The 130,456-nt window shown below is 42.9% G+C and overlaps 20 protein-coding genes, 1 long non-coding RNA gene and 2 pseudogenes across 40 annotated transcripts; 9 read left to right on the forward strand and 14 right to left on the reverse strand.

The window, feature by feature from the left end:
• Positions 1-2,142: 2,142 nt before the first annotated feature.
• On the forward strand, positions 2,143-5,237 carry LOC135611137 (alpha-1,3-arabinosyltransferase XAT2-like). Of its 2 annotated transcripts, XM_065106501.1 has the most exons (7): positions 2,143-2,270; positions 2,346-2,840; positions 2,983-3,012; positions 3,112-3,165; positions 3,374-3,466; positions 3,554-3,688; positions 3,793-5,237. In XM_065106501.1, the coding sequence occupies exons 2-7, from the start codon at positions 2,708-2,710 to the stop codon at positions 4,950-4,952; spliced, it is 1,605 nt and encodes a 534-aa protein (XP_064962573.1). In that variant the 5' UTR covers positions 2,143-2,270; positions 2,346-2,707; the 3' UTR covers positions 4,953-5,237. The 2 variants fall into 2 exon arrangements, with proteins under 2 accessions (XP_064962573.1, XP_064962565.1); XM_065106493.1 differs by having other exon boundaries at positions 2,234-2,840.
• A 1,750-nt stretch (positions 5,238-6,987) lies between these two features.
• LOC135611149 (alpha-1,3-arabinosyltransferase XAT3-like) lies at positions 6,988-9,433 on the reverse strand. The gene is made up of 3 exons (XM_065106513.1): positions 9,181-9,433; positions 8,964-9,047; positions 6,988-8,454 (listed from the first exon to the last, which is right to left on the reverse strand). Exons 1-3 carry the CDS (start codon positions 9,308-9,310, stop codon positions 7,214-7,216), a joined length of 1,455 nt encoding a protein of 484 aa, XP_064962585.1. The 5' UTR covers positions 9,311-9,433; the 3' UTR covers positions 6,988-7,213.
• Positions 9,434-15,405: 5,972 nt separating this feature from the next.
• Positions 15,406-16,150, reverse strand: LOC135611167 (vignain-like; the record flags this gene model as incomplete). The annotated part of the gene is made up of 1 exon (XM_065106604.1): positions 15,406-16,150. A coding segment is annotated over one exon (597 nt), but the record flags the coding sequence as incomplete, so codon positions are not given.
• A 1,092-nt stretch (positions 16,151-17,242) lies between these two features.
• LOC103976649 (uncharacterized GPI-anchored protein At4g28100-like) lies at positions 17,243-19,069 on the reverse strand. The gene is made up of 2 exons (XM_009391934.3): positions 18,238-19,069; positions 17,243-17,681 (listed from the first exon to the last, which is right to left on the reverse strand). Exons 1-2 carry the CDS (start codon positions 19,033-19,035, stop codon positions 17,337-17,339), a joined length of 1,143 nt encoding a protein of 380 aa, XP_009390209.2. The 5' UTR covers positions 19,036-19,069; the 3' UTR covers positions 17,243-17,336.
• Positions 19,070-20,761: 1,692 nt separating this feature from the next.
• Positions 20,762-27,414, reverse strand: LOC135611155 (double-stranded RNA-binding protein 4-like). Of its 10 annotated transcripts, XR_010486449.1 has the most exons (10): positions 26,676-27,414; positions 26,455-26,562; positions 26,266-26,331; positions 26,083-26,148; positions 24,232-25,973; positions 22,470-22,732; positions 22,171-22,381; positions 21,660-21,929; positions 21,395-21,524; positions 20,762-20,979 (listed from the first exon to the last, which is right to left on the reverse strand). XR_010486449.1 is itself a non-coding variant. In XM_065106592.1 (6 exons), the coding sequence occupies exons 2-6, from the start codon at positions 22,728-22,730 to the stop codon at positions 20,922-20,924; spliced, it is 930 nt and encodes a 309-aa protein (XP_064962664.1). In that variant the 5' UTR covers positions 22,731-22,732; positions 24,232-24,400; the 3' UTR covers positions 20,762-20,921. The 10 variants fall into 10 exon arrangements, 7 of the variants coding, with proteins under 7 accessions (XP_064962664.1, XP_064962615.1, XP_064962643.1 ...); XR_010486447.1 differs by having other exon boundaries at positions 21,395-21,929; XR_010486450.1 differs by lacking the exons at positions 21,395-21,524; positions 21,660-21,929.
• Positions 27,415-33,329: 5,915 nt separating this feature from the next.
• LOC135611168 (protein MIZU-KUSSEI 1-like) lies at positions 33,330-34,683 on the reverse strand. Its single transcript, XM_065106615.1, has one exon. The coding sequence runs from the start codon at positions 34,507-34,509 to the stop codon at positions 33,475-33,477; it is 1,035 nt and encodes a 344-aa protein (XP_064962687.1). The 5' UTR covers positions 34,510-34,683; the 3' UTR covers positions 33,330-33,474.
• Positions 34,684-37,114: 2,431 nt separating this feature from the next.
• On the reverse strand, positions 37,115-42,117 carry LOC135611174 (transcription factor bHLH162-like; annotated as a pseudogene).
• Positions 42,118-44,460: 2,343 nt separating this feature from the next.
• LOC103976645 (serine/threonine/tyrosine-protein kinase HT1) lies at positions 44,461-48,664 on the forward strand. The gene is made up of 3 exons (XM_009391926.3): positions 44,461-45,498; positions 47,407-47,862; positions 48,232-48,664. The coding sequence occupies exons 1-3, from the start codon at positions 45,133-45,135 to the stop codon at positions 48,478-48,480; spliced, it is 1,071 nt and encodes a 356-aa protein (XP_009390201.2). The 5' UTR covers positions 44,461-45,132; the 3' UTR covers positions 48,481-48,664.
• Positions 48,665-51,842: 3,178 nt separating this feature from the next.
• On the forward strand, positions 51,843-57,486 carry LOC135611178 (1-deoxy-D-xylulose 5-phosphate reductoisomerase, chloroplastic-like). Its single transcript, XM_065106635.1, has 12 exons — positions 51,843-52,136; positions 52,640-52,824; positions 53,212-53,298; positions 53,425-53,550; positions 53,630-53,692; positions 54,755-54,904; positions 55,064-55,131; positions 55,473-55,584; positions 55,681-55,785; positions 55,942-56,063; positions 56,740-56,886; positions 57,141-57,486. Exons 1-12 carry the CDS (start codon positions 52,052-52,054, stop codon positions 57,307-57,309), a joined length of 1,419 nt encoding a protein of 472 aa, XP_064962707.1. The 5' UTR covers positions 51,843-52,051; the 3' UTR covers positions 57,310-57,486.
• Positions 57,487-58,656: 1,170 nt separating this feature from the next.
• On the reverse strand, positions 58,657-59,484 carry LOC135612181 (uncharacterized). Its single transcript, XM_065108079.1, has one exon. The coding sequence runs from the start codon at positions 59,482-59,484 to the stop codon at positions 58,657-58,659; it is 828 nt and encodes a 275-aa protein (XP_064964151.1).
• A 1,175-nt stretch (positions 59,485-60,659) lies between these two features.
• Positions 60,660-77,630, forward strand: LOC135611184 (protein SLOW WALKER 2-like). Its single transcript, XM_065106647.1, has 16 exons — positions 60,660-61,416; positions 62,624-62,699; positions 64,756-64,875; positions 65,443-65,518; positions 66,783-66,851; positions 66,991-67,071; positions 67,721-67,792; positions 68,820-68,912; positions 70,548-70,733; positions 71,103-71,186; positions 71,279-71,422; positions 72,291-72,380; positions 73,431-73,513; positions 73,617-73,898; positions 75,589-75,826; positions 76,458-77,630. The coding sequence occupies exons 1-16, from the start codon at positions 60,732-60,734 to the stop codon at positions 77,136-77,138; spliced, it is 3,060 nt and encodes a 1,019-aa protein (XP_064962719.1). The 5' UTR covers positions 60,660-60,731; the 3' UTR covers positions 77,139-77,630.
• A 2,763-nt stretch (positions 77,631-80,393) lies between these two features.
• Positions 80,394-82,236, reverse strand: LOC135613769 (uncharacterized). 3 transcript variants are annotated; one of them, XR_010487371.1, is made up of 4 exons: positions 82,020-82,236; positions 80,930-80,968; positions 80,753-80,839; positions 80,394-80,668 (listed from the first exon to the last, which is right to left on the reverse strand). It is a non-coding gene; the product is annotated as an uncharacterized LOC135613769 (long non-coding RNA). The 3 variants fall into 3 exon arrangements; XR_010487372.1 differs by lacking the exon at positions 80,930-80,968; XR_010487370.1 differs by having other exon boundaries at positions 80,394-80,839.
• A 413-nt stretch (positions 82,237-82,649) lies between these two features.
• Positions 82,650-85,011, reverse strand: LOC135611189 (small ribosomal subunit protein uS12-like; annotated as a pseudogene).
• A 2,078-nt stretch (positions 85,012-87,089) lies between these two features.
• On the reverse strand, positions 87,090-88,510 carry LOC135612183 (protein RADIALIS-like 3; the record flags this gene model as incomplete). The annotated part of the gene is made up of 1 exon (XM_065108080.1): positions 87,090-88,510. A coding segment is annotated over one exon (381 nt), but the record flags the coding sequence as incomplete, so codon positions are not given.
• Positions 88,511-90,090: 1,580 nt separating this feature from the next.
• On the reverse strand, positions 90,091-92,379 carry LOC103976637 (tubby-like F-box protein 5). The gene is made up of 4 exons (XM_009391913.3): positions 91,595-92,379; positions 91,374-91,461; positions 90,873-91,005; positions 90,091-90,779 (listed from the first exon to the last, which is right to left on the reverse strand). Exons 1-4 carry the CDS (start codon positions 91,907-91,909, stop codon positions 90,116-90,118), a joined length of 1,200 nt encoding a protein of 399 aa, XP_009390188.2. The 5' UTR covers positions 91,910-92,379; the 3' UTR covers positions 90,091-90,115.
• Positions 92,380-93,180: 801 nt separating this feature from the next.
• On the reverse strand, positions 93,181-96,881 carry LOC103976635 (protein RER1B). 3 transcript variants are annotated; one of them, XM_009391909.3, is made up of 4 exons: positions 96,588-96,881; positions 96,092-96,447; positions 93,865-94,045; positions 93,181-93,497 (listed from the first exon to the last, which is right to left on the reverse strand). In XM_009391909.3, the coding sequence occupies exons 2-4, from the start codon at positions 96,430-96,432 to the stop codon at positions 93,444-93,446; spliced, it is 576 nt and encodes a 191-aa protein (XP_009390184.2). In that variant the 5' UTR covers positions 96,433-96,447; positions 96,588-96,881; the 3' UTR covers positions 93,181-93,443. The 3 variants fall into 3 exon arrangements, with proteins under 3 accessions (XP_009390184.2, XP_009390185.2, XP_009390183.2); XM_009391910.3 differs by having other exon boundaries at positions 96,092-96,467; XM_009391908.3 differs by having other exon boundaries at positions 96,092-96,451; positions 96,588-96,827.
• Positions 96,882-104,181: 7,300 nt separating this feature from the next.
• Positions 104,182-105,777, forward strand: LOC135611203 (curcumin synthase 2-like). The gene is made up of 2 exons (XM_065106684.1): positions 104,182-104,448; positions 104,621-105,777. The coding sequence occupies exons 1-2, from the start codon at positions 104,271-104,273 to the stop codon at positions 105,610-105,612; spliced, it is 1,170 nt and encodes a 389-aa protein (XP_064962756.1). The 5' UTR covers positions 104,182-104,270; the 3' UTR covers positions 105,613-105,777.
• Positions 105,778-106,522: 745 nt separating this feature from the next.
• Positions 106,523-110,489, forward strand: LOC103976632 (uncharacterized). Its single transcript, XM_009391906.3, has 4 exons — positions 106,523-107,142; positions 107,258-107,899; positions 109,102-109,539; positions 110,055-110,489. Exons 2-4 carry the CDS (start codon positions 107,260-107,262, stop codon positions 110,225-110,227), a joined length of 1,251 nt encoding a protein of 416 aa, XP_009390181.2. The 5' UTR covers positions 106,523-107,142; positions 107,258-107,259; the 3' UTR covers positions 110,228-110,489.
• A 401-nt stretch (positions 110,490-110,890) lies between these two features.
• LOC135611210 (inositol-pentakisphosphate 2-kinase IPK1-like) lies at positions 110,891-115,164 on the forward strand. Of its 3 annotated transcripts, none has more exons than XM_065106710.1 (8): positions 110,891-111,159; positions 111,284-111,453; positions 111,551-111,754; positions 112,166-112,310; positions 113,249-113,289; positions 113,412-113,522; positions 113,658-114,251; positions 114,748-115,164. In XM_065106710.1, the coding sequence occupies exons 2-8, from the start codon at positions 111,358-111,360 to the stop codon at positions 114,913-114,915; spliced, it is 1,359 nt and encodes a 452-aa protein (XP_064962782.1). In that variant the 5' UTR covers positions 110,891-111,159; positions 111,284-111,357; the 3' UTR covers positions 114,916-115,164. The 3 variants fall into 3 exon arrangements, with proteins under 3 accessions (XP_064962782.1, XP_064962775.1, XP_064962768.1); XM_065106703.1 differs by having other exon boundaries at positions 111,358-111,453; XM_065106696.1 differs by having other exon boundaries at positions 110,892-111,159; positions 111,349-111,453.
• A 616-nt stretch (positions 115,165-115,780) lies between these two features.
• LOC103976807 (protein RADIALIS-like 3) lies at positions 115,781-118,463 on the forward strand. Of its 4 annotated transcripts, none has more exons than XR_010486469.1 (3): positions 115,781-115,960; positions 116,230-117,079; positions 118,281-118,463. XR_010486469.1 is itself a non-coding variant. In XM_009392133.3 (2 exons), the coding sequence occupies exon 1, from the start codon at positions 117,647-117,649 to the stop codon at positions 117,899-117,901; it is 255 nt and encodes an 84-aa protein (XP_009390408.2). In that variant the 5' UTR covers positions 117,089-117,646; the 3' UTR covers positions 117,902-117,913; positions 118,281-118,463. The 4 variants fall into 4 exon arrangements, 1 of the variants encoding a protein (XP_009390408.2); XR_010486468.1 differs by lacking the exon at positions 115,781-115,960 and having other exon boundaries at positions 115,970-116,718; positions 116,795-117,079; XR_010486467.1 differs by lacking the exon at positions 115,781-115,960 and having other exon boundaries at positions 115,970-116,619; positions 116,795-117,079.
• An 889-nt stretch (positions 118,464-119,352) lies between these two features.
• Positions 119,353-121,656, reverse strand: LOC135611219 (zinc-finger homeodomain protein 2-like). Its single transcript, XM_065106719.1, has one exon. The coding sequence runs from the start codon at positions 120,669-120,671 to the stop codon at positions 119,715-119,717; it is 957 nt and encodes a 318-aa protein (XP_064962791.1). The 5' UTR covers positions 120,672-121,656; the 3' UTR covers positions 119,353-119,714.
• A 1,369-nt stretch (positions 121,657-123,025) lies between these two features.
• Positions 123,026-124,934, reverse strand: LOC135611227 (dof zinc finger protein DOF5.6-like). Its single transcript, XM_065106742.1, has 2 exons — positions 124,570-124,934; positions 123,026-124,142 (listed from the first exon to the last, which is right to left on the reverse strand). The coding sequence occupies exons 1-2, from the start codon at positions 124,618-124,620 to the stop codon at positions 123,291-123,293; spliced, it is 903 nt and encodes a 300-aa protein (XP_064962814.1). The 5' UTR covers positions 124,621-124,934; the 3' UTR covers positions 123,026-123,290.
• Positions 124,935-126,273: 1,339 nt separating this feature from the next.
• Positions 126,274-128,873, forward strand: LOC135611229 (small ribosomal subunit protein uS12). The gene is made up of 4 exons (XM_065106754.1): positions 126,274-126,427; positions 127,861-128,016; positions 128,122-128,248; positions 128,474-128,873. Exons 1-4 carry the CDS (start codon positions 126,423-126,425, stop codon positions 128,612-128,614), a joined length of 429 nt encoding a protein of 142 aa, XP_064962826.1. The 5' UTR covers positions 126,274-126,422; the 3' UTR covers positions 128,615-128,873.
• The last annotated feature ends 1,583 nt before the right edge of the window (positions 128,874-130,456 follow it).

Consider the following 130,456-nt stretch of genomic DNA (forward strand, 5'->3'; position numbering starts at 1 on the left):
CCCTCTTGGTGATAGGGTGTGTTTGTTCCCCTGCAATTTCTGCTTTTCTCCACCTTATTATCATACGTTTTTCATTGCGATTAATCCACGAGTCGTCATCTTCTGTTGTTGTATTGAGATTCTACGTGAGACGTTGCCTGTGCTTGCGGAATGAACCTCTGGTTTGGACAGAAATGATCCGTAAAGAACCGAAAGAAACTTGATCTACTGCTTTCCTCTCGTCGACTTGGTCTACAGAGAGAGAATTAGTATGGTAGACGGAGTCTTTACTGCATGACCAATGAATGGTAGAGAGAGGGAGAGAGAGTGGTCCACCGTCTTGGTTGTCACTGCAACATTTAATGGTGATGTAAACATTTCAGCTGCTTTGTCGATAAAGATCACCATCTGTATGATGAAGAGATTTCAACGGTTGCATCTCCATTGCCGAGTGTCCCGTCCCGTTCACTACATTATTTTTGTTTATAGCACGATGTTGGAATCGAAGGACTGGTTCTGCATGTGTGGGTGCTCCGCCATTATCGAGTCGCAGGAACTGCGCTTCCACCAGGAAGAAGAAAGATGCAGGAAACAACTCCCCCCCATGCGCGATCGCCTTGTAAGGAGGAAAAAAGAAATGAGGCAAGATCATCATTTCGTATGCAATTCACACATAAACTAAGATTGCCCACCTCATGATCCACATATTCGTGTCGCTTGCATAGAGACCAAACACTATCTCATTCATTGTGAATGTACATCACATTCGCTACCTTCCAACCCTTGGCATCGACGACGACGACTGTTGAACCATTAGGCCACATCCACAAAAAAAAAAAACACTCGAGGTTACCTTCCGGATGACAAGAAGAAGAAGAAGAAAAAGAACATTCATGGAAACACTTGTAGAGAAATCCTATAACATTGTATAAATCTTCGTTGTCATTCTTCCACCATACATTTTTCTCCAAGTTTTCCTTGTCTTCATCCTTAATTTTGTGCGGAATCATCTTCAGAATATGACCAACTTCTTGTTTGGTCGTATTCCATATCCCAACAAACGTGTGGCTGATCAATCATGAATTCTTTTAATGAGTTTGCTTTGTAATTTTCAGATTTTGAACCTATAAAGAAAAATTATAAACATATGAGATACAATACAACAATAATAATTAAGAAAAAAAAAGGAGTTCCATGACATGACCTCAAATTCTGATGACTAGAGAACAGTTATCGATGCGCTGATCGGCATCTGCTGAGTGTGGAAACGACTAAGAACTTGTCATCTTAGTCATTGACCTACAACCCATGCCAGATATTTAGGAAATACGTGTTCATATTCAAGCACTATCTCTCTCCTATGACAAAGTGGGGCTCCAACCACTAGCAACATCACGGCCACATCTTGATCCTGAGTGCAAGAAGAGGATCACTACTGATATGGCTGGCGAATACAGTTTGATGGGGATCACTACTTATCTGCCTAAACCTGCGTGCTGTTCAAATAATGGCCTTCAAATGCTTTCGAATAAGGAGGAGTAGTGACTTATAGCATCTGCTCCGAGCTCATAGGCTTGGATTACTCGATGACCTTAACCTTTTTTCCTTGGGATAGCACCTCTGTTGTATTCAACAGCCAAGGAGCAGTAGAAGAAGAAAGGTGCCGTGCCCAATTACCTGCAAGACAAGGCACATCCTGTTGATGAAACCTCTCGAGCCAGTGATGGCTAGTATCTTCCACATGTTTCTAGTGGAAGACAATGGATTTATATGCTGCCAAAAAGTCTACTTCCATTTAGTCCAGCAGCAGCATCTTCGTAGTGCACAGCCAATGGGTGGACCACATGTAATTTACGACACAGATTGAAGATGTTGAAGGGGAAATGGAAAAGGATCTGTCGTGGGCGAGGAGGAAATAGGGATGAGGTTGGCGGGGCATCAAAAGTATTGTTCCACAACCTTCCACGGTAGAAAGATAATTTGAAGAAGAAATAAACATTCAACTTTCTTCTTTACCTAATCTTTTGTTGCTTTCTAAAAGAATAATAAATCTAGACCATCCAATAAATTTCCTATGATGATAAATCAACAAAAATATATAATTATCCTTTTTTTCTCATAATAATCTGGCTTATCTAATGAGCTAAACAAGGTTGATAAATAGCATTTGACTTTCTTTCTCGGAAACTGTTCCTTGGGTGATGATACCTCGACCAAGTTTTGGCCTAGAATAAATATATATACCAAGCAGGATGCATTTCATGGGTCGAGAGACCAAGTCGAAGTAAACGGTGGGTTTCCTTCTTCCCACTAGCATGTCCCCCATTTTTATGGATTCCTCTGCCAAATTGAATTGGCTGCTGCAGTAGGGGAGCTCCGAACCAACTCCGTGCCTTGGACAAATCAAGAGGTGGAAGGAACAAGGCAAGCAGGTGAAGACGTTCGCTTGGTCAACCGTGTGCTTCGTCTTGTGTTGCTCGGAGAAAAAACCTGCTCTCCTCGTCTCCCTGACCGAGTCTCACGTATACCTACCCACCTACAAACAACTCCTGTAAAATATATTCCGATGGTCCATAGTTTAGTGACGCCATGAGGCTGTCAAGGAGCAGCTTTGGAGCTCCATGTAAGTCGACGGGTATTCGCTGGTGTGCATAAGAAATCTCTGCTTTCTTTCTTTCTTTCTTTCTTGTGAAAGAGGAGAAGATCGAGGCCTGCACCGGCTGCGGAGATGGTGAACCAGATGAAGCTGTTCCGGAACGCCGGCCAGTCGCAAAGATTCAGATTCGTGGTGCTCGTCATAGGATGCTTTCTGGTCTCCATGACCTTCATAGTGGTGTCTAGACCACTCACTTTCCCCAGTCGTAAGTTGTTTGCGTTCTTGGTTGGGCTTTCGGCATCTGCCGATTTCAATAGACCGCCATCCGTCTTACTTTCTTTCGTTACAAGCTCTGATGTTGAAAGCCTTGTGCTCGAGATTCTAACTCGCGTTCACATGTTTTGCAGTCAGCTCAAGGCTGCGTCCTCAAAAATCAGGTAAGCTTCCTGGCTGGATTCTCTGATTCATGGATGTTTTGGCGTTTGATGTGAATTATTAGGATGCATAATCTTTTGCTTGATATATTTTCGGTGCAGATGCGGAGCGAGAGAAAGCAGCAGACACTTCATCTTATTCGGCTCCCTCTACAGGTGAGCACCTGCATGCTGTTTCAGTTTGGTCAACGTCAAGCTTGCATAGATTCGGTGATCTAACGCCGCAAGTGAGAAAGAACCAATGGAAGAAAAAGGAAGCATACAATTGATAAACATGCTTCTTTAATTAATGCCTAGCAAAGAAGGATTTCTCTATTTGCTAGGATAACATGTAGTTTTGATTTGAATCTGCTTTGTGTTGCAGAAAAGAAGAAAGAGGAGAATTTCCAAGGTAAAAAGAATCACACCATCGTTGATCCGATCGAGGACGACAAGACGGGCATTGATGAAGTAATGGGTATGTCCACCGCCACAGAGAGCTGCGAGAGGGGTCGATGGAATTATGAGCTAATTAAGCCCTTACTTTTGCCTCGTTCATTTACAGAAACCACAGTCGAGGCAGAGGAGGAACGCACCGATCGAGATGAAGACCACAATCGAATGACGCTGCCGACGGTTTCCAATTACACCATCGATGATACCGTTCAGGTGGATAAAAAGACCACTCCCGAGCAACCTGGTATGTCATGGACATCAGATTTAAGTACAACATAGAGAAGCTTCGTTGGGCATTGGAATACTATGTTTGATGCACACGCCGTGTTCTTCCCAATATGTCTGCAGCTCGGGAAGTTAAGGCCGTGGAGAAGATGCTGTCATGCGATTTTTCAGACCCTCGAGTAGATATCTGCGAGATGTCCGGCGACATCAGAATTCCTGGGAATTCATCGGACGTCATCTTTGTAGAATCTCCGCAGAGTGACCAGGCGTTCCGATTCCGCCCCTACGCCCGCAAGGGAGACCAAACTGCGTTCGGCCGAGTCAGAGAGTTGACGGTGAAGTCCAGCACCGCCGCACCTCAATGCACCGTCAGCCACAACGTCCCCGCCGTCGTCTTCTCCACCGGCGGATACACCGGCAACCTCTTCCATGACTTCACCGACGTCCTCATCCCGCTCTTCCTGACCGCCCGCCAGTACGACGGCGAGGTCCAGTTCGTGGTGAGCGACATGAATCCGTGGTGGGTCTACAAGTACCGCCTCCTGTTCCAGAAGCTCTCCAAGTACCCACCGATCGACTTCGACAAGGACAAGGGCGTGCACTGCTTCACCAAGGTCGTCGTGGGTCTTCGAGCTAACAAGGAGCTCAGCATCGATCCCGCCAGGGCTCCCAATGACTACTCCATGGTCGACTTCGGTAAATTTATGAGAAGCGCATTGTCGCTGGAGAGAGAGTCGATGTCCAACATCGAGGATCTCGCGGGTAGGAGGCCGAGAATACTGATCATAGCAAGGAAGCGATCGCGGAAGTTCGTGAATCTGTTCGAGATCGCTCAGTTGGCGGAGCAGCTGGGCTTCGAAGTGGAGGTGAACGAGGCAGAAGTGGGATCCGACGTGGCGCAATTCGCGAAGCTGGTGAACTCGGTGGACGTGATGGTGGGGGTGCACGGCGCCGGGCTCACCAATCTGGTGTTCCTGCCTCCCAACGCCACCGTGATACAGGTGGTGCCATGGGGAGGGCTGGAGTGGCTATCCATGCTGGATTTTGGAGATCCGGCCAAGGACATGAAGCTGAACTACGTGCAGTACAGCATCGACATAGAGGAGAGCAGTCTGACAGAGCAGTACCCGAGGGATCACCCTGTGTTCAAGGATCCTTTGTCCTTCCACAAGCAAGGATTCCATGTTCTCAGGTCAACCTTCATGGCTAACCAGAATGTGAAGCTCGACGTCAACAAGTTCAAGAGCGTGCTGTGGAAAGCACTGGAGCACATCATACAATAGCAGAAAATAAAACCGATTCTTTGTGTCACCAATTATTTCGCTCGTCATGATTAAGAAGGGGCAACAAAGCAAGATGGGAGGTGTATGAGTACGATGTACCAGAAGGTATGGTGATTGATGTCTATGGTTCAGACTGGTCCTCCGTAGCCTCTGCAATTGAAGTTTGAGTTACTCTGCTGTAAGAATGGCATGTAGATAGAAGGTTGGTTTCATTTGTCACCGAGGACTATCATCCGCCTCTTGTACCATAAATGAAGAATGATTGACGGGGTTGGTGGACTTCAACTCGCCCTCCATTATGACCCAAAAAAGCATAAGGCTTCAACTCGTAGTACTCCATGGCACATGACCACGGGGCCACAGAAGTGGCACACCACAAAGACGGCTCTCAAAGCAGCCACCTACGAAAGCTAATTTCTACAGAAAACCAAGCGTAACACAGTCGTCAGTTTAGGAACCGTTCTTTATGAAAGATGAGGTGGAATATGTCCGATCTGTCTGCCTCTCTTTACCAGATGCCAAAGGTAAACCAGGGTAAAGAAACAAGAAAAGAAGGAGAAGGAGAAGGAGAAGGAGAAGGAGAAGGGAAGGTAACAGGAAAGTCCCGAGGAGCAAAAGACAACACACTGTCCTTCCCAAAAGAAAAAGCCAGCTGCTGCAGCATAGTGCTTCTTCATTAATGTGGATGATGGTTGGGAAGAGAAGATTTAACTAACCTCTTGTCAGATACTATCGTGTTAGCTTCTGGATTTGTGATTTTTCTTGGAGCTCTTGGTCTGTCAACCTCATCGCAGAGCACACATGCACAGCTTATATTAACATGCTCGCATGTTCACTTCAATTCCTCGAGTACATGTTCATATTCAACTATATCATTCGTACCGCAATCAAACAGAGACGAGGACGAGGGGATGATGGCATCGAACGAGGAAGAACAGCTGTCGATGTACCATCAGCATTATTTTATATGCTCCGTGCTATACTGATATGCGACGAGGACGAGCTGCTCTCAAAGTTAGGGAAATAATTATTGCACAAGGTGGTGGTTTAACATGATAGAGCAATTTACATATTCTGCAGCATGTGATATCTGCTCTGACCAAACATAGAATAGCTGGCTGTATCATGTGGGCAAGTAGCCTGTAGTTCCAAGAACCACGACATGGTAACATCGGTATGTACTTTGCTTTGCTCTCCCTGGTCTCGATTGAAACAACATAACATTAAAATACTACTTCTTTGCACGATGCATGTGTCCATGCGATGATGGTTGGCACTGCCATTTCTTCTACTACAAGTATAAATGTAGGATGTAATGAGGTTGGACTTTCTTAAATAGGTGGGGCTGTAGGCGTTTAGTCTTCCTGGATAGCTCCCCGGCACCAAATCAATAAGACTTGGTATGTTCACGCATGACATACGAGTTGGGTCCCTTCATCACTCGATACCAGATTGAGAAAGCAGCAACTTGCGTTTGTCTCGGACGAAAGCGAGAACCTTCCGTGTCAGAGAGCAAATTATATGAATGGCCCTTGACAGCAACCCGTATCTGCTGCAACCTCTACCGAGAGACTTAGACCCTTTGATCCGGTCAGGAAGTTTTACATTGAAACAGTCAAATGTGATGTTATGTACTCTTTCCTCCAAAACATTTCAGGAAGCCTTCAATCCCCCCATGTTATCTCCCTTGCACTCTTCTTAGAAGGTTCTTTGAAATGAATGCGTTGCGTTGCGTTGCACAAGGAAGGAACCAAGTTGTTTAGATCGATTACAGTTTTGGAATGCGGATGGAGAAGCTCTAGCCTTGGTTTCTCCAGGAAAGATTGAAAGCCGCAGTTTGTAATCTGAGGGGAACGGAAATGATGAACGTCGAGAGTTACAGTGAACACCATTTACGAATCAACTCTGCTCTCCAACAGGAAAACGCACGTACGATTCTCCTACATTTCTAAGGGAAGGTTCCTATTATGAAAACTTTCGGCTGAGTAACTGTAGGATTAATCTCAGAATAAAACTAGGATGAGAGGCAAAGTCATGTTGCAAACTGCAAATTCTTATTCTCCGAGATTGTTTGATCCTATATTTCCCAATATGAGTAATTACATTGTGTGGATTTCATATACCACCGTCCCAACCCAGAGACACACTTATGTGAACTTTTCATACAACAAAAGCAAAAGAAGAAAAAAAAATGAATGTAACAAAAATGAAAGAAGATGAAGAAGAAAGAAGGAAAAGCTACTGCAACTACAAACCACTGCTCAAGCCTCTTTGCGGCCGTGAGGCAGGTGTTTGAGGGCGTCCATCAGAGTGTTCCTCAGCCTACCCAGGTGAGGCCTCACATTCTGGTTGTCCAAGTACGTCTTGCTGAGTGCATTCCAGCCTTGCTTGTGGATGGAATAGGGATCCTTCAGCACAGGGTGATCCGCTGGGTACTGATCACTCAATGTGCTCTCATCTGCCTGGATGCGGTAATCCATGTACTTAATCTGCATGTCCGGCGACGGCTGCCCGAAGGTGTCCCTTGCAAGCCAATCCAGGCCGCCCATGGGCACCACCTGGATGAGCACCGCCCCCTCCGGGAGGAACACCATGTTGGTCAGCCCTGCGCCGTGCACCCCGATCATCACGTCGGCGGAATTCACCAATCTAGCAAACTTGGCGAGGTCCGTGGTTATGTCGGGTTCAGCCACCCGCACGTCGAACCCCAAGCTCATGGCCATGTCCGTCATCCCCCTCTCGTTCAGGAACGCCCTGGTCTTCTTGCGTGATATGATCAGCATCCTGGGCTTCCTCCTTATGTCCCACGGGTCCCCCGACGGCGCTGCTGTCGGCCTCTCCAACCCGTACGCCTTCCTCAGCATCGCCTTGAAGTCCACGATGGAGTAACTAGTCGGAGTCTTTGACTCGTCGACGCCGAGCTCTTTGTGGAAGCTCAGCCCCACGATCACGCGAGGGAAGCAGCGCACCGCCTCCTGGTCGTCGTTGTTCGCGTCGATGATGTCGTAGTTGGAGAGCTGTTTGAGAATTAAGATGAATTTGCTCACCCACCATGGCTTTATGTCGGCTACCACAAACTGGACTTCGCCACGGAATTGGTAGGAGGATATGAAGAGAGGGACAATGACGTCGGTGAAGTCATGGAAGAGGTTGCCGGTGAATCCTCCGATGGAGAAGACCAGCGCTGGGACCGTGTAGTTCACGGTGCACTGAGGGGGTGGCTCACTGATGGGGAAAGGCTTTATTGTCCATTCCTTAATATTCTTCATGGCTGGGGGGTCATGCTTTCTGCAATAAGGTTTGGTCTTCCATTCTCGATCTGTCGAAGAAGGGTGTAGGAGTATGGTGTGGGAGCTTCCTTGCAATCTTATGTCACCGTCCGCTTCACATACGTTAGATCTCTTGCTTGTTTCGGAGCAAATTGGCTTGCTCAAGTCGATTGCAGCCTTTTCTGCAACAATCTTTTGGGAAGTTATTGTATTCCCTTCATCTTCTTCGTCCTCTGCAAAAAAAAAAAAACAGAGCATTTGATCAATAATCATCTGGATTAGCAAAATCTGTCAAAATTGACAAATTTCCTCATTGTCAATATCTTCTTTTGAGAAGAAAAAGTAAACATTAAGGATGAACAAGTATGGACCATATAAACGGACAGATGTTCTGCAAAATATGCGCATAATTCATTCGACTGCTTAAGAGTTTATTCTTGCAAATTTTACATGAAGATTTTGTAGACCAGACGCCTATTTGCCTCTGGTGTACTTCTCCAAGGAGGGGGGCGGGGGGGGGGGGGGGGGGGGGGGGGGCGGGGGGGGGGGAGGGGAAAAGAAGAAGACGACTAGATTCAGCTTACTGGTTTTTTGTTTTTGTTTTCACTCGATGAAGATTGAGTTTTCTTTTCTGTTATCCACTTCTTCTACAATTTTCTATTTTTCAATGAACTTTCTCAACCTTAGTCGAGAATCTAGCCAAAATTATGAATTTTCTGCTAAAATGTGCTACCGAAAGTACCTGGTAGAGCAGCTTCGCCTCCCTTCAGTGTTACCATGCCTGAAACCTCCGTGGGTTCTAATTCTGCTAATGCCTGTGACTTTGCTGCAAGAACAACAGTAGTATTTTCTTGAGAATACACGATTCATAATCAATAAACAAAATATAAGATCAGACAAGAACAAGAGAGAGAGAGAGAGAGAGAGAGAGAGAGAGAGAGAAACACACACACACACACCATTGGGAACAGAGCAATAGCGAGCCTTGATGAGAGAGAGGATGCAGAGGGAAAGAAGCATGGTAGCGACGATGAAAGCGTTGCCTGTCCTCCTAGGCTCAAACCTGGGAGGAGTCCTGTGGGACTTCATCCTTCTTCCACCCTCTCTTCCTTCTCCTTCCGCCCTCCCTGTTCTTTGCAGAACTCCTCTTTTGAATTATAATACTATCAAAGCTCCGATTCTCTTATGGACTAATTTGTTTCCCTGGATGGTTTGACTAAATGCAAGCCACCACCAACCACTTATTTAATCCATATTCTCTCTTAACAACCCTTGTGTTAAAAAAAACAACAACAGACCCAACAGAGATGTGTGCAGTTGTCTCACATTTATTTATCACCCTAGTAGACTTGGACATATTTATATCTAATTTACATCCTGTAATTTACCAAGATGGATGGTGATTTGTGTCCTCCCATTTCTCAAGTGATGTTGACTTTGAAAATATTTCTCACAATGACACACTATAAAGATCCATGAACCGTCACACAAAATTTAAGATTAACAACAAACAGTAAGAACAATAATTGAAATTTATGTTTTCCCTTAACCTCCAAAGAAAACATCATTAGAAAAAGCTTGTGACATTCTGATAAAATTTTTAGGATAACAAGAGAAAGGTCAACAGGGAAACTAATGTTAATCACGCACCGTATCAAAATCATATTGAGGCAATGATTTAGTGGACTTATTCTAATGGTTAAAAGTTAAAGAGTAAAAGTTTGTCATCTTCTAAGCAGGGCATGTCTAGCACGGGGACTGCATGATGCAAGGTTGAGCCACATGAGGGTATGAATCTTTTGTACTTGATTATAGCTCGTATCACCAAGCATTTTGATGAACACCTGTTTCTTTGCTGTCTCCAGCCTATACGAGTCCTTTTTTTATATTATTATTATTCTTTTGTGTATATAAGAACCCCATCATTTTTTTTCATGCATGCACTTTTCTCTCTCTACAGGAATACTTTCATCATTTTTTTTCATGCATGCATGCATGCACTTTTCTCTCCCTACAGGAATACTTTTATTCTTTTACGATGTCGGTAGGAAACATCGAGTCATCGATTCCTCTTCTTGACCATGTGGCCACCCACGGCTTGGAACGAATGACCTCGATGTGAGCCTGCCTAAATGATTTCATTTGCACATGCTCGCATCAAGGCCATGATGCATTTTGTGCTTACCTAGTTATCTTACTCCGGAGTTAACCATGCTAATAGGGACAACCAGAGAGGTCATCTCGGCGCTACTGGTTCATTGTCCAAGTTGTATGATGAGATGGGAACCTGTGGTCCTCCGAGAATTTGCCACAAGCTCTCATGGCTATCAACTTCTTCTGCTGCTGGCCCACGAGACCTATGACATACAGCTGCCACTAGCTATTAATTCGCATCAAGTGGGGGGTGAGGTATTTGTCCTGGTAGGCCGTCCACCTCCAAGGTTTCGAAGAACATGTTCCAATAATGTTAGCCATGATTTTGCCTCGAAAGTAGGAAATTTTTTTCCAAGTACTGACCTTTTTCCTCACTCTTCATCGCAATTGTTGGCCTCCATCTTAGATTCTGGCTGCTGGAGAAGATGGCCAAGTACTGACCATGCCACTATTTAGGAGCAGCGAGTGACGTGATTCATGGAGATGTCACTCCGATTCTTGCTCTCTTGTTAGCTGCTGTTTCAAGGGAAAAATTAGGAGACCCACCATCAACATTTAGTGGAAAGCTAATGCGAAGGAGAGAGATGGGAACGCTCGAGCAAACAAAGAATCCTTCCAACGAAGCATGAACAAACTGGAACAACTACGGTCGGCAAAGACATAAAATTAAAGGTTGCAGACCCAACACGAAAAGGAGACGTGCTGGCTTGAACATCCTCGGAGGCATAAAATCGAAATGCGCACACACTGCGAACCATGACAAAAAAGATGCTCTGATTCTGAGACGGCTATCACTTGATATTCGATCAATTTATTCCAGATCAAAACATGAGAAAAATTAAAAATAAATAAATAAATAAATTGAAACTTGAATGTTAAGAATATAAATAATTAAAATGTCGATCTCTTATTGATAGGCGTAAGTTTTTCAGGAACTGGCAATTGTCAACTATTTAAAATAATATCAGAGCAGATTGTGTCTGTGTGTTCGAATCATCTATAGTGAACACTAAATCTGTGAAAAATTCATAAGCTGGTTTATCATTAACTGCTCTCCCTAACCTCTTTGGCGCTAAATGTGACCATTAAGGCTAGTGATTTCTGGGTACCGTTCTCAAGTATGAGAAGAGCTAGACGGAAGTTTCCATTTCTATCAAGTGCAGTGCAGTGCCATGCTGTTTTCTTGATATATCGGAGGTTTTGGGATTTTTCTAGGTTCATGAGATGTTTGTGCTGAAGACGATCAGGATCAAGTCCCTTTCACTTGAACGTCCCAACAAAAGAACACAAACAGCAAAGTTCAGTTTATCAACAAAAAGCCACAGTTCTATCAACGTCATAAACAATGATGAGATAACTACCGATAGTAATAGTGAGGTAGCACTAAGCACTAACTCATACTATATTTCATAGCAGCAAAAATCTGAAGGGCATCAGTAGGTTTGTTGAACGATCTAATAAAATACTTCCAAAGATTGGGAACTACCGAGAAAGATGATGAAAGTGTAACCATGAGGGGGAAAAAAGCAGTATAGTATGCTTCATGGAAGAACCTGAAGCCACTTTCCTTGGTGCAACAGTCAAGCATCTAGTGGAGCTACTTGTTAATTATTTTTGCTTCCAAGAAGCTCTATGATGAAACTTGAAGATATTATAATCAACAACTTGATCCATTCAAATAATGTTTACTTAAGAGGTAATTCTTGATTTGATTTTAGAGGAGGATAATGGCCAGCCAAGCAAACTTGCGTCAGTCTTTAAGTTATAGAAGATACCCTAATTTTCAATGACATTAAGAGATGCTGAATGTATTATAGATTTGCAAAGCGGAGAGAATCATCACAGCAAGAAATGTAAAATCTAGTTTTTGCCCAGCCGGGGCAATAAAACTTATTAAATGGTTAAGACAAACTTTAATATCAAGAAAAACAAATACATGGATTCTGACCTCCGCTTTAGGTGGTGCAGCAAACATTAGAGACAAATCCCTTGTGGTACAAACTGATGCATAAAAATTATTGATCCTGATATCGGTAAGTACAAGTTGAATTGACTATGGATTATATGGTGGAGCACATACCACGGCAATAGGGATAATCAGTAATTCCACAAAAAGTAACACAACTTGAATCCACAAGTTGACAAATCTAACCATTGGTGTTGTTTTCGTAGTTGGTCATGAAACCTAATGCTGCTCATGATCTCAGCAATATAGATATCAATTAAAGGTCATAAACAAAATGATCAAAAATTAAGATGTCACAAGGACTCCATATTATTTAAAGTGGAATGCTAGGGAATGATTGGAGCCTTCACAACCTATACCAGGACGAGTTAAAAAGCTGACTAATTAGCCTATTTCACTAAGTCCTAATTCTATTGTTCTTTTTTTTTTAGTTTATATTTCAAGAGCCTCTAGTGGCCAGGTTTGATCAATTTTATGTATAGTCGTCCTAATATAGTTCTAGGACAAGCTAAGCAATTATCTAACTAATAGGACTCACATTTGGAAAAATTCTATAGGTTTGTTTTGATAATATTTTAGGATGATAATTACAAAAGAAAAAGAAAACAATCTCCCACAAGGCTTCTTAGTAGGAAGATAAGCCCTTAAATCATGTTTTTTGACTTATCATACCTTTTATACAATTGATTTAGTGGTATTAGTAGTTACACCCTCTCATTCACTCTTATTCTTTGGATACTTTGTCCTCCTAATTGCAAATTAAATGGAACGATCATATTCTTTTTTTTTAACTAGGAAGAAATTTTCATTACATTAAACAACGTACAAGATGCTTGTACCTGAGATCCATCAACTATGCGAAAGTGTTTTGTGATCTATATTGCTATCAAATGGGGCCTATTTGATAAAAATAGATGGTCAATCCCAGTCCAACAAGGAAAGAATTAAAAAACTTTACCATCCTTCTATGTGGGAGTCAGAGAAAACTCGAAGCCTTATCCCTTTTTGCAGACATCTCTTTATTTAGCCAACTTAAATCTCATACAGAGTCTTATGCTATGTTCTTTATATATTGGATGTTCGAAATCGAACCGTAAGGCATATTGACTCCTTCAGGTACTTCGATATTACACCAGCTCTACTCTGCTATATTTCTCTTCTAAATTAGATGAAGAGGAAACATCTATATATGTACTAACCATTAGGCTATCTCACCAGCCAAGAGAGAGGGATCACATTCTTTCAATGGGAATCAGAGTTGCAATCTTTTGTTACAACTTTTATGCCAACCATGTATTACTAATAGGACAATTCTTACTTCCTCCTTGTAGCCTTGACCCCAATAGGTTCAAATCAGAATTGAACCAAAATCAAACTGGGTCAATGGTTTGGCAGTTCTGAATCGAACCGAAAATAGGGCCATATGGTTCGGTTTTGATTCTTGGAAATTGGGATTGTAACCGATAGTTTCGGTTCGGTTCCAAACCAGCTAAAAAGAAAAAATAAATAGAACACAAACAGGTTTCATGGTGCAGTGATTAGCACTTTAAATTAAAAGTCTAAACACTTGGTAGAGTAATTTAATTTTTTTTTCCTTTTTTGTTGATCAGAATGGATGGTTTGAACCGGAACTGAAATTAGAACAGACAGTTGCAAATTTGAAACCGGTCCAATTTTGTTTCTAAATTTAATGGAATCGGAACTACAACCGACAATTCCGGAACCGTGGTCAGGACTATCTCCTTGGTGCCACTGATAGTTGGGGTAACCCTATTATAAAATTTCATACAATCAGCATGGCTTTAGCTGTCTTTTTGCAGCCACAAGTGCTCTGCAAGCAGTGTGTGGAGCGAGTCTTTTAGCTACCACCAACTACAACGTCTTTCCATAAAACTTGTCACGGTGCTTGCTGTCAACTGAGTCATCGTCAAGCGTACCAATAGTTTAATAATCACATTACTGTATTCATATTTGAATGTAATTATATCCTAGCAATGTAACAAGAGGAACCCCACTATTCCTCTGAGATCCCATCGACGGATCAAAAGTAGTAGCCAAGATCGCAAGTACATCACGTAAATCCAAATGTAAATCAACACGTACGTAGAACAGAATCTTCAATCTTGAAACCAAGTAACTTGATTTCTCCAATTTTCTTCACACAAATCGAATAGGATTCACCCAAATAAGACCACAAGTTACAGCGATGTAGAAACGAATCAAAGGGTTTCACCCTCAGAGAAAACGATCGTTTTCAAGATTACGAACCAGATCATACAAGAAGAACATATTTCACTCTCACATGCCAATACAACCACGAAAAGAAGACGAGGAGAGAAGCTCCCAGTAATGAAAACCAAATCAAACGACGGATGAGAGTACGAAAAGGAAGATTGAGAGTTAAAATCGAAGAGGAACGATACTCACCAAAACTCGCCTTCTCTCTGCGTTCTCCGATCTCGGAAGAGAAGCTTCGCCTTGCCGGTCTCTCCAATTTTCGCCGTAGACGAGGAGGTTTCGTACCATTCGTCGTCGTCGTCGTCGTTCTGGTAAAAGAAAACAAAAAGGTACGGTTTGTACATACACGGATCGGTGCGTTTACCGCGTGCCATCAGGACGACAAAGCGTTTTATTCTCCGGAGCGAAATCCTTCTCGTCTTATTCTCACCCGAGATCAGCTGAACATACGCATATGGTGATTACCGTTTCGTGTCCCAATTCAAACACCTCTGACGTCGCGGGCAAGGTGGATAGGTGATGCGATCATGGATCGGTGTCAAATATTGAATGTAGTGAATGATATCGCGTAACATTTTTTACACTTAGGTAACGTTATTATGTTTTATCACGAATGTAATCACTACACTCAAACAATGGTATTATTATGATAGTTATTATAAGTATATCTAACAAATATTTAATATAATAGAACTCATTAAGTGAAGTAAATTTTATGATTTCTTTTCAGGAAACAATTTTGATTTTTGATTTAAAATTCGAACCAAACGCCATGTAGTTTATTTTGTGATTGCAAATATGAACTTTGGATCCTTGTGCCTAAATCATTTTAACTTGTATTCTTCCTTTTTCATCCAACACATTACTCTTTGAAAGACTATAAATAAAATAATTTATTTTTCAAACATCAAAATGAATTTAATCTGAAAACAAGCAGAACGCGTTCGTGAACGCTATTCACCACCAAGCCTTCATCACGCGGTTGGAAAGTAAGCGGCCATGGCGATGCCGCAAAGTCCCTCTTTTGCTGCATCGTCCTTCCGCATCAGTACGTACCCCTTCTCACCCCACAGTCTGCCCCATGAGTTCTTCACTATCCAGTAATTAGTTCCCTGCCACGTCCCGTAGCCAACAGCAGTGACGGCGTGATCAAGGTCAGTCCCGCACGGCCCGGAGAAGATCCCTCCTGTGTATAACTGGAAGTCGGTCCCTTTGGCTTCGATGCTCACCGACACAGGTTGGTTGGCCACCGCCGCCATCAGCGCCTTCTCGTCGTTCACCGGTACGTACTCGAAGCCGGCGATGGAAGCTGCGTGGTCTGAAAGCATCGTGATGTTGCAGATACCTTGATATCCTAGGTATGGATAGTTGGCCTCGGTGGTGATGCCGCCGTTTGAGGTGACGAAGGCGAATGCTTTGTCCTGCCAACCCCCATCGCACGCACCATTGGAGAAGTCGCAGTCAACGAGTGCTTGCTCCGACAGAGAGATCAGCTTATCTGTCTTGATCTTGGTGATCCCTTCTATTGTTGCTACCGTGGAGAACGCCCAGCAAGATCCTACGATTCGTGTTCATGCATCGATCGACCGACGAGAGAGAGAGAGGGTCAAACCCATTGCTTGGTCGTAGCTGATATTGTCAACGTAACCAGATGGCGTGGCAATGTATATTTCGTGCACGCAATGCATGTCGAATATATAATATGCATAGCGTGTTCGGTTTATAATGGATGGCATGCTTAGTTGACCTGATTAAAGCATGATTGTTTTGGACCAGATGAACTATTAACACGTACATGGAGACATAATAAGATATTAAACAATAATATATGTATTAATAGGTTTCTTTTGTGATAAATAAATAAATATATATATATATATATATGTCGATGATTAATTGCTGTGAAATTACGAGAACTAATCAGAGGTGTCCCAAATTCAGAATAATTAAGCATCTTATACATACAGGAGACGATGCCATCTTCAGAAGTTGTTTTCCTTCTTGAGTACGTGACGCTTATCATATTTGCAACCGTGAAGAATATTGGAAGTAGAAGATAAGATGGATTGACTTGAGTTTCAGCAACGCTGAAGTCTATTTCCTATCCACGAATTAATGTTCCGACTCGATTTGCTTCGAAAGCGTATTGTGAACCTGCTTATACAAGCGGAGGTGACCTCTTGGTGGCATGATGGAGGCTAATTCTAAAACTCGATTTGGTAGGCACTTGAAGTCGTCTATCTATCAAATGGAAACATGTGTTCGTGAAACCTGCGACTAATCTCCATGTTTCTGTTGATGAAGACCGGTTTAGTCTTCGCCCATATATATAACATACATAAGGATTGACATACACAGTGCTAATATTCTAATGCCATAGTTCTTGGCATTGATCATATTGTGGCCGGATCCATCAACAATCTTTAGGACGTTGAGGCGAGTATCCGCGAAATGCATAAGGGTTAACCTGATGCTTGTGATGAGTTACGTGTATGATACATTATCATATATATATATATATATATATATATGCTCCATTTTTCTTGACCACTGATACTTGGCATGGGATATCGTCTCCCGCTTCACGATAGCTGCGGAGTGTTTACGACGACAAAGACCATGCATGAACCACTCCTATATGGACGCGAAAACTTAGTCCGATGTCGATCATGATCATATTAGCAACATTCATGTTAGGGGAGACCACCATTACAGCTTGCGAATTTGGAAGTACACGAATCTGCAATAGCAATGAAACTAGACATGGAAGATTGGGAGCAGGGTTAGCAACAGAAGCAGGAAGAAGAGGGACGAGGGTGGGACCGCGAAGGATCCGCCGTGGCCATGGATCTGGTGAGATCTGACGGCGAGCGGCACTTCGTCGAGGGAAAGGGAGCAGGAAGCCGGGTGGGAGCCGCCGGCATCCTCGGCCGCCATGAGCGCCTCGAGGACGGAGGTGGCGGTGGGCAGGAAGAGTGTCCGGTTCTTGGAGAGGAGCCATGTCAGTCCCATCAGCTGGCATTCCCTCTCATGCGCTGCGGCCGCCTCCTTGCCTGGTATGCTCAGGTTGCTGCTGCCACCCTGCTTCTCTTTGGCCTTCAGCTGCCAACACATGCAGGCACAGTTAACAGTTGACAGTAGGAATTTTGCTGCCTCGATTCTGACCAATTCGCTTCATTTGCAACTGTTCAATTGAAATCTACTACGGTTTCCTCGGATCCAGACAAAATTTAGCGGCGAGTTTTATGAGCAGTGACTTTGGGAGTGGGACGAGGCGCGGAAATTGCAGTCAACGTCGTTGTTCCTCGAGAAGCTAAAAATTGTCGAGATGTGTAGGTTCGAGCGGAGATGATGATAATGTTCTAAAAGGATGTCAGGTTCATTATGTAGCTAACTAATTCAAGAACCATTTGGTCAAGAAAAATTAATAGAGAACTTTTAATTAATAGAAACTTCAAGATTCGTTGTTATAATGGTAGTTGACACCGGCGTAGACTCATAAATGGAGAAGGTTGAATTGAAGGGAGAAATGGCAGCTTGTTAAGACCCGAAATTTATAATGTTCGATCACATCGCATCACCTTAATTTCATTCTCATAATATATGTGTTCGTGGAATTTTCTTGCTGGACGAGTCGTCTGGTTGGGAAGCGACTCACCTGGTTTAGGGTCCGAAGGCACCGAGTGCACCCGGCGAACCCGGGACGAGAGCAGTCCTTCTTCAGCCTCCGTCCGGCGTCCCCTGCCGGCACCCACCGCCCCAACTTGACGTCCGCAACGAACGCCCCAGCGCAGGCGAGACGCCGGAGGCGGACGCCGCAGTAGCAATACGGAGCGTCGCACGTGGCATTCACGCGCGGGAGCTCCACCCCGCGGTGGCGGAGCGCGCGCTCCACGCCGCCGATGCACGTCTCCGAGTCGTCGGGGAGGGCCGGCAGGTCGAAGCCGGTGGATGGTAGGGGGTGGGCTGCGAGAGCAGTGGCGGAGTAGGCGGTGAGCAGCCATGCCTTGAGGGCGGGACAACAGCTATAGCGGGAGGGAGGACCGCCGTCGGAGGCAGTGCAGGCGGCGGAGACTGATGGTAGAAGGTCGGACGGCGGGTCGAGAGGGCAGGCGGCGAAGGAGACGCCGGACTGCTCGGGGGAGGCTGGGACGGTGACTGGAGTGGAGGCGGCGGTGGCGGTGGCGGTGGCAGCGATGAGCTGAATGGAAGCGGTGTCAGGGTCGGGCACCGCCACCAGGAAAGAGACCTGGACCAGTACTAGCAGCGGTAGGAGATTAGGCATTGCGCTCTTCTCTCTTTCTCTCGCTCTCTCTCTCTCTCTCTCTCTGCGCGCGGGCAGCTTAATCCTATTGCATTTTTGCTTTTTGGGTATGTCTTTCCCTTCCTGGTGATGTTTGATCGCTGCGTTCTGAGAGGACGTTAGAGAGGGAGCAAGGGAGAAGCGCTCAAACATATAGCGAGGATGGAGGTTGTGGCTATGGTTTGCTTGGAGAAGATATTGGGCTGTCGTTGATGTATATATGATTGGACAAGATGGATGTCACTTGTAACTTGGGAGGTAAGTGTGGATATTGCGATGTTCCATCGGTCTTTTTGCCCACGTCAACGAAAATTTTGGATGTATTGGATAAATATGTAGTGATGCGTAGACGATTATTGATCAATCTTAATGCATGAACACTCCTTAACAGTAACATCATTAATATACTACCCATATTGTAACATAGGCGACGACAGAGCATCAGTTAAAGGCCTCTTTTCACAGACTCTGCTTGGGTTGAGCAAGTGGTACACGAGTGGAGCTTTCGTTGCCATGGCTGTCCGGGTATCAGCGAGGCTGGCTGAGCCCGTGAAGATACTGGAAACAAGCAGCACGGAGATGTGCTTTGGACCCCATGTCTCTGCGACTGCCCTTGTCTGCGAGCTGATGCGCTCACAAGCTCAGCCTTTTTATGCATAGGATTCCAGGAAAACAACACTAGAAAATGATGAGGTTACGTTATGGCATGGCATTATCCGCGGAGTCCAGTGTTACGGACACGCAAATGATTCGTCTGCAGTAGATGGGATAGGATGGTCCGAGACACAGTCTACCCCAAGTTTCCCAGTGATTAAATGGTCCGTAAAGCATGTAGAAATTATCCCAGTAAACCAAGATAAAGCTCCCGAGGAACTTGTTCATACATCAGCAATTCTTCCATAATCTGGTGGAGCAGGTTGTGTCTGGGACAAAATAATTGCAGTGACCGAGATCACACGCAAAGTCAAACTTCGCTTCTGGATGCTTGTCGCCAATTTTGCAGGAGACATCAACACGAGGAAACAGAGTACCGTACACCAACAAGGAAAAGACATGACAGTAAAGGCTCGATCATTGGAACCAATGAGATCAGCAGCATTAGCTGCATGTATATGTTCGAGAATCTTGAAGGAAGGATGTGAGCCCTGTTGCTGTGATCCGAACCGAGGAGTATCGACCACGGAACGGTGTGAGACATCTGGTATCGGGAGTGGGGACTATTTGTATGTACCATTGCGTGGAGTGGAATGGTTGCGGAAGGAATGATACCTGCTACATCTATCTGTCAAATGCAGAGAATGCACACACAGAGGAGCGACTCTGTTTCATGGCAGTGCCGCCTCGGAGTCCATCGTGGTCCACTAAATATTCCATGAAGTACCAAATGGCGTTCTGCTCCCGTGCATGTGACGCTAACTTGTAGGATTCATGTGTCGCCCACCTTGTTCTTACATTTTTGTTCCTTTGTAATCAAATCCAATTACTGGCCTTTGTTTTGGTGGCTCTTTGGCTGCTCGCACAGGCAACAAAGCAGAGGGGCTTATGCGTTCTCCAGGAGTGTGGTGGTGTTCTTTCCACGATGCAAGCATGCGTTCAACGTATATCGACGATTCTTCTAGAGCTCAAGAATCAAATCTAAAGATTCGTTTACCCACAGGAAGAAACATAGATTTAACCACCAACTCCAATCCCAAGGACTGGATCAATCTCATTTATATGGTATGAACCCTAATATCTCGATTTCTTGTTCAGTGGTGAAATTACGTTGACAGAAACACAACACGAGCATTGCCATGGCGTGCCCGCTTATGTACATTCATCCTTGACTGCAAGCGTGTAGAATTCATAAAACAATCACACCAAGAGCACAAGCCCAATATTAGACAGTATTCAATGCCAGTTCTATTAATAACACAACAAGATTTGGTTGTTCCTTCATATGTACACAAGAAAGAAGGCACACATCCTCGTAGAGCAGATCCAAAGCCTTGAAACAGCTGCATCGTCTTTCTTTCTCAGCCAGAAATGACCAAGTCTCTTCAGATATCGATGATGACCAAATTCCCTGAATGTTGAGCACATGGTTCAAACTGTGACCTGATACAACAAAAATGTAAAGATTAATAGACGAAATTCTCAGTCCAAAGGAACTACACCATGAAATGAAACGAGGGGTAAAGCTGAAGGACCTTAGATAAATACACAAAGAAAGGCGGACAAATAAACGAATGAATAGTGCACAAAAAAAAAAAGTATCTTAGCCCTCCTCGTTTTTCTTCAATTTCCTTTTTGCACTTCCTCTCTTTTAGCACTTCCAGCCCCCAATACAATCATACGGTTGTTGCATAAACTCATGAAAGAGGAGCAAAAAATAGGCAATCAAGACAATTCTACAAAAAGAAAGGTTAGTACACCATGGAGGTGTGCACTTAAGCATATCAGCACATCCGTAACCAAGTAAAGTAGCAACTTTGCACGCGATACAGACTTGCAACGAGAACAGGTAACATACTGTCCATCTACTCGAGCTTTCTTTAACTGGCACTGTTCTTCATTCTTTTCCCTGGAACGCCCTTTACTTGAAATAGGAACCACATCTCGGGCGTGGCTAGTTGGGTCATCAGATGGTACTTCAGCTTTCCCTTGAATAGGAAGCAGCATGTGAGGCACAACAAAGTCAGTTCCGGAAGCACCATTTGTTGATCCACCTGCTATAACTGTTACGGTTGGAGTTGACAAAGAGTTCCAACTCTCAATCAAGGCAGAACATTGTTTACCTGCATATTCCTCCTTGGCTGAACAAATAGAATCTGCTGCTGCAGTGTTAGCAGGTACTGAAGCAAATGCCTCAGAATATGCAACAGCATGTGGAATGTCATAAAACAAGGGAGCCAACATTTTATTTTCTTGGATACTACTACTGGGACCACTTGTCTCTTCATTTCTAGCCAGGGATGAGCATGATCCTTTCCCTCTATGCACCACAGCGTAATGTTTATTCTTTGATTCTATGATTTGTCTCATAATATCTCCTGTATCACAGTTTCCTGAAAAAAAAGGGGGGGAATAAGCCCTTTTCTTGTAACAAACATGTCCTACCAAGTTATGCACTTGGGAATGGCCGTAAATCAACTAGAAACGTTGAAGCTAACCTTGATTTATCTCTCAGAAATAAACAATGAATCTAAAAAAGACGTTCGAAGCACCAAATCAAGTTCTTGCTCATATTTAATATGATTCTACTGGCACAGAACTAAGCTTAATCAATTAAAAAAAGTTTGAGCAAACCTAGAATATATTTAATAACAGTGCAAGCAGCAACCCTTTCTGCCTCTTTTTTGCTCAGTGCAGTTTCACCTTTAAATGTCTTGTTATCAAACAAAACAGAAGAGACGAAGGCTGGAATCAGCCCTGGCTTGTGAGAAGTCTCATATGTTGGCAGGTTCATGTTCATCTTCACAGAATATTCATGCAGGATAAGTTTACAGAGAATGGTATCCTACAAGTGAAAAAAAAAAAAAAAAATTCATCAGAAACTAAAATTTTGAGTGTTAATAAACTCACAGAAAGTAGACAAAGAAACATACATTATGGATGAGAGACAAGCCCTTGTTCTTGTTGATAATACGGATGCCCTCAAGGGCAAATTTTGCTGCACATTGTTCGGCTGCCTTTTTGGTCGGAAATGTGCAAGGGGAAGTGAAATTTTTCCCATCCACGATTACAGTAGACCTGAACTCAGGCGCATGCGGCGTTCCCTCATTTATAGTCTGATATAGTGGCAAGGTGATAGAAGATCTTTGTGTATATTCTTGCAACCTATTCTTATGCATGAACTCTTCTGCCATACCTATAACCAAAAATTCACTTATCGAGCAAACTTGAGGAAATACTATTATTTGAACATAAATATTAATAAACACAACATGCAAGGGTGTGATACCAGGGAATTTACAAAAAAGAGCAAGTGTTGAGAAGAAGAACAGAGATAGCAGAAGCTCATGATAATCTATGTCCCAAAAGCCAGTGATTCATAACTTCAGCATAGTAGTAACGACATACATCTCAATCATGTGTGCATAAAGAAAAAGCAAAAAAGAAATAAAAAATCAAAATAAATTGCCTCCCATGACATCACAAATAAAAAATTTAAAAATCCAATCATAACGTGGATATAGATCTTCTGATCCATTAGCTTCAAGCACCATCAACAGGATCATTTCAAATGTGCCGATAAGTAATTTAATCCTAGGTAAGTCTTGTAACTTCTTATCTTTGATTATTTATGACAAAGAACAGTTCCATCAAGGGGAAAATGAAACAATGGACATATAACAGAATACGCTAAGATTAGTACCTCAAAAAAGGAACAATGGACTTATAAATTTTTGCCTCATTTAGTTGGACATGCAATAAAATACACCAAGATTACTGCCTCATGTAATCAGGATTAAAATGAACAAATTCAAAGTATGTGTCATCTAATGTTTTCTGCTATGCTCTTTTCTGTTAGGTCATGTATAATGGAATAAAAATTGGGGATACCACAAAGCAACAGGACTCACTAACTACTTTATACATTAAGTAATGCATACTTGTTTTGTTAGACTTCCGTGAACCTTTCGGCACAACACAAAAAGAAAAAGCCTTTTGTAGACAAGAATGTTATGATTATGTTTTGGTTATTAAAGCTACTCATATCTGTAACGTCATAACAAGTAACTTACAAACACTGGTTGAACCTCATGACCAAATACTGAAAATGTAAACATTCAGTACAAGACCAATTACTAGCATATATACCATTCCGAGCCTTAAAAAAGAAATCTTGCTCGATATACAAATTTACGATACCACATGAATATGTTCTCAAATATATATTTCTTTTGAGCTAAAATACGACTTACTTCCCCATCACCATCACAAGTTTCAACATTTACAATCGAATATAAAACATAATAAGTCTGCTCCCTTTTCTGCAAGATCCAGAGAAGCAGAGGAGGGTTTCTTCGCCTGTTCGCCATGCTACAGACTAAAACTGTTAGCAGACACATGGTCTTTCTTATTTTAGTTTTCAACCAAAAAGATCACGAGAAACGAAAAGAAAACAAGAACAGAGCCTAGAAATGGCATTAGAAACTCCAAAAGGTGCTTCCTTTACGATTTGGAATCCCGGGAGAGATTCGGAAAGGAAGCAGCTCAGAGCAAGATCAAAGACGAGGGAAGATGGAGAGAGCGTAATAGAGAAGATGAGCAGCGAGGAGATTTGGTCACAGTAGCGCTGCTCGATGGATTCGTAACGCACACAAAATTAGGAGGTGGATGCAAGGGTAACCAACGGCCACTTACTGATTCCAACCCGGGAGGTCCAATCGCCGGGGGAGCGAGCAATCAAATGAAGCTATCCATACGAGAGGAGCCGGGAGAAACGAAAGGGGGCAACGGACCAAAAGGGTGTGGTTTTAGGGTTCCGAGGCCTGACGCGGCGCTGCGACTGAGTTGCACCGCTCATCTCGTGACTAAATTAGATCGAGTATGATTTCTCGAATAAAAGAACTAATTAGAACAATAAAACATAGTGGAAATTTTCCAAGAGAAGTCATTTATTTTGGGTTTTTCCGATCGGTGTCTTTTTTCTTTTATTTTTATTTGTTGTCATCATAACTCTGTTTTTTTTTTCTGTACCTTCAAACCATCTCCGATAGGATAATCAAAAAAATTACAATCATTTGCATTGGATTGATCTGAAAAATTTACAATGGCATAGGTTTGTGATGAAGGGGTCTGAAAAATCCTATGAGGTTGGAGCTGATCTCCGAGAAGGTTCTCTTGAAACATAAAAGGCTCGATCTGTTAATCACGTAGCAGAGTTTAAATTTCAGGTGCATGATAAGTGTAATACAAAAGTGATCTTAATGTTTCACTTTGATAAGTATAGGAATCTCAATATAACATTTGAAAATACAAGGATCGATATATTGAAAATGTTTAACTTTCATAAATATCGGAATGCTGGGACATGTACGATCCTTTACGATCAGTAGTGTCTAATCTTACTTGCTATCCTTGTCATGACAATCTCACTGATTACTGTTAAATCTAACAACAAGTTTCACTAATCGTAAGAGTAAATGCTAAGAAGACAAAACGAAGAAGGCGTTGGCAAATGCCCATAATCCTCTCTATACTACAAATAATTAAAGGGTGTGCGCGTGTGGGAGAGCTACATACGGACTTTTACGTAGATCTCACCACTAGGAGGATCGCAAGAACATGAACTTTTGTTTAGCAAACTTTATGCTCCGTCATCTTGTATGATATTTGTTGTCGAAATGACTTGATCGGATTAGATTTAATAGCAGATGGTGGATGTGAACATGTGGGTCAATCTTATAGTATTACTTATCTTGATCTTTGAGATGATTAAACAAAATTATTTTGGCAAACCTACATCGACCACGCACTGCTCCGTGAGTTATTCCACCTCCTCTCATGGCCTATTACTACTGGTACGCCTCCCATGCATATTCTTATCCTAAATTGATAAAAGGTCAAAAGATAGAAGATATATTTTTCTGCTCGGGTGATTTGTTTTCAAGTTGACATTTAGCCCTTGTCAGTCGTCGTATATGTGATCTTGAAGCTTACCTATATTATTATAATTAGGTAGATCAATATCCTGATTAATAGTTGTACATTCAGCTATGGATGTAGCAATGGTTGGTGACCTCATCATATGTAGGAGGAAGTTGTGTGTTTTCTACAAACAAAAGACAAGATTTCTTATTATTATACTTGTGACAAGTTCGGAACTCAAATTCTTGCAGTTTGGTTCGGTTGACATTATTTCCGAATGATGTGTGTCGACAGACAGACGGTGGTATGAATTAGAAAAGGAGATCAAAAAGGGGAAGTCAGAATAATTGGTTGGCTGTTTTGCTCCTAATTTAGAGTTCACTGGTTGGTTAGAGCCGGAGTTGAGAGTTCCTATCTCCATGAGAGGATAAGATGGCATCGATGGCTTCCTTTACTTGCCCAACATCTGGTGGTTTTCCGCCTTGTCCCGGCCATAACTCATCGGTCGCCAACACCTGCATAGGAACACAAGAGGCCAAATCTCAGACATCAAGATGAAAAGCTCTCGATTTAGCCATCTGATTTAGTAAGAAGAAGGATTATTAATATATCCGATCGCAAGACCTTCACTTGCAACTGCAGGAACTTCACGTAGCTAATCGCCTTCTCCAGCATGGTTACCAAATCAACCTACGTGAATTTTTTTTTTTTTTTTTTTTGTATGGAGAACACAGTTAGTTACAATCGCCAAGACAATGGCGCAGGAAAAATAACTGGGAAAAACAATACATCCGAAGCGAGGCAAACCTTTGTGCCATTGGGAACGAGATCTTGAAGAATTTTGAGCCGCTCACTGATCCGTTCCCTCCGGTTCTGCAACGACAAACTACCTTGAGACGATTCATGTTTGTGTTCCATTGCCAAATCGTTCACAGCGTATAATAACAGAAAACAAAAGGTCCAAATTAATATATTAGTAGTGGTAGATGAAAACACCTTTGCTGCGATACTCTGTTGTGGATCTTTGGATGGACTAGTAGACTTGTCTTTGGTCCTCCTGGGAGTACCGCACTGCTTCTTGGGACTTTGCACATTACATGAATTCTGCAACAGAAACATAAGCAGTCGACGACGTGACTTACGTAGAATTTAATTCTAAGAAACCCATGCTTCATTTCTTAGGTTATCTTGATGATATATCGAACGCTACACATTACCGTGCTCGAGCGTTTTTGGAGGACCGTTGTTTGCCCAATGCTTTCTTGAAGGCCATCGAAAGCTGCGGCACCGGAGTATATAAACCCAAACCGATCTTGACCTCGACGCTTATTCCCGCTTCCTACCTCGAAACAGTCTTTCTCCTGAATTAGCCTGGAATCAGCAGTTCCACGCTTGATATCCAGGTGATTCGGCTGATAACTTCGATCCATGGCATCGATCCAAGCGGCGCATTCCTCCTCGTGATCAAGGTTCAGGTGACCATCGAAACTAAGCACCGAAGTGTCGAAGCAGGCCCAGGACCGTTGGGATGCGACGACGGAGAGGGATTCTTGTGGCGGAGAAATCACCGAACCGAGCATATTGTACGCGCAGCTATCCGAGTTCCTAGGGTCCGAGTGGAAAGAAAGAAGGCTGCTCGAATAGCTCCCGCGGGAATCAGAGCTTTCTCCATCACGGAGAAGCGTGCTGCCGTCCCCCAGATAGCCGAACAACTCGAGCGAAGAAGGAAGTCTAAGCTCTTGAATTGATGGCCCTCCTCCGTCAAGTGGACACGCTGGTGGACCTTGTCGAGTTCGATCTTTTGCGAGGGCCATAGAGAGAGAGATAGCGGAAGAGTTGTGGGATCCTACCGAGTTGCAGAAACAAGAGGAGGAAGTGGAGTGTATCTGAGAGAGAGAGAGAGAGTATTGAGTGGTGACAGAGGGAGGAAGAGGGACTTGCTCTTTGGGATGCTGCCGTTCATTTATGTTCTTGTACATGCATGCTGCGAACTTGCACCTCATATAAGGGGAGATGGCTTCTCCTTCCTATAAAGTAATGTGCATAAGAATAGCATAATAATAATAATAATAATAATAATAATAACTTAGAAGCGCTTGCATGCATTTCTGTGAGGAGGAGGAGGAGGAGTTCGGTGGCATGAACGGAGAGATAGGGGATGGATGTGTGTGACAGAGGAGGAGAGAGAGAAAGCTAGGAAGCCAAATGGTCGCCGGAAGTGTCGCACGCCCACGTCTAAGATTCCCGTATGAGTGGCTCCTTCCTCCTCACTTCCACAACCCTAGAGCACGTGGGCCATGGTTATAAATCTCGTGGGCATCTCCTTATCTTAAGACATGTTTGATTCCAGACATGACACTGTGAGCTTTTAATGCTGTGATCCTTCTCTTCTATTAGTTTATGACATCCATATCGAACCAGGAGATGAGCATACACGCTTCGAGGAGACTCCTTCGAGACGCACCTACTCTCTGTTCTATGAACTCCGACTCAGGTTCATTTGTTGGAGCTGCTCTGTGGTCCTGATTCCTTCAGCGCTGCTACCTCTTGTTTCATCATCTCGTATCCTAAGCCTCGTGTCAAGGAGTGTAACAGTTGTGATTAACTATGGAAAGTGATCTTAATAAGCAAAACTGAATCTTGCTGCTGTTTGCATAATTTTAAAGAGTTCAAAATAGGCCGAAATCCTTTCTCCTCAAACTTGTTTAACCAACAACCGCCAGAGTCAACAATAGCAGGCATCAATTGTTGGGTGGCTTATATTACTTCTCAAATGAATGATCACTGATGAGTTGGGCTGCCTGTTGTTCCATGAACCCACGAGTCCAGAGATGGAGAAGAAGAGTACACTGTCCTTCGAGATGCCATGTGAGCAAATGAAGCGATAGAATATATACGTGAGTATGAGTGGCTCATCAGAGCAGCATTTAATGCAGGGGTGGGCACAGCTGTTGAGGTGAGCGATGCAATGACATAAGTTCCATGATCATGTGGGATCTCGAGGCTTGGAGACGAGTCTTGTGGGAACGAGTGCAATGTAATGGAGGCCAAACAATAATGGGGGTCATTAAACCACAGCATTTAATGTCAAGGGTCTTACCATTAAACAAGTGAAAGCAGCACGATTAATGACGAAGCTACAGCAAACATCATGCCATGGATGTGAACTTTGTCTCATGAACCGAAGCAACCCATATGCTCTGGTAACGAATTCCTCCATATTCTATGTGGCTTATGGGATTCTGGTTTTCAACTTTGTGATCCTCATGTTCATCAAGGTGAGAGCAGTCGAAATTTTATTGTGAGTTCAGAACTCTGTCCAACCTCAGTCAGTGCTAGGAGAAAGTCATAGCTGAAACCACAAGATTGATTATTTTGGACCGATAGAAAGTCATACCTTTCTTCCATTTGGCTTTGAAGGAGTAACACTTTGATTTAGTAAGCCTCATGCTTCTTCACTGCAACATTTTCTTGTGATCTTGCTTTCCGCTCATGAAACATACTGTTGAGATTGATTGGGATACTTCACGACATTTTGGAACAAGATTCATCTATATCCCATTGGCATTCTTCTAACTCGCCATCATTCTTCCCTTCCGCCTACTTTGCTTCTCCTCTCCTGCTCGATCTTCTTCCCCGCATCAGCCTGTCGCTACTTCTTCCTGTTCTTCCCAATCTTCGTTGGAGACGAGACGGCGGATATCGGCGGTGGCGGGATTCAGCAACGACGGCCGTGGCGGCACGAATTCGCCAGCGAGCGTCGAGGGAAATGGCAGGTGGTGACAGATTTGACGTGTAGAATCCGGTGACCGGAGCTGAGGATAAGAATGCGGTACCATGGAGATATGGCGCCAAAAAATTTTTTTTGGGCCTCTTTGGCGCTTAAGTGGTTTACGGTAAGCTAAGTCACGGTGTTTGAACTCACACTTTATGGGCCAATCCGGGTTAACCTACCGGGCCGTGTTATGTGCCTTAATCCCTACAGCCCCTTGTGTTCGAACGAAGTAGTGTCCTGTTCATTACCTATTCTAATTCGTCGTTTATCTCCTGTAGTCGCTCGATCCTTTACCCTCCGTCAGCCCCTCGTCTCGCTCTTCTTTCGCGACAGCAGAATGGCCGACACCGGAGACGATGGGCATCAGCGGTGGTAGTAGTCTGCAACGGTGGGCGTCGCGGGGCGGGGCGAATCCGCAGATGAGCACGAGGGGAGACGCTATTAAACTGTCTGGATCCAGTCACCGTGAGTGAGGACAAGACGTTGGAAGCTGACGGCTTTGACGCCAAAAATTTTTTTTTCGGCCTCTTTGTCGTTGTTATCGTGAACGGTAAGCTCACCTGTTGGTGTTGTACTCACCTTTGTGGGTCAGAGCTTGGCCCAGTCCAGCTATTGTTTGAAGGATTAAGCCCAGGCTGGATATTTTTGATATAAGGCCCAATTAAAAAAGCGCATCCAACAAATAAGATGGGCCTCCATCTATGGAGCTTACGGTAAGGAGTTGCAGGAGCCGCCGACAAGTTTCTCCTCCCCTTCTTAGACCGTCCTCTTTCCCATTTGGCCTCTCGTTCTTTCTTCTCCTTCTCTTCCCCTCCCATTCTCCTCTCGTTCTTTTTGCTCCATCGACCCTTCACAACTGTTTCCTATTCTCCTCGCTTATATGGCGACGATGAGTCCAAGCGACGTGGTAGAGTGGCGGTAAGAGCATGTTCGGAACCAAGCAATGTTCCCAATTGTTGCTCATGGCAGGATGTGCATGTTCTGCTTCGTCTTTGATCTCCTCCTCGCTCTATCTTTTACCTTTCGTCAGTCCCTCACAGCAAGTTGCTGCTCTTCTCGGTCTAAATCGGCGACGAAAAGGCCGACCGGCACCGGAGAAGATGAGCATCAGAGGTGGTGTGAGTCAGCAACGGTTGACGTGGGGGAGCGAATACGCCGATGAGCGCGAGGGACACGACAGTAGCTATTCGAGAAGTAGGATCCGGTCACCGTAGGTGATGACAAGAATTCCGAAACTGAAGGGTGAGACGACAAAAATATTTTTTGGGGGCCTCTTTGTCGCTTTTCTGGCGAACGGTAAGGTCACAGGGCGGTGTTTGTACCCACCACATGATAAAGTCCCTCAGCTTGTAGGATTCAGTCACCGAAGGTGAAAACAAGATCACGGAAACTTGAAGTGTGACGCCAAAGAAAAGCATTTTTGGGCCTCTTTATCGCTGTTCTGGTGAAGGGTAAGGTGACTCGTCAGTTTTTGTACTCGCCTTATGGGTCATAGCGTGTTCGAAAGGCTTGGGCCCAGCCCGTCTAAGAGTTCAAAGCCATTGCAGAGCAGCCTGGCTATTTTGGTTTGTAGGCCCAATTAATGAGCCCATATAACAATAGCTAAGTTGAGGCTCCATCTATCAGTCCATGGCAACGAGCCGGAGGAGGAGCCGACCTCGCTCGGCTGAGAGAGGCATTTTGGGGGGTTTCCGAGTTCTAAGCGCTGGATTTCTGCAAGGGTAGGGGCACTGCGGTTCATCCTCGTAGTTTTTATGAATCTGGGCCTTCTAAACGTGGCTCATACATGTCGAATAGATAGATGCTCGAGTATTGGACAGTGCCAATTGCGTTTCGTTATCATCGCTTGCTTTACCGTTCCTGACCGCTTTATCGGGAATCGAGCATTCCACAAAGAAACATCACATCAAGTCTGCGTGCGATGGAATTCATGGCAATGATTGCAGAGGCTATACCAAGAATGGTGATAGGGGAAATTAATTGAAGTGGAAAGAGGAGTCTGAGGAGGCTGAGCTCCGAGTCTCTCTTTGTCGAGGAGTCGTCGCTGTGTTTTGTTCTCCCTTTCTCGAACCATGCCCTGTGAAGAGTGGCATGGAGGAGGAGAGGCTGAAACAGAGCGATGCATTACCAGGAACAACTCCCACAATAAATGCGTGGTGATGATCCGCAGAGCTCAAGAAACGAGGTGGAATCTCTCAGATTTGTTGGTCTCGGTTGTACCCGACACAGTCACTCTCTGTCCCCGGCCCCCCCCCCCCCTCCTCCAAGGCTGACAGCTTGTACCGGCAGAGGAGGATCAGGCCTCGACCAAAGCAGAGCATAACCAGGATTAAGAGACCCAAGGCTCTGTTTGCAGTCGACTCGTTCTTGATGTGAAGGAATCCACGATGACTGAATCACTCCGCGATGAGGCTTGTTTCTGAAGAATTCCAGCGGACAAAGCAGCGCAATCTATCGCAAAAGATAAGGATGATTATTGACGACGACGACGACGACATTGTTTTTTTGTAGTGCTTTGGCGTGTAATATCAATGTATATATACGTTGCAAAATTTCTTCAAGAGAATCATTTAGGGTGTGGTGGTGCCTACTTGACGACAATATTTCCCTAAAAATATCTATTGTGGATGCATATGGATCTAATTCTGTCTTTCTTAGACATGGTAAAACATCATGTCGCCATGACACTGTTATCAGAGCGAGCGATGAAGAAGAAGACTCACACTGCCAAAAGAAAGGAGGAGTTTTTATTGGCGAGTCGAAATCGCTTAATTTCCGGTGAGGATTAATCCCGAAAGCTAAAAAGGAAAACCAATACAAGTGGTAAAGAAAGCATAAAGGGAGATCCTACCGAGATAAGCTTGGCCCCACAAGGTTGCGTGCCTCACACTCGAAGCTCGTGAATGGATCCAATGATCCCTCGTATAATAAGACAAGTTCTCGCTCTGACATCAACCCTACACGGTACGCTAAATAGTTAGTATTCGATGGCTTTGACGAAGACATGTTGAAAGGTCGCTGCAACTGCAGATGATACAGACGATGGGAAGCAGCTCGCCGAGAAGCAGACGTGAAGAGGCTCCACATGACCCATCGCTATAAATGATGAACTACGAGCCCTGTATGTATCATCACAAGGAAAGAATCGATGAAAGATGCGGACACACAATTTTATTGATCTTGGCCGGCCGGTATAACAACAACATCGCTGCTGTTTGCCCTTGTTACAGCTTCGGAAAGCAGGTCGGAGCATGGTTACGGCAATTCTTAGCGAGCTTCATCTTAACAAAGTGGGAGTGAAATCCTCCGATCGTACTTAGCACGGTTGTCATGTGATGCTGACTTGATGTGGATGACCAACTTTCTTTGTTTTTGCCCCATCGACATCCTTTAAATCTTGCTTGGTCAACCATGAGAAAGCCAGAACAGAGCACGGGAGCAATTCCCTCCTTCGGGGACTCGGTCACATGATCATCCCTACCTATGCGTGTCCTGATAACCTCGATTCGTGCCTAATTAAACTCGGTACTATTCCATTTAGTTCTCTGGTCCATCCATCTTCTCCGGGCCGATTGGCAGCAATGATTGAGGCGAGATGGTACGGAAGGTTTCTGTGTTTCCTGTGGCTGTCTGGCAGACGAAGAAAGATCATGCGAGATCTAGCGGAATCCATACTTGCAGAATCGTGTTGATGTTCCAATCTTTTTAAGCGGAGGAAAGATCGTGTAAGGGATCCAACGGAATCCATACTTGCGGAAGAGAGTAAAAATAAGAAGCTCCTCCGGATCGTGTCGATTTTAGACAAATGCCACCACCACATACTCGACGGGAAATAGTTTCCGCTATACGCTTTCCATGATCCGTAAAGCCTGCCTCCTTAGTTAAGATCCGAGGAGTTGCGAAGCGAGAGACGGTGTAGAGGGCTTTCACAGCCGGAGAGCGATGCCGAGGAGAAAGTAGCCATTGCAGATTTTTTATGTTCTCATTCCACATAATTTGTCATACTGCCAATCTGCATCCCACTATCGAGCACTAACAAGAGGACAGAATTACAAATAGCCAGAAGAAGAAGAAGAAGAAGAAGAAGAAGAAGAAGAAGGAAAAGATGCAAAGCCAACTCCACTCCGACCACAACCTGCAAGTTATTACGTTACACACTCGAGCCACGGCTACATGGAAACTGAAGACAGAGAGGTAGTTTTATCTATTACAAACGGAGCAGGGGGAGGTTTAAGCTTCTATTACACTCTGAGCAAGTAGACACTCAGCTCAGGGCCTCCATTGTTGTCTGGGTTCATCATGTAGAAGGCCTCGGAGTCTTTGGACCCCACCACCCTCTCGAATTTTGCTCGCATGTACATGACGTCCTTATCGGTGTTGCCGGCGTCGCCGCCGTCGCCCGGGATCACCCCGGCCCCCATCGACACAGGCTCGACGGCCCTCAGGACCTTCCAGTCGCCGGGGCCGCACTCGCGCTGCACCGCGTACCCGCACTTCTTGCCGTTGATGTACGCCCGCCAGAGCGGCTCCTCCACTAGCCTCGTCGTCGTCGTCGCCGCCGTCTTCTCGCCGCCACCGCCGCCGCTGCTGCTGCTGGGCTTGCGCTCGCACTCGAGTGCGATCCTGACCAGGCCCGACGCCATCTCGCGCACGAGCGCGCTGGTGGCCGTGGCCAGCTCGACGAGCACCACCGGGCACGACTTGCTGTCCGCCTGGAAGGCGAGGTGGACGTGGCCGCGCCGGTGCCCGTAGAGGGTGCCCGTGACGCGGGCGCCGAGGCCCGTCGGTCGGTTCCGGCGGAGGGAAGTCGCGGCCGCCAGAACCGACCGAAGCCTGGACACCGCCGTCTCTGCGGCCGAAGAAGTTTTCTTCTTGGGCCCAGTAGCGACGGCGGCCGTCTCTTCTTGGTAAGGGTAGGATGAGGAGGTAAAGGAAGAGAGAGTGGCTTTCTCTTCATCCTGGTCATCCCACTCCTTCCTCTCCGCTGCTCCTTCCTTGGGGGACTTCTTTATCCTCCACTGGAAGTGTTTTCTGGCGGAGGAGGAAGAGGAAGAGGAGGAGTCACGGGAAGTGCTTCTTCCCATGTTGATGGTCCTCATCAGGGACTCTACTGGAAAAGCAAGCAGGAGGATGGAGTGATTGGTGAAATATTGGTGAGGGGAAGAAGAAGAAGAAGAAGAAGAAGAAGAAGAAGGGCAGAGGGGGGATCCTTTATGGTGTGTTGTCACTTCTCTCTTCTCCCTCGACACACCACTCGGCAGCGATGGTGGGCTCATTTATGTCCATGTCCATGTCCATGTCCATGTCCATGCATCGGTGATGGCAGAAGCGAGGGCAGTGTGTCATGCAAATGCACGCCGTCCTCCGAGGCTGGGGATCGTCACCAGAATCCTTACAAAAGTAAGGCTGGTGGTCTGCCCCCACCTAACTGCAAGTGCATAGAGCGGGGTGGCAGACCGAAAGCAGCAGCGGAATAGATATAGCATCGGTTCGGTGGGCAGCCATCCACGATCCGCGGTGGATTGAGAGCAGCAGCAGAGGAGAACCGTGGGACGTGGTCTTCCCTCGTCAGCCATAGTTTGATGAGTTTATCCCTTATTCCTTTGTAGCTGGGAAGGGGAGTGAATCCACCGATGGAGCCAACAGCAGAAGCTGGAGTATTTTAACTAGGGGGGGGTGGGGGAGGGGGTTAACACGTTGTTATCCTCTTGAAGGAGAGGAGATCCGAGCATGGAGTACAAACATGAAGGTCCCATTGGTCACCATCAGCCAAACATGCCAATAAATGCTGTGAGATGGACCTGATGTGACGACCGGCGTGGGGTGGGGGGCCAATCATACGGTAGGTTGGTCCTTTCAGGGTTGAGCGGAGCTTGAACTCTTCTGTTCTCCTATACTCGTAGGAACTCGTCGGAGGTATTTGGTATTTGCGCCACTGTCTATTGTCGTCTGGCACACCAAATGCTGATGGCCACTTTACTTATGAGGGGATTTGGCTGAATCGATTACTCTTTTGTCTTCATGACAACCGATCTCGTTCTGGAGCGAACGGCGACCACACGGAGTGCACGTCGATCATGATATCCATATCTTAGAAAGAGGCTCTCACGATAATTGCCCATCCATATCTTAGAATAGTGTGATGCTGCAGCAGCAAGGAAATAAACGACACTAAGAATAGTGATCAGGACGTCTCACTGCCATGATCAACCCTGACGGATTGTTCATACGTATACGTTTTCTTGGTCCTCCCTCGATAAACAACACTGGAACGCCAGAGCGAAGATGCCAACAGGCCTACCTCTCAACCAACCAACCAACCAAGTAGAATCGACTCTCGAGGAAGATGAGATGCGATGATACTTGTGTTCCATACGAGTTGCCCTTTTGGTCGCTCCCCCTAGCAAACAACGATCGCGTGATCGACCTCGATTCCATCTCGCAACCAATTAAAAGCTGCTGTTAGCAGATGTTTGCGGGATCAAAAACCTCAACTAAGCTCTGATCCTTGCAAATGAGTCGCATAAACTTTTAAGCCCCCATATCATCTCCGACTAAAAACAAATGCCATGTTGATCGACTCGAATGAAGTAAAAAAAACGTTGACTTCACCTAGTTTTTCTCCCCTTGCATATGGCTTTGGCTTTGAATGTATTAATTACATTGGAAATCCAATCTGTAGATATCTCTATCTATCTTTCTTTTCCAAGTTGTTATCGTTGGCACCCAATTCCATTACACTGAATCAAATCGATAAATCGAATTTTCTTATAACAGTCCAATGTCTAAACAAATTTCTGTCGTATAATCTCTTCACCCAAAGCTAGAAATGAATTTGTCGAGGAACTCTATAAGAACAGCTGCATCGTTCTTGGATAGAAAAGAATTTATTGCAACATCTCCACCAACAAAGCTTTGGTGCTGCAATTCCCACCATAACCAGCTCCAACCTGTCACAGTGAGGTAAGAGAAAATTCTCAAGGCAGATAAACCTTAATATACTATACTCAACTCTTAAAACCGGCACAAAGAAAGTTCATGAAAAAATTTTAGTTTTAAGAACTGAGATCAAACATGCGAAGCTGGCCAAAATACGATTCAGCAGCTTTTGATCTGCTTCATTACCTGATGCCTATACAAGCAACAAGCGACTGCGAATCAACGAAACAAGATACTCTCAAGTCTTTTTTTTGCTATATGCAATCTAGCCATGCGAAACCAGAAGAAAACAATAAGCATCTGAAACGAGGTGCACATATGTACATTTGCTGACTTAGAAGAGGTAACTGATGTGATCAGAAAAAGAATGGCCACAGAACTAGCATCGTTGTTCCATATCCCCATTCTGCTCCGTGGCACAATGGAGCTGTTGGAAGGCTTGAAGAACCCAAAGGCCCCAAACTATACAGGCAATGCAGCAGCAACTCTCGCACATATCAACTAATATAACTACCCCAGTAACCAAAAGGTTGCTGCTGCTTTTATACAAGACAGTACAAATGGTGCTTCTTCTTCTCCAGATTGGATAGTTGTTGCCACTATTGTGTATCTTCAGAATAAGTTTCCAAAATGAATTCACATGATACTTCTCCTTGAATATATAATCAGCGCTGATGCCATTGGAAAACTGGTCAGACCAGGCTCACAAGATGAGGCTGATGCACAACGAGTCAAATGGATACATGGGTGAGGGTGATAAACACACAAAGTTTGATGCCATGATACATGATCCTTGCAACCCCCAGCTCCGTAGCCATGCAACCCCGTCTATAGACACACAAGTGCATCTCTGGGGTTGTGGTTTTTTGCCAGGTTTGAACTATGGTGACCATAAAGACTAAAAAGGACAGATAAATGAGAGAGGCAAGAGCTGCAACATGATTAAGCACAAACTGAAGTTTTGCATTCCCTCTAGTCTGGAATAGTAATCAGCTATCTACTCAACCTAACCCACTATTACAATTCATACAATACTAAATGAGACATATTACATACTCTTTCCTGCTCAGCAACAGTAGTCGTTGAGAAACATTTTCCCACAAAATGGGTCACAGACACATCTATTATTCTAACAAGGAAGTAGAGAAGTTGAGCAATACTGAAGTCAACCAACAAGACAAGAACAGCTTCCAATTTTAGGTTTTTTTTTTTCTTAATATTTGTTTTTCTGACAAATCCATATGATGTATGCCAATCTTCTTGATCGCTGTGGAGTAATGCTCAGAAACCTTCTGGCAAAAGGTAAACTTTCCAGATCAGTTAGATGTAAAACTCCAATTGACGCAGATAAAGCTCATCAAACCAACATCTTCAATCTTTCAGATATCCTCGAAGCCTCCAAGCCAAGTCCGGAGCTGACTGCCTGCAATAACACGTTGGCCAAAGGTTAGATAAGAGGTCCCTCATGAATTGGTGATAAATCAAGGAAAAAATTTATGGCTGTCTTCTCTGCTCCACTCAACCGAACTATGCCCAAGTTAGAAGTGTGCTTCCCTTGAAGTTCCGATTTTGTTACAAGAACCATGCAACGATTTAATCTACTTTTTTTTTGCTTCTCATGCACATGTTTTAGCAAATCTTCACCCTTAATTTTGTCAAATAGAATTTCCAATTTCTTCTGAGAAATCCCTTGTTTTATTCATTAAATCTTTGCTTCAAGAAAAAGCCACTCTTGGTATAGATTAATTCATTATCACATTATCACGGGGTATTAGGATTTATCTGGTCTTAAATGCTTGAAAACACACACACAGGCACATGGATTCAACTGGCTTTGACATGCATATTGACCAATTTAGCTCAAAATTAAATTTAGTGTCATGCGGTGCTACAAAGATATATTCAGTAAAAGAAGTCCTTCCTATGAAACAAGTGCAGGAAGGAGCCAATGATTTAACCTCCCAAACGTGAATCCTTTAACCTTTGAATTACTTTTAAAAAAAACCATAGATTACTGTCTTGAAAACTAACATGTTTATAGCAATTAGATACTTGATAGTTCGATTCTACAGCTAACCAACAAAATTTACTAAAGCAATAGACGCCTTGAGAATGGCAAATTCAAAATTTTCATCGTGCCAAAAGCATCATGATAGTGCAAATCCAAGATATATCTAAATTGCATGGTTTACCACAAAATTTACTATATTTGGCATTTGATATGCTAACTGTTAATCAAATCCTAAAATGTGGAGATGTTGCTTACTTGGGAATGTATTGTGTGGAAGATCTTTTCTCCCACAATGGAGAAGCTGGCATTAAGAACTTGTGCTCCTTCTTCCTCGAGAACACAGATGACCTCATGGAATGCAAACCGCTTGTCTATGCCACTTATCAGAACCACCTCCAAGTTCGAATCCTGGTGCCTCACTTGAATGACCGGCACCCTAAGTTCCATAGCCAATCCACTGCTAATGTCCTTGATTGTTTCTTTGATGCCTGTCCTTGAATCCTTTCCCCTGCTTCATCGTATCAATCCTTTCCCGAAGCTCTTTAATGTAAGATATTGCCTGATCAAAGTGATCTTGTTGACTCAACAAATCCTATAACACAAAAGATAGTTGAGTACGCAAAGTATAGTATGCACAAACATAATCATCCAAATGCTTATGTTATGTTTGAAGCTGCAGCATCATGCTGCATTTTCAAATGCTTATGTTATGTTTTACAGTTGCAACTACAGAGACAACTCAATGTTAATCTCCAATTCGCTAGATTGAAAGAAAAGCCTACCGACTGAGGACAGTGAATACAGGCATCCTGCTATAGCATCATCACTAAATCCATCCTCACTGAAAACATATCAATGTTAGGATCCCATGTTTTTTGGTTTAATGTGTGGAGAATCATCAGATATGGCATCTCCCTCGTAGCCTTTCTAGGTAATATATGTTTTCAGTGTTGGAAAAACATGGGACATCAGGATCCACACAAGAAAATTACAATTCATTTGGATTGTGGTATATTTTGTTCAAATAAAAATCAAGACAGAGACAGGTAGCTGATGGAAACTTTGATTACATCAGAGGGTTTGGTTTGCAGCCCCCTTTTTGTTTTCTTTTCAGAATTTGATTTTAAGAAACAACCACTTTTAACTTGTAAAAACGAAGGCTTCGGTGGTGACCTTCCTAAATAAAAACCGGAGCTCATAAACTAGAGGAAAAGCAAAGAAAGAACAATCAGAAAAAGATAGAATCACCTGAGACAGCAAGTTCATGAGAAATAGGAAAGACATAGGAAAAAAGACCAATACCCTGCTTTTCTTATACTGGCAAGGTTGCGACGTGGGCTTAAATCAAGCGCAAAAGTTGAAAGCAACACTGTCGAGCATCAAAATCGCATTCAGCTTCACGAAATTGCCAGAGAAGATAGTTGTCAAGAGACACGAAGGCAGTAAAATTGGATACAAAGAGACTATAGGAGAAGAAAAAAAAGAATGCGGTGTACCTTTGGGTTGGAGTAATATTCCTTTGGAATGAGAGAGGAGAGCTTCATACATAAGCTCTTCATGTGCATCCTTCTGTTCTTCTCCACTGCCTTCCTCTCCGTCTTAGCAACCCCACCGCCGCCGCTGCTCTTCATCTCTCTTAAACCCACAAGTTTGGAGTAGTTAGCACAGAGAAAGGACCGAGGGACGGAAGAGGGACGAGGGAAGAGGAGCCCGTCACCGCTTTCAAGCTTAAATGCAACACCTGCTCTCCAACGGCTAATGGTCACGCCGCAGCAGGTACAAAAGAGGGTGCCTTATAGAACATCACCGACCTATCTGCCACCTACCTGCTGGCGTGGCCGGACACGGGGGAAAGTTAACCCAAGGTCCGCGGGGAGAGCGAAGAAACGCCTAAGCTGGCAAGAAACACACCTAGATATCTTTAGCATCCTAATCTTGGTGAAACCATTTGATCCGTTATTTTTAATTTTATAAAATTATCTCGATCCTACCCTGTTCATATAACAAACAGAGGAGGGAATGAAAAATATCGGGAGAGAGAAAGAAGACAGACCAGTGTGGTGTGATCGAACGCATCGCTGTCGATATTTTCTTGCACGGAAAACAAAATAAAGCTACGCGACAACAAGTTGAGGAACCCAGAAATAAAAAAAAATGGACATATTTCTGATGATCACAAAACGATACGTTACTCGATGCAGCTCAAGTTTATCACGTGCATAAATTATGACGACGAAATAAAGAAAACTGACACCTGAAGCTGACATCACATCGCTACATATAATAAACACAGAAAACCTGGACTTGTGTTCTTGTTGACATGCAGCACATCTCACCAAAGTCAGCAATCCATACCATTCAATCTCTTGTTAAATTATTTTATTACCCGATGATAACTAATATTTTAGGTCCAAAACATAGACACATTTGTTCACCAACAAGGTTGTGAGCACGTTGTAAGGTACCAACGAAAGTTGATATTGATAATATCTAAGTGAGAACAAAAGCATTCTGGTTTCAGACAATGTTTTTAATGAAAAAGACAATATCAAATGAGACACTCTAAATCAATGACCATCCAGAGAAGTCAACAAAATGCACAAGAGATCAGAAACGACGGATCACCTGTTGTCTCAGGAAAGTGTGTGTAAAAGGTGCTTGTTTCAACAGGACACAACAAATACAGAGTAAGACATTTACGACTATTTTTCTAGTTTATACGACGCTGTAGTAGTGTGTGATTGTCAAACCAGGAATGCTAATTAATAGAAGCATCAAGCAACTGGGAAAAGAAACAGTGATGTCTATATCACTCCCAGAAAAGAAAACAAACATTCATCTCCAACACACTATTAATGCAAAACCAAAAAGTAAGCCATTGCTCCCCACCCACAGTCCAAAATAAATACCACAGCAAATCATCTTGCTGCTCCACAAGGTGGGAGCATACTGATCGAGGAACCATCAAATGAAAATGCATTATTAAGTAACTTCCAAATCAGAAATACCGATCGAGAGTTTGTCAATATATTGTTTTTTTTTAAAGAAAATTGATCCCAGCATAACATCGACAACTTATCACGAAGAGTTTTTTTTTTTTTACAGGAATTTTTTCTTTTAATTTTTAAACCTTTTTATTCACGAAGAGTAATCTGATAGAAGAGAAGATCATAATAGAAAATCATGATAGAATAACATCCCTATTTCTTATTATCTTTAATCAATCATGGATTTAAATAATACATAATCGAGAAAATTCTATTCCTCAATGAATAAAATTCATCCCTTTTCACAACCTATTTCTTATTTCTAATGGTTTCCCTTCCACAATCTATTTCGGATTTGAGTCTCTTCCTCAAAACATGCACAATAAATAAAATCCCAACCTATTTCTTATTTCGACACTATCGGATCAGTTGCAAATGTCATATCCATCAAATTCCTGAGACAGCAATGTGTTGCTAGCTGCTGTCAAACTAATCGACAAAGAAATGCTGTTTAACATGACTCATCGATGATGCTAACCTAGCATTCCGAAGATGGCAGTGAGATTTTCTCATGAAGAAATTACCTGTGTCGATGGCCTATTAAGAAATTTGTCCTTTCATGTTGTTAGACTATCTTATGGTAATTGCAGATCGACACTGTACAATGCTCGAGATGAGCAACAAGATGAGCAGCGGTCAAACTGACCATGTGAGCAGTAGCACTGTGAAATGGCATCCGAGACTCCGCAGAAGAAGAAGAAGAAGAAGAAGAGGGAAACCTAAGAATGCCGACGACGCGGACCCGAAGCGCCATGGATCGCCTCACGAGAGTGGTTCGAGCGCCGCCATCGCTATTCGCTGCGCCTCCAAAAACCTCTTCCAAGTTCAAATGCCCCCCTCGTTGGTTAGCGACCGAAGCACCGTTGCGTTACATTACTCCGCGCAAGTAAATTAGTTAAACGGTGTCTCGTTCGGCTGGTGAGCGGAGTTGGATGTTTAACGGATGGATGAATAGAAATCCCTTTGGAAAGCACCCACCCAAATCACGTGAGCCAGAGGGAGTCGATCATCAATCAATCAATGTCGAAAAGACTTGGGGGCTTTTAGAATGTGATTTTTCACGCCATCCGAACCAAGAAGAAGCCAACTGTTTAGTATATGATATGGGTTTATTTATTTGGCTCGTATGATTGGTGATTTGATCATCCATCCGCCTTAATTAGAAAGATTTCACTGTTTCGATCAAAGAGGACTCTCTCTATCCAAAGAAATGTCTTCAGGTGCTGCTGTCCGTACAAGTGCAGTTTTTTCTTGTTCTGACGACTACTGCGTTTAAAACCCATGCGATGCCTTGAATTCGATTAGTGGACCGTGTCATCAATCGACGCGGTCCATGCCACGATTACTGGGCCAACCAAAATGAGAGTTCGAAGCAGTGGAATGGATGGATGATGACAGGATCTTACAGACGAGGAGGAGGAGGAGGAGGAGAAGACGAAGGAAGACGATGGATGAGATGACGTCCTCGTCGTTGGAAAGGAGCACAGATTAGATGTAGGGGAGCGGGGCTCATCGCTGACCACAGTAACATTACAAAAAACAATACATTTTTATTTAAACGAGTCCCATTTCGAGAGAAACTAGCATTTTGGTAAATATATATATTATAGATTCCGGCACATCATCAGTGGTAAAGTGACAACTTATTGGGGGTGCCATGATGATAGAGGATGAGATGGGGCCAAACCCCTCCCCGATTGGTGACCATTATTGATGTTAGTTGGGTATTTATTAGCCCGGAAAAAGGTCTGTCGGGAAACATTGCATCTGAGAAAGAAATGTCGATGATATCATCTTCGCACCAACTGCAATTATCAATACAGCTGCCGAGAACATGGCTTGATTTCACAGCTATCACAAACTTCCAACTTTCCAGCCTCGGATGGAATGCAGGAGCTCGTACGGACGAGATGAATCGACTGCATTGTATCGTGCTAATTGAAGTCAAGTTGGGCACGGGTCTCATGTGTACCACCTGAATGAAGCTTACCTGCGTCCGCAAACGTTAAGCGTTGTGATAAGCGCAGAGCAATAAAATCTAATGCTGCTACTGATTCCAAAGATACAAAAAAACAAAAACAAAAACAAAAACGTATAGATAGTCGAAACATGATTCGGAGAGGGGAAAACATTTCATGCATAATGCGGTAGTTAAGTAGCCGAAAAATCTGGAAGGAAGGGGGATAACATGTGCTGATGGCAAGTCCACCTGCTGATGACATGTGCTGCACGTACCATGTCTGTACGTGTCACATGCAACCCTAACGTGATCCTTTGTCTTCCTCAATAAAGAACAACGCGTCCTACTGTGCGCAAAAGGAACTCCACATGAAGGGTTCGGGCTGGAACCGGCCCAACTTGTGGCGGTGGCGGGGTCACTCCTCATCGGCGTACATCTGGCTGTGGAGACTTGTTTAACCGAGAGAGAGAGAGAGAGAAGAGACCGTATACGGAGCGTGATACGGCTAGTCCCACAAGTCCTCCTCTCACGGGACCAGATCATTCCGTCTCGCCCCACTCAGCATTCTGAATCGAAACCACGTTCTATTGGCTAAAGTTGCAGGACCCGATGGTCCGCCAAATTGCAAGATCATCTTTGCTGCTTGCTGACTCGGCCGAGACACAGTAGCCGCACCCGCCTCAAAACCGAAGCATATCCCGACAAGGGAAAAGATTAATAAACAAGTTCCCCTCGAGATCTCTTCAGAATAACGAGATTGCCACCCGATCCTCTCCTGCTGCTGCAGCTCACGGGACGACTTCCTTGTAATTAATTAATACCGTGGAAACGATATATTATATTTCTTGGATTTGTATTAATGACATCGGTTAAGGGAATTTCTTTTTTTTTTTATATATATATATTTTTGGTAGAAAGATATATTATTTGCCCATGATCCCAAGTTGACATCAATGCTTCACTAGAAAAACCATCTACTAGATCATCATACTACTCCCTCCCCCCCCTCCATCGAAGAAGCATGCCGCTTGAATGAAACAATCGTTACGATGATGAGGTGATCCGAGACAACCTACGTCGCATGATACAATAGTTGTATCGAATCGTCGTCTGACCAACCTGATATGCTAATGCATATGCATCTTAAAGGTGGCCTTCTTCAACTTCACTAAACATTTGCATATATCGCAAGTGATTTCGAAGCGGCAGTCATGTCTCCGCGCCTTCTATATGTAGCGCTGGGTTACATGGATGGCAATTGGGAAAATTGAGTCCATGTTGGGGGTATTCGAGAAGGGTGGAGTCGGCCTTCTGTGCTGCTGCAGCTGCAGCTGCAGATGAACGACTGCTAACCTTGTCTGCCGAGCCGGACATCGTCCCACGTTACTCCCACCGAGTCTTTTTCATCGCCTCTCTCTCTCTCTCCTCATCTAATTCTGCAACCTTCTCCTCTCCTTCCATGTGATCTCAGAGGGAAGCGTAAGAAGCACCATAGGAAATACGGGGGTTATCTTCGAGTCCAAGAGTGAACATGTTTCGATTTTTCGGGATTTCTGCTCTTGGTTTTTGGTGTAAGGGTTCCATCTTGATCTGAGTTTTTCTATGTTACACTTCTCCACTCATCTTTCTTTAGAAGCTTCTGGTTGTAGTCAGAAACCCTAGAGCCTGCGAAATGTAGGCGAAACGGGGGTGGGGGGAAGTTTTGGTTGCAGTTTTCGGCTGTCCGCTTGATTCGCTCCAAGAACGAACGAGTTTCTATCTTTTTCCCTGCTTTTCATAGCTCGATTCTCAAGTCCTCGCGGAGTCAAGTTGAGATTTTTAAGCTGGTTTAGTACGGTACAGCAGGAAATTTGTGCCTGGAGGTGCTCTTTGATGGTGGTGGTGGTGATAGTGGTGGTAGATTTACATATCTCGTAAAGGGTTCCTTGGACGATCAGACCAGATGAAGGTCTTAAATTGCTTCAAGGAGGAGAAATCGATTAGGAACGCTAGAACGCAGCGGAGGCTTTCTCTCGGTGAGTACAGGAGGGCAGTGTCCTGGTCCAAATACTTGGTGTCCTACGGCGGAGAGATCAAAGGGGGCAGGAAGGAGCAGTGGAGCGCGGATATGTCCAAGTTGCTCATTGGGAATAAGTTCGCGACGGGGCGACATAGCCGGATCTATCATGGGAAATACAAGGAGAGGGATGTGGCTATTAAGCTCATGAGCCAGCCCGAGGAGGATGCTGCCCTGGCTGCTGCTCTGGAGCAGCAGTTCACCTCAGAGGTTGCTTTGCTGTTTCACCTCCGCCATCCCAATATAATCACGGTAACTACTTGTTCTTCTTGATGCTTTCTCGGGAATATAATTTCCAGTAAATTCGGCATGATCGGTCATAATCGAGTAGGCTCATCGTTAGATTTTGCGACGCAGTATGAATTTCTGTGGCTTTGTTTTGCTCAACCAGTACATATAGCCATCTTATAGGCAGTTCCATAGAACACAGCCACGATAGTCACTAATATTTTGGCTAAATTTTTCTTAACAGATCCACAGGTCTAATTATGAATCTTGCTTCTTCATTGTTATGAATAATAATTCCCTTCTTTCTTGATGCAAGCATGTAAAGTCCCTTCTTAAAGCAGCCAATCATTTTTCTTAAGTTTTTTTATACCACCTGCTGTATATTTCTTGGGCAATAGTTAACCCATCCTTATTTGCTACGCTTTACTTATGGCCGAGGAGCCCTGGTGATTTACTGTTGGTAAAGCTCCTAGTTGGTGCCCCACACCATCTCTGCCGATTCTCCATTAATATATTTATTCATTCAGAAGGTTGGAAGATTCCAATTAAGCTGTCATATTTTTATTTATTCTATTTTATTACATTGATCACACTCATGGAGGACACTCCTTTAATGTGGATGGCCTCCTCTATTTGAAGAACTTTCATCAAAATTATCAAAATTGTTATCTCCATTTCCACAGTAGCACTTATCCTCTACTATTCTCAGATTTAAGCATCAATGAGCCATCAGAGTGTACATGTATTATAGATCTCACAATTCAGGACTTGGTACTGAATGACAACATCGTACGACTTTCAAAACTTCAACCAGATCCACAAACCTAGATTTGTTCGACCACGTACGGTTATCCAACAACTTCCTTGAGCCTACATACCTTGACATTCTTTCATCAAGGTTTTAGTAACATGCTGCGTCTTTATTACAGTGTCACGAAGCCATTTTCCTAGGCAATGAGGTACCAGTTTGGGGCTTATTTTATAGGCACCGTGAAATTTCTTATCGAACCATTCTATTTATTTGGAAAAGTATTTGCATTTTCTGTGTGGCATTAGTTAGATGACAGGATCGAAGTATGCATTCTGGGAAATCCTAAGGGGAATATACAGCTATAAACTTTGGATTCAAAATATTCACTGCTATAGTGATATTGATACTTCGCTTGGAAACCTTTTTCTGGTCTTCTGTTCTCTTAGTTAGATTTTAAATTACAGACTGCACTTTAATATGTTTTGAGCAATTTATCATAGGCAGAAACTGGTTTTTTTTTTTTCTGATTATTTGAGTTGGGGTTATCCAAGTATAATGATGGTGAAGGTGCCGAATAGAGACAGAAGAAATCCAAGAGAATGAGAGGACAAGAACCAGAGCTGTTCAATGCTGTCTTTGAACATATTCTATTAAATAAGAGAAGACACATGATAATAGCATGCTATGTTGAGCTAAATCTTGTGATGAATCAACTGCTGGGGCTGCAAACATGATTCCCATGATTCTCATACATGTAGGATTGTTTTAAAATGTGTTCCTGTATCAAAGATATAAATCATCCCTGCACAATACAGATATAAGTATGCCATTTGAATACTTTAAAGCTGGTTCTTGTATGAATTAGTTCGATGAAAAGTATTAAACAACTAAGAGAATAGTTTTGCCGCTTTTATTTGGACGAAAGAACAAATTTTTTCTTGGGAACAATGCACCGCTTTCTTTCTGGTGTTTAAAATTAAGTTAATTTCCATGAAGGGCAGGATTCAAATTCTTCTCTGATACTTTTTGCCACGAGCTCTGTCTCCCATCATCTTATTTTATGGATTTTTTTTTTTTGGGGGGGGTGGGGTGTTGTGGTTTGTTTTCTCTATTGTTGAGCTTGTTAATAATGATTTGGACATTTCCCAATTCAAATCCATGATTTGGCCTTCACTATGTAGTTTGTGGCAGCATGCAAGAAACCTCCTGTCTTCTGCATCATTACTGAGTACATGGCAGGTGGCTCTCTCAGAAAATACCTTCACAAGCAAGAGCCATATTCACTTCCTCATAATCTCATTTTGAAGTTCTCTCTTGATGTTGCTCGTGGAATGAATTATCTTCATTCCGAGGGAATAATTCATAGGGATCTTAAGTCAGAAAATATACTCGTTGGAGAAGATCTTTCCGTGAAGGTAGCAGATTTTGGAATCTCATGCTTGGAATCTCAGTCTGGCAGTGGCAAAGGTTTTACGAGTACTTACCGTTGGATGGCTCCTGAAATGATCAAGGGAAAGAGCCATACAAGGAAAGTCGATGTGTACAGTTTCGGCATTGTTCTATGGGAATTACTAACAGCGCTGATCCCCTTCGACGATATGACTCCTGAACAGGCTGCTTATGCGGTTGCACACAAGGTATGAGTATATAGTTACCTACCATGAAACCACTTGTCTTTTGCTAGTTGACCGAATCTCTCTCAAGTCAGAAAATTCAAAATACAATCATACGGAGGCCTTTTCCTGATTATGTTGCGCCAATTGATTTGAGACGGGTCAAATGGTATCTTGCCTTGATTGTTAGGAATCAGATTTAGAGATCTGTTTCTTTATGATCTTCTGCCCTGCTTGCTTATTTTACAATATCATTTCAAGAGAAAAAAGAAAGAAAAAGGAGAAATACGGATGTGTGTCTAACGAAATCAGTGTGTCTGATGGTTCCCTAAGATTTTTTCCTTGGTTATAATTCTTGTCTCTATTATTGCTCATGTGTAGTTGTTTTTGCAGAATGCTAGACCACCTTTACCTGCTTCTTGCCCTGTGGCATTCAGCCATCTCATACACAAGTGCTGGGCCACTAACCCAGACAAAAGATTGCAATTTGATGAAATCATTGCTATACTCGAAAGCTACGAAGAGTCTCTCAGATTGGATCCAACATTTTTCCTATCCTACAAGCCTGTTCAGCAACAGACTCTACTCAGATGCTTCCCTAGGCGCACTGCCGTGCGGAAATCCAATCCTCTCGAAGCTTGAAGTGATGTTGTGCCGGGCACAAGCTGTACTTTTTCTTTTTCCTATCACCTGTGTCAGCCTCTCCAAAACAGGATGAAGGCTCGGTATTATTGTCTATTTCTTTTTTTTTTCTTGCTTTATTTTGAGAAAGCATGTACAAACCATGGTGGTATGGAATTAAAATTGCTGTGGCTTCTTGGCATAAGCTTTTCTGTGGGAACACCTTTTTATACTGATTTTTGCTCACCGGAGAGCATCAAATCCTGTGAGCCATCGTGACTGTCATACACATTGCACCAAATTAGTCATTCCTCTCACCATTTCTGTCTTCGTTATTGTACTGAGAGTCTTAACGTGATATCTATTTCGGGCTACTTCTCACAAAACAAAGTTCTCACCATGTCTCCATGTGGATTTTAGTGCCATCCATCGATTCGTGGGAAATGCACCAGCCCTCCTAGATTGTTGTTAGAAAACATCATAATTTCCATGTAATGATGTATGATATGAATAAAATTATGTGAAAGGGATTTAAATTACCATTGGTGGTGTCATAATATCCCATCCTAAAGGGTATGCTTTCGCATGGTTCTTTTTCCCGAGAAACCACTTCTTCTATCAAATTTCAATCGCCACTACTCCTCCCCCTACCCTACCGTGCTGACACCAAATACTACTATTGAAACGAGAAGGCCACTCACAGGAAAGTTGGATACACTTTTGTCACTGGTATCTGATGGTGAACAAGTAAAGCATCATGTACAGGTTGACAATGTGGAAGGATGACTCGTCTTTAACGTGAACTTTATTCTACTTGGTAATCTTTTGTGGAACAATCCACAGCTAGAGTCCAATTCCCCTGTACCAAGTAATTGTGCAGTGATCACAACGACGGATCACAGTTGTAGGTGCATCTCCCAATTCTTCTGGATTGTCTTTTTTACCACCGAAGAAGTAGGGACATTGACAACTCAATAAAAGGTTGGGTGTGATCGGATAACAGTATCTTCACGGGCGACTTGTCCTCTGTGTTCCTCATACAGGAGGAAGACGACGGTTATTTTTGGGAAGAAAGGGAAATAATTATATATATATATATATATATATATATATATTTCCCTACCGGAGGAATTTGGGGGTACGAGCTTCCCCACGTCGACAAAGAGATTTTTTTTTTTCTTTGTTCTGTTTTCTCTTTTCTTTCCTGCTTTTGATCTTTGGAGCTTAAGATCTTTGTGCGGTAATTCCGTGGGAAGCGAACGAATTTAGGTAAAATGCACTTGGTTTTTGATCGAAATGTGGCATCTTTCGCGACCAAGATTCGTAGAATTTTTTCCCCTCTTCTTTAGTTTAATTTGATTCGAGGTGTTGCATCGTAAAGATTGATCGATGGATTGGACTGATCCGGAAATTTTTGCCTCTTTTTCTGCTGCTCTTTCTTCCGTCGATTGCTATTCGAAAGGGTTTCCATCCGACTTTGTTGGTCTCTCTAACCCGTTGTTTGGCCGATTTCTATTTCTGATGCACTGCCAGGGATTCCAGTGGAATCGAGCGGCTGGTTAATAATGCATGCGAAACCAAAACCTCGGTGACCGGTTACATGTTTTGGCGGAGCTTTGGTTCCGATGGTGGTGGGATGTCAAGGATGAGTTGCGCCACCTAGTTAGTCGGTGGCGAGATGGAGGCTACCGGGGTAGTAAGTAGAAGAGGATGATGGGAGAAATGAAGGTTCAAAATTCGAATTTGGTGAAGGCCTTCTCCATCACTACTGGGGTAGTAGCTTTCGACAGCCCATGGAGAGCTTGTAAGAATGCGCTTCGGGCGGCCAAGTCTCTAGCAATTCCACTTCTTACGGAGGAGGCTATTCCCCTTGTTCAAAATCGAATTCAGATGGCAGTCCTCGAAGAAGGCCAAGCTCAAGCCTTCCTTTCTTCCTTCCTTCACCATATTTTCCGGTCCTATGATCTCGAGCAATTCTCGTGCCATGGAATCACAGGAAATTGTTCTTGGCACTCGAGTTACTTCTCCACAAGGCCTTGGAACACGTATAGATTGTTCTTTGCTGGTCATTACAGATAGGTGTGTTGTTGTTCCATATTACAGGGGAATTTTTATAGAGATTCTTACGCTTCCTTGAAGAACACACTAGTAAATCTGCTTTCTTTCTTTAGGATTGATTTGAACCAGGCGGCACTAGTCTTACGAATCCCAGTAGCATTCTCGAGCAAGAATATGATGATGCTCTTGGAATAAATATGCAGAAAATCTTTCAGGAACATATGATGATGCAACGGGCGGGCAGCTACGCTTTCCTCGATGCCATGGTCGTGCAGTCATAAACCAAGGCGTCTCACATTCCAAATGTGTCAACAGAGTAGAGGATTACTTCAGTGGCACCAACTTCAGCGGTGACTCCACTACTAAAAGAGCTTTGGTATTGGAATGGCACTTTCGGTACAAGTCCACCAACTCACCGAGCACTACTAAATCCGACACTTGTCATAAGTTTGTCTTCCCAGATAACTATTTTTTATCGTTTGAAAGGGTTTGAGGAGGCGCACCATAGAAGTAAGTAGCCTCCAAATTTTGTGCGAAGAACAATCACTATAGTTTGGCTATTATCACTGACAGATTATACACTGACAGGGAATTATTCTTTTCTGATAAAAACAATACTCCATAATTCGTACATGATGTATGTATCCCGTGATGTCGCCGGAAAGAGATCGACCACCTATCCCGATTACCAAAAGCATGTGTTCCTCGATGTGACGTGATTTGGATGGATCTGATGAACAATATAACTCTTTTATGTGGAACACTAACTACGCTACTCTGCTGCTGTCCTAAGCTTTAGGAAGAATTTGCATGGTTGACCATACAAAAACATGAACTCAGGGCAAGTTTCACGTTTTCCTGACAATGTGTTTTTTTATGGATGTATGTACGTAAGTTTCCTGTCCAATTCTTCTTGCTTAACTGTTCATTATTTCTGCAGGAGTGACGCATCGAACAGCATGATGATCTCGACCGGGACATTCGTGTGACGCACGACATCTTTCAAGCAAAATACACGAGGCAATCGATGTAAAGACAATAAATTCAAATCAAGTTTTTTTCTGTATGCACATTGGTGCTGTCATGTCATGGACTGGTGCACAACAGGTGGCTGCAACCGCTCGGTGGAACATACCGGTATACATCGGTTTTCGTTACATGCGTCAGACCGTTACGTACCCTTTTTTTTTTAATGCGGCTCGATCTACGACATGATATCAGTGATACAATGTATGTAACATCCGTTACAGCAAACTTCCACGGGGACATACGTTGATGCGCGTCCGCGCCCTAATATGTACCCGTGGGACAGCCCTGAAGCCACAGCAGGCGCAGCACAACACGACACGAACAAACGGAGGTTACGGGATCAAGGAATACCGCCCTCCCTCCACCCATATCATTTCGAGATTCGCTGTTCGTCCCATCCTTCTTCCCATCTGGACTACCTCTCCATCTCGCCCTTTTTCCTCGCCGCTCCAGTTTCCTGCAGCAGTGTGCCCGTCCAGCATCTCGAGGTAGTAAGACCGGGGAGATGGCGCTGAAACTGTCGCTGCCGGGAGAGATCGGAGGTCTCTCCTTCTTGGAATCCTGCGGACGCACGTTTCCGCAGCTCAAAGGTGAGATCTTTTCTCCTTTTTTTATTTTTTATTTTTAGGATATCGGCCTTGAAAACGGGCTTCCGTTTTTGATGGAATTCTTATTTCTCCCTGGATGCACAACTTGCCGTAGTCGAATTTGATACCGTCATTCTGTTTACAGGGTAGTAATCGGTGCACTTGATGTTCTGATCTTCTAAATTTTCTGATTAATTCGGACTATGTGTTGGATTTCAAGTTTTTTACGTGATGTATTTGCGCAAATCTTTGTGTCTTGCAGCGACCGTTTTTACCTTACTTTATATCTTTAAAGGCACTTTCTGAAACCTTTTTAGCCTTAAAATAAACATCAATTCTGCAGATGAAGAATCCAGGAGAAAGATTTTGTCTTTGTGTTTATATTAATCGAAGTCAAAAGGGGTTTTTCTATAATAGTTCGAATGATTCGGGCGCAACTTTTTGGTTTTTTTGTTGTGTGGTCAAATGAGTTGGTTCCTCAAGTTTGGGAACATTTCCTTTCTCAGTGGGGTTTCCTTTGAGAAGGAAGGAGAAAGGAACAGTTCCGTCAAGGGGCAGAACGAGCTGCTCGATACTGCAGGCGCCTCCACCAGCCTGGCCAGGTCGGGCCGTTGCAGAACCGGGGCGCAAGTCTTGGGGTGGTCCAAAGCCTATTTCAATTGTTGGATCCACCGGGTCAATTGGAACTCAGGTAATGCGGTCGAAAGCAATAATAACATATATTTCTTCTATGCAGATATAAATCATGCCACTTCTCATGTTTCTCATGTGAATAATCATTTTTAAAAAGGCCAGACAACCTGCCTGAAACGTATTTACTTGAAGGCTGTCCTGCGATGCTCATTTCTCGCTCCGATATGATATTTTAAAACACCTAGTAGCCAATCCAATTTGTAGATGGCGTTAACACCTTGCCCAAAAGCTGCTACGGGTGATGCTAAGTCCACAAGATTGTGAAACATAGGATGGTTATCATTGAGACTCATCGATGCATCTAGCTCAAACGAGTGTGATTATTCTGAAGTATAAAACCTAATTTCTTTGACTATATATTTTCTCTCGTAATTATTGTTTACAGACGTTGGATATAGTTGCTGAACATCCAGACAAGTTTAAGGTTGTTGCCCTTGCAGCTGGCTCCAATGTGACACTTCTAGCTGATCAGGTGACACTTTCATATCCCTTGAAATTGCATGAGATGACAGCATATACAGATAATTATTATACAATTTATGCTTTAAGTGTTCTGGAGCATTCAAGAATTTAATCCTTCTTTTTTTCCTCTGAGCAGATCAAGACATTCAAACCTCAACTGGTCGCTATAAGAAACGAGTCACTGGTTAGTGAGCTTAAAGAAGCCTTGGCGGATGCTGAGCACAAACCTGAAATTATTCCTGGGGAGGAAGGCATTGTAGAGGTCAGTTGTGTTTTGCATATTTTTCAGCTAGATTTGGTCTCAATTTAACACTGTGTTGTGTTTGGATACGAGTACTTAGGTTGCTCGCCACCCAGATGTTGTTACAGTAGTTACTGGGATAGTAGGATGTGCTGGACTAAAGGTAAAGACATTAGGTCTCTGCTAATTTCTTTTATTACAAACTACCTTCCTTTGTATTAGCTTCTGCTTTTGGTCTTTACTTTTGCTCGTGAAAGGCAACTTAGCATAATATATTGAAAATGAATGCCAGACTGATCTCCTGGCGTTTAGGTAGCACTTCTCAGCAGCTAGTCCTTTTATAATAGCCCAGATGTTACTGGAAAGATCAACAGTTAATCCGGTATACTGTATGTCTTTGAAATTATTAGTCTCGTAAAGGTCACAGAAAACCATTGCATGGGTTGAAAGGCTTAAAAATCTAAGATTGGCTGCTGCTAGTTGTATATAGATGATGATTATGCGAAGAGAACAATGGAGAAAACCAGTGCCTTGCCTTCTTTGACACTGCTTCCATTTGGCCTTGAACGAGGTGGCAAGGTGATGGGCCTTCAGATTAGAGGTGACAAGAACTGAAATGAACATGCTTCTACCATTTATTAACAATGAAATGCTCTTATTGAGTGCTCATGTACAGAATGAGCTACCAAAACCATTCAACATATTAAACATGGTCAACATCATTTGTAATGCATTCAATTCAATAGGTTCAAGAATGTCCATATGTCAATTCTCAGGTTATTTGTAATGCCTGAAAACTAATCTTGAGTTTCAAAGGTGTTTTATATTTTCATCAAGAAACATAGAAGATGTTTATTCCTTTGAAGAATACCAATTTAAAAAAAATAAAATAAAATGCTTGAAAATTTGAAGAAATTCGAGTGATAGCATTATTATATTTTTGCATCATAATAAATGGGTTGGGCTTCTGAAGGATGCTAGCTTAACTGTGTCTTCTAAGGGGTACCTACGGTCCTAACAGAGACATGGACATGTGCAGATACAAAACATAGGCGCACGTGCATATATTTGTGCCTGTGTAGATATTTTTGTTCTCTGTATACGCAGTTTATCTACTAATCAGCTTTCTCTCTACTTTATTTAGTGGTTCTGCTATATTCTATATCAATGTTAACGTATGTGTTCTGCGCATGGATTGACTAATCCATTTTGTTTGTATACTCAGCCCACTGTTGCTGCCATTGAGGCTGGAAAAGACATAGCCCTCGCCAACAAAGAAACTCTGATCGCTGGAGGTCCTTTTGTGTTACCTCTTGCTCACAAGCACAAAGTGAAGATTCTTCCTGCTGATTCAGAACATTCTGCTGTGTTCCAGGTACTTGCCAGAGAACATCCAGTTCCAGCTGGTGACTGTGTCCTTTTTTTGGTTCCATATAGGCTAGATGAATTTCCCTGGTTCTATCTGTGTTTATAGTGGCACTTGTATGAAGTTGGTTATTGAATGGTGATGCTTACGGCACATTTTTGTCTGTAGTGTATTCAAGGATTGACGGATGGTGCACTTCGACGCGTAATTTTGACTGCATCTGGAGGGGCTTTCAGGTATAAGAACCACTAATACTAGATACCTTTTGTGGCTTCACTTTGATGTCAAGAGCACTAAGAATGACACTAGTTGGCTGTAACTCTCATCTGAATGGCCATTGTTCTGGACATGTGTTAGAGTTCATGGATGTTGCCATATGAGGACAGGCTGTGCTGTCAGTACTTCGTTATGTATTACACCAATTATACTGCTATAAAACAGTACCAACCCTTTTAAACGTCTTTTTTTTTCCCTTCCTTTTATTTTGGGTGGTGGGGTGGTGATGGGGATTGGGCTTGCATCCTTGGTTTAACATGTAAAACTATAAGCAAACATCTCTTTTTGGTGTTCATCATAGGGATTGGCCGGTCGAAAAATTGAAAGATGTGAAGGTTGCAGATGCTTTAAAACATCCAAACTGGAACATGGGGAAAAAGATTACTGTGGATTCTGCTACTCTCTTCAACAAGGTATTAAAAGCATTTTTATTAATCTTCATGGGCAGGACATTATTATTTTTATCTCTTAGTCTTCCGTAGCCTACTAGCAATTCCTTTGTTACACAGGGACTAGAAGTTATTGAAGCACATTATTTGTTTGGGGCTGAATATGACAATATAGACATTGTAATTCATCCGCAGTCTATAATACACTCGATGGTTGAGACACAGGTAATTTGTTATAACTTCGCCCTCTCTGTTGTTGTTGTGACCTATGCACAGAATAACTGCCCAAGTTTAGCATTTTCTTTTGTCTTCATTTTTAGATATTCTGACACCCAGTTCGGTCAACAGATATTCTTGAATTGGTTTCTATTTATCTTGCAGGATTCATCTGTACTGGCTCAGTTAGGTTGGCCTGATATGCGCCTACCAATTCTCTACACGTTGTCGTGGCCAGACAGAATTTCTTGCTCAGAGATCACATGGCCTCGACTTGATCTTTGCAAGTTTGTGACTTAACTCTTTTGACTCATTATGATTTTATGACCAGCATGGTTTTTATTTTGGATCTTATATTAACATTGCATCTTGGCATTCAAAATAGGACTTTATTAAAAATTACAACTTGTTTCAAGTATATTTTACGATAATACTATACAAATTCAATGACTATAGTTAAGAATGTTCTTTATGCATCATAACAGACTACGAATGTCCTGTTCGCACTCTCCTGTTATCTTGAAACAAGAGAATGATATCAAAGACAACCTGGCTTGTTAAGTCATCCTTATATCAAAGATGATGATGGTTATGTTGTTTAGGCTTACCAGTGAAGAAAAATGTCCAGTTGGCACGGTTTTGGAGGCGATTTACAATTTTCTGGTACCTATGAATTGATGGTTTCTCACTTTAGAGCAGTCTTCCAAACACTTTTTTTTTTTTCAAAGTTCTCTGGAATCAGCAAGTAAAAAATTTGTCTTAAGGAATACGAGGAAGACCTATATAATAATCAGATGTGTCACAAAAAAAAAAAAAGAACGTTGGTCGTCCTATGTTGAATTATAGGTTCATTCACTCATTCGAACTTTGAGTTTAGATTTATATTTCTATGTGAATTCAGATATGTTCTGGTGTATTCTGATTACCATGCGTGATAAACTCATTATGAAATTTATGGTGCAGGCTAGGTTCATTAACCTTCAAAACTCCTGATAACGTAAAATACCCATCCATGGATCTTGCCTATGCAGCAGGGCGAGCTGGAGGCACCATGACAGGTGTCCTTAGTGCAGCTAATGAGAAGGCTGTGGAGATGTTCATCGATGAGAAGTAAGTCCTTTTTCTTCCTCCACTCCCGTCACTCTTTAGTACCGTTCAGTTCATCATCAAAAAAATTCATCCATGCATGGCTATAAAATGTTGGTTTGTATTCAGTTCCTCCGTTGTTTGCTTAAGTGATGATGACCAATGTAATATCTCAAATACTCGTGAAGGAAGTCTTAAACTTGATAAATAAATAAATCAATATATGTATATATGGTTTCAGTTGGATACATTTGATGATAATTGTTTCTATTTTGCAGAATTAGCTATCTAGATATCTTCAAAGTAGTCGAACTTACATGCGATGCTCATAGAAATGATCTAATTGCCAACCCTTCACTCGAGGAGATCATACACTATGATTTGTGGGCTCGGAAATTTGCTGCCAATTTACAGCCAGCATCTGGCCTGAGTCCTGTTCCTGTGTGAGCCTCATGGTTCTTCGAATCGATTGTTGTCCGGGGTTGTGACCTTTGGGTACCGGGTAGTAGGTCCTATCAATTACATTTGTGGGTGTATATTTAATGGTCTTATTCCAATGTACTGAAGCACCCATCACGATGTGACGATAATGATCAGAAATATGCAATTATTTTTGTCGATCTATGTGGAATAAAGGAGTTTGGGTGGAAACTAGTGACAAACCAATGAACTTGGGATGGCAAGTGCATGTTTATTTGGTTTTCCTGCTCTCTTAGTAATGTCTGGAAATATATCTAGTTACAGCGAAGATTATCTCCAGAATTGACACGAGGAAGATGATACGGGACAAGGGCTGAACAAGATTTGCAGTATCAATGCAAAAGTCACTGTCCTGAGAGGCCACCGGTTGGTTGTTGAATTTGGCCACTCATTTTGCTTGACTTTTTGCAATGGCTTTGGATCACGTCAGGTTCTTATGGTTGGGTAGCCGACTCATGAATTGAGATGACAATGACATCATCATCTATCATCTATCATCTATGCTTTCTCGCACATTTGTATTTTGCTGTCAACCTGCAGTGGATGGAGACTAGAAATAAGCTATATGTAATGTATGCTTTGAGGAGTTTGATTCATCGGATTGGAAGGTTCCTCTTGAAAGGTGTTCAAGTTGGACAGATTTGTAACTAGCTGACAGCTTTGTTGTTCTCATCCGTAGGGGCAATGTTGAAGCCCCTCCAAGGCAAAGCAGATCTCAGATTGATTTATACTCATGAAACATGTTATGCTTCGATTTACGAGTGCAGTGTATCTCAAATGGTATCATTTATATTTCTTCTTCTGTTTGAAATATTTCTTTTAACATGCAAATTATTTTTTTCTCAATATTTCATGTATGATTTTTTTTTTTTTATCTTTAATGCTCCCAAGCAAGCATGTTGGTGGATCCAAATTGCCATTACGTGCTCCAGCAGGAACCAATTCTAGCACATCGATCATGAAGGAACATCATATTAGTACAGGGTAGAAGTTGCACCATTCGGCTGGTATTTTTGCCCGGGCAAGCCATGTATGTGCATGTCAGTGTTATCATGTAGACGTCAACGAAGACCTCATCCTTTCCCCTTGGGATCATTACGTGGTGGCTCATAGTCTCTTTAAGCTTTAAGATGAAGTACTAAGAGGACGGACGGTCCTACTAAACAAAGCTGATGATGCATCACCGCAAAAGGGTAAAAATACCAAACCGAACGTGTACAAGCCCACTTCGATAATAACAAAAATTAATTTGTCTAATTGTATTACAAAAACAAAAAACAAAGGATAACTGATGATAAAAAGAGGTTTATATTTCTACAAGGGGTGATGCGACCGGCGGAGCCCGTTCGCCGGTGCGAACAACCCCAAGAGCTCTTGCCGGTACGGTAAGAATGACCGCCGTGGTCCCCTCGCCGCCTTCTCGCTTGCTCCCTTGCCATAGTACAGCCGGTGGGCGGTGGCCACATCCGTCGCCGCCACCCGCCCGTCATTCTTCGCCCCCTTCCCTCCCCCCGCTGACCTCGCCGCTTTAAGACTCGGGCTCGGGATCTTTTTTGTCGCCGGCGACGGTGGCGCCGCCTCGAGGAAGACGAACTTCTCCTTCCCGTCGCTGTGGCTTCGGCCAACCATCATATCCCTGAGCCGCCACCGCAGTGACGACCCGGTGGACGCGCTCTTCTTGCACGGGTCGGGCTTCGGCGCGCGGCACTCCTCCGTCGTCGGCGGCTCCGCCGACGAGAATAACTCTGTCCCCCTCTCCTCCATCAGGAGCTGCCTAAGCGGGATCTGGACGGCCATTCCCTCCACGGCCGCCGGCTCGTCCGCAGCGGACAGGGGAAGGAGGAGGTCGCGGTTGAAGAGCGGGTAGGCGGGAATGATCCTGCCGCCGGAAAAGATCTCGTCTGCGGCGACGGAGGTTTCGGTATCGGGGTTTCTCACTACGAACGTAAACTCGAATTCCTCGCTGGAGTCGTCGTCGTCGTCTTCGTCTTCTTCATGCTTGTCCGAAGCCTCTGGCGGTCCGATCTGGTGTGCGGAAGCATCGTGAAGGATGGCAGAGCCAGAGCCATCGTGCGCCAGCTCCTCCTCCTCCGCGGAGGTGGAGGCCCCGAGGGATGGCTTCTCGGGGAGTGCCGTCGTCATCTCTCTTCTTCCGCTGCGTCGTAGAAGACGGGAGAAGGTCCCGCGTTTATAAGGAGCCAAGTGTTGGATGTCTCCGTTAGTGATCGTTGACCGTCCAAAGTGATGGGCTCCGCCTACGGGTAGTGTGATAGACGACGTAGCTCGAATCTGGACGGTTCATTTAAGCTGATGGAAGGTTTAAATACATGGAACTGGGGGGAGGATTCTTGTTGGGCAAGCCACCGGTGAGGAATTCCAACGGAAGGCGACCGACCGATAACTGCCGCTCGGCTCGTTGCTTTACTTGGAGGGGAAGCAGTGCGTGCTTACCTGCCCGCACGTGCGACGGCTTCCACAAGGTCAAACCTATATATATATATATATATATATATATTCGAAAATTTATCATATTGGGTAGAATTAGGATGGATCGTCGATCTGATTCAATCTGTTTATGACGAGAAGATCTCATCAACTACCGTCCATCTGTTTGCACAGGAGAATCTCATTGCCCTACAAATTTCACCAAAGATCCGTGCACGAGACTCTCTCGATGACGCAGCTGCCTTGCAAACCTGATACGTGAGGTTACACCTGAGCTCATGCCAGCATCATTGCACCAAGGAGCGTCACCGAGGAAGATTGCACCATAAACATATGTAAAACGACAGACTATTGAGTCGCCCAGGAAGAATGCACTATAAATACATATACCACCACAGAGTCCATCTCATCATAAAGCATATTTTCCAGCGTGAAGCTCATCCCAGTGATGCGAGACCAAGTTTGGGTAAGTTGATATAATTTATGCCTTGGTCGAGTGTTCACTGCTAGGAGTTTAACTGGACGCAGCTTCAAGTAAGTGAAATTTGTGGACCGGACGTCCTACTTGCTTCTATGGTTGGTTAAACGACAGTGACGACGAGTTGAATTCTTTTGATACTATATTAAATGTTTAGAAGAAGCTGATTTTATTGCCCTTCAATCGAGTTTTGGATTAACTCGGATCACCATTCCGAGGTTGGCCCAAATCGCGCTCATTCTTCCGTGATCTCAATTCGGCATTTGGCCCAAATTGCAAGGGAACGCACGACATAGTTGGTTTTATGTTTGAGCCCATCGCTGACCGTGGACGGCCCATATTGATCGGGCCATCGTTGATGCCCAATTTGTCGTCGCAAGATAATAAACCCTCGCGAGATGAAGGAAACGAAGAAAACCCTACGCCTCCTCTCCATCGTCCGTGTCTCTTCGAAGAGTAGCTGAAGATGGGAAAAGAGTTAGAGAAAATCGCGATTTCGAAGACGAAGAAGAAGCCGCATCGAACCGCCCAAGACCTCGAATCCATCAAATCCGACGTCGTCTCTTTCGCCTCCTCCCTCGGCCTCGTCCCTCCGACGCTTTCCTCATCGTACGGCTTCGACGACTCCGATTTCCGCAAATCCGGACCCCTCAAACCCCTCGATGCCCATGAGTCGAAACTGCCGTCGTCGGTCTCGGCCGCCGGCGATAAGGGTGGAGCCAAGAAGGAACCCGGTTCCAAGGCCCTCCCCAAGCCCCACCCGTTGCAGATCGATCCCTTTGTCAAGACCTCGCATGAGAAGAAAGGCCGGCCGGAAGTTCCCTTGATGAAGGCGAGCTCCCTCTCGGGGCATTGGTACCTCGATGCCGAGGAGCTGGAAGCCAAGGTCTTGGGTCCCGACGGGAGCAAAAAGGTGACGAATTTGGGGATCGGGGAGTTCAAGAAGCTAGTCGAGAAGAAGAAAGAGGTGGCCGAGAGGCTGCTGGCGCAGTACACCGAGGATTATGGGTCCTCCAGGAGGAAGAGCGGGGATATGAGGTTGCTGGAGGTGACGGCCAGGTCAGGGACATCGTCAGACAAGGTGTCTGCCTTCACGTGCTTGGTGGAGGATAACCCTATCGCCAATATAAGGTCACTGGACGCCCTGTTGTGTGAGTTGTTTTCTCGATGAATGAATCTCTACTATTAGTTTCACAATAGCGACACACTGCTCAAAGTTCAAACCAATATATGTGGGCAAAAAGGTCTATTAGGCTAACATTCACCGCAGTTTCTCTAATAGGGTCTGTGATGACTTTTTATGGCTTCACAACTTTGCTGAAGGTGATGAGTTGTTCTAGGCTATCCATATTGGCCATCTGCCCAACTGTTATATCTCAGTATGAACCGAAACAACGTTGACTAGGATCAAATTGATATATCTGCTTGTGTTTATTTCAGGACTTTCAGGAACAAACTAGTGTGATGTGGTTATCTTTGCAATTTGTATTTTGACTAATCACATGGCCGAGGAATTCAAATGTTTTGGAAGGTTATCCTGCTCAGTGTTAGTTTAGACTTGGAGTAACTTGTGTGAGTCGTAGGCAGTTTTGTTTCTAGATTTTTTTTCTTGCTGCAATACTGATTCAACTTTTAACAGTGAATGTTTTTCCCTTGCTACAAAGGTTTTGGTTAGTGAATAAGATGAAAAGTATGGTCCCTAATTGAGTGTTGATATGAAATTGAATTTGATGTGAAGTACATGTTTTACTTCTGGGACTGGAAGTCTTGCTATGGAGTTCATTGTTCCTTGGTTTCATGACAATAATTGGGTAAGAAAGTATATGTGGTTCATAGAATTATGAGCAAGTTAGATTGCAGTTAAACTTTTTAGGTTAGATAATTGGATTCTACATAACATCCTGATATGTTTTTCTTTTTACTAGAGTAAAAGAGAATGGATTGTTGAGTATCTGGCATGCCTTTGCAAGATCAGTAAATTGTCCCTCACAGTGTTGAGCCGTAGTTACAATACCCATCATGAGAAATCTGTTTTCATTTTATTATCGCACTAAACTAGCTGTTCATTAAGTTATAAGAACTATATCAGATTTATCGTGATTGATCGTCACTGCAAATTGGATGTTACTTTGCATGATTTCGCAAAAGCTTTGATACTTGAGACTAGTTTGTAACTGTTTTTTGCTGTAGATCAGTAAGCTAATTAGTTGGTTATTGTACCATTGACTCTAGAAATTCTTGACAAGTAATATGATGCACTTAAAAGCAATCATTTGCACCACCCCATCATGGAACATTTTCTCTTATGCATTTTTTTGGGTTCAGATATCATTGAGAGAATTTTTCATTGAATTGCAGCTATGGTGACATCCAAGGTAGGGAAACGCTATGCATTTATTGGCTTTGAAGCTCTGAGAGAGTTGTTTCTGTTGAGGTCAGATAGATATCCTTGTATCCATTAGCAGTTTGACTACTTTCACTGTTGTATGTTTTATGTGAGTTTGGTATATGGATTCGCTCTGCCTTGGATCTATGTCATTTGACTTGTTTTAGATTTTTATTTCAATGTTATAATTAGCGGTTGCAGTTAGTGATTTAAATAGGTGCTCGGGCGCTTGCCTAAGCCCTCGGGCGAGGCGAGGCTTGAGTGCCTTGTGTGTGCACCAGGCGATGCGCTTCAATGAGGCGCCGCTTGGGCGCTCGCTCGAACGCAGTCGCTGGGCGCTTCGACCGAGCACCCGATTCAATTAAGGCGAACTGAACCGGTTTAAGGCTAGTTCGGTTCGTAGTTTCTTACCTCAAAAGCCACGCTTCACACCCGCGCGACCCGTGGAACCCTAGTGCTGCTTTTGCCTCCATCGCCGATGCTTTCTGCCACTACCTTCGCTGCAGACGCAGCGGACCGAGCCTTCTTCTATTGTTGACGGACGAGTTCGACAGCCCCTCTAACTTCCTTCCGCTGTCGCTTCCTCCCACTATCGAGGGAGAGGAGCGTAGGTTCCTTCGCCATCAACGGACGCCCTCTGGAGCTTTCGTCGTTGCCACTGCTGTTGTCCGCAGCTTTCATCGTTATTGCCATTGCTGTCCGTAGTTTTCGCCGCTGTCACTGCTATTGTCCGCAGCTTTCCTCGCTTCCGTTGTTGTTGTCCATAGCTTCTGCCGTTGCCACTATTATCGTTCATATTGCTATCGTAATTATCTTAAACTAATCCTCCGTTGCTGTTGCTATCTCCCTCTGTTACTGTTAACATTTTTTCTCCCCTCCTCTAACTTTAAGAAATATATTGTTAGCAGTATATTTTTAATTTAATATCATATTTTAATTTAAATAATTATGTTTTTAATTATATTATATATTTTTTATATTTTAATATTTCAGAGAATATTTTTTTTCTCCCTCTCTAACTTAAGTAATATACTGTTAACAATATATTTTTAATTTAATATCATATTTTTATTTAAATAACTATATTTTTTAATTATATTATGTTTTTTATATTTTAATATTTCAAAGCGTCTTGCTTCGCTCAAGCAAGCATCTAGTGCCTTGGCGTTTTGAAACCATGGCGCCTTTTGACGCCTAGCACTTTTTAAATCACTAATTGTAGTATTCAGAGGGCAAATAAAAGTAGATATTTTAATATTTGAAAAATGTAATCAAAGTTTAGTTGACTTAAATATGGGATGAAATTAAGATTTAAGTCATAAGATGCATACAAAGTGTATATGAGAAACAGTTTATGTTGATCTGTCTTATATAAAGCAGAAATAATAGCACTAGGGAAAAAGTAAAACTACACGATGATTGCATTTCATAATATGCCGTTGTGTACGTGGCCGACATATTCTACAGCATGTGGCTACATAAGACACATATGTAGTCAAACTGCATATTGAGGCTGCCGATGCCATATGCAATGGTCATCTCCACAGGCATGTATACAGCTGTATGGATCATATTTTAGAATATTTCTATCTTTTCCTATCACTTCCCTGTCATGCCTCTTTGTTAACGCTTGTTGTTTTAAATATCACACATATCAGACCACTTGTAATTGTGTGCTTATATATCACTTGAAAATTTGCTATTCCACAGGACGTTTAGCCCTTTGCTTGTTATGACCAAAATGACATATTCTATTGCAACTGTCTTTTCAATTGTACTACTTTGTTTTTTTAATTCTAGCCTAGAAACCATACAATGACATGGTTAAACATTATAAATATTTCAATAACAAATGTTTTGAAATTAATGATTTTAGTATACAGCTCACCTTGTATTTAATTATGTACAAATTACATTATCTTATTGATTGTTGCAATGTGCAGCTCAACTTTATTTAATTATGTACCAAATTCATCATTCCGAATGTCGAGTATGTTTCAATTTCTAAAATATGGATAGTTTTTTTCTTCTCTGCTGCTTCTAATGTTTTGTTTTCCACATGTAAACTAGCTTAAATTATTGTCTTAAATGTTTGTTATTCTAGATTGCTGCCAGATCGCAAGCTAAAATCTCTGTTTCAACGCCCCTTGGATAGTTTGTCTGAGACAAAAGATGGTTTCTCTCTTTTACTCTTTTGGTATTGGGAAGAATGCTTGAAGCAAAGGTGTGCATTTACTTACGTTTCAACTTTTCTTGCTTGCTTGAACTTTTGGTCATGAGGTTAGTTAGTAGCATTGGATGTGATTAAAAATCATGCTAGGATTGGTCAGCCTGGGATTAAACATACTCTTAATTAGTCCTTTTGTGTTGTATAGGCTATCTACAGGCTAAATTCTTTATCTAGGGAGAATTGACTCAACTTGTTAAAGAGTTTAGTCTGCCACATCAGTGACACAAAAAAAAAAAAAAAAGAAGAGAAGGAAAACACACATCAACTGATTCTTCATCTGCTTTTCTATAACTTATTTTGGCCATAACTTTTTATGGTCTGATAAGTTGATATTATTGAAAGAATATAAATATAGCCGTTTAAAGATAATGGGATCAGGGGCTATTAATATGGCACTATTGGAGTTCATATACAATATTATATATCCTATTGCATACAGTTCATAAATTAAAGTTAAGATTTGGAGCCAACTGCCATCTCCTTTTTTACAGTTTCAATACGAATGTCTTGCACCTATTTGTATATAATCCGTTACTGTTGTTCGAAATATGCTGCCTTCAGGTATGAACGATTTGTTACTGCACTTGAGGAAGCATTAAAAGATATGTTGCCAAATCTGAAGGACAAGGCAATGAAGGCGAGTTCCTCATTCTATTTCCTCAAGTACTATTACTTATGCAGTACATCCAACCACAATATGCTTGTTAGCACATCTCATTTTCTGTTGAGAAAAAAAAAATTTAGAAATGGTTCTACTGCTTGATGCTAGTTCTAATGCATCATGTTGTACTATTGGAACGATCGATGTCTTTTGGATGGTGGCTTTCTAAATCCTAACATGCATACTTAAGCCCATCCAATCATTTTAAAAAAAATAACATGGAGAATCTTTTTTCCTACAATTCTAATTATTGTGTCTATCGTTAGTCATGAAAGAGGTTACATTTTTTTCATACTGTTGTTGGAGTCACAAGTATTGTAAAAGAATAATCATAATTGTTGAGTTTTGTTATGACTTTATACATTTGCATTTATTCAACCATCTTCCAATTAAAGCATTCTTGATTTTGGTTGGTTGAGGTTTCCTTTAAAGAAGATGGATCTTTGTGTCATTGTAAGGTTTCTCCTTTGAGAATGGGTTGACTAGGGGTTTGAGATATACAAAATGTCTCTTTTGGGTAAGGTTGTGTACATTAATCCTCCTTAGACCCTGAATATACAGGAGTCACATGTACTGAGTGCCAATTTGGGTTTCTATAACACAGCCATGAATTGAAGTGTCACATACTGTACCCTTACAACTAATGGCTGGAAAAATGTACACCCCATGACATACCCTGGTATGCTGACCTTGTACATGTGATGTCATATGCTAAAGTCTCATTTGAAAAGAGAGGGTATTTACTGGATGTATATTGATCATTGCCTGTGCATTGAGTATAGACAGCTCGATACACATCTATATGGACAGGCATGTGCTGTAATGCAATGCCCCAATTTTATTGGCACCTGCAAAGTCTGAAATAAACAATGCTAGAATACAATTTTAGGTCTTCAGACAAACTTAACAATAATAAGTGGTATGAAAATCAATATTGTTAATCTAATAGTTGCTTGCGGACCATGGGACTTTTATGACTGTATAATATGATGTAGCAGGAGCTATATTGCTATAATGAGTTTGTTTTGGCAGAATCTTCATGTTGTTTGATATAGGATAATGGTACTGGTCGCAATTTTCCAATGATATGTTTGTATCAACTTCCATTAAGAAGGATGTTATGATTTATCTTCTCAAAACAATTGTTTCAGGGACTTGGTAGGAGTAGAATATGATATTTTTACAAAGTACATCCCTTTTCTGCTAATAAAGAAAATTGTTATATAATTGTTCTTTGCAGACAGTGTACTTTCTCTTAAAGAGTAAACCAGAACAAGAACGTAGATTGCTTACAGCTATTGTAAATAAAGTAAGTGAACTTTCAGTATCATTTCCTAAGTAAAATTAATTCTCTGCTTTAAAGATAAAGGGAAAGGATTTGAAAAGAAGATTTCTGATTCCTGTGATTTTATCATGAATGAGAAATTGTATTTTTTCTGTATTTGTAGCTAGGGGATCCAGAGAGGAAAGCAGCATCTGGGGCTATGTATCACTTGTCTTGCCTTTTGTCTGCACATCCTAATATGAAGGTAATTTTCGTTTTAGAACTGCCCTGTTTGCTGGTCACTGTTTTGAAGTTGGCTTGGAGGTATTTTTTGTGTGGTTGGCGAATAATGAGCTTGTTTGCTCATTTGTTTATAAAGTGATAATTACTATGCATAGCTATATTTATTGCTTTTTCTTTTCAGATACAACCCCAGCCCTGGAATCTGGTCCTTTCATTCTTAGAATTAATAAAGCCTTTCGTGTGACTTGTGCTATACAGTTGATAGCGTTGGGCTTCTTGTTTTACTGCTTAACGTGCTTGTTTTATTCCTAGTTTTTCTTATATGTTTCTTCATTTCTTTTTATTTCCTCTTTACAACATATAAGAATATATTCTATGAAAAATTTGACGGTGGCTGTTGTTAATGGATGATCAATTTCTTGCTCTTTGAACAATTTGTTGTTAAGGACGGATGTTGTTTCTGTGTTCTGGTTTACAATGGACATTAATCTGTTAGTTAAACGAGGTTTTATGTGGGACAAATGAAAAGCCACCCATATGTGTGTAGGAAATGCATGTTAGAAAATTCAATTATGACTGACAAGTGGAAACATTCACCGGGCTTGCTAGTATTTATTTTTTATTTTACACTTCTATTTTGGACTCACTTTTGCACTGATCTTGCTTGCCAGGCAGTGGTAATTGACGAAGTTGATGCCTTTATCTTCAGACCACATATAGGACTGCGTGCAAAATACCAAGCTGTATGTTTGATCTGTACAGTTCTGTTATTAGCATGATTTGCCAAATTTGGAGTTGCAGTTCATGTGATTTAATTGTTTGCAACAGGGCTTTCTATTTATATTCATCCCATGTCTTCAAGTTCACATTATCTACATATAATTTTGTTCACAATTGAAGATATTTCATGATGGATAATGTTTTAGGTGCTAATTCTCTCCAAGTATTGATAATTGTTAGAAATGTCATAAATATGGGGAAAAAAAAGAGGTTCCAGAAAACTGTTTTGGATTGTATGGTTATTGATTAATATTGCATATTTAGTTTTTTTGCACCTGCAAATATTCAGTATGCAGAATACTCTTTTTGTTTGCATGTCAACAGCAGCAGTAAGCCAGTATTATCTGTTTGTGTTGGTTGCATGGTAAGTCTTTTTGTAGCAAGTGGAATTCATGATGGTATTTTGACTCCTGATAAGCGTAAATGCTGCACCAGTGTTCTTTTTTTATTTTAGAAAATATCTAACTGATTGTCATGCTCATTTTTTCTCTGTTTCTTTATTAACTTATGTATAAAACAAAAACACTATCCATTTAGAGATTGTCCATGATTTTATTGGTTAGGCATAACAAAACAAATTTATGCATATTTATAAATGATTCAGAACCATCACATTCTTTCTGTCAAAAAATCAGTGTTTGGCCAATTCTCAATTTATATTCACCAAGTGTGTTGCAAAGACTGATCTGTTAGTAGGTAGTGGGAAGGGGCACTACCGACTGCATTAAGGAACATGAATATATTCAATTTTTGGAAACTAATTAACTTAGTTTTGTCAGACATGCAAGTTTTTCAATAATGAAGCTGTAGACACAATTAGATAAGTACTTTTTCTTTGTTGCCATCCACGTGTCTTGGTATTATGAAGTTATATAGCATCTTACAGACCATGATCCATTATATTTTCAGTTGTTTTCTTCTATGACACATTTTGATACTATTCCATTTTGCTACTATATTCGGCTAACCTTATTGTGAATTTTTATATAGGTTAATTTCTTAAGTCAAATTTTTCTCAGCAAAAAAGGGGATGGACCTAAAATTGCAAAACAGTTGGTTGATGTATATTTTGCGCTCTTTAAGGTAGAGTTATGAATTTGCTTTATAGTATTTCATACGGAGCATCATCATGTCATTAGCATGGTTTATGTGTGATGTCTTTTTTATTCCTTTTGCCCTTGCAGGCATTACTTGTAGTTGGGATTTTATGGCTTTGTTGTTGTCGTTGTAGATAATACTTGTAACATGTGAACAATCTTTCTCATGTTTCTTCTGGTTAGACTGATTATATAACATGGGATGTTTTCCATATTAAAAGAAGTGTATAGTAGAGAAGACACAGGTCAATACTTCAGTTATGGAGGTAGCTGTTAAACATAAGAACTAAATGCTCTAAGTTAAGGATGACGGGAAGGTAGTAATAGTTGGCCACTTTTTGGCATACTATAGAGAAGAGTAGGGGTGTGTGTCTGTGTGTACCATGCTAGTCCGTCGTGTTGGCATCGTCTCATGCATAGCACGAGTATAGCCAGTGTTCTCATTCGCCTAAGCGCTCGAGCATGGCGAGGCTCAAGGGCCTCAAAATGGTTTAGACGAGCCATTTGGATTGGGCACTGCTTAGGTTCACCTTTGCCTCGTGACACAATCCCCTCGTCACTACCCATGCATACCCTCACGAGAAACACTAAGCTTCCTTGTCTCTAGTGACACTAGCAGCACTTTTCGTCAAAGCTATCATCGATGAACAGGAGGCTTTCCTCTAAAGTAATCAGCGCTGCATCCGAGTCTTCTCACCGACATTTAAGCCGTCGTACTTGAGCCTTAATGTTGTCAGGTGCTCCGGGACCGACACTTTCATTACTTGGACCAGAGTCTTCTACCAAAATTTTTGCTATCGTACCTGATTCTTTCTACAGATATTTTCACCAAGGTATGCAGTTTCGAATAATACCGCTCGTACCAGTCCGTCAGCTGACCGGTACACTGACCGCCCGTTACCGGACGGTATATATATATATATATATCGAACAGTATATCGTTCGGTATACTGTATCGTACAGTACCGAGCGAATGTCGAAACACCAGTACGGTATGATATTTCAAACCTTGGTTTTTACTATCAGACACAAACCTTCCTGCTGTGAATTGCTCCAAGCCTGTTGATTCTTTCACTGCCGGACCCAAGCCTTAAAGCAGATGCTTTCGCCTCTCATTTCCACTGTCGTCTGTAGAGTACTCCTCCCTCTCCAAATCTTTAACTGATTGTAAATGATGGTAAATTTTTATTCTGGTCTGCCAAATGCTAATGAATGAATGAGTTTACAATTTGTATTTTCTTTGAAATTCCATGACATAGACATTGAAAAAAATCAACTCTGTTTCCTAATTGAGATTTTCTTGACACTCTGGGATATGTTGCTGTACTATTACCATTTAAGATCTCAAGACAATCTGTTAAACCTAGTGATAAATAGTGTAGTGACCTTGGAGGTTTTTGTATGCTCCTGATTTAGTTGTCTCTTTCATATAATGCTATATTTTTTTGCTTTTAACTTTTGATGGTAGGCAACAATTGTTGTCATGGATTTTCTGTTGAATATTGCATATTGTCAATTCTTAGACATTTCATTTGCATATTGACAATGCTTAATATGTATTTCTTTCTTAGATTTTCTGTTAAATATTGCATATGATACATTTTAAAGACTGCATTTTCAGATACTAATTTCAGAGGCTCAAGATGGACAATCCAACAAGAATGACAAAAAAAGTGGTTTAAATGTGAAGGGAAAGGGGAAAAAAGGCAAGACTGATTCACTGAAAACTCTTAGAAAAAACAAAAATGAACCTTCTTTGGAGTCTAATATTGAGATGGATTCTCGCCTTCTCTCTGCACTGCTAACTGTGAGTATGCCAATTGGTTCTTAAACTCATTGAAAATTTGACATGTAAAATTATATATCAAGTGCCTACAGTCTTCAAATAGAATTATTGAAAGATCTACTGGTATTGTTTTGTTGCTTTTACATGGTCATCTTTTTCCAGAATGATAAACACAGTAAAGGATAACATCAAGGCTTAAGCATGAATCCTTGGGAAACATATATAGTTGTACTGTAGGGCTCATGCATGGTCTTTTTGGCAGATATCTTTTGCACATCGAGTCAACTTTTCATGAAAAAGCTTGTAGATTTCTTATCTTGTTTTTTTGATTGAGTATTCTGGATTTAATGAACTTAAAATCAGATGTCTGATGTTTACTCAATTTTACAGGGCATTAATAGAGCATTTCCTTTCATTGCAAGTGATGATGCGGAAAGCATTATAGAAATTCAAACACCTGTACTGTTCAAATTGGTGAGGTTATGGACTAGTCATTCAGAGCAGCTAGGACTTTTATGATGTTGTGGATATGACAATCATATTTAATCTTATCCTGTTGAATGCAGGTCCATTCTAAGAATTTTAATGTGGGAGTTCAGGCACTGATGCTGTTGTATCAGATATCTTCCAAGAATCAGATTGTTAGTGACCGTTTTTATCGTGCTGTCTATGCAAAGTTACTGACTCCTGCTGCGCTTACTTCCTCAAAGGTAGTTGTCCTTCAATACTTTTGTTCATGCTTCGTTTTTTTCTCATCTGAATTTTATACTGTTCATTTACCTATTTATTCAATCAATAGATTGTCGTGGCTTTATTATTTTCATATTGCAGACAGGTTTTCTGAGTGCACATCATACAAAACGAGTTGTTTCATCATTCAGAATACTGCTGATAGACATAATTATTTCAGCAAATGTTTTCAATATCAGAACACAAATAAATTAAATTTATTTAATGAATCTCTTTTATGGTGAACCTTGTGGCATTTTCTGAGGCATCTCTAATAAATTTTTTTTGGGTGCAATGATGAGGTTGCTACCTTTGTGGGCGTCATAGGTCTGAATAATGCATGTCTCTTCAAGTGCACAATTAAGACTGCACAAATATGTTCCCACGTAGTGTCTGCAGTGGTGGGTGTGGTCATAGATCTGAATCATTTAAAGTCTCTGCAGTGGTGGGAATTTTGTGCCAGTGCTGCCTACTGCTTTTGTAAATTTATTTGGCGGTTATTGTTTATCATCTAGTTAAATAAAAACCCTCTGAATTTTTTGGAAATAAATTAAATGTTGTGCCCATATGGACCATTTTTTCTATACATGGTTTTACTTGGGGGACTAAGCAAAGAAATAACAAACCTTTAGGTTTTTAAATGAATGGTTGAGGAATGGCATTTCTGTCATTTGAACCATGTGCTTTCATGCATCTTCTGTGCATGCCGTCTTAGCAGACTAGCAGATTGCTGGTTTTTCCGGATGAACCTTGCATAGCACTCATGTAGGCACCTTTTCTTTGTCTGACAATGTTCCTCCGCTTTTCATTTTTATGTGGCGAACTAAACATTTTCTGTTGCTGTTTCAGCCAGAAATGTTTCTTGGGCTATTGGTCAAAGCAATGAAGAATGACTTGAACATGAAGCGGGTAGCTGCCATCTCGAAGCGCCTTTTACAGGTTTAATATTACTTTTCACGTAGCATTTGTTGGATTTGACTGCATTCTGGAAATGTAGTCGTTGTTGGATAAAAATGAAACTTCCTCTTGTAAAAGTATGTGATCATATGTTTTATTATTTCTGCTTCATTTTTTTCCCTTGGTTTAACTGATATGTGATGATCTGACAAAAGTCTGTTTCTATCATTTGACAGAGCTTAGACTTTTGAACACATAAATCTTTGAGATGATATCTTAAATGAAAGTTGTATCATCTCAATAATGGTTTTGTAATCTACGAGTTGTACCTTTCTCAAGATATAGTTTGGATTGAATTCTCCTGGCAGATTAATTGTTTAAGAATTACTTCTTACATCAAAATTTTAGTATTTACGTGCTATAAGTGAACATGTAATTCATGACTTTTGGTTTAATAAAGCTTGGGTGGTGGTGTCATTCTAAATGCTACCTATATGGGTACCTAATACTTGGAACCACCAGAGTGAAAATTACTTTGTTGCTGATTTCAGACCAATTATATGATAAAACAGCTTTAGTGATCTAATTAGATTATGATTGTCATGTTTTGCTATAGTTTCTTGGTATTGTAGGTTATAACATGTCGAAGAAGGCATATATGCCGCAAGTATTTCAGTTAACTACATTAGACCAACTCTTAGCTTCATGGGGTTCAAACACTGGTGAGGCTATGATAAAAGAGGTGTTTAGAATTGACAAGCTTGATTGTCAGGATCCGAGCATTGTTTAGTCAGAATGAATTGGAAGACCACCTCTCGTATGCTTGTTCTGTATGAAATAAAAATACATTGTAAGATCAGATTCAATTATATTTTAGTTTCTAAATTGTTTATTTTAGATGTTCCATGCTGCTTGAGAGGACTTTTAACCAATTATTTGGTTCCATTTTCCAAAAGTAATTTCTATAAAGCTTTACCAGCAGGCTTGTTTCCTTACAGCATAAATGCTGATGTGTATTTTAAACGGACAAGTGAAAGGATAATCAATTTGTCTTCTTTGTGATTTTAATTTAATTAGTTTCTTTTTACATAGGTTGCGCTTCAAAGGCCCCCTCAGTATGCTTGTGGGTGCCTGTTTATATTATCTGAAGTTCTTAAGGCAAAACCACCTTTATGGTATGTTATTTTTAATATTGTGGCTAAATCTGGGCAAAACAATTATTATTTATGTTTGTTGAATAAAAGTTCTGCTCTGATGCTTTACCTGACAAATTGTCAGGGCTGTTATCCTACAAAATGAGACTGCTGATGATGATATTGAGCACTTTGTCGACGTACCAGAAGATCCTGAAGATTTAGCCAGTGGTTCTATTGTGTCACAACATGATAAAAATTCACATGAGTATGAAAAGGATCAGGTCTCTGAAGGTGAAACTGGTTTGGAAGATAGCCTAAAAATCAATACAATAAGAAATCACAGCTTAGGAGGTGATCAAGCACTTCATACAGGGTCCACACTGCCTGCAGGCTACAATCCACGGCATAGAGAACCATCTTACTGGTACTTATTTGTTTCTTGAGCACATTAATCATACTGATAAAGTGTTTTCACATTGAATTCTTGCTTACTGTGCATTCTTATCTTCTAGAAACATGATTTTTTTGCAGAATAATTTTGTTTAGTTGACATTTATATTGACAATAAATCAATCCAAATCAAACTGATTGGTAGGACTCCCACCCACACCGGGTGCTGTTCTTTGTATCGGACAGACCATGGGAATGAATGACAATTTCAAAATGTAGCAGATCCTGGCGTTCAATCTTTTGGGGGATCTTAATGCCCATTGGAAAGCTTATCTAGGTGACCAGGGTTTGAGCCATGGAAATAGCTGCTTTTTTACTTGGGCAGACCTGTAAAAAATGAATAGAACAAACCTAATTACAGATTAAAGACAGTAAAACAGTAAAAACCAAAGCAAAAGAACCTTGAGGGCCAAAAAAAAAGGATTTGACATACACTATAAGAAAGAAATTCATATAAAAAACATGAGTGCAAAGCAATTGAAGTAGAGAGAGCATATAAAATAATTTAATGCAAAATTTTGGAACTAACAAAATGAATAAATCAGATCAACATTGCTCTTATGCCACTGCTGCTCTTTGTCTTCAAGCTGGAGACAACAAGACAATCTTGCTGTTGTGCAAAATTCTTCATCAGCATTATTTGGGGACTCCAACAAATAGCAATGCCTTACACTGGCATTGGCAGCAGGATACTGGAAGCTGACACAATTAGGGAGGGATGTTTGGGAGGGGCAAGGGAGAGATCAGACAGTTGTGGAAATTGAAGGTGCTAAAACATGAGCACCGGTTGTAGGGTTGGTGCTTGGTGACATGACTGATTGGACCAAGCCATTGGATCTTGTGCTACTGTTAAATAGTATAATGCTTCTCATGAAGCATTCAGTTTGTTTTCAGTTTGGATTCTTTTAGCCAGCTAAACCAATATTTAACCAAATACTTCATGCACCTAAACCAAAATTGAACCACTCATCTAAATAAATCATGCAGAACAGTAATGGCAGAATCAGTTGTGGGTTGATGACTGCAATACCAACTGTCAGGAATGAATGTCCAGAAGACAACTCATGAGCAGAAAGGCAGCTCGAAATGGAGAGCTGGAGGGTCAATGTCTTTGAGCTGGAGACACTGATGACGTAACAGGAAACCATGTGCCTACTATGGTGACAACATTGCTGTTAGATGTGTGTGGTTGAGCTTGAAGTACCAGCTCAGTATTGAACTTTCATGGTTCTAGCCACCTAATTGTCCATGTTGCCATGTGCCTGCATGAAAGAGAAACATACTAGCACACTCTTTAGCCTTGGCAGCATGATCTTATCAGTCTTCTAATTCTTTTCTGCTCTTTTAACAATGATTGAATTCACCCTTTTTTCTGTCGCATTTTGGAGAGCTTTTTTTTTATCCTTGATTCAATGACATTAGATGCACAAGCATGAAATGAATTGCATTAGTGTAGTTGTAGGGGGCCTTCTACATCTAGGTATGCATGTAGCTTCCTTTTCAATCCCTTGGGACATGTTGCCCTTGTGGTCATGCAGGCCGCTGGAGCTTTCTCATTTATTTATGCACATTGCTGATCAATCTTAATTCTCTTTCATAATTCATAGTTCTTGACGTACTCAACTAGAATATTGCTGATAACTTTGTGCATGTTTTGCTAATAGCAATGCAGACCGTGCAAGTTGGTGGGAGCTGACAGTATTGGCATCGCATGTGCACCCATCGGTTGCAACCATGGCCAGGACTGTGTTATCTGGGGCCAACATTGTTTACAATGGTGACCCTCTAAATGATTTGTCTCTTACTTCTTTTATCGACAAGTTTATGGAGAAGAAACCGAAACCAAACCGAAAAGCTGAAGGAAGTTGGCATGGTGGATCTCAAATTGCACCTGCAAGAAAGGTTTGTGGTGTTTTCTAAAACCTAATGTTGTCCTTGATTGGAAATCATGTAGTAGTGTTAGCTTTCTCAACAGATAATTTTTCTTGTTACATTCCACAAATCACTGCACAGTGGGTTTAAGCTCTTTTTCTGTCTTCTTTTTGTGACTTCTAGAAGCTTACTTGAATTTACTTGGGAGGGTATCTCTATCGGATTACGGTACAAGGTAGAATGAACTTTCCAGCTTTATATACTGTAAATGTTCTATGACCATACTAGTATCCGTTTTTCTGTCGTACAATCACTGTCCTCCATCCTTCCCTCTTGCTGATGTCGTTCATTTGATCTCGAACCTGGTTTGGGTCATTCACTTGTTTTCTTTACTATTTTGGTTGACATATGTAGCTGGAAAACGTAGCTAGATTTATGATAATTTTTGCAAGAATTGCTGTCCTCACCTGATGTCTGTGCTGTTTAGCACAGACTTCGGCGGCAGTGTCCGTTCGTCATACTGGTCCATTAAATGGAGTACTTTCAGTTCTTTTATGTCGATCCTTTATTTTGTTTCTCTGTAGCCATTCTTATATTTCATATGATTTACTAATTAATATGGTTCATGACACTCTGAGTGGAATTTTTTGCTTTTGTGTAGATCGACGTGAGCAATCATCTTATTGGTGAAGATATTCTACAGCTAGCAGAGGATGAAGTGGCCCCTGAAGATGTTGTCTTCCACAGATTCTACATGAACAAAACAAACACGTCAAAGAAGCCAAAGGCAAAAAGAAAAAAGGCTGCGCAAGATGATGAGGATGCAGATGATCTTTTGTTGGATGCAAGCGACGATAGTGAAGAAGAGGAGATTGATAACATGATGGGATCTGGTCCTCTTCCTGTGGAAGATGCTGGTGAAGATTATGACTATGATGATCTCGACAAAGTTGCTGTTGAGGATGATGATGATTTGCTTGGAAATGGTAGTGATGCAGAGACAGGTCCTTCAGCAAATCTCATTTCACGCGAAGATGGTGGGATTGCAAATGATGATGATGACGGCAGCATTGATACATGGAATAGTGATTCCGAGGGAGGTGTCGATGATCTTGCTGATGTTGGTACCGATATGAATGATGATGGCATTAATGATAATGATGACAAAAGTGAGGTACCTGATGATAAAGTTGGTAAGCGGAGGAAACATAAGTTGAATGGTAGGTCTCGAACATCACCATTTGCTAGTATTGAAGAGTATGAACACCTCCTGAGTGACAAGGGGGATAGCATCGATAAGTTGAGATCACATAAGAAGAAAAAGAAGAAAGTATCTAATTGAGTGTTTCAGAAAAAAAATGTCACGATTTCCTAGTGTAACCTGTAATGGGTTAGAAGACTGTGTTTGGTTACTCGGTTGAAAGAAGAGTAGTGGGCAGAAGAGAAGGGGAAGGGAAAGGGAAAGGAGGGGAAAGATTTGTGTTTGTGTTGATGGAATCAAGAGAAGGGATCACATTGAACTCTCCTTCCTCTGCAAAGCTGCCCAGTTTTAGAGAGAGCCAATATGGATTTTGGTAGGCTCTGGTTCTCTTTGTTTCTTGTCCTAACTATGTTGACAACACAAAAGGAGGGGGCTCTTCCTTTTGTTCTTGTTAATGTAGCCAAAAGAAGCAGCCCCTTTTTTTTGGGTCTCGCCCCATTTTGTTTGGAACTAGCAAGCTTTCTAATAGTTGAGTCTGTGTCGGAGGGACAATGGAATAGCAAAATTGGATTATACCCCCCTTGTGTTTTAATAATATTTGTTTTTTTTTTCTTTAAATATGTCTGCTTTATATATTTGTTCTTTTTTTTTCCTTTGCCCACAAAATATACTACTGAGCAAGAACCCAACCGGCGCTTTGTGACTCGACTATCGTCCAAGCTTGCCTACGGTTGTATTATTGTATCCGAAACAACCACGGGATGGCTGCTCCGCTGGTCCCACATTTACGGGATGCCGAATTGGGGTCAGAGACATATGAGATTGGTTTAAAAACCCTCCACGTCTGAAGCAAAAGGGCCTCGGACCCGACAGTATCGGGCTATCGTACTTTAGTATGATCCGAATGGTCGAGATGACTCCGACCCCTAAATTGTGCGTCCGAGCACGTGAGGTGAGCTTACCGCGTTGCAGTTTGGCGACAAAGTGCCCCCAAAAAACGACATTTTGGCCCAAATCCTCGAGTTCTTGTCATCCTCCACGGTGACTAGATTCCAATAAGTTGTATTTCCATGTGATCTTTCGTTACGCCCGACCCTCCACCTCAGCCTGTTTGAGAAGAAGAGGTGTAGCGAAGGGCAGATGACCGAGGAGGAGGAGGAGGAGGATGAAGAGATGAGATTAGGAGGAGTATACTATCAGGTGGACGTCCAACCCAACTCCCCTTTCCGCCACTACCGGCCCAACGCAACAACTTCGCCGCCGTCGGCACCATCCTTAGCTACGACCGCCGCTCGTTCCTCGCCTGCCTTGGGACTCATATGTGATTTTGGGATGGGAAAAGAAAGTTGGGTTTAGCTCGTGGTTCGATCACCCGGATGGCGGACGGGTTGAGCAGACCCAAGGACCCAGCGATGTGGGCTTGTTTGGTTCCGAACCGTAAAACATATCTGGGTTCGTTCACCGGTTAGTGAGCTTACCACATACGTGTCTGGCGACAAAGAGGCCCAAAAAACAAAATTTTGGCGTCAAATCCACCAAATTTTGCGTTCTTATTCTTAACTGCGGTGACCAGACTCGAGAAAACTGACTGCGCCTCACCTCCTCAAATAAATGCCAACGCAACCGAGCCAGACCCGTGGGGACCATGACTCCGCGGCCCCGACAAACAAACGGTTGGTTCGAAAAACCTCTAGGTATACTTACCGATTACCGGTTAGGTGGCAAAGAGGCCCAAAAAAAAGTTTTTTGAGCGCAAATTCTTCAAATTCTGCGTTCTTATTCTTACGAGGGGTGTCTAGACTTCCAGGTGCGAGACGGGCCAAGCCGCGTTGGGTCGGGCCATCGTGGCCTACCGTATGAGCACGACCCAAACCCCGACCCGTGCGTTGTGGTTACGAACATGCTCGAGTGGGTTTACCGTATACCAGTTTGGCGACACAGTGCCCCAAAAATAAATTTTTGGTCCGAAATCCTTGAGGTTCAACATTCTTATCGTCCACTGCCGTGACCAGATTCTGGTGGTTCACTGTTTCCCTCGACTTAACCTCGACCCGCAGCGCCACCGTCGTCTACGCCGTCCATCCTAAAGCTGTAACGACTCACCGTCAATATAGAGGATCGCGAAGAAGAGGGATAGTGAAGGGCGGACGAAGGTAAAAAAGATGGGCTTCTCGGAAGACGAAGAGATGGGCATAGGAAGAGGAGGGACTGAGAAGGACCGGTGAAAGCTGTTGATCCTTGGGGAAGGAGATGAATGGCAAGGCGGATGTCCAACCCAAATCCCCCTTCCGCCTCCACCGGCCTAACGCAAACGGATGCCTCCGTCGCTGTCGCCGCTCCTTCCGCTCCATCGGGTCCAATCACCCAGACGACGCGCTCAGCTTTGTGAGTCCATCAGACAAAAGGAGATGGCAATCAATCAGGCTGCGCGGAGGTTCCGAACCATGATAGACGGCTACAAGCACTGCTTCCTAAGCTTACCGCACGCGCGTCTGGTGTCAAAAGGCCCCAAAAAAAAAAAAAAATTTTGTCAAAAGCTTCAGTTTCTGTACTCTTATACTTACTTTTAGTGAGCGTATTCAAGAAATCGAACCGGCCAATCTCGTGAGTGGGCTTCTACTTAGGTGTGATCGAACAGGCCGGACCGGCTTGAGTTGGGCCGACTTGGCCCATATTCTCTTACCCGCAAAGCGAGACATCAACACCGTCCCTTGGCTTACCGCAGACACCATCGATGTGAGCGTATTATTTCAGATGTCAAATCCGAGGGGTTGGTTCTCTGTTCTTAGTCTTACTAGAGACGGCCGGATTCAGATGTTACCATTATCTGCTACTGCTCTCGATGGTCGATGATGACTGTGTTCCGCCGTGTCCCAGTAGCACCACCACCGATCTGCTCGTGTCACCAAAGAAGATTAGGAGGTAGTCGAAGGAGAGGTAGTATATCGCTCGCGCTGCTTCCGCCTGAAATGTGAGAAAAAGGATTGCGCAAGCGGCGGCTGGAGGAGAGGAGGAGATGGTGGTGGTCTTCCTATTCGTTTTCGGGGATTCGGATAGGACAGTATAAGAGGCAATCTCCCAAATAGATGGATTCCACTTGGAAGGCACACTTGTGTCGAGTCAGGAGAAAGCTACCGGCCTCGACGACGGTTAGTAGATTTGTGATAGAAAAATACAAGGTAAATCCAGTGGGTTCCTTGTTTCTCCAATACCATCTTGGGTAGAAAAATCTAGTGGTTACTTATTTCTCTCAGTCAAGACAGCCTCGGAAAACCCAGTATTCGCAGGCATCAAATGTTAAACGACAATTGATGATCGGAAAAAAAAAAAACAAAAGTGGCCTTGTACACCGACGACGCCAATAATGGCACACGAGAAAAACAGGCTCTGACGATCTTAACCAGCAGCAGCAGATTCATGTCCTATATATAAATGAGCTACTCACAATTGTCTGAGGGAGTAAAATTGCATAGGAAGGGAAGTGGTATAAAAGGAGTGCTTTGAGCCACCACCCATTGATACGATTAAAGTGGAACGCGTGATTGCAAACACCTAAGCAGATGAGCATAGAGTCAACAGAAAGAATTGCACAGAAGACGGAGGCAGCGAAGCATTTGATGTTTGGAACATATACAAGAATGTATGACTCACTGGCTGGCTCAATGGACCTACTGCCAAATCACAAATAGAAAGCAACTGTTCAAACATCTTAGATTAAAAAAAAGAAATATAGAGAGAAAACAACTTTTACCAACTTTGAAACCAAACCAGAATCGAATGTGTTGGCTAGGTTAAGCCTTGACAGTTGTTCGTAAGGTCCTCGGATCGAATCCCGTCTTCACCTATATTACCATTTGCAGATTAAAAAAAAGAAAACCTTTGAAATCAGAATCAGATTGTGTATTATGGATGTAGTTTCAGCGGCAGCATACATTGTGGCTGATAATTTCACTCGCATGGCTCAGCTTCAACTAAAGCACAAAAAATGACAGACAAAATTAGACCAATAAACATTTACAAGTAAGTCTCTATCACAATGATCTAATGAAGCTTTTCCAAATCCATTTCTTATATATCTCGATCCGACAGGCAAAGGAACTGAATGTACAAGCAACCATGCTACCATACCAATGTATAACCAATTTTTAATCATTTAATGCCGAAGTTTTTGTATGCTTTTAGTTCATAGTGTCGTTATCTATGTTTGATAGAATTCTAATGCTGCCAAGAGATTCAGTTGATGCAAGAACAAATAAAATCGATACATCACAGATTCAGTTGAGTTAAAACCCCAGTGAACTCAAACTCACTCGGCAGGCAGGACATTGATGGGTAACTAACTAACTAACTAACTAACTAACTAGGCATCGAGAGTTTGGTCCAAAATGAATTCAATGTTTCTAAAACAGCGTTGGTCTCGGAGGCTCGATCAGAATTCTAAATTATGCTGGTTAAACTGTGGGACGAATTGATGTCTGAACCAATATTTGTGAGCAAACGAATTCGATCGAAACAGGAAACCTATAATAACACTCATTTTCGGCGACAAAATAGAATGTTACGATATTGAGATAAATGACACTCTCGAGAAACATACTAATTTGCGGCATACAAAATTTTCATGAAAGTTAAAACCATATAGGAGGATCGTTCAAGACAAGAAAGCCGAAAAGAACTCGCATCGCACGAGTAACAAAACGTGAGGCAGACGCACTCGCGTGTATAGGCTGGCGCTCAACGCCTGCTGCAAGGAGATTTCAGAACCAAGAACAACCAGATCTGAAACTCCAACCATATACATAAACCTAAAGAATCACCGAAACATGCGACCAAGACGGAGCAAATCAAGAAAATATACAAGGGGAAAGGCAGGTCACAGAGGACCAGGATGTGATTCCCACAATTATCCACCACGACATCAAATCAGTCAATCAATTGGAAAGATCCACGGAAAAAGAATCAAGACCCCAAGTGAAACAATCCATACAAAGTGCAAAGCGCCATCGGCGATCGGACACATACCCCAGGCCCAGAGGGCGATAGCATTCCACTTGTTGATCCCAAACGTGTTCGGCTTCTTCGATAAGGACGACTACCCGGCAGCGCCACTGGACCGTTCGCGGGCCGGAACCATGTTGATGTCGGTGCGGAGGGAAGCCATGGATGGAAGCGAGGAGGAGGGTTTGGTGATGCCGAGGAGGGGCACCGCATGATCGCCGAGCTTCTAAATCATTATGATATGAATAATAATAATAATAATATTATTATTAAAGGGTTGTCATGTGTTTGGGTCGTTTCACGTGAGTGAGATGTACATCGTACTTTGCCCAACAAAAATTATTTGATGGCGTATCGTACCATACCGGCAAAGCAAAGCAAAGCAAAGTGTGGCTTACGTCCCAAGTGCCGTGAGAGCCGACTAGACGTGCTACGACAAAAATTATTCCGTTTTTAATTTCTATAATTCATAAAGCGATGAAGAATATAGTAGTTTATGTGACGACCCCACCACCAAATCGTTCGACGTCCAATTAAATTCCATGTCAAGCCCCCCCCCCCCCCCCCCCCCCCCACCCCCTCCAAAACACATAATAACAACAACCCCTGGAATCGAACCGATAATAATACCATCTACCACCTGCGGAAATCCGGTTAAGCATTGATCCCTCCGAGCCGAACCTTGAAATCAAATCCACGTCGAAAAAAAGTACAAGACAGTGCGCTTGGCTTCGAAGCAAGAAGACAAGTGAAGAGAGCTTCCATGGATGTGGTGTGGTGTGGTGTGGTATGATGTGAGTATAGTGTATGATACAAAAGTTGAGGTCTTCTTCCATCACGCGCTTGGCTTGTTGGCTTGGATCGACGAAGCAGGATGAGTTGCTGCTCCCTTGGAAACTCCACCCGCTGCATTCTTGGTGGCGACGCTGGATTTCGACGCTCCGTCGCAAGCGGGTTGTGCATCCCGGTTGGCTACCTTGGAAGCAGGTTTCAGGGTGGGAATGTCGAACTCGAGTCCGTCTTCTATGTCATTATCTTTGACAGCACGGGGATGATGCCTGCGCCGGGAGCCAGACTTTGGCTCCGACATCAGTCGAGCGCATAGCCGTCCGGCGACGCATGCGATGATGGCCAGCACAGCAATCACTCCGAGTACGATGAAGACGGGGCCGAACGAGCCCTTGGAGTCCGAGGATGAAATCGGCGTCGACTGGGGAAGCGACGACATGTTTTCCCTGTGTTGCGTCCGGTGTCAAGAGGAGCAACCTGCCTGCTACGGAGAAAGGGGAGTCGAGTCTCGTGGGTGGCGATGGCTGTGAATGTGGCCAACTTATGGATGATGGAAAGCAGGTGGAAGGGGCTTTGTTTGTTCAAGAGCCATGATATTCTCGAACTCTTTTCTCCAGCTTTCCAGCTTTTGAATGCTCGGAAGGAGAGAAAGCTGGGGGAATATATGGGGAGGCTTTGGAGCTGGCCAGCAACTGTAGGGGATTTAAAGCTTTAAGAGTTTGAGATGTTGGATCAAAAGAAGGGGACGAGATCATTGTTCTGTCCCTTTTAGCAGACGGCGGTAGGAGTGGGGGCTAAACCCCAGATTCCAGATGGCTTGTCGGACTAACAAATGCCAGCCTACAACCGACGATACGCTAGCTTATTACTAGTTACTTTAGGATTAAGCTTGACGGAGAAGCTGCTCGTACGAAAAAGAGTCGTATAACATCTTTTGAGGGAGGGGGGACTCACGATCGCGGAGAGCATCATGTCTGCGTGCTCTTCTTTGACTGGGCCACGATCGACAGTTTTGGTTTTTGCTTTGAAGAACCCAACCTGCAAAAGAAAAGCTCAAGGAACACGGAGGAGGAGCTGAGCCGAGCAGAGCTGAGCTGCACCATGAAAGAACGAGCCAGCCCTGATCCCATCCTTCACGTCAGTTCAGTCGTGTAAGCTCCTTGAAGAATTGACCCTTGGGATGTCTGGCAGGCATGGTGAAGGGTTACGCCAGCAAGCTGCAACATCAGCTACAATGATATCAATACCGGGTTCTTCAAAGGAGACTAAAATGGAAGGGAACCGATCTAATAGATCAAATAGGTGATCGGCATTCAATGATTCATAACCACAAAACCTCTTCAAAAGCCAGTTCGATCGATTCATCTGAAAACTCAGCGAAGCCTCAACACCGAGGCTTCTCCTTTTCCTTGAACAGTGCCAACAGGGACACACCACAAACCTTCACCACCTTGAACCGTACTCCGGGGATGTCACCGTCTGCATGGCCTTTCCGTCCAAATCCAGCAATCAAGACCTCGTCCTGTGAAACCAATGCAAACGGAGGACATACTCGTGAGAAGCAGATGGTACTGACGAGCAAGGACATTAGAACTTGCGGGCACTCAGAATATGCTCAGAGCGGATCCTGAGAGAGATGTCATGCAATGCTGAGAATGAACATTTACAACCTCAGCGATGTGTGCCTGGTTGGAACGCATACCGGTGTCAACTGGTGCATACAAGTGTGAGCAAGACCACCACAGTAATGTCTCCTAACATCAAATCTTTGATAACAAGTCCACTAGATCAGTCTTTGGAGACATCAATCGCACATGAAATTTCTAGGCAAACCAAACCCCAACTTACGTTTTCTTCTATGAAATTTAAGCAGCCATCATTTGGAACAAAGGTTGCAATTTTCTTCCCATTCTTTATCAGCTGAACTCTAGCACACTTTTGGATAGCAGAATTCGGCTGCTTAGCTTCTATGCCTATGCGAGAGGAAATCAATCTAATGTCAGTCCCCCAAACATAAGCAACATCGAACAGTATTAAAAATCAGAAAGAATAACAAGTAACATCATATGGCTTACATCGTCTCTAGGACAATACCATTGGCACGCGAAGAACCAGCAAAGGGTTTTTTTCCACTCATTGCCAAGATGGCTTTTCTTGTATGCTTTATCTGCCCATCTTTGCCTCCTCCTGTGGGTTTTTAGCTTGCGCCCAGCTCCCATACCACGAGTCTTCCTGTGATAGAACTTAAGATTGTTAAAAGATCATCTATCTATCTTCACTCAAACAAATTCCCTTGCTGATCACTTCATTTTTTGGGGTGACTTCAAATTCCACTTCTTATCATGCACATCGAAATCTAACATCAACCATTCAAAATTTTGCTAGAGCCCTGCATCATTTTCCTTTCAGTAGGCCACTATATGTGCTAACGAGAATCCAAACTAGAAATGCATCATTCTACCATACAAACCCAACAAACGGTACTCTCAATTAATTTTAATTATAGTCATAGACAAGCACATTTTCTCCTTGCCACAGAATAAGACTGAAAGAACAACATCACTGTCCTTTGTTCTGATGCAATCAACCAATGGGAAAAATAAGTTCAGGATCTCTTTCATGTTAGGCGGTTCCAAGTTGACAAGTAGTCAAGTACCGATAAGAACCCATGAGGACCAAATAAAATTAAAAAGTCTGCAGTCGATACAATCAAAAGAACCTATACAAGGCAGTCATCATTCTACACGCTGCTTACGGTATTGAAAATGTGAGTGGTATTATTGCCTTCCATGTGAACTTGTTCACAATGATACAAGTCAGGCAGGCAACAAAATACAACCTTAGCTACAACAGACTCAAGGTCCTTTTATCAGTCGCTCACTCACTCATCATCATACACATGACGTGATAACTCCAGTATAGCGAGCAATATAAAGGAGTTACAAATTCCAACTCCGAATTCCTCAAAATTCTGATGTTTCTTCTACTCGGGCAAAGAAGATTTGTCATTTTAGTGCACGGGAAAAACCTAACTTTCAACAATATCATCGTTAGAACCGGTATTCATCGATCATAACTGCATCCAATTCTATTAAAATCACAAAAATCGGAATCCCAATCATCAAACTCGTTTCTTTTCTTCTCCGATTCTCCTAAAAACCTAAAGCAACTAAAGCACCATATCGAAGTAAGCAAAACATAATTCACCCCTCATAAAAACAAGATCGGGAACCCAACCCAACCCAACCCAACGAACACAAAGAACATACAAGGGAAAAGGCAGGTGAATCAAGAAGGATCCGATCGAGTTCCCGGCGGAACACAATCCAAACACCAGACAAGCATTTCAAACGTTGCATTCCGAATTGATGAGGCAATCGAGAACAAAATTAGTATCGTTGCCGCGAAAACTCACCCCGTATCGTCGGACGCCGAAGCTCGCTTTCCTCTCCGGTCGATGCGGAGGATCCGAAAGCGCGGGTGCGGTGGAAGCCCCAGCCGCTCCATTTTATAAACGATCCAAGTAGGGTAGACCGGGCGTACCCATGGGCCACGCGAGAACCCATGGCCCGAACCAGAAATATCCGGCCTTGATTACATTAATATGTCCATTCGAATTAGACTCGATCTTCGTCTGGGTTCCCGCATGGTCAACGCTTATCAAGCCTAGTCCGGTTTGGCTCTGTGCGCGGCGTCAGTCATCTTCCACTAAATTGAATTAAGGTATAAAAATTTTCCACTCAGAAAAAATCTTTTTTTTTTTTAAATACGAAAAATCATTTTGCTCATGACCTCCTGTCGGACCCGCCTCCACCTCACATCACCGCCTTGCGCGGCCCCTGTGCCATCCTGCACTGCCCCTCACGCGTTGAGACGGTGATACGTCCGACGAGGGCCAGGCGCTAGTAGCGGAACCCTGCGTGAGGGTTGCGGGTGAGGCGTGTAGGGGTGGGGCCAGTGGAGTCAACGGAGGTGACGACGGCCCTCCTGCGCGGGCTATCGGCGAAGGCGAAGGCGGGTCCGGCAGAAAAAAAAAAAAAATAATAATAATAATAATAATAATAATAAATTTTCAAATTTGCTAAGAGCACTTGATGAGACTTGGTGAGTCGCCGCTCGTCTCCTTTCCAAGCGTGGGGCAGAGAGATAAAAGAGTTAGGAGTTGAGGCTTCGTGTGATGGTTGTTCTCGGAGCAAGATATCATTTATTAATGTTTCGTCAAATAACTATTGATTGACTTGTTCGAGAAATATTGGCTAATTTAAATTGCTTGTGTTGCAATTACATGAACAGCACGACGATCAGTACACTTTTGTGCGATAATTGGGTCGGGGCATCACTGCTATGATGTGCTTTCGCCCATCTAATTCGGTACACTTTTTTAAATTCATTTCATCAACAACACGTAAGAGTAACATCTAATTTGCTTCCATTCATCCATCAACACATCTATCCAGTGGCTTGGACGATTCGAGAAGCAAGACACGGATAGAAACTTCCAACGGTGGAACTAAATTTCAATGCGATTTCCATCCGTCGACACACACGAATGTTTCTTGATCTCCGAAGAAGAAGAACCATGGTCTTCTAGTTCGTACTAGAGAGATTGAATTCTGCTTTGAAATCCATGGTTTACCGGAGCTTTAGGCACCTCCGCCTGCAAAATCGTGTGGTAACTATCAGAAACCACTGTGAAATGCATAAAAAGAATGGCTGGCATCGGGTGGCACCACGCCATGGGAAGTTACTATGTTAAAAGCACCACCAGTTCGTTCATGCAGCTCTTGGAAAATCGAGTTAATTAAAAAGCTTGTGTCAGTCATGATCTTTGGGTAGCCATCCATCCATATCTTATCGGATCTATGCAATTCTTATTGTTTTAGCATGTCTGTCCCGACGAATGGGTGGGGGGGATGGAGTTTAGAATGGCATACATGGAGATCAAGCATGGTTGGATCGAGGCAGAGAGAGGGTAGTTCTCGGCGTCATATGAAACAGGAGCCAGACAAGGATGAGGAGTTTGTACAGAGTAGAGTTGGGACGATGTCCTCGGTGTCATGCAAAGCGCGAACCCATGTTGGTTTTTCCGGTTGGCATTTTGCCCAGCTGATAGCAACCGTTCCGACTTAGTCTCGTGATGATGCTTGAACAGGGTAAGGTGGTCTCGGAACGAGGGAGAAGACAAGGCAGGCAGGGATCCGTCATCATGGATGAGGCACAACAGCGACTGTGATCTTGGTTTCCATACACGAAGATAATTAGGTCGAGAAAGAAGGATCAGTGGACTCTCTTCCGGTCTTCAAACAAGCCCGTGCACTCTTTAGCAGTGGAAAGTGGATGTACGGCTACCTCTGTTCCTCATCGGCGCCACCGTCCCGGCTGCCGGAAGACTTGTAATTTGGATACGGCACCCGACCCGACTCGATGTGCTCGAGGTCCTCAAGCAGCAGCTCGTAGTGTTTCTTGACCTCTTCGGCGGTCTTCCCTCCGCCGACGGCTCGTGCCACATTCTGCCAGCGATCCGGGGTGTCTTTGTCGTACACCGCGAGAGCCCGCTCGAAGAGCTTGTTCTGCTGCGGAGTCCACGAGGAGGTCGAGCCACGTGAGAGCGATCCCGACGCCACGTTGCCGAGAGGATGACTCGAGAATGGAAGGAGGGAGGGGACTCCAGAATCGAATGGGAGATTGGAAGACGGGTGTGTGTGTGAGTGTGTATATATATAGTGTCAGCACTGTTTGCTGGAGGGCTGTTGTCGGCATGAGGAAACTGTTGCCAGGGTTATCTTTATAAGCAGCAGCTTGCTTGAGAACCACGAGATGGAGCTTAAGAGCAAGGGACAAGGAACAAGGAGGGGAGAGCTTTGCTGCGTGCGAGGTAGGGACATCATCATCGACAACACAAGGCTCAAGGAGGAGAGAGGAAAGGTCCCTCTCTCATCTTTTTTTTTTTTGGTCTCCCTATCTAAATGTAGACTTTCCAGCAATTTAAGCTCTATAAATTCCTTTGTGAGCACTTAATTATTCATATTTCATGATCTGTTGTAGCATGCCCTGGAGCTCTTGAGAGTCTGCTTCCCCGAGACGTTATGCTCGATGACTAATATTTTTGTTTGTCCTGTCCCGTAGATGGGTGGTTTTCATAATTAATAATTAAATTAATGTATATGGCAACTCAAGAGAGATCAGTTGCATTCAAGAAATAATGATTCTTATTATACCTTCCCGAGGAGGAGGGTACGTCAGGGGCATGATTCCCTTTGCCATGTCTTTATATGATTCTACTAATCTTGATTACGTCGATGGATCCTGCACAACTTGCGTAAAAAAGCAGTAGCGTTGTCGCGACCTCATCCCGTTTCCTTTTTGCAGTCGTAAAAGATGTGGTTCGGGATCGAGATGATCGCGTAGCCTACCCCGTTTCTTCTATCTTCTCCTCTGTTTTATTATTATTATTATTTTTCGCTTTATGGAACGATTTGATAGTCTTCCCTTTACCGTGGGAAGTCCTTCCGCATGAATGGACGTAAGTGGACTCAACTCTCACTGACGAAAGCTGTCCTACGTCCTATTCTTCTTCCAAAGGAAGGATATCGACGTCCAAAGAGCTGCCTGCCCACCTCGGCTCAATTTTTGTGGTCACACCAACTTCACGATCCCAAGCCAGCTTTGGCTGCTCTCTTCTACTTTTAGATCAATGTTCTTGAAGGGATTAGTGGTCTAATAACTCCCCTAAAGAACTAACTTACGATTTGTGGGGAGAGGGAAACATTTGCTGCGTGTTACACAGATCAACTGGGAAGTAAAGAAGGCTGTGCTACTGTAGATAGTAGCACTATCTACAGTGCTACAATCAGTATCATAGAATGCAGTGCATCGACATGCGATTGTTGGTCGATTCAAGAGATAAAAAACACTTGATTGAACAGTCGTAGACAAGTATAATACCATGAATGCACGAACAAAAAATGTGTCGGAAAATGGTCGCACACGCACTTCGACTGTCATTTCAAGAACTTAGTGAATGAATACTACCATGAATCACAGGAGCGATCATTTCCGCGAGGCTCTTCAAATGATATGGATTATTAGGTTGCTTGGTCAGCGGAGAGAGGAAAGATTTGGCCACGCTGCGTATGTTCTTGGAGCAGCGGCGAGAATGAATTGCTTCCAGTGTAATGACTGACAAAAGCATGTGTGAAATGACTGACAACGATGAAGACGAGAATGAATCACTTCCGCCTCTGAGATCTCAAAGTCCACAAACCCCAGCCGCCAAAGATACACCAACCATCGAGTAACCAAGTACTCGGATAAAACAGAGAAATATCGATTCATTCACATGCTGGCTTAGTGTCAAAGGTGGTCAAGCAGATTGCGAATGCCTGAAACGCAGAGAGTGGATATCGATAATCCATAGTGAAGATGTCCTTTCCTATCTTACCGAATTGGAGGATAACCTTCTCTTGCTCTGCCAGAGACACCCCAAAGGAAGGATCTACGGCCGCCACAAGCTGAAAGTTCTTGACGGAAGCCACAGTGACTCGTCCCTTGAAGTCCAAGCACCAGCATTGGAGCTGCTCGTGCCACCTCGGGGATTTGTTCTTGAGAATCAGCGGGACCGAACCGGTGGGACCGTCGGAAGGAAAACCCCTTGCTGATTCCTCGTCTTCTGCGGCTGGTAAGCTCGAGAGGGGTTGTTGCCGTTCGTCGACGGATTGGAGAAAGCTGGTGGGTGCCGGGACACCCCCCCGGCCTTCCCGGAGGGAGGAGGCTGGAATCGAGTGCATGGTGCATTGTATTCTTCTGGGCCCTCGGGTTCGAAGGACATTAAATTCGTAGGAGACGGTAGCAACGTCGTAATTTCCAGCTGGATGTCTCGAGGACACTTGCTTGGAAGGGGCCCTTGGATTTGACGGAATGCTCGAAGAAGAAACAGGGGCATCATGAGGACACTGGCTATCGTAAACCATGAACTTGGTCCCCAAGAAATTTGACCTGGTTAAGATCCAAAAGACGATGGATCAGAGAATCAACAAAGCAAAAGGAACACAGATAAGAGAGAGTCAACAAGCGGCTGAGATCACTTGCCTCACTCTTCCGATGTAGGCGTTACTAGCTCGAGAGAAATTATCGGAGGCCAGCGAGATGACAAAATCGGTGCTAGTTGCACGTCTGGTCTTGTGGGCTGCAAGCAAAAGCTTGTCCTTCTGGCTCTGCAGCGCTATCATCATCACGGAACGTAACCAGCGAGCGTCAGTAATGGAACAGATTGGCAGCACCGAATCCCAAGCGACAAAATAAAAATCTAATTCGTCTCATCGGCAGCTACCGATAGAAGGAACTAACAAAGAAATTGCTCCAGTCGTCAGAAAGTGACTGTAAAACCAGGGTTTGTATCAAATCACAGCAACGTTGCTGATGTCTATGGCTACGGAGAACAAATGATGCGACACCAATTATGCACTAGTGTTTGAAAACTAGGAATAGATTGGATCGGTGCAAGGAAGGTCTCTCTGAGGACATCAACTTGGTTCAGACTTCAGACAATCATTAAAGCAAGCAAAGGAGCGATGCAAGGGAATTGCTTACATGGGGTCAGACCCAGGTACAAACGGAAGGTGGATGTCGTTCTCTCCCTCCTCACGAAGCACTGAATCGGATGATCTCGTGGTCCGGGCTGATTTTGAACACACAACCCACAGATCGATTAAGAAGATGATCAGTAAGTAATAAAAAATTTGCAGTGGACTGTTGCAAATCCAATTCGAGCTCCGAATCTAAAAGCGTCGAGGCAATCAGACAAGGCCAACCTGCTTGAGAGAAAGAGGAAAGGTGATCCGGCCACATTGCTCCGGTGACTTGACCACCTCTTTTGTGATGCCACGCCACCAGCGGCACACGGCCGCGCACGCCAGCACATGCCTCCTCGCCGGCCACGATGCCTCGCTTGCCTCCACCCTGCGGATGACATCAAACAGCAGTTCCGGCGGCAGGTTCACCCATCTACCCTCCGGGGCACCTTCGCGACCGTGCCCCATCGTTATCGCTCCTCCGCCGCCTTCGCCTTCTCCCCCGATCCCATCCGGCATCTCCTTGAGCTCACGGACGAGACTCTTTAACGGCATTTCCACCACCCTCCCCTTCTTTCCAGATCCGGGAGTCGCGGGATTCGTATAAACAAGAGAAATTGAGCGGGCGAACCTCGGATCGATCAGATCGATGAGGAAAAGGGGAATTCTTGGCTTTTGAGTCTCACTTCTTCTGGCTATGCATCAGGGCGGACGACGGATATCCCCTTCGAGGCCTTTCCCCCTTGTAATTCGTGTCTCTTCCTTCCCTCGAAAGAAATTTGATCTCTTCCGAAGCAAAATCCTTTATATTTTTTTTTTATTTCATCCGATCAAGAAGCTAAGTTGGCTCATCGAAGGGGCAAAAGAACCTCTTTTTTGCGTTGCGCTCACATCCCACGGAAACACAAAAAACAAAGGTGGCGCTCAGCTCCCACCTTTACCGTCTGTCACATGCATGGCACGTATCCGATCCACGATTGCTGCCGGTGTCGGTCGATGGACGTTGCCTCTTTCGAGCGCCCGAAGAGACCAACCAACCAACCATTTTCAAGTTGAGATGCAAAGCTAGTGATTTTGGCATTTATCACTTCCCTTGAATTCAAGATTTGGTTGGTTATCATCTAAATTAGAAACTTGCAAACACGCCCTGTAGTTAGTTAATCTTCGTTTATAATGACACCGTTTAGAAATATAAATGTTATGTTATTTTGCTAAAATAAAATCGAGGTAACTAATTTGTATGTATATACATACAACAATCAATCCATGGAAATGGAAACTTAGCGCGAATCTACAGATATCGGGCGTAAAGATGATGATGATGGAACATCCACCCGTTTTTCTCTTTTTTAATTTGTGCATAAAAAAATAATAATCCCTTCGAATACCAAACAAATTGTGTTACAGCTGCTCCTATCATGGAAGGAATAGGAATAGATAGCTAGCTGATCAAGCTATTCCATGGATGTCAAGAAGTCCCAACCATCATGATTCATTCATGTGGGGATAACACATGACGCATACAGGAGAGGCCCATCCCATGCCCTTTATCCTATTAAGATCAACCGGGGAAGAAGCCAGCCACATCCACCGGTTCAAAACAAAAAGCCTGGCATCTCGCACCTCCTTTGTGGAGCCCACAACCATGTTCCTGTTAACTAATAGTTGGCCAATCCTTGGAGTTGGTCCCTGGTCTTTGTTGTGTCCTAAGAACAACATGAAGTTTCTCAGATTGAGACATTCAGCAAGCAAGGATCTGTGTGCGTCTTGCTAACCAAGTTTAGTTGCACGACAATCAATTCCACCTTGAAAACCAAAAAGCAATGTAGGTAAACAAATACGTCTTTATTTGAGTGTTGGCTGAAGAGATTTGTACACAAAAAAAAAAAGGAAGAAAGCCAAAGCCAGAACAGCAAGGAGGCAACTAATGAACAAGGAGGTAACAACAGTACCAACCTATTAAAGTGGAAGAGAAAAAAAAAAAAAAAATGTATTCACACACAAATAACTGTTCCTAGCAAATACAGTAGTAATTCCGAGCGAGCGATAATGGCAATATCTGAATGCCCTCCTTAACCCACACCAGTGATCAATCCTTTGATATGCTGCTGCTGCTTCCAGGACTCTTTTTAGCTCCATATCTCTGATTCACAACCGATGACACCAAATTTAATTGAAAATTTGACAGAAATAAGATGTTCACAAAAGAACATGAACATAGACAGAAACATGCGTCTCAAATAACACAACTTCACAACATTTAAAGCCATAGCAGATTGCATAAAAGGGATGCATCCAAATGGCCCTCCGACAAAACACAAAAGTGTTTTTCACCCTACATCGGTAGCCAAATGTTTATTAGTACTTCCATGACATGGCACCAGATGTTTTAGAGCTGGGTGGCCTTTGTGTGTTTTGACACCCAATCATTCAAATTTCATAATGAAGTACCATCCAAACTACCAAAAGGATAGCCAAGCGATACAGCATGAAGTAATTATGGTACTCACCTTCTTCCCTATATTGAAAGGCACATACTTGTACTTGATCATGTGTACAATTTGGCGCTTCATTGTCAGGAAGAAAAGAACAATCCAGTAGCACAGTAGTATTGGCCAAAAGACAGGAACATCAAACATGGAAAAGAAAGTCATCACAAATGCAACACAGAAAGCTTTCGTTATGGAATACCTGAAAAAAAAAAAAAAAAACATGTAATATGAAGGAATTAGGTTCTCAAACTCAAGAAATCCTAGACAACTTAACAAACAAAAGAGAAGGAAAAATAGAAAAGATCAACCAGTTCAGAATCACCGAGAGTTCAAGGTTAAATAATAATAATATCTAATTGACAGCAGCAACAACCGATCATTCTTTTGTCACTACCCTATGGTTGCATGTCGACACATGCATGCATCACCATTTTATCTTGCACACAAGCAAACTAGACAAAATAATTTAAAATTCCTTGCCAAAACAAATAACTAAGCATAGCTTCCCGTATGAGTAGCATTCACGTTTTTGGCTTCAACATGCACGGGTTTGAAGAACTAAAAGCTAAATCAAGCAATTTCCAGACATTCCACTTTATATTCATAGATACTTTGTGTCAATATAAACAATGTTAAACATATAATATAATAAAGTAAAACATTTCTACCCCCACAACGTTCAGAAACTTTTGGTGGCAAAAGTACATACTCTGCTAAAGTAATCTAATAGTGCTCAACAAGCCAACGTTCCAACAGCAAGGATGAAGTTTTAATATTAGCACTGAACCTAGAGGTTAGAACCAGAGTAAATGAACCGAATCAAGTTGTCGGATCAGAAACAGTTGGGAGTTGGCTTAGGATCAGCAGGATTAGCCAAGATATGTTGGAAGTCTGAATACATAGAAATTGATTCAGACGCATTACTATTAGCTGGATTCAGAAGAATAAGTTGGGGCTGGGCGGAAATTCTTGCGATCGCATGTCAAACTACATTGCAATTAGTTAGAACCAGAGTAAATGAACCAAATCAAGTTGTTGGATCAGAAACAGTTGGAGTTGGCTTAGGACCAGCAGGATCAGCCAAGCTATGTTGGAAGTCTGGATACATAGAAATCGATTGAGACCAATAACTATTAGCTGGATTCAGAAGAATAAGTTGGGGCTGGGCGGAAATTCTTGCGATCGCATGTCAAACTACATTGCAATTAGTTAGAACCAGAGTAAATGAACCAAATCAAGTTGTTGGATCAGAAACAGTTGGAGTTGGCTTAGGACCAGCAGGATCAGCCAAGCTATGTTGGAAGTCTGGATACATAGAAATCGATTGAGACCAATAACTATTAGCTGGATTCAGAAGAATAAGTTGGGGCTGGGTGGAAATTCTTGGGATCACATGTCAAACTACATTGCAATTAGTTAATCTTTGAAACCATGGGATAAACTATTAATACATTATTTAACTAATTTCAAAATTCTGTTATGCAAAAGAAAGCACGAACAAGAATCATGTGATTGTTAGACCCTGTGCTTCAGAGATACTAATCTAGAGTTACAATAAAATTCATTTTTCCACCCACAACAAGCACATTTAGCTTCCTTAGGAAATCATTTGACTACCATGACACGGAGCACATAAGCACCACAAATCATTGTGTCTTGTAACTTTGTGACTTTGTGGTGGCGCACTCTTGCAACAACTTCTCTTCAACAATTCTCCAAAGGAAAGTTTTTAATCTTATGCGATTCACATAAAAAATTTATATCTATGTCCGATACCAGATTCAGCAACCAGCCAGATTAGTATGAACAACATACTAACACGTGCCACCCAAGACCACTGCAAAGATTATAATATACACTTGTCCTTGGTCAGATTAGAAAATGCCTATTAGCACCTAAAGATTCACAAATCAAAGTAATCTTGGATTTGGTATATAGCTATGGTGGACAACAATAGCTACAATCAATCTGACCATGATAGGCATGATGGTTTCACTATTCCGTGAGCTTTTAGAAGATGCAATTGACAGTAATAGCATCTAATATATAATAGCAACAAAGAGCAAAATTAAAGCATATTCACCGTAAATTGGAAATGGAGTTGAGAGAAAATCATGAAACAGTAAAAACTATAGTGAAGGTTTCAAATGAATAGAGAGATGCAGTCAGTGGAGTAAAATAATCGAAGCGAAGACTAATTAATGACTACACATCAATGAGGAAGAAAAAGAAGGCTAGACTTTACCAGAACTTGAATTCGGGGAGACGGCGAACAAAGGGTTTGAATTCATCGGAGCCCCTGGTGGGCAGGGCAGGCCCATCAGAAACTTCGAGCTCTGGATCCACGAGTGGCGACAAGAATCCAATCAAGATATTCAGAAGATAGATCCCTAAGCCGTAGCTGACGATATAAAACCCATGGACAAAATAAACACGCAGGACGTAGATCACCGCGACCACAGCGGTCCCGAGCCATCTTCCGGTCGTGTGAGGCGTCGATCTATCCAGGTAGTAACGGAAGGCTCTGGAGAAATCGCTTCTCCATTTCGACAGCGGATGCGAAGCAGCTGCGTCATCGCCCTCCATTCAAACAACTCCTCCCTAACTAGATATCAAGCAATCTGAGATTTCGTGGGTTTCTTTAGGTAGGATGTGCAATTGTAATTAGGTCGGCTAACAAGAAGATTGAGAGTGCAAAACCAAGAAAAAGAGATCAACCGGCAAAAGCGGCAGGAAATCACCTCCGAGATCAGGTTTTCCCTCTTTCCACTCGAGAGGTGAAGGCGATTCGAGACGAAGCAAGCGATCGTTCCGAAACAAACACTAAATTCCGGCTCCGACCAGGAAGGAACCCAAGCCAGAGTCGATCCACGGGAGAACCGGCGTTAGGGCTGCGCGGAGAAGGAGAAGGCGATTGGGATATCCGCAGTTACCCTGACCGATCAAACGGATGGAGGGCAAACGGGCAAGAAACATTGGGATTCTTCCGGGGGCTTTTACGGAGGAAGAAAGAAATCGGCCCAGTGGGCCGACATCGACGGATATGGATGCCGGCCTCATCTGGAACACACTAGAGAAGGTCGACTGTGTTCTCATCTGGCTTTCCTTCAAATGACTCGAAAAGGGCGACTGTCCCATAAGAATCATAGCTGGAGGTAGTGTGCGCCAAAACTGTTCGCGGCATGGCTGCGGGCTTTGGAATCTCCGGTGGAAGAATCGGTGCTTGTGGAGATGATAAACGAGCCCGTCTCTTCATCGAAAACATGAGCAACAGTGACGTAGATATTTCCAGAATGAGAAGGAAGAAAGGATCTACCGGACAGGTGAATTAGCTGCAAATTTCCTCTTGGCACCGATAGGTCGTCCTGAAACTTGCTCGCCTGGGTTGCAGTGTGCATGTTTGGTAGATGCGGGTGGCAACAGAGGTGGCAACAGAACCATGCGGCCGTGTCTGTCGACTGCGGTTATGTTTCCGGTACGAAGGAGACGAATGGAGTCTTTGAAGATAGATGAGTTCATGAACTTACGATTGACTTAGCGGAGCGTCTATCAGGCTGATGAACTGAACTGAAGACCGAGGCTTTTAAGGTACTGATTATTTTCCCGTCCTGGTTTGGAGCCAAGAGCAATGGCATAGCCCTTTTTGTTTCCTCTGCTAATCTCATGATATATATATATATATATATATATATATATATATATATATATATATATATATATATATATATATATATATATATATATATATATATATATATATATATATATATCATGCGGACATGTCTGATCCCTCTGTGGTTGAGAACCATTGATGGAGGGAAGATTTGCTCTATTACAAAAAATTTGTAGGTGCTCATTAAAATTAAAAAAAATCTTCTACTATGAAAGATGAGGAATGAGATGTTTAACATAGAAAAGCTATTACCTATATTAGAAGATAGATAAATGTAAATTTGCATGAGCATATTTTTGATGAAACCAGAGTCGATAATGTTTAGCAAATGTTATAAAATCTCTTTGTAAAAAAGACAATGAGAAATATAATTTCGCTTCTCATAAGGCTTTTCAGTTTAAAGTATAAAAATGATAGTAACATTATGGAGCACATAAGCTTACTTTAGAGTCTAACAAATAAGTTGGTTGTTATGAAAATGAATATAGATGATGAGATGCAAGGATTGTTATTTCATAACTCTTTATCGAAAAGTTGGGAAACATATGTGGTGATAATTTCTAACTCCACGCTAGGGAACTCTAACTATAGATATTGTTAAAAACAATTTGCTAAAAGAATATACCAGAAGTAAATAACAAGGAGAATCTTCTTTTAGTGCACTTGTTATTGAAAAACAAAAAAGACGTGGAAGAAGTTATGATAGAATTCCATGTGGTTATAGAGGAAGATTCAAGCTTAGAAAAGATATCAAGTGTTTTCACTACAACATGGCAGGTCACATAAATAAAGAGTATAGGTTTTGAAAGCGAGAACGGAATAAAAGGAAGAAAAATGAGAAATAGACCAATACAATTGCTGCTAAATGTGATATTATTATTATTTATGATAACGGATGTGTTAATCTTGCAGCTCATAATAGTAACTAGGTAATTGACTCTAATGCTTACTTTTCATGGTGATTTATTTAGATTTTACATTAGTAGTGATTTTGATAATGTTAAAATGGAAATAGTGGTACATCTAATATTGTGGGTATTGGAGGTATTTACTTGGAGACCAATACTAAGAGTAAATTGATACTCAAATACATTATACAGGTTCCAAATGTTGGTCTTATTTTGATATATACAGGTAAACTTGATGATGAGGGATTTATACATTATTTTAATGAAAGCAAATCGAACCTTATCAAAAGTTCTCTAGTTATTGTAAGAGGAAAGAAGCTAAAATTTTTCTTTGCCATGGAAGCTAAACTACACTAAGAAAAGATTAATACAATTCAAAATGGTGAATAAGAGGCTTGATCATATCAGTGAGAAAGGATTTTAAATTCTTGCTATAAAGCAGTTCTTATCGGAGTTGCAAGGTACATATCTTAAATCTTGTAATCATTACTTAGTTGGAAAAACACATAGAGTTACATTTCATACTTATCCGTTATCTAGAATATCAAATGTTATTGATTTGGTTCACACTGATGTTTGTACTATGCAAACAACAACTCTTGGATGAACTCTTTATTTTTGTTATTTTCATTGATGACTATTATAAAAAAAAAATTAGGCTTTTGCTTTAAAACTTAAAAACCAGGTATTTGATTTGTTCAAAGAGTTTCATGTCAGTGTTGAAGATATAATTATGAAGAGTTTGAGAATATATTTTCTTGGGGTATAGTTAGGAAGAGTTTGGGTACAGATCATAGGATCCAGTGAGTAAGAAGATTATTATAAGTAGAGATGTATTTCTTGAAGACCATTTGTTTGATGATATTGATAATGTAGAGAAGTCAAAAACCTTTGTTTATATCATTTGGAGTACGAGTCCAATTCCTCCGCCTATAGCTCATAATGTTCATGGGGGAGATGAAAAAGAAAATTATGGTGAGAATGTCAGTGATGATACTTATATAATTGATAATGTTGAACTAATTGAACAATTTGAACAAAAACCTCCTCCACCAGTTGAGATTCTATTAAAAAGATCTACAAAAGAATGACAATCATCTACGAGATATCTTCCATGAGTATATTATGTTTATTGACAGGGGAGAGCCAAAAACTTATCAAGAAGCTATTCTATATTAGCACAAGAATGAGTAGGTTAAAACCATGTAAGAAAGATTATAAAATTACCTAAAGAGAAAAAAATCTTAAAAATAAATAAATTTATAAATTGAAAACTGAAAATAATAGCTCATAATAAAAATATAATGCATGACTAGTTGTAAAAGGATTCGGTTATAAGAAATGTATTGACTTTACATAAATATTTTCTCTTGCGGTGAAAATATCTTCTATTCGAGTTATTCTTAGTTTCGCTACTTGCTTGGATTTAGAAATTGAGTAACTTGATGTAAAAATTATATTTCTTCATAGTGACTTTGAAAAAGAAATTTACATGGAGTAACCAAAAGGTTTTAGAGTCAAGAGAAAAAAAAAAATAGTATGCAAGCTTAAAAAAGCTTATATGGATTCAAACTAAGTATCCACATAGTGATATAAGAAATTCGATTTTTTTATGATGAGCCAAGGGTATAATAAAACTACATCTGATCATTGTATGTTTAGAAAGAAGTTTTCAAATGATGATTTTATTATTATTCTGTTATATGTTAATGATATGCTGGTTGTTAGTGATACTAGTAAAATTGATAAGTTTAAAAGAGAGTTAAGTAAGTCGTTTGCCATAAAAGACTTAGAATCGACAAAAATAAATACCTAAAATAAATATTCTTCGTGATAGGAAGAATAGGAAGATTTGGCTATCTCAGGAGGACCTGTATTGAAAAGGTTTTTTAAAGATTCAATATGAATAAAGCCAAAGTAGTTTGTTCTCCACTTATAGGTTACTTCAAGCTTAGTTCAAAACAATGTCTTACTCATGAGAAAGAAAAAGAATAACTACCTAGAGTGCCTTACTCATTTGTGGTAGGCAGTTTGATGTATATTATGGTTTGTACTAGGCTAGATATAGCTTGTGTAATTGGAGTTTTCGGTTGATTTCTCTCTGATCCTGGTAAACAACATTGGACAGTAGTGAAATGTATATTAAGATATCTAAATGGTATTTATAGGTTATATTTATGTTTTGGGAGTGGTGAACCTGTGCTAGAGGTTACACAAATACACAAATACAGACATAGTAGGTGATATTGATTCCAGGAAGTTCACTTTGGGGTTCTTAATGATGTTTGCAGGGGGAGCAATCTATTGAGAGTCAAAGTTATAGAATTATATTGCTCTATCAACCATAAAAAGAGAATACATAATAATTATTAAAGCCTATAAGGAAACTTTATAGATAAAAAGTTTCTACAGGAATTAGGGTTGAAATAGGAGAAATATACCATTTACTGTAACAGTCAGAGTGTCATTCACCTCTCCAAGAATTCAATATACCATTCTAGATCCAAGTATATTGAAGTAAGATATCACTAGAGTCGTGATGTCCTTGAGATGAAAGAATTGTAATTAGAAAAAGTGCATATCAATGAGAATGTATAAGATATGTTTATGAAGTCTTTGTCTAAGGAGAAACTTGAAGCATATAGGCGAGGAGCATGCATAGTACAACCCACTATATGAGCTGGAGAGAGAGAATTGTTAGGTTCAACCTATATGTTGGATTAGAAAAGACAATAGAGCCATTAAGCCCAAATCTAATCAGTTATTTTTTTAAAAAAAAGGAAGTGGATACTTGAGAGAGAGAGAGAGAGAGAGAGAGAGAGAGAGAATATTATGGTTACGAGACTTTTATTATACGATCAATCGATTAAACTTCGTTAGTTTTAACTTAAATTTTATATAGAGAATCATTGTAATAAGCTTTACAATCTTAACGGTGTTGATCTACGATTTATCCCCTTAGAGATACTTTTTTTGATATATTCATTTGATGAGATATAAATATTTCTTTTAATAAAATTCATTGGTGATGATGATATATTATTGTTGAGTCAAAATATGTGTTCTTGATGTTTTTATGATCATCTAGTTATTTTGGATAAGATTTATTGTAAATCTATTATCATTATTTGTGATAGTGAAGGTTGGAAGTAGACTACGTTCCCATAAATTTTTTAGGATTGAGTTTTACATGTAAAAATTTGATGTCTCATTTTATGATTGATTTATTAATATTTATTTTTGATAATAAATTAATATTTTGATGAAAAACTTATTTTGATATATAAAGAGGAAAAAAAAATATTTAGCTATAATAATTTTTCCGAACATAATCTCTGTTTTGCCAATTGAGATGAAGCTAAAGAGCTTACAAAGTGAATGCTACTTGCGAGCTCAAAGATGATAGTTGAATAGCTAAAAGCATATGCTTAAAAATGAACAGACCGTTGAGTTCATACGAATTCATCATTTGTTTTTGTCCGACAGAGACGCTGAAGAGGATCATCCGGAGGCTGCGCTATGTTTCTTGGCCAAACACTGTAAACACTTGGTTCCAGAGGATGCATGACAAAACACGGGAACGAGGTTGGTATCGTTTGCCAACTCCGTCGATGTCATGGAGCATCATATCCTATTCAGGTCGGAATGGTTTGCGCGGATGAACGGTGTCGCTGGTTGTCGTTGTCGTCGTAGGTGGTGAGGGTGGCAGCCAGAGGAGAGACGCGTGCGGTGAATGCCACGGGAGCCGGGGGATCTGTTTGCCAGGGGATTCATTCTTGTATGGGCTGGCGAAGGGTCTTCGTCTGGAAGACTGTTGCAAGGTGGGTTGCTGCAGTGGCGGCGCCGTCGTCCGATCTCTCGGTGGCGAGGTGACGGAGGATAGCTGGGAATGGATGTACAAGCGAACTCAGACCCATTCGTTCCCTGCTTCTTCCTCCTCCCGACGACCGAGAACCTTGGGAGTCCATCAATTTTTGCTTCGTTAATAAGTATTACAATGTATACATATATTATTGGCTTTGACGCTTGCAGCCTTTCGCTGCAAAGGTGTTGGGAGACAACGATGAATCAGCTCTTCCCGGTTCCAATTATTAATTATTTCTACCTCTTCCCGGAAGAAGAGTTAATTTCTACATATCATCCATTGGAGCTCTCTAAACTATTTAGTGTTGTTGTAGTTGACAATCATCCACACAGAGGTAACGAGATATGTGACGATCCCATTAAAGAAACGATACCAATTTTGTTCTTCTTCTTCTTCAACTATGGGTTTGATGAGGAAAACTGTGATCGGTCACTCAAAATTGTTTTTTTTTTATTGATGCACCAACTTGGGTACGTCATCGTTACGTCATCGTTACGTGATTCGTTGTAACCAAGCCATTCGTAGTTTTATGGTTGGAGGGTTTTAGGTGGGGTTCGGTGAATCTGCCCGAAGCAAGTTGGTGGTTGGATATGATGCAATAAACAAGTCGATCCGAATCAATGGTTCGTATTGGCCATCGGAATAGCACAAACCTACCTTTCGATGGATGACTCGTCGATCGAGACACCACCATAAAATAATAGCCCACACCTTACGACGGCATCGTATCATGTTCACGTCCTTAACCCCCACTGCATTTTCATTTTCTTTATTTCAATGTGCGACGATAATTATCCACACTCTCCGCACGCCTTTACCAGTCTGTCTACTCGACGCGTGTCCGCTGCGGTTCTCAGACTATCTCCGACTCTGCGTACACCACCGGTTTTTCTCTGGCGTGAACGACGAGAGAGACTTCATGTCACGGTCACTTGACGGCACGGCAGTCATTTTTGTGCTGTGCTGGAAGGGGACGTGCTGCGGGACGTCATCTGTGACATCTTCCCTCCGATAAAATCATCTGTGGATCGTGTTGGTTTCTATTTCCTTTTCTTTGGAGGATTCAACTGGCTTTTATTCGTGCGTTGTTCTGCCGTCTTAGTCATGACAGGGTCAAACATGTACTGCTCAGCGTGGGAATACAGGAAGTAGGAGTGGTTGGTGAGGACTTTGCGACCATTGTCTGTATCAAGAAGCCAGGGTGGCACGAGGAACTCATCAATAAAGAAGGGGGAAAAAATATGTTTATGTATGAATGCATTTCCGCTCTCTTATCTTATCAGAAATGGCTTGCTTATGCGGATGAACTAAGATCGATGGACAAGGCAAGTAAAGGGGAAACAAACGGCAGAGTTCAAATCGGAAATGCTAGCGATCTCTGCTGGTTTCCCCTTCCTGCATGGTTCTCCTTCTCGTGCTCATGTGGTTTGCACATCACTTGCTCCTCCAACGCATGAATCAACTTAGGGAGGAGGGTGTCATACTTCCGTCTCATCTGTTAATAAATGAGATTGACTGCACCGGTGGCAAAATCATGCAAGCTTAATTAATGGATTCGGACTTATTCGGCATTGGGTCACCATCGGTGGTGGGTGGAGAAAAATCCTTGCTTCTTCAGACGAAGTCTGATTTTAAATATTAGGAAACAGAGACCGAGAGAAGCAAGTTTGGTTCAACACTGAATGGGAAACAACTATGCTGACTCTGAAGACACTATTATTATTATTATTATTATTATTATTATTATTATTATTGGATTCTCCTGATGCAAGACTTCGAGCAACCACATTAAATCAACTGATTATTATTTTGAGCACCTGAAAAATGAGAGGGTGGAGGAGGTGAGGAGTGGGTGGTAGAGAGGCGGAGCTCTGTGTTTATAAATATGTGGCCGAAGTTTGAATGACATCCACTCCTCATCCAATTCCCAGTGATCGTATACCTGCCGCTGCTTCCTTGCTTGCTTTTTGCCACACTAATGGCCAGCCTCCACGCTCTGCGCAAGACACAGAGGGCTCAGGGTCCGGCCACCATCATGGCCATCGGCACCGCCAACCCTCCCAACCTCTACGAACAGAGCACCTATCCCGACTACTACTTCCGCGTCACCAACTCTGAGCACAAGCAGGATCTCAAGCACAAGTTTCGGCGCATGTGTAAGACCTTGTTATAGCTTTTGCTTTCGTCAAGCATATCCATCTTCCGACAAAGAAAATGGCATACATCTACGAGCGAGCGAGCTTCACTAAGACAAGCTGTTAAGAGGAAGAAGAACAGAAACGAAAACCAACTCGCCTTTCTGATCTGCCTTTTTTTCGGTGCATGTAGGCGAGAAGACGATGGTCAAACGGCGCTACCTGCATCTCACCGAGGAGATCCTCAAGGAGAGACCAAAACTGTGCTCCTACATGGAGCCATCCTTCGACGACCGGCAGGACATCGTGGTGGAGGAGGTGCCCAAGCTGGCCAAGGAAGCCGCCACCAAGGCCATCAAGGAGTGGGGCCGCTCCAAGTCCGACATCACCCACTTGGTCTTCTGCTCCATCAGCGGCATCGACATGCCCGGCGCCGACTACCGCCTTGCAAAGCTCCTCGGCCTCCCGTTGTCCGTCAACCGCATCATGCTCTACAGCCAGGCCTGCCATATGGGCGCCGCCATGCTCCGCATCGCCAAGGACCTCGCCGAGAACAACAAGGGGGCTCGTGTGCTCGTGGTGTCCTGCGAGATCACCGTCCTCAGCTTCCGAGGCCCGGACGAGCACGACTTCGAGGCCCTCGCTGGCCAAGCGGGGTTCGGTGACGGAGCAGCTGCGGTCATCGTGGGTGCCGATCCGATCCAAGGCCTGGAGAAGCCGATCTACGAGATAATGTCGGCCACGCAAGTAACGGTGCCGGAGAGCGAGAAGGCCGTGGGAGGCCACCTCCGGGAGGTCGGCCTGACCTTCCACTTCTTCAACCAGCTGCCCCTGATCATCGCCGACAACATCGGGAACAGCCTCGCGGACGCATTCAAGCCCTTGGGCATCACCGACTGGAACGAGGTGTTCTGGGTGGCGCACCCGGGAAATTGGGCCATCATGGACGCCATCGAGTCCAAGCTGGGGCTCCTGCCGGAGAAGCTCAGCACAGCACGGCATGTATTCGCCGAGTACGGCAACATGCAGAGCGCCACCGTGTATTTCGTGATGGATGAGGTGAGGAAGCGGTCGGTGGTGGAGGGGCGGACGACCACCGGGGATGGACTGCAGTGGGGGGTGCTCTTTGGGTTTGGACCGGGGCTCAGCATCGAGACTGTCGTGCTCCGCAGCGTACCACTCTAATTAAGCTACTTTTTTTCAGCGATAATACCGCGCACAAATATTACGCAGTCGTGTGTGATGTTCTTCTTTGATCTCCATGCTGTTGGTTCTGCAAGGCATATGTAACTTGTCTATTCTTTTTGTAAGATCAAGAAAAAGGAAAGAAACGATGCAAATTCTCCAAAAGATTTACTTGTATAGTTATTATACCATCATAAAAATCAGAGATGGTGAGAATTGGTAGTATCCACATCCAAACGTGCCACGCGTGGAGACGTGCTTCCTGATCGGTCAACATATCTGACCTACCGCAACCTACCCTGCGAAGAGAGAGTGATTCCTCCAAATGCTGGTCAACAGTGAGTGGTTGGCAAACCAAGAATGAGAGTATGAGAACGCAGACTAAAACCAATAGCTGTCGTCTACAAGCAGCGTCATCTCCGACGTCGACTTGGGGCTTCAGCATCTCGTTTTTGCCATTCAATATGAAGATGGATGGATGGATGGATGCCGGAGCTATCGCCCATCAATCCAGTGGCCGCGTTACCTTAATAGCTTCATGGAAGACTTCTAACGAAGCACGGCAGGAAGAACTCTGATCGATCCACTCTTTAGAGAATTGTTGTGTTCGTCAAACCAGTTATCATCTTCATCTATAATCGCAATACGAAGGTTCTTCTCTTCGTCCTGGATGATGTGACGACGGCCTCCAGGGGACTTGATGATTTGGGCTTCCCACATCACGTCCATCAGATGTCGTAAAGCGTTGGATTTTGAGCCCATATAATTTAGCAGCGATCGTAAGTTGCCTACGTGGTTCGGGTCCAACCAACCGTTTGCCCTTTGTGACTCTTTGCATGAGTCGCATAGACTGTTCGCTATATGATGTGACGCCGTTCGTAGAGCACGCAAACAAAAAACACATCAAACGCTCTGACCGCTTCACGTGCAGGTGAGGGAAGCGAGACGAGTAAGCCATTTCGGATGACTTGCGTTATTGGGGAATGGTAGCGAGAAAAAGGGACGTCACGTCAGAAAACTCCACCCGCATTCTTACCCGCTCCTTTGCACGACTCTGTGTCTCACCGAGGGGGTGGTGACCCACCAGCTATGTTCCTCAATCGCCGTCGTGAATCTTTCGTGTCTCCTCTCTTTCCTGTATCCATATCCTCACCGGAAGCGAGCGAGATCTCGTGGGGAGGAGAAAAAATCTCCGGGAATTCCTCCCGCCTTGCCATTGTATCGGTTCATCATCATCATCGCCGTCCATTTTTAGGGTGGAAGACCAGCTTGGTCTCCCGATCGAACATCTCCCCGGTTCCAACCTGGTCACTGCCTGCTTTCCTAGGTGCAAATCCGATGGCCTATTTTGAAATCACCCCAAGTTAGGTTTTTGCAATCCGAGCACTTGGAGCCCTCCTTTTTTTTTTTATTCCGGTTCGATTTGGGGATTCTGAATCGGCGTCGTAGTGTCGGGACTCTTGGAAGGCAGGGGAGTATGGGCGTCGCGGGGCTCCTCTGATTTCGTTCGAGGCGTCGAAGGGTCCGCAGGTGAGCTTTAATTTGCTTGACGATGGAATTTTGGTGTCGTAGACGTCCAATGATCTGAAAGACGTGACCTTTGATGAGCTGAGAGGCTTATTTGTGCGTTGGTATCTCATCGCAGCCATGCCGACATTCACTGCGATCGCCTTGGATAGACTTTTGGAGCCTGGGTCTGGAATGCCTATGTCACCAAAGCCACCTCCGGTGCCGATCAAGATGGTGAAGGGGGCACAAGAAGCAACGACCCGCAGGAGCAATCCTCGACCCAACATCCGCCCTGCTCTTTATGCCACCCCGGAGACCACCCCGATCCCTGACGCCCCTTGGTGGTTTCCTCCACACTCGCCATACCTCATTAACCATAAGAGACGTGGGCGTCGCCTCGTCAAGAGCCTCTTGCAGGGCCAAGCTTGTTCCACAGGACCAAAGCCACCCGATGAGGAGCAGAAGATTGAAGTGATGAATGGAAATGGGCATGACGAGGAGGTGCAGAAAGCTGGTCATGGACAGGGTAGCCGGGGTGGTTCTGTTGTGGATGAATCTGGTGGAGGCGAGCTGCAAGATGAACATTTGGGTAAAGGGGTGATCGCAACCGAGGAAATGGCAAAGCCTCTGTCTGAAGACCCCGAAAGAGATGACGACACAGAGAACTTCTTTGATCTGCAGGACTCGCTGAGCACTGCCAGTAACTCCGAGGCCGATGATACCTGTGGTCGGTGGAAACCAATTACCCCATTGGGAGAGTATTATGATGCCTTTGACGGTATATTTCTTATGCAGATGTTAGTTTTCTTTAATGGCTTAAGAGTATTCTCATATTTTCGTTTATTCTTAGGCTTTCATGTTTTTCTGAGCATAATACTTATTTCGTTCAAGCTTATTGTTGTAATTAATTTATGATCATTATGGTGATTTTTTTAAAACAAAAAATCTCTAATAGATTATTTGAGAGTTTAATTGTATTTGAATGTATAGTACTTCTCTTCTGCTTTCCTTCTTTCTATGATCTTTCTCCTCTTTTATTCTTTCCACCAAATTTATTATTGAATACTTCACCTGAGGCAGTATTAAAAAAATTTGAATCTTTCCACCTGTGTCTAGCTTCATCCTAGATGGAAAATTGAGTATAGTTTGGGAGGGGAAATCTTTTGTTAGATTAGGCTTTTCGATGAAAACATTGAAAAGAAAATTCTCTTACTTTGACAACCATAAAAAAGAAGTTTTTCACGAGAACCTAATTCTAGAAGAAAGAATGCTCTGTCACACTAACATGATTAGACAGGAATATATTCTTGAAGCACCTTAGTGGATCGCAATATTTTGATGATATCTCAAGTGAAATGCCTCTTCTTGCTTTTGCTTCTAAGGTTATTTGATAGATTATGCTTATTTTTGTTTCGGCTACATCAGAGTAAGAACACACCTATTGACTGCTACTGGCCTTCCTATTTAGGTGAGATAAAAATGGAAAATCTATTGGAAATTGTTTGCAAAAGCATGTAGAAACACTAGTTGCCTTTTGGTTTTTCCTTTTTGTTGAAAGGGGCACAATTGTGATCAACAGATACCGGTTTATGCCACACCGATAGGTGCAGAAGATTGCTCCACTAATTCCAGTAACTAAAAAGCCATTAAGTAGAACTCATGGCACTAAATGATATCAATTGATCTATCTCCTTCCCAATATGGTCATCAAAGCCCCCTCTAAAAATTCATTTTGAATTCTTTTCATAGGATTCAAGATCTAGGACCTGTTGAAAACATCATGTCATGTCAATTTCATGCAACTTGGACTAAAGTTTTTCATATCTTTGCTGTACAGCATGCTATGAGTGCTGTTCATATAATCGTACTCAATGACAGTTTTGGTTTTGTACATTTAGCATCTCAGGACAAGTCTATGCAGTACATTTCCACCGAAAGATTAGGACTCTAGGCTTATATGATTTCCTTTTCATGGTGTAGATATTCTTAGTGATGGTTCTGCACGATCTTCCTATCCAAATGTTGAAGATGAACTGCGTGAAATGAGGCTAAATGTGTTGATGGAGATAGAGAAGCGGACACAAGCCGAAGAAGCACTAGCGAACCTGCAAAACCAATGGCAGCGACTGAGTCATCGACTGTCGCTTGTTGGCTTGAAGCTTCCAACTCCTCCAACCGTTCCTGAGGCTGTGGATGTGCCTGCAAACTTGCATCCTGCAGAGGAATTGTACCAACAGGTTGTTGTTGCACGCTTTGTAGCCGACGCTGTAGGGAGGGGTTGTGCCCGTGCCAAGGTTCAGCTAGAGATGGAAACCCAAATTGCATCAAAGAACTTTGAGATCGCTAGGTTATCGGATCGGCTCCAGTATTACGAAGCTGCAAATAAAGAAATGTCTCAAAGAAATCAAGAGGCCATTGGTGAGAGTTGTTTACTTTGTCTCCTATTTTGTTTCTTCTCTCTTGCTCATGTTTTACAGGAAGAAGAAGTATGAAATTGTTTATTTGATCTTAATCATTCATCCTATCCTATCTGCACTTAGTTACTAGGTCTTTGTTAACTAAGCTAAGGCTTTATACTAATGTATAGCATGGTTACGCAAGAGGCCTAATACAGGGGTGAGGGTTAGAGTGGATATGTGTTGATGTTGAGATTGATATCATTTGGAATTGGATGGTAACAACAAATAATTTTAGACCATATGAGAAATGTCTTCCAATTAAATTGACTTTCTGGGATCCACTAAAATTATCTTTAGGAAACACTTTACATCTAAATGACAATCCGATACAGTCCTTTCCCTGGATACCTAGTTGCTCTAATGCATGTTTTGCTGTTTGGTTCAGCATGATATTTGTTGATGTACTGGTTTAATGAGTTGCTGATGTTAACTAAGTGACTCCTATTGAATCAATTCCCAACAAATTGGTTGCAGAAATGGCACGACGACAACGCAACTGGCGTAAGAGGAGGCAAAGATGGTTTTGGGGCTCAATTGGTGTTGCCATTACACTCGGTGGCGCTGCCATCGCGTGGTCTTATCTTCCAGTATCAGTATCGAAACCAACTCCCTCCGAAGTTGATACCACAAGCAGTCATGAACAATGAAGGAAAAACAGATGGCAATAATCAGCTTGTTTGTTTTACCCAGAGTTATATTTCTTCTAACAAAATTTTACCAGATCCTGAGTTTTGTCCGACGTCGGCCTGCAGTTTTGAATTATTTGTTTAATATGTTTGCCCTGTATGGTTGGTTTGAGTGGGCAATTTCCATTGCAGTTCTTGCTGAGTTCTGAAATGCAAGTGTTGTCTACTGTGCGGCTGAACTCGCGTTATAAATAATAAACAGCGTGGGAGATCGTTTTGAATACATGTTTGCATGAGGGAATTTTGGTTTCAAAGAAATCAAGCATTCGGTGGGCATTGAATCGGAATGCATGTGATGGTGAGATTTTGACTTAATCTGATAGAAATCAAGCCTTGCCGGATACAGGTTGTGCATGCTCTATTACTACAACACCGTATTGGGAATTAGATGGGATGGGTTGGGTTGGGTTGGTCCGGACCAAAAAAAGACGCGAATTGGATTCCTGGTCGATGATGAGGTGGCTGGGGCCCACGTCGTTCCCGAATGAAACCGGCAAAAGCGAAGTGCCCCGTGTCAAATGTCGTTTCAACTTTCCAAGCACGCTTCCATCATCTCTCAGCACGTGCTCAATTTGTCAAGTAGAAACTGTAGTAGTAATAATAACAATAACAACAACAACAACAACAAGCCAGTTCAGAGAACAGAAACGAGGGACCCGTGTCCCCCCACCCCCCTCCTCCTCTGCGCCTCGGCCCGGCGGTGGAGCCTCCGGCTCTCCTTTCTCTCTCTCTCGTCTGTGTGTGTTTTCCCGTTGCTGAATTTGCCGGAATGAAGTAGCTGCTTCACCACGCCGGACATCCCGCGGGGTCCCCAACACCTGCTATTCCGTTGTGGAGTCTCGCGACCCCGCTTTCTCTCTGCGATCTCGCCCACCATGAGCCATCTTCAGCAGGTAAAAGTATAAATTTCACTTTCATGGCTCTAGAAATGTTCGATTTATCTTCTTTTCTGGGTCCAATTGTTGAATCACCAGGCAAATCGCAGCCGCGCCTTATATTTGTAGTTTTCCCTTTTAGAACTGGATGTTGTAGTACTCATATCGAGGCAGTCCTAAGTCTGGATACATCGTATTTCCACATAGGAACAAAAGATGTTGGTAAGAGCAGACGATGCAAAGGATTGGTTTTACAAAGGAGAAGGAGCTGCTAATATTGTCCTGGGCTACTGTGGCTCTTCCCTCTTTTTGGTACTGTTTAAGCGCATCATTCGAGTTATTATTACCATTTCTTGGAATTATGTATATGGCTTGTTATATTTTGGAAATGGGTGTTTCTGTGGAGCAGGTGGGCAAGGTATTACGGATTCAAAAGGTTGCAAAGGGCGGAAGCCCGTCTCCAAATGGATGCTTGGTCCTATCCGATCATGAAAGACTAATGTGGAAAGACATTGGTGAACTCGCCGAGTCCACTTCGAAAGATGTTGCTGCTACAGCTTTTATTGACCATGTCATGAGGAATTTATTGGACTCCAAGCATATAGACGCTGGGGTATGTTATTTTTTATGTCCTGACATTTTCTTTTCTTTCGGTTGATGTGTTTGTAATTTGTTTTTTCTACCATTTGACACAATGATTAAAAATGCATCCTGGACCTTTTCCAATTTCCACCACATTTAATATTTAACACCCACCAAAGTGATGTAATTTTATTTTGGCATTTAATGTTGTAACATGTGTGTGTTATTGCATTATGTACTGTGTCATATGATTTGTACTTCTGCAATTACATGAAATGCTTTTCAACATCATGTTACCTGAAAGATGTCATTGATCATCTTACACGGTTCTTTTGTTCTGGTTGAAACAGTGTAGCTTGAATGCCAGATATGTTTTTAGATTTGCCAAACGGTCTCTTAAGTTCTAACACATTTTGATGTTCGATTTTCTTCCAATATGCAGATTCTTGTCCATGTTTCTAAGGAATTCTTGGAGGCTGTCGAGGGGAATATCAAGAGTCAACGTCCTCCATGGAGGATTGATGCCTCCAAAATTGATGTCCTTTGCGAATCTGCATTTCTTATTTCTGACCATTCAATCATTATTGGTAAGGGCTAATCTAAATATCTAGTATTTTTTTTCACATGACCCAGTTCGTATACAAGCCTGCAATTGAGGAATACCTCTTGTCAAAACTATATAAGTAACATGCAGTCAAAATAGTGTGAAATTTGTCATATCTCAAATGTCATACTTCTGAAGAGTATAGCAGCATTTTTCACAAATAAGATTATATAGCTTGGTAACGAGACACTTGTAAACCCTGTTTACAGATTGGTCTGTCCTACCTTATTTTGTGAAATATCAATTTGTGTTAGAATTGGAGAACATTAATTGATCAAGGAATAAACATGATGGTCAAAAGAAAATAGAATCTATTTTAGAACAAGGCTTTGTTGATAACTTGGTACCATTAAAGATAGAGCGTTGGTTTAATTACGAAGTCAAACTTCGAACCACTTCTGACCAAAATCTTTTATATACTAGAGTATTTATTTTGGGATGCATTCAAAATACACTTGACCATATTTAGCTAGGAGGTGCCTTGTGTCTGAGCTTTCTTCCTTTTTTTGTGTGCCCTAGCTCCCAATTGTAGTACTAAATAGGTAAAGGTCTTCCTGACCATTTGAAGCGATGTTAAGAACTCACAGTTAAATAAATATTCAGTGCTTGTTTTGTAGGAGGCTTTAAGGAACACACAATGTTTGCTCATTGATAGTTTTATTAGCTTTTGATATGTGCATATTCATTGCTATCAATTTCTTGATTTTCGTTGAACATCTCTCCCCAAATTTGTCCTTTCCTCTATTGTCTGGCTTTTGACTGTATTCCAAGTTATCCATATGGGTCCTGCGATGATATGTCTGTTTTGTTTCTTGCAATGTTTCTATGTTTAGTGTACTTACTACAATGCTTGCTACATAACTGCTAATACCTCGTAATAACTAAATAGCATTCTTCATGACGCTCTAAGTACAATTTCAGGTACTCCGAAACATGACTTCTGCATTGCAGTAGAAATAAAGGTGCTTCATTTCTAAGTAGACACTTTTCTTTCTTCTCCCTTTTAGCTTAGTTGCTCTATATGCTTGGCCTCTTTTTCTGACCATTTGTTTGATAACCTTGCTTACATGATTCAACGGAGCAGCCAAAATGTGGGTTTCTTCCATCTTCAGAATACATAGCTGAGAAAAATGCTGTTAAGAGGCATGTAACACGATTTAAAATGCATCAGTTCTTAAAACTTCATCAGGGAGAGGTACATACTTGATAGGCTTATTTACTCTTGAAATCTAATTTTCACTTGGGGTCAGTTCTCTTGACCCTTATCCTTCAACATCATGAGTTTTTATCAAGTCTTTCAGATTATATATTAAGAATTTGTGTGTTGCAGATATCACAAATAAGTGGGTATGATCCGCTTGATCTATTCTCTGGATTAAAAGATAGAATACATCTGGCCATCACTGCATTGTTTGCATCTCCTCAAAATAATTTCCGTATATTTTTGAATGGCTGTCTTATTTTTGGAGGATTGGGAGGTAGCATGGATAATACAGATGTCCGATCTCATAAATCAGGAGAAGCAATTGCGGATCTGATCTCTGCATGTGGCTTACAGTTAGGTAGCTTCCTTGAGCTTGTAGCAGAGGCAATCTTCGGGTCCGGGATTTTAGATAGGCTTTTAGCAACTCAGCAGTTGGATGTTCTTGACATAGAAGGGGCTATTCATGTATATTACAATATTATTTCTCGGCCTTGTGCGGTCTGCAAAAATTCAAGTGATGCAGAGCTTTTGCATCAGTATTCCTCGTTGCATTCTCTGTCATTGGACGACAGCCTGAAAATTGTTAGGGAATATCTTATAGCTGCTACCGCAAAGGATTGCAGCCTGATGATCAGCTTTAGCCGCACAGCAGATGGACGTAATGCGTCTGATTGTAATTCTGTAGCTCTCAAATCATTGAATCAAAGCTATAATTACAAGGTATGTAACACTGTAGTTGCTTGTTTATTTATGAGTTGTCGTTTCTTGGTTATTTTTCAATCCTAGAGACATACATGATCAGGATGAGATTAAATTGGCAAACCATTGTTGGTCGTATTTGCTGCACTCTACTTGATCAAATCTTTTTTGTTGTTGCTGTTGTTATTGTTGTTGTACTTGTTATCATCATCAAGTTTGCACATAAGTATGTCTCGTCTGCAGCTCTCATGCGATAAGTCGATTCTAAGTTTTAACATGAATACATGGTTCAGCTGTCACCAGTTTTGACTGTCTGTGTTGCTTTGAAGTTTTATTTGTGGCATTGTGCCTCAGCTAACTAGACACTCCAAAGATGATAGGTTTATTACTGCTTTGAAAGCAACTAGTAAAATGAAAGTATCAACAAACTCTGACATCTGGCTAAAATTACTGAAGTTTCTTTAGATTTATTGTCCAAGTAATTTAGTTAAGTACAACTTTATATGGTTGTCTGCAGGCTTATTTTATTGACTTGGATTTGAAACCTCTGGAGAAGATGGCTTATTACTATAAATTGGATCAGAAGATAGTGAATTTCTACAAAATGAATGACAAAACGGAAGGAAAGCCGAGCATTTCTGGAAGTGGAGGCCCACCTGGAGAAGCACTCGATGCTAGTAGTTAAAAGTTACCTTGCATGCGGCAGACGTGTGGAAGAAGAGGTAAACTTAAAGTTATCTCCCGGAGGGATTCGATCAATTCCAATTACAGTTATGATCTATTATTTCCTGCTTGTCAACTCGTGAATTCTGGGGGAAACAACTTGGTCAACTTTCAATATATATATTTTTTAATTTCCTTTTTTTTTTTTTCCCTGAATGAATCTGATCCTCTAGCATATGCTTAAATAATAAACGTGAGTTGTGTTGGTAAATTTGACTGGGTGTATTTGTCATTGTGCTATATTATCCAGAGAAGGATAAAAAAATGTTTCGAGTCATATGCTGTTTTTGTTGCATCTTCTATGCCATGTTGCGAATGGCATGGTTTCATTATTCTTCCTACGGGTATATCATTACCCTATGTGATGACTTTACATGAGAGTTTGATGCTTAACAGCTTTGTATTTAGGATTGACTGAGTGGTCGACTGCAGAAAGACAGTGTAGGTGCTGCTAGACTCGATCATTTTGTGACCTGTTCTGGTAAATGTAGAAAAATCAAACTTAATTTAGATGTTAGTCCATTAGTTACATGAGATATCTGGCACGGTGTGAAGCTAATCTAATCTTTGCTAAGCCACGAACGGAATTCTGTGATCCAATACTAAATATTCTTATCCAAATTTGTGTCCCCTAATTAAAACCAGATTTTAGTTTGCCTCTTCGTTGGATGCCGCTCTTTTTACTTGACCCGAATTTTGGATAGAAACTTAGATGCGACATTGTTTATGGAACAGACGTGTGGCAGTGCCTCAAAATCACAAGTTTTATTCTGTATCGCTAGATTCTCCCTATCTTATCTTTAGCATCATCCCTCCCTTCACTTTTGACCATCCGAAAGCCAAGTTTCATCGACAACCCAAAGAGGAGGAGGAACCAGTTGAGTTGCCTCTCGGTGAATGGTTGGTTTCCGGAGCTCGTCTGCAGGACACGACAACCGTTAACTATTCGCCCCTGTTACTCTCGATGGTCGCATGACCATCTCATCCAACCACACAACCGTTATCGGGTACCGCAACCTTTTTTTTCTTTTGGCTTTCTCCCCCGGATTCTCTTCTCTTCACCTTTTCCGAGTGCTGCTGTTCGTTCACGCATCGACCTTTTTTATCGGATCCTCATATCTCTCTCTCTCTCTCTCTTTGTATCAAGCAATTTGTTTCGGGATACTAAATTTGCACATGAACATGTGGGGAAGTCCTCCCCCCTCGATCTACAAGGTTTAGACAACAAAAAATAACCTCTTTCTTCGAACCGTCTTCTCTTTCCGTGTCACTACAGATGGAGAACATGTTGAATCTGGTGGCAAGTTGATGGCGTCCGGGAATTCCATTCAGAGATACATGGAAACCGAGCCCACACTTTTGATTCCTCCAAGTTGTGGCGTAGGACCACAACTCGAACAGCCCCAGCATCCACAGGAAATAGTAGGTATTTGCAGGACCGACCGCTCGGCGATACAGAATCCTTGAAAAGCTGCTCTGCTCATGTTTGCTGGGGAGTGTACTTTCGACCGACCTGCCACACCTTTTGGGAAAAAGGCAGAGGAGTTGGTGTTGTTGTTGGCAACAATCTCCTCGCGCGCCTGCAAATAATGCTTCTCGATGATTTATTTGCGTCGCACTCCACCGCATCCGTCTCGTTCGTAGCAATCTCTTCGACCATGTCTTGGTAGCAATCTCTTCCAATATCTATTTCCCTTTTTTTGCTGGGCGCTTAGAATCCATGTCGATTAAAGGCGATGCTGCTGCTGCTGCTGCTGCTGCTTTGGTTGGTGTAATGCTAAGACTCCCGTCGGATGTTAGGCCTAATTTGCTTGTCTTAACATTGAGTTCATTGATCACAGGTCATGTAAGATACAAAGCCAAAGCTGCACTAGAATCGTGTGTTGTTATTCTATTCGAAAGAAGGTGATGAACGCGTGGCTCATCATACATACCACCAAATGCATCGACCTACAAAACGTACTCATCCGAAACGTCACTATCGCGCTTGTTCCGAAGAAGAAGAAGAAGAAGAAGAAGAAGAAGAAGAGGACAGGTTTGACCACGACCTCACTTCACGTGCATTTCATGTCAAAGGCCTCTCACGCTGACCAATCGTCTGCTGGAGGGAGAAGATAAGGAACCAGGTAGGCTCTGCCATTATCTCACTAGCTGCTTGCTGTTCTTTTAGCAAGGGAAATACCTCTCAGCATAGACTCATCTCTCTCGCTCACCGGAGCGATCATGATCGACATTAATAGAAACATGCAAGTTATGGATTCCTGTAGGTCCACCCTACCGTCAACGTGACCAGGGAATCGCTGCTTCCTCTTCTTAGTCCTACTTTCTTACCATCACCTAGTATATTAGTCTTTTATTGATCGACCCAGGAAATTATAGAGGGTCTACAAGCTTAAAAGCTGAATCGATGAGGATTCCATTCCGCAGCAAAGCAAGTTCCTTCTCCTCTCCTCTGCTCTGAACCTCCACCTTATTCCTCTCAGACGTGTCTAATACATTGGATTCTCGATCGCCAATTATGATTCTCCAACTAGCTATACTACTTCCCCGCCGCTGCTTATAAAGAGCGAGCACCCAGGCGACAGCTTCCTCATGCCAAGAGCCCTCCGGCGAACATCGCCTCCACAATTCCCTCCTTCCTCCTCCCGTTTCATCCTCGACTCTCCTCTTACCACCTCTTGATCCTCGCCACCATGGCTTCGGGATCGCTCTCGCGCAGCTCGACCTCCTCGTGGACTCCGCAGCAGAACAAGCTCTTCGAGCGGGCTCTCGCGGTGTACGACAAGGACACCCCCGATCGCTGGCTGAATGTGGCACGAGCCGTAGGCGGGGGGAAGACCGCCGAAGAGGTCAAGAAACACTACGAGCTGCTCTTGGAGGACCTCCACCGCATCGAGTCGGGTCTGGTGCCGTATCCAAATTACAAGTCCTCCGGCACCCGGCGCTGACGAGGAAGAGAGGTAGACGTACATGCATCCACTTCTCCTTTCTCTCTCTCTCTCTCTCTCGAGCTCGACACAACAATCCGAGCGTACTACTCCCATCTCCACATGTGCCACTCTAGATTCCGTTCGTCAGGATAGGCATACTAAAACAATCAAATTTGCATAGATTCCATAAGGTAGATGCATGCGTATATGGCCGTCCAATATTACGGCCGACACCATTCGTCCCATTAGTACTGCAACCCACTTCGGTGATGCTTTCAGACACTCTTCTTTCACTAATCTCGCGTGGAATGCTGCCAAAGTGCCGTTAAAATTTCATTTTATTTAATTTTTAATGCATTTCAAAGTGGTTTTTGATGGTTGCTTAACAATCTTGCAGGCTGAGGTGGTCGAAGCTCCAGGAAAACCATCCTTCTTCTCTGGAGATCACTTAAGATCAATACATTATATGTTTTGGGGCAGTGGTGAAGTTAATGTAGTCGTCGGATGTTCCTTTGCATGTCGATGTGTCTACTTTGCAAGTGAATGACATGGCAAAGCATTGACTCGGTGTTGGCTTTTATGTTCTGGGTTTGAATATATCACTCTGTGATCTCACATCAACAACGGGAATCGTATGTATGTTCGGGTTGACGAAACCGAGACATTTAGCGCAGGAGCGGTTAAGGTGTTCACACGTGTTCCTTTCCTGATTCCACAAAGCAAATCTTTATTTTAATTACGTTATGAAGCTTAAAACACGACTCTTAATGACAGTTCCGTATAATCAAATTCTGCAGAAATGCACTAAATTAATAGGTTTGGGTTGGGTTGGGTGGGTGCAATATGAAATGCATACGCATCCGCTTCCCACGATCGATCGTTTCGCCAATATAATGACGTCGGATAAAAGATGGAATACGAGGATAGCGATACCCTTTTGATTTGATTTGGGGGAATTTGGAAACCCGGCGAGAGATTGGAATCGGAAGGTTGGTCGTTAGGGTAAGAGCAAACCTTGATCGAATTCGTGCTTGTCTGGATTGGGGGGGGGGGGGTTCTTCGACTTCTTTCTTGATCATCTCGATGCTATCTCGTAATTTGTCCTCCGTAGAAATAAAAGAGGGCCATTTTGATTCAGCTTCCTCTTAGCAAACCCTAGAGTGAGAACGGATTTCTATGTGCCGATGCATCGACGCAGGCGAGCGTCGTGCGCTGCGGCCCATTCAGCCAACAAGCATTCGGATTTTCTAGATCTGAAATCGGAGGCATGATGTGCTGTTTTCAGCGATCACCGATCTCCGAAATAAGCAGCCTAGCAGGTATGTTTCTATCCAGCTCCGTATATGGTTCTTCTTCACAATCCACTGCGTTTGGTGTTCCTTCTTCCCACCAGTTTTCCAGACGGAGGAGGGTTCGCTGGTAGTAAACTGGTAATTTCTTATCGAGTCATTCCACTAGAATCTTGAACGGGAACCGTTTAACAATGGGAATAATCCAGTCAAATCCAATTTGTACGGATACAGAATTCTCCATCTTACAATGCGCTCTTACGAGCCTTCGTCTCTCCACCCGAGATTGGTCGATGGAGATTGTTCTTGAGAAAGGACGTGAGTCCCAAGGTTCGATTCAAAGGAGCATATATATAATAATTACCATTTCTTGAGACTAAGCTCTCTGCAGAGGAACATATATGGATCTGCCTACCGGGAAACGAGCATGTAACAGTACATATTATGTCACCACGTTAAGGAAAGAGAGAAAAAGAAAAAGAGACGGATGTGAGTCGATTAACTAAGTAGAATGCTGTCTTTTTTGTCCGTGTTGTTTTTCCTCAAGCTTCTGGCATTTCGTGGTGGTGCTGCTGCTGCTCCTCCACCTCCTCCTCCTCCTCCTCCTCCTCCTCCTCTTCCTCCTGCTGCTGTTGCTTCCTTAGGGCGTTCTTGTTGTTGTGCATCCACACCTTTAGCACTTGCCTACTAACACCAACCTCGCCGCAAAATTGCTCTACCGCACCCTCATGCTGCTTCTGCATTCTCCACCCGACCTTCTCGGCGAAGGCCATCATCCTCTCCTTCTGTTCGGCCGTGAACTTTGTCCTGAACCTCTTCTTAGACACCGTGAACCGCTGCTGCGGCACGGTGCCTAGCATAAGCTCCTCGGTCGACGACTCCGTCGCCGCGCCCACGCTTGCACCGGTATGAAGCAGAATGCCGGCGGAGCCGAAAAGCTTCAGGTTGTGATCGTGGCCGGTCGAAGGTAGAGAGAGGTGGTGTGGAGGAAGCAGGAGAGGCACTCTACCGTGGGTGCCGTTCTGAAGGTCGCGGAGGGGAGAATTCATGTCGGTGTCTCTGCGGTGGAAGCTTCGGTGGCAACCACAGGCGGCGCACTTGAGTGCGTCGTCGCTGCGTGGCATGAACTCGCAGCAGCCATCGAGGATGTGCCCGCCTAGGCTGGCAGCATGGTTCCGGAGACACTCCCGGTACCGGAGTGCCGCGTCAGTGTCGGTGGCAGGAAGAAGGGCGGCGGCGGCGGTGGTGGTGGTGGTGGTGGAATTGGATCGACCACCGCTACCCAAAGCACTCGCCAGGGCAGGAGCTGAAGCGGGAGTGCGATTGTGGATCAGAGACGCCATCCCATTTCTGGCATCACCTGTTCCACCTCTTGCTTCGGTGGCATAGTGAAGCAAGGTGGAAGGGGGTAAAGGCATGGTGAAGGCAGCGGATTGCTGGAGAGGAGTAGGATTGTAGATCTTCTCCTGCTCCTGCAACTCCTGTCCTCTAACTTCCATTAACTTGTGTCGGGGAGAGTAGCGTCGGGTGATGTAACTCACAGGCCTACGGGAGGATGTCTTACACACGACGAACGAGAAGAAGAGCAAGTTGGATCTACGACAAAGGTAGCAGTTGGAAACAAAGTAGACAAGTGTCGATGAGTCGAGGAACGAGGACGGTGAATATTATGGCTAAGAAAGTGGTGCGGAATAGAGATGGCGTTAGAGGAAGTCGTAATATCGGAATGCGGCAGGCGGCAGGCGGCAGGCGGAGGAGCAGCATGTGAACAACGGATGAGGCAAAGGAGAGCAGGAGAGGTGATGGAACAAGACATGCGAGGATTTAAGGGATCAAGAAGAGAATCCATAACCACCGACAGGGTCATGTTTCACCCCTCCCACGCCCTGCAACATGGCCCCACGCTCTATTATTGTTGCTGCTCATTTCCTCGGGTCTACTAGCATCGGTAGGTGTGGTTAGGAGGACTCAATTTATTATTGTTCTTCGCCCGCATCGCAACTTGCAATGTGAGTCTCAAAGGGTGTCAGCTATCTTCTTCTGATCTGATCTGATCTGATCTGATGGGTGGTGGTTCGCCCTTGGCATGGTTGCAGCAGACCTGGTCAGCCAAAAGGGTTTCAAAGGCTGGGGCTGGAGTGGGATTTGCAATGATGGGGCCCTCCCCGACCCAGCAATCTTGTGGCCATGTCAGACTCCCCACTTTAGGGGAGGGCCCACATTCCCTCCTCCTCGTCTCACTTTCTCTTTTACCAGTCAGTACCGGTCGATCTTGTCGTTCTCAGAGAGAGAAAGGGGAAGAGGAACCCTGCTGCGTTGGTGGACGGCCACCGTGCATCATTAATCCGCTTCATCCCCATAAATACGAATACTATGTTGGTTAAACTAAAATACCCGAGCGACACACTTGTTCGAGAATGTCGATGTGATGTATCGTATCACATCATAAAAATGCATCGATCGAGCTTAGCCTTTGATGGATCCAAGGGAATACAGTTGTGCGCCACTAAAAGAGTATATATCCTCTGCTCGATCATTCCGGGCGACATTTTCCTGAAATGATTCTTTCATCCAATGCCACTTGCAGCAAGCGTACTTGAAGTTAATCATGCATGGGGAGGAGCACATGAGAATAGATCCTCATCTTCCACGATCTCGCCAACCTCTTCCCCGTAGCATGTCACCCGGAAGTGGCCTCGCCGGAACAGTTTTATTGGGTGTCCTCGAGTTGACCGATTCGAAGGCCACCGATCCATCCATCCATCATCACCACCACCACTATCATATGAGCCGATTCGATGAACTGCCAACTAAGGTGGAGCTGCCATGATACTTGTAAGGTGGAGCTGCCATGATACTTGTACGGGTCGTTGCTCTCTTCTTCTTCTTCTTCTTCTTATTTTCTTAATCATCATGCACGTCTCCATCCGCCCAATTGTAAAGCTGTATCCGACCACCACAAATTCCCTTGCGTCCACACGGATCGATTCAACTTATGTGTTGCATGACTAATTAGCCATATAAACTATCACCTCTTGTCGATGCCTTGCTTATGCAATGCACGACATGCAGCATGAACGTGCCGCCGACTGCTATCACATGCGGCAATACGTTTCGAGAGGCTTTAGCCATTAGGCATGCATTCCTAGTGCGTGCAAAATGCTTTTGTGTGTTTATTATGATGCACATACTTGGGAGCGAGTGAGTTCTTTAAATTGTTGGAGATGGCGTGCCGATTATTTTTATTGTTATTATTGTACCGCATAAAGAGCGCTTAACGTAAATTTGATCGTTCGTGGTTTTACTGGTTATTCTTGACGTGGGTGTTTCCTTGGCTCGCACATTGCTTCGTTAAATTTCTTTGTTCACGGTAGATTTTATCGGACATGATTCTGGTTTGAATGATGAAGGTAGTAATCCGTAGATGAAGCTAAAGCATTCTGAGCTAGCAAGTCCTCATGGAAAGACAACAGAGACTCATGGCTTGGTAAAGAAGAGCCTTCGAAACACTTTTGTGTTCCCCTCCCTATATATATGTCCATAGGAAGTTCACCTGTGGGGTAGGGCTGGTAGAGTGAGGAACACAACCTCTCTTTCCTCTCTCCTACTACACTGCGTATCGCTTTACCTGGCACTCTGCGGTGGATACTTTTTCAGGATGGTGAAGCCAGCCTTATTCCATCAGCTAGCTAAAGGGTCAGAATTTTTTGTTGTACTTCGTCGTGTGTGTGTGTGTGTGTGTGTGTGTGTGACAATTTTACTTTTTGTTTCTGCTGTCTCGTAGTTGGAAACCATTAAGAGGTTGTAGTAACATCCGATTGGCATGCACACTCGTCTCAGAAGAAACACGCTGATCGTAGATGTTGATTAGCAGAAGACAGTGATCAAACATTTGATACTAAGGCCTCCGATGATATTAGGTAGGGGTAAAAGGACGGAAAGGAACAAACGAAAGCAAGCATCGAACCATTAGGTCGTTCCACCACCTCATGTTCTTTTAGAAATGGAAAGAAATATTTAAAGGAGAATGAAATGAATTGGCAGATTTCTTTTCCACATGGCTCGCGGCTAGCATTGGCTGCTGCTGTGACTGTTGGAGAACCCTCTCATTCTGACGGTCACCGGGGAGCCATTCCATTCATCAACCCAGCCCACGATGCGAGGCCTTTGTCGCACCCCATTACCGCACGACCCGCATCGACGCAACACTGATCTGCCCACTGCGTTGATAGATTAATCCAGTCTCCGGGCTTCACCTCCACGGAATTTGGCTCCTCGAGCCCATCGAAAGGGAGCGCAAGCCCCCGGCATGCCTCCATGAGGCCAGCATGGTTCCCATCGATGCAGAAGCCGCAAGTGCCGATCATGCTGTGGAAGCTGGCCGAGGCGGATCCATGGCTTGCAGCTTCTCCGAGGCCTGGATTCCCTCCACCCAAGGGGAGTTGGTTCCTGGTGAGGATGGCCCCAAGCTTGCCATCCATGAGATCAAGCCCATCCATAGGGTTGTCGAGCATCAGGTCGTACTTGCACTCCATGAAATCAATGTTCCGACAAGTGTTGGTGAATATTGATTCAAGATGCGGTAATTGCACCAGAGGGAAGGGTTGGTGGAGGCAGCTGCTGGTTGCTTCTTTGAGCGAGGAGGAAGCAGATGGATGCAACAGGTCGGCCGTCTTTTTAGCACCCGAGCGCTTGTTCTTTCGGCAGCCGCCGCCGACGGGCACATTTCTTAGGGTTCCGCCTTTAGTCCAGTACCTCCTGCATGTTTTGCACAAGTACCTTGGCTGGGAGAGGCTGTAGTTGTTGTAGTAGCAGAACTTGGTGTGAGTGGAGTCACATCTGGGACACTTGAGAGCTTGGTCGTGCTGTGGCCGCAGCCTTTCCTCCATGACCGGCGGCGGCCTTGAGCATGACATCACTTCACTGGATGGGGAGGAGGCATCCATCCCGCTGTCTTCCTGAACAACGCCCTGCATTAATTGTGATGATCGTAATCATCTTGAGTCTGTAACGTGTGAATTCTGGTTGCCGAACAACAACCTTCGGACATGCACTTGGGTGTAAAGAGAAATACAAATTTGTGACGGTCACATCGACATGATGATGATCACCAAGTTGAGGAACATGTTTTGCCAAAGTGCTTCTTATCATTCCGGCTAATATAGTGAATGCATTGTGCTTTCCGAATTAGAAGCCAAGAAGTGAAAGCAAGACAAGCAGTGTCATAATTTTTCAGTAATCAGAATTACACAGCGGTTTCGTCGATCATATGAAAAATAATAAGAAAAAGGAATGGAAACATTCGTCGATGAAGAGATTATAAACCAGAAAAGGGGTTTTCTCGTTCATGTCACAAACATGGTGATCTAAAACATGCAGCATGGCTTAATGACTTGCCTTTAGCCAGTCGGAGGACTCCATAAAAATTTGCATGGAAGGACTTGCCATTCTCAAAGCGAAGAGGAACTAAAGCAGCCAAGACAATAATAGGTCGAGAAAGAAGAGGTGGAATTAGGTAGTCCAGTTACACGGCTGGGGACGAGCCTGAAGATAAGATCTGCGTGGGAAAGGATTGAGCGAGCGGGAAAATAGGGGCGATGGGGGGCTGGTTTGGGAGGGTCGTAAGGACTAGTATATGAAGGGAGAAAAGATGCGGAGCAGCAGCGACCGAGCTACGCCGCTTGTGGGGACACACCTTGTAGGAGACCCAAGTCCAAAGCTTCTTCCATCGGCTACAAAAGACTCAGCTGCCTACCTCTGGAGGATTTCGGTGTCTCGATAAACGCAAGACCAGAGACTTTGTGTGTGTGTGTTTGTGTGCGTATACAATTAATAGAAAAAGTGAGCTCTCACGAGAACGAGAGCAATGATCCAAAGGAATGCAAGGATCTTCCATGCTGTATTCATCTACGCTGCTAGATGAAAGAAAGAAAGATCCAATTGCAGTTTGTGCTGCTTATGTTGCAGTTTTCACGCATCATCTGGAGAGGAAGGCAACCAAACCAAACCAAACCAAACCGAGCATGCGTTCCTCCCTGTCTGCACGTATGTCGTTCGACCTGTGCACAGATTTAGGATTCAGGATGGCGACAACCATCCACTTAATTTTACTTCCTCTGCACGATCCATCAATTAACATCATTATTTTTCTTCTTCTTATCCCTCATCCGCGGGCGTGTTAGACCAATGAGAAATGATTGCAGAAAGCAAATGCTTCGAGATAAGCGAACACCGTCAATCTCATTTCGATCCTTTGTTACGGTTGCCATATCTTCTTCGCTCCGTAAATTACTGCCATCCCATAGCGATACTAACGCTGATGTATACGTATTGCCTTTGCCTCCATGGATTTCGTATCGCTTGGCCGTCGGCTCGAGGAGCTGAGCCGTCAACCATACGGTGGAAGAATCTGAACACATGTCAGAAGGTGTGCGGTGGCAGTAGAATATTTAGGTCATCGGGAAAGACGAGTGGCAAACCGAAAGCTCACTCCACGGCGTGGCCCCACCCCACCTCCCTCTCGTTCTCCCGCGCTAAGTGGACCCCAGACTCCCTTCTTTCTTCTACTTTCTCGCTCTCCACCCACAAGCAAAGAATCGATGCCCTCCTCCCTCCCCCCTCCCTTCCTACGGGACCTTCACGTGACAGGCAGCAGAGCCGGGTCCACTGCCGCTGTTTGCTGTGCACCGATGGAGAAGTGCTTCTATCTGTTGGACCATACCGCGCGCTGCCAACGTCGCGCACATCGAGCTGTCTCGGGCGACGCACGCACGTAGGCGGAAGTCTCGGTCGGCGCATGAAGAGGTCCCGTCGTCGTCCCTTCCCCCTCGCCCGCCATGCCCGTATGGCTGTCTTCTCTTCCGGAGGGATACACCTCGGGGCGATTCAGCCATACTATTCAAGTGCAAGGTCAACCCACAGCCCGAGCTTGAATTGACCCGGTCAACATTAAAGTCCAGGCCCAATTTGATGTCTCGACCAAACCCAGCCCAGATATCAAACTATACCGGGCCTGCTGCATGTTGGCAAACCTTTCATGCACATTATGCATTAATTAAGCCCATGGAGGTCTTGTTTGTTCGTCAGGCTGTTGGCCTAAATGTTTGTACATCAGCCCATGGAGGTCTTGTTTAATCTACCTCCGCCTATATATCTACAGGGGCGGCTAGGGTTTCGCCTACGCGCCGCCGCTCTTGCATCCTTCACCTGCCAGAGAGGAGAGAGGCCGGCGATCTTCGGCCACCAACAAGATGGGGTGAGGGTTCTACCATATGAAAGTTTGTTCTTACCTACATCGTCGTTCTCCGATGCTGTGTTTGACTCGGATCGATCCATGTTGTGTGCCCCTTGTTTGTCGGGAATTCTCGATATGTTCCCTATGAATTTGCTTACCTCCCCCTTCCCATTTTTGTTGGGTTTTTTGTATTGTTTGTATTCAAGACCTTATTATGGAAGCCTGAGAGAACTTTTTGTTGCAGTTTACAGTCAGGATTTTGAACCCGGATCTCTTACTTTCGGTTCTTTAGGTTGTTAGACATATAAGAGACTTAGCGAATACGATGAAATCGGATCGTACTTTATGAAAATAGATTTTGACGAGTTGATGAGCGATGGATTATTCTTGGATTTATGGATGAATGTCGAAAGCTGTATCTTACCTTACTATTCTAAAGACACTTATATTGCAAAGTGCAAATATCAAAAAAATTTCATTGTGTTTCCATTTGTTTTGAAATTTAGAGCTGGAACTTGTCAATTCTTGTTCATTTCTGAGTATATGAGTGCAAATTAATTGCCATAGGTCAGATCTCGCGTCTTGTTACGATAATTTTCATGGGAAGCCAATGATGACCGATAAAGGATATTAGGAGTCTATTGTGGAGATCCATTGATTAGCTTCCCATTTGTCTCATGTCTTGTTGTATTCAAGTTTTATTTGGTTGCCTAGCATCTGACGTCTGTCCTTGAACACGAGCTCATGTGAAAGTCAGCATTTTGCATCTTTCATGAAATTGAGTGTCTCTTATATAAACTGTGGATTTAGCTTCTTTTTTTTTCCGAATCATTTCTCTGACGATATGTTTGGAGTCCATAATCAGCTTTAGCTACTGTGTCTCATTTATGTTTTTTTTTCTTCTTGAATCTGCTAGCGCGACATCTCACTTGTTCATACTGCAAATATGCAGCTTGTAAAAGAAATGCGTTCCTTTTGGTTGTCTTTTGTGTTGTTGACTGCATCCTTACTCTAATTATTGTTTGGACCTCATGTGTTGTAACTGTTACTTCGTTACCTGGCGCTACCTTTCTCAACAGAAGTAGATCCGGAGCTTGTTATCTCTGTGATTTGATCATTTCGGAACGAAGGGCCGTGTTATTCATTTTTATTTTTGTTGCAAATAAGAATTCTAGTTATCTTAGACATCGCCATCTGGATTCAGTTTTTATTCTTTTTTAAGTTAAGAAATATGCTGTTCTAGTTTGAATTTGTGTTACGAGACATGCTATCTGTAGAGATGGAAATTTCTGTCTTTGCTTTTCGGTGTTGCTAGCTGGTTCTCCAGTTTTTGGTGCCTTGACTACTATTATAATTGTAATAGAGATGATAAGAAATATGAACCGAGTAAAAGAACATTTGGAAAACTTGCTTGATCGAACATGAATAATTTATTATCTACATATATATCACAGGAAGACCCGTGGTATGGGAGCTGGGCGTAAGCTCAAAACTCACAGGAGGCGGCAGAGGTGGGCGGACAAAGCATACAAGAAAAGTCATCTCGGGAATGAGTGGAAGAAACCTTTTGCTGGTTCTTCACATGCCAAGGGTATTGTCCTCGAAAAGATGTAAGCTATATGATGGTTAATCAGAAGAGTCAATTCTTTCGTTCTTAATGTTGTGTTGCTCATGTTCGGTTGGAGGATTGACACGAGGCTCTCTGACTCTCGTAGAGGCATCGAAGCCAAGCAGCCCAACTCCGCCATCCGAAAGTGTGCTAGAGTTCAACTGATCAAGAATGGAAAGAAAATTGCAGCCTTTGTTCCGAACGATGGTTGTTTAAATTTCATCGAAGAAAATGTAAGTGGTGGTTTGATTTGTCAAGACTTTTTTTATGTGCGCCAGTGAGCCGTCCAAGGATTGATTTCTTGGTAGCAAAGATACACACCTGCATGCACCAGATATTGCTGCTGCTGGTGTTTGGAGGGTCTCCTTTTGAGCCACCCACAATGATTAAATTTCATGCATTCTCAGCGTCACATCCGCTCTGAACATTTTGCTGTTGATTTGCATTTGTTTTCGCAGGACGAAGTCTTGATCGCTGGTTTTGGACGGAAGGGACACGCGGTGGGTGATATTCCCGGAGTGCGGTTCAAGGTGGTGAAGGTTTCGGGTGTGTCGCTGTTGGCGCTATTCAAGGAAAAGAAGGAGAAGCCTCGCTCTTAACTTATAATAATTGCTTTACTGGGTTTCCAGATGAATCAGTCAGCCATTTGCTTGACTCGTCATTCAGCACTTTTTCCTAGTCGACGGTGATCTGTTTTCTTTTTTTGTTTTTTGTTTCCAGATGGTCAGACATTTGTTTTCATTATTAGCGTTTTAACCACTGAACGAATCACACGGGCTATGCTATTTTTATTGAACCGATGACTTTATATTATGTGTTATGGAGATAATCTGACTCATCGTCCATTCGCTTGCCAAATGTTGCCCACGTGGTGAGCTCCTTTGCCCACGTCAGATTGGCCGAGGCCCCGTTCTGTTCGTGCATTTGGCGTGATCCCGCATAAATGCAACGCAACCGATTCGGAATTATATAATAGGGGGAGTGGAGAGAGAGCGAGTGGGGAGGATGCAAATGTTCATCCTCCTCCACCTCTCTCTCTCTCTGCCTCGCCCACTCTTCGACCCACGGTCTCCTCGAGACTGATGTCAACATTGATCGTTTCTGGGGCGAGGGTTCAAGCGTCGTCAGTCCCTCGTCGTTGTTGTCGGTCTCCCCTGCTTCCTCCGACAAGCCCATGTGATTCTTGATCAACAAGTGTGACGCCATCGCCCTCTGGGCGTACCCTTGTAGCGGCGGGTTTGGATCCTGACTTGGGTTTTGATTCTTGTTTCTCTTTTCCGTGTATCTTTTCGCTTCATGGTCCGATTTTGTCGGATCTTCGCGGACGTCGTTGGACACTGCGATCTGCTTTTCCCTACTTAAAAAGGTTTCTTTAGGTTCAAAACTAGGGTTAAGGTTCTGATGTTGAGGTTCTTGGGCCTGAAATGCGTTTGCAGGTATCGACAGCCATACTAGCTATATACCAGGTGCGACGTACGGAGTGAATTCTGGTGCTTCTAGTTTTCTCTGTTTGATTTATCCTCTGTCATATGGTTTTGTCTTTCCTAGCAACAAAATACAGTGGGTTTCTTGAGAGCATGATTCAGTGATCTCATAAATTTATGTTATGTTGCAGAAATTTCTACATATATTGACAAAATATTTTTCGGTTCTACTAAGATGAAAACTCCATGAAGAATGAAGGGAAAAAAGTGCCCAAGTGATGTTTGATAAAATGTGTAAAAAATGTTCATGGGAGTCACTGCTTTTGTGAAATTCTCAAAATTCTTGTTTATATTCTTGTTTCCTTGCCTTTGCTACGTTTATATTTTGATTTTGATTGAAATCCCTGTCATCTTCATTATTGAGATCGGTTCGACCAAGGTTGATAAATTCTTTGCTTGTTTGAGAGGGAAATGCACAGCCATGCCCATTTCTTTGCTTGGGCGAAAGCTGGACAACTCTAGAACATTCTAAAAATTATAGAATGAACGCATGGCAGATAGGAACAAAACATAACGTTGAGGGTATTTTAGAAACAGCGAATGTGTCAACAATATGAATTTGTATGGACTTGTAGGAGCTTTATTCATTCCTTTTTCTTTCTTTATAATGTATGTATACACTATTGACGGAAGCTGCATGGAGGTTGCAATGTGTTTCTTTTCTTGAAATGGACTTGAGTAAATGCAAACTTGATTTCAAGGCCTTAAATTGTAGGTGTTATTCAATAACCAAAAGGTTAATAATGTTGGGTTATTAACATGGAGAGTGACAGTGCAGAGTTGGGCTATGTCGAATGACCTAAAACCATGAATGAAAAGCTAGCGTCGCTGAGATGAGAATGTTGAGGTTGATGTGTTGAGTTGATAAAAATGATAGCTATGGATGATGTTCTGGTCAAAGGACATGAGCTGATTAGAGGTTGCAGGTTGAGCGTAGAGAAACATTTAAGAAGGTTT

The sequence above is a fragment of the Musa acuminata genome, chromosome BXJ1-2, assembly GCF_036884655.1.
Source record: "Musa acuminata AAA Group cultivar baxijiao chromosome BXJ1-2, Cavendish_Baxijiao_AAA, whole genome shotgun sequence".
Taxonomy (NCBI): domain Eukaryota; kingdom Viridiplantae; phylum Streptophyta; class Magnoliopsida; order Zingiberales; family Musaceae; genus Musa; species Musa acuminata.

Coding starts and splice junctions, on each gene's coding strand:
- LOC135611137 (XM_065106501.1), top strand. CDS start 2,708: ATGGTGAACCAGATGAAGCTGTTCCGGAACGCCGGCCAGTCGCAAAGA. Junction 3,467..3,553: donor GGGCATTGATGAAGTAATGG/GTATGTCCACCG, acceptor GTTCATTTACAG/AAACCACAGTCGAGGCAGAG. Junction 3,689..3,792: donor GACCACTCCCGAGCAACCTG/GTATGTCATGGA, acceptor ATATGTCTGCAG/CTCGGGAAGTTAAGGCCGTG.
- LOC135611149 (XM_065106513.1), bottom strand. CDS start 9,310: ATGAAGTCCCACAGGACTCCTCCCAGGTTTGAGCCTAGGAGGACAGGC. Junction 9,048..9,180: donor CTATTGCTCTGTTCCCAATG/GTGTGTGTGTGT, acceptor TTGTTCTTGCAG/CAAAGTCACAGGCATTAGCA. Junction 8,455..8,963: donor AGGCGAAGCTGCTCTACCAG/GTACTTTCGGTA, acceptor TTTTTTTTGCAG/AGGACGAAGAAGATGAAGGG.
- LOC103976649 (XM_009391934.3), bottom strand. CDS start 19,035: ATGTTTGAGCGCTTCTCCCTTGCTCCCTCTCTAACGTCCTCTCAGAAC. Junction 17,682..18,237: donor GCCTTCGGACCCTAAACCAG/GTGAGTCGCTTC, acceptor ATGTGTTGGCAG/CTGAAGGCCAAAGAGAAGCA.
- LOC135611155 (XM_065106533.1), bottom strand. CDS start 22,730: ATGGCAGAAGAGTTCATGCATAAGAATAGGTTGCAAGAATATACACAA. Junction 22,382..22,469: donor GCTTGTCTCTCATCCATAAT/GTATGTTTCTTT, acceptor TTTCACTTGTAG/GATACCATTCTCTGTAAACT. Junction 21,930..22,170: donor TGTTATTAAATATATTCTAG/GTTTGCTCAAAC, acceptor CTTTTTTTTCAG/GAAACTGTGATACAGGAGAT.
- LOC135611168 (XM_065106615.1), bottom strand. CDS start 34,509: ATGAGCCCACCATCGCTGCCGAGTGGTGTGTCGAGGGAGAAGAGAGAA.
- LOC103976645 (XM_009391926.3), top strand. CDS start 45,133: ATGAAGGTCTTAAATTGCTTCAAGGAGGAGAAATCGATTAGGAACGCT. Junction 45,499..47,406: donor GCCATCCCAATATAATCACG/GTAACTACTTGT, acceptor TTCACTATGTAG/TTTGTGGCAGCATGCAAGAA. Junction 47,863..48,231: donor CTTATGCGGTTGCACACAAG/GTATGAGTATAT, acceptor TTGTTTTTGCAG/AATGCTAGACCACCTTTACC.
- LOC135611178 (XM_065106635.1), top strand. CDS start 52,052: ATGGCGCTGAAACTGTCGCTGCCGGGAGAGATCGGAGGTCTCTCCTTC. Junction 55,132..55,472: donor GCATCTGGAGGGGCTTTCAG/GTATAAGAACCA, acceptor TGTTCATCATAG/GGATTGGCCGGTCGAAAAAT. Junction 55,585..55,680: donor CTGCTACTCTCTTCAACAAG/GTATTAAAAGCA, acceptor TTTGTTACACAG/GGACTAGAAGTTATTGAAGC.
- LOC135612181 (XM_065108079.1), bottom strand. CDS start 59,484: ATGACGACGGCACTCCCCGAGAAGCCATCCCTCGGGGCCTCCACCTCC.
- LOC135611184 (XM_065106647.1), top strand. CDS start 60,732: ATGGGAAAAGAGTTAGAGAAAATCGCGATTTCGAAGACGAAGAAGAAG. Junction 66,852..66,990: donor TTACAGCTATTGTAAATAAA/GTAAGTGAACTT, acceptor CTGTATTTGTAG/CTAGGGGATCCAGAGAGGAA. Junction 67,072..67,720: donor CTGCACATCCTAATATGAAG/GTAATTTTCGTT, acceptor CTTGCTTGCCAG/GCAGTGGTAATTGACGAAGT.
- LOC103976637 (XM_009391913.3), bottom strand. CDS start 91,909: ATGCCGTTAAAGAGTCTCGTCCGTGAGCTCAAGGAGATGCCGGATGGG. Junction 91,462..91,594: donor TTCCTCTTTCTCTCAAGCAG/GTTGGCCTTGTC, acceptor GTTCAAAATCAG/CCCGGACCACGAGATCATCC. Junction 90,780..90,872: donor GCCTACATCGGAAGAGTGAG/GCAAGTGATCTC, acceptor GATCTTAACCAG/GTCAAATTTCTTGGGGACCA.
- LOC103976635 (XM_009391909.3), bottom strand. CDS start 96,432: ATGGAGGGCGATGACGCAGCTGCTTCGCATCCGCTGTCGAAATGGAGA. Junction 94,046..96,091: donor CTCCCCGAATTCAAGTTCTG/GTAAAGTCTAGC, acceptor TTTTTTTTTCAG/GTATTCCATAACGAAAGCTT. Junction 93,498..93,864: donor CTTTCAATATAGGGAAGAAG/GTGAGTACCATA, acceptor GTTGTGAATCAG/AGATATGGAGCTAAAAAGAG.
- LOC135611203 (XM_065106684.1), top strand. CDS start 104,271: ATGGCCAGCCTCCACGCTCTGCGCAAGACACAGAGGGCTCAGGGTCCG. Junction 104,449..104,620: donor GCACAAGTTTCGGCGCATGT/GTAAGACCTTGT, acceptor CGGTGCATGTAG/GCGAGAAGACGATGGTCAAA.
- LOC103976632 (XM_009391906.3), top strand. CDS start 107,260: ATGCCGACATTCACTGCGATCGCCTTGGATAGACTTTTGGAGCCTGGG. Junction 107,900..109,101: donor GTATTATGATGCCTTTGACG/GTATATTTCTTA, acceptor TTCATGGTGTAG/ATATTCTTAGTGATGGTTCT. Junction 109,540..110,054: donor AAGAAATCAAGAGGCCATTG/GTGAGAGTTGTT, acceptor AATTGGTTGCAG/AAATGGCACGACGACAACGC.
- LOC135611210 (XM_065106696.1), top strand. Junction 111,454..111,550: donor GTGGCTCTTCCCTCTTTTTG/GTACTGTTTAAG, acceptor TCTGTGGAGCAG/GTGGGCAAGGTATTACGGAT. Junction 113,290..113,411: donor GCATTGCAGTAGAAATAAAG/GTGCTTCATTTC, acceptor TCAACGGAGCAG/CCAAAATGTGGGTTTCTTCC.
- LOC103976807 (XM_009392133.3), top strand. CDS start 117,647: ATGGCTTCGGGATCGCTCTCGCGCAGCTCGACCTCCTCGTGGACTCCG.
- LOC135611219 (XM_065106719.1), bottom strand. CDS start 120,671: ATGGAAGTTAGAGGACAGGAGTTGCAGGAGCAGGAGAAGATCTACAAT.
- LOC135611227 (XM_065106742.1), bottom strand. CDS start 124,620: ATGGCAAGTCCTTCCATGCAAATTTTTATGGAGTCCTCCGACTGGCTA. Junction 124,143..124,569: donor AGTCCTCCGACTGGCTAAAG/GCAAGTCATTAA, acceptor CAATTAATGCAG/GGCGTTGTTCAGGAAGACAG.
- LOC135611229 (XM_065106754.1), top strand. Junction 128,017..128,121: donor GGTATTGTCCTCGAAAAGAT/GTAAGCTATATG, acceptor TGACTCTCGTAG/AGGCATCGAAGCCAAGCAGC. Junction 128,249..128,473: donor TAAATTTCATCGAAGAAAAT/GTAAGTGGTGGT, acceptor TTGTTTTCGCAG/GACGAAGTCTTGATCGCTGG.